Source organism: Carcharhinus amblyrhynchos, chromosome 35, assembly GCF_965287045.1.
Source record: "Carcharhinus amblyrhynchos chromosome 35, sCarAmb.v2.hapA, whole genome shotgun sequence".
Classification (NCBI taxonomy): Eukaryota; Metazoa; Chordata; class Chondrichthyes; order Carcharhiniformes; family Carcharhinidae; genus Carcharhinus; species Carcharhinus amblyrhynchos.
Window position 1 is genome coordinate 5,767,142 of NC_137358.1, and position 140,802 is coordinate 5,907,943.

General features: G+C 46.5%; 3 protein-coding genes across 3 annotated transcripts in view; 2 read left to right on the forward strand and 1 right to left on the reverse strand.

Annotated features, from left to right (window-relative positions):
* The window catches only part of LOC145361521 (uncharacterized), a 17,122-nt gene extending 11,659 nt beyond the window's left edge, over positions 1-5,463 (forward strand). The window contains exons 3-4 of the mRNA XM_080217335.1: positions 336-506; positions 5,249-5,463. Of these exons, the coding sequence (XP_080073461.1) occupies positions 336-506; positions 5,249-5,463 (386 nt within the window). The remainder of the gene's footprint in view (positions 1-335; positions 507-5,248) is intronic.
* A 17,020-nt stretch (positions 5,464-22,483) lies between these two features.
* On the forward strand, positions 22,484-24,598 carry LOC145361522 (uncharacterized protein C1orf94-like). Its single transcript, XM_080217336.1, has one exon. It carries the CDS (start codon positions 22,484-22,486, stop codon positions 24,596-24,598), a length of 2,115 nt encoding a protein of 704 aa, XP_080073462.1.
* Positions 24,599-42,583: 17,985 nt separating this feature from the next.
* On the reverse strand, positions 42,584-115,897 carry LOC145361684 (vesicular glutamate transporter 1). The gene is made up of 12 exons (XM_080217592.1): positions 115,213-115,897; positions 74,515-74,767; positions 71,156-71,274; positions 61,190-61,304; positions 59,878-59,965; positions 59,325-59,411; positions 57,403-57,545; positions 55,546-55,695; positions 51,455-51,587; positions 49,116-49,226; positions 48,757-48,884; positions 42,584-43,921 (listed from the first exon to the last, which is right to left on the reverse strand). The coding sequence occupies exons 1-12, from the start codon at positions 115,272-115,274 to the stop codon at positions 43,589-43,591; spliced, it is 1,722 nt and encodes a 573-aa protein (XP_080073718.1). The 5' UTR covers positions 115,275-115,897; the 3' UTR covers positions 42,584-43,588.
* Positions 115,898-140,802: the final 24,905 nt, after the last annotated feature.

Sequence of the window (140,802 nt, forward strand, 5' to 3'; positions counted from 1 at the left end):
AATGTGAGGAGGAAAAGAAAATTTTTGTTTACGTAGTTTGTGTAAGAAGCTGAAACTCGTTCCCCATGAGGATAGTGAGGATGAATGATATTGGAAGGAAATTTGATGCGTATTTGAGAGGAATAAACCTTGCAGGGCTATGGGGACTGAGAGGGGGAGTGGGAGTGAGTAGGCTGCTACACAATGCGGGGGAGAAGCAGAGGTAGTGTGGCGTGGGCTCAATAGCCTCATCTGTGACAGAGTGGATCCCTAACTCTACAAGCTTAAGCTTGTTCAACATGAGTGATGGGACACTGCCCCAAGAGAGCTGGTTGACATTGTGCCTCTGCTTTCAGGTGAGGACGACCCTGGGACCAAGAAGAGGAGACAGACCGGGAAAACACTGGGGGTCTTCGTCGGTTTAGCAGTTGTCCTGCTGCTGGTGTTTGGGCTGGTCTACTTGATCTACAACAGGACTCAAAAGGATGACCCCTTCTCACACCAAAGGCTTTACAACAGTGACCCAGGTACAAGATGTGGCAAAATCGGACCTGCTCCTTCAGGCTTTTCTGCTCGGGTTGCCTCAATGGGAGGCAAATGCAAAGTTAGGAAGGCAAATGCAATGTTATCATTCATGTCGAGAGGGCTAGAATACAAGTGCAGGGGTGTACTTCTGAGGCTGTATGAGGCTCTGGTCAGACCCCATTTGGAGTATTGTGAGCAGCTTTGGACCCCATATCTAAGGAAAGATGTGCTGGTCTTGGAAAGGATCCAGAAGAGCTTCACAAGGATGATTCCTGGAATGAAAAGCATGTCATTGAGGATTCTGGGCCTGTACTCGTTGGCGTTTAGAAGGATGAGAGGGAATCTTATTGAAATTTATAGGATACTGCAGGGATAGAGTGGGAATGGAGAAGATGTTTCCACTAGTAGGAAAAACTAGAACCAGAGGGCACAACCTCAGGGTAAAGGGATGATCCTTTAAAACAGAGATGAGGAGTAATTTCTTCAGCCAGAGAGTGGTGAATCTGTGGAACTCTTTGCCGTAGAAGGCTGTGGGGGCCAGGTCGTTGAGTGTCTTTAAGACAGAGATAGACAGGTTCTTGATTGATAAGGGGATCAGGGGTTATGGAGAAAAGGCAGGAGAATGGGGATGAGAAAAATATCAGCCACAATTGAATGGTGGAACAGAATCAATGGGCCGAGTGGCCTAATTCTGCTCCCATGTCTTATGGTCCAATGGCCTCATATTTTGGCCTTGGAGTTGAAGATTAATCTCTGAATAACACCCGGCAAACAAGAAAATTCATGAGAATATTTAAAAAGAAAATGTGTATACATTTTCTCCAAATGGTTTGGAGATGGGATAAAAAGATTGGACCGGCAAACAGGTGTCCATTTGTTTTCCAATTCGCTGAGGGGATTGGTGGGGGGGGCATCAGGTGGATTGGTGTGTCAGGTGACCATTGGGCCAGGGGGGCGAGTGGGGGAGGGCAGAGTGGCAGGAAGCTGGTGGTCATGTGACAAAAGCTTCAGGAAGGCACGCAACCAGAGTTCGCAACCTGGTTACAGACTCCCTTCATTGCACAGTGCAGAGGGAAGATTTAAATTAAAAAAACTTGCAGCGTATTCGAAAAGAACAAGTTACTCCCTCAGTTTCCACATTCCTCTCCACACTTTTTATTACCACCTCACATTTCTCCCAGTGTCCAGGCACAGGAGATTGGATTTGATTTAGATTTGATTTATTATTGTCACATGCGTATTGGGACACAGTGAAAAGTATTGTTTCTTGCACACGACACAGACAGAGCATACTGTTCATAGAGTACACAGGGGAGAAGGAAAGGAGAGGGTATAGAATGTAGTGTTACAGTCATAGCTAAAGAGAAAGATCGACTTAATGCAAGGTAGGTCCGTTCAAAGGTCTAATGGCAGCAGGGAAGAAGCTGTTCTTGAGTCGGTTGGTGCGTGACCTCAGACTTTTGTATCTTTTTCCCTGACAGAAGAAAGTGGAAGAGAGAATGTCTGGGGTGCGTGGGGTCCTTAATTATGCTGGCTGCTTTTTGAAGGCAGCGGGAAGTGTAGACAGAGTCAATGGATGGGAGGCTGGTTTGCGTGATGGATTGGGCTACATTCACGATCTTTTGTAGTTCCTTGCAGCCTTGGGCAGAGCAGGAGCCCATACCAAGCTGTGATACAACCAGAAAGAATGCTTTCTACGGTGCATCTGTAAGAATTAGTGAGAGTTGTAGAGGACAAACTGAAATTCCTTAGCCTCCTGAGAAAGTAAAATTTTTAAAGTTTATTTATTAGTCACAATAAATAATTTATTTATAAATATAAACAGGTTTACATTCACATCGCAATGAAGTTACTGTGAAAATACACTAGCCGCCATACTTCAGCGCTTGTTGGGTACACTGAGGGAGAATTTAACATGGCCAATTCTCCTAACCTGCACATCTTTGGACTGTGGGAGGAAACCGGAGCACGCAGAGGAAACCCACGCAGACATGGGGAGAACATGCAAAATCCACACAGACGGTGACCCGAGGCTGGAATTGAACCCGGGTCCCTGGCACCTTGGGGTAGCAGTGCTAACCACTGTGTCACTGTATCGCCCCACATTGATGGGCTTTCTTAACTATAGTGTCAGCATGGAGGGACCTGGACAGGTTGTTGGTGAACTGGACACCTAGAAACTTGAGGCTGTCGTCCATTTCCACTTCACCACTGTTGGAAGCACCGACCCCTGATGTTTCGTGGAACCTGTGACCCTATCCTACTGGCATCTTGCCCAGTGGCAGCCATCTTGGCCATAGGGTGCTTTGGGGGCCTTAGGCCTTGCTGCTGCCCTACTCTCCTGTAGCCAGGGCAACCACAGTGTCAAAAGTGGGGACATGTTGCCCAGCCCTTCAATAATATTGAATTTCATGTTAGGCGGATGAGAGTCAACGCGGTTGCCGTCCATTCTGATGTGACTGTTCACCCACAGGCCCCGTGGAGTTATACCGCCAGCCACACAACCTTTGCCATCAGTGACCCCATGGTTGCTAAGAGACACTGTCAACTCCACATCTTGGAGTAGCCCGGACAGATGTTGTGTGATCATAAGATGTAGGCATGGTAAGAAATCTCACAACACCAGGTTAAAGTCCAACTGTCTTATTTGGAATCACGCACTGCTCCTTCAGATGACTTTATCCTGGTGTTGTGAGACTTCTCACCCCAGTCCAACGCTGACATCTCCACCTCATAAGACGTAGGGACGGAATTAGTCCATTCGGCCCATCGAGACTGCTCTGCCATTCATTCGATCATGGCTGATATGTTCGTCAACCCCATTCTCCCATCTTTTCTCCCCCTAACCTTTGATCCCCTGACCAATCAAGAACCTGTCTGTAAAACAGGAAATGTCAGCAGGTCTGACCCGGGGAGAGAATAGAGCCAACATTTCGAGTTTGAATAACGCTTTATGGTCCGCTGCTTACTGCCTGCTGCGCCTGCATGCTTACCTTCAGTGACTGGTGTACGCGGACACCCAGATTTCGTTGCACATTCCTTCTCCTAGTTTATGGCCATTCAGACACTAATCTGCCATCCCATTTTTGCTACCAAAGTCAGTTAGGATTGTATTCATAGAATCCCTACTGTACAGAAGGAGGCCATTTGGCCCATTTGACCACAATCCCATCCAGGCCCTTTTCCCACAACCCCACACATTTATCCTGCCAATCTCCTGACACTAGGGTCAATTCAGCATGGCCAACCAACCTAACCAGCATGTCTTTCAGACTGTGGGAGGAAACCCACGCAGATACAGGGAGAATGTGCAAACACAGACAGCTACCTGAGACCGGAATTGAACCGGGGTCCCTGGCGCTGTGAGGCAGCAGTGCTAACCGCTGTGCCATCCCTGGAGTTTGCTGGAGTTCAGGAGAATGAGGGGGGGGTGGAATCTGATAGAAACCAATAAAATTCTAACAGGATGAGACAGGGCTGATGCAGGAAGGATGTTCCCGATGGTGGGGGAGTCCAGAACCAGGGGGTCACAGTCTGAGGATACAGGCTAGATGGTTTAGGACAGAGATGAGGAGAAATTTCTTCACCCAGAGGGTGGTCAGCCTGTGGAATTCATTGCCACAGAAAGTCGTTGAGGACAAAAAAATTGAATGTTTTCAAGAAACAGTTAGATGTAGGGGTGAATGGGATCAAGGAATATGGAGGGAAGGCGGGATCAGGCTATTGAGTTAGATGGTCAGACATGATCTAAATGAATGGTGGAGTAGGCTCGAAGGGCCAAATGGCCTCTTCCTGCTCTAATCTTCTATGTTCCTATATCCTCATAAACCTTGAAATCTTTACTGATGAAAGATCTTTCTATCTCAGCCTTGATGACCCTACCTCTACAGACCTCTGAGGCAAAGAGTTCCACAGATTGGCTCTCCTCCGAGGGAAGGAATTCCTCCTCATCCCTGCCTCCAATACCTCCAAAGAATGGAGTTAGTGACAGCCCACCTGCACAGTGTTCAAAATCACAAGGGCTCAGGATGGATTCAACTGGGAGAAATTAGATGAATTCTTGAGAAACAAGGGGATGAAAGGTTCTGAGGGAAATGCAGGAGGTTACAATTCGATTGGCCATGGTCCTATTGAATGGCAGAACAAGCTTGAGGGGCCAAATGGCCTTTACTCCTGATCCTAATACATGTTTCCTTCCCATTGGTGGAAGGATGGTGAACTAGGGGACATTCATAGAATCCTTACAGTGCAGAAGGAGGCCATTTGGCCCATTGGGACTGCACCAACAACAATCCCACCCAGGACTCATCCCCTTAACCCCTTGCACTTACCCCTGACACTCAGGGGCAACTTAGCTTGGCCAATCCACCTAACCTGCAGGTCTTTCGGACAGTGGGAGGAAACCGAAGCACCCAGAGAAAAACTCACACAGACACGGGGAGAATGTGCAAACTCCGCACAGACAGTGACCCAAGCCGGGAATCGAACCCAGGTCCCTGGCGCTGTGAGGCAGCAGTGCTAACCCACTGTGCCACCGTGCCGTTGCAATGCCGCTGCTTTGAAGTATTAGAATCAAGAGTGACGTAAGGTGAATGACGTTACAGTGAGTGGTTGAGGTTTGGAAGGTGCTGCCTCAGAGGGTGCAGAAGCAGCAGTGTGAGCCGCTGTGCCGCCCCATACGGAGGTAGGATTTGTGCTGCGGGGATAATTTACCGTTCACGACGCTCTGTGCTTTTGCCCCTAGTTCTCAGCCTTGATGTTTCGGTGGAACCTCCAGATCGATTCTACGGGAGCCTGACCTCCGACCTTGGCCGCGAGGGTCAGGGACACCATGTGACGACACAGCGAACCCTGAACCAGTCGGCGGGGGAGACAAAAGACCCGGCTTCCCAGCCGCACGCCCGCGACGAGATTCAGCTCAAACCCATGTCTGAAAGTTCAGTGAAGATATTTCTATAGAATATATTTTACTTTTCTTCCCCACTCGGAAGCAATGATACAAATAAAAGTTATGCTGACAGCTCCGTGGGCAGTGTTTGATGTGACGTGCAGGGAGAACTGAGGCGTGAATTCTATGTCGCTCTCCTGCCTTTTTAAAAATACTTTTTATCCATTCGTAGGACATGGGCATTGCCGGCTGGGCCAGTATTTATTGCCCATCCCTAGTTGCCCTTGGAAGGCAGTTGAGAGTCAACCACATTGCTGTGACTCTGGAGTCACATGTAGGCCAGACCGGGTAAGGATGGCAGATTTCCTCCCCTAAAGGACATCAGTGAACCAGATAGGTTTTTCCAACAGTTGACCCTGGTTTCACGATCACTGGTAGGTTCTTAATTTCAGATTTTTTTTTAAAAAAAATTGAATTTAAATTCCACCATGGCAGGATTTGAATCCAGGTCCCTGGAATATTAGCTGAGTTTCTGGATTAATAGTCTATTGCTAATAAGCACTAGGCCATCTCTTCCCCATGCCTACCTTACCACCAGGTTTCTTCAACTTCCGTTGCAGCTCTCAAGTTCTCAGAAGGTGGAGAGTTCGAGTCCTACTGCAGTGCTGAGGGAGTGCTGCACTATTGGGTGAGACATTAAGCTAAGGCCCCCACCTGTTCTCTCAAGGGAGATGATGGCGTCGTGGTATGGTCACTGGACTATTAATATCCAGAAACTCAACTAATGTTCGGCGGACAATAAGATATAGGAGGTCTTTTTGCCTATCGAATCAGCTCTGCCATTCGATCATAGCTGAGACATTTCTCAACCCAATTCTCTCCCCCTTTTCCTGTAAGTTTTGATTCCCCCTTACCAATCAAGAACCTATCCATGTCTTAAATACACCCAGTGACCTGGCCTCTGCAACCAAAAGAGAAAATGCTGGAAAATTTCAGTAGTTGAGAGTCAACCACATTGCTGTGGCTGTTGTGTCACATGTCGGCTAGACTGGGTAAAGACGGCAGATTTCCTTCCCTAAAGGACATTAGTGAACCAGATGGGATTTTCCAACAATCGACAATGGCTTCACGATCATCAGCGAGATTCTTAATTCCAGATTTTTTTTTTATTGAATTCAAATTCCATCATCAGCCATGGTGGGATTTGACCCGTGGGATTAATTGCCACAGAAGGCTGCAGAGGCCAGGTCAAAAAGGCAAATTACGGCAGATGCTGGAATTTGAAACCGAGAGAAAATGCTGGGAAATCTCAACAGGTCTGGCGGTCATTGTGTGGCAATGAATTCCATAGTTCGAATCCTGCCACGGCAGATGGTGGGATTTGAATTCAATTTAAAAAAATCTGGAATTAAGAATCTACTGATGACCATGAAATCATTGTCGATTGTCAGAAAAACCCAACTGGTTCACCGATGTTGTTTAGGGAAGGAAATCTGCTGTCCTTACTGGTCTGGCCTACGTGTGATTCCAGAACCACAGCAATGTGGTTGACTCTCAACTGCTCAGCCAGCGACAGCCACGTTCCATAAATAAATAAAGGATGTGGGCGATTATGTAACACTGCTGGTTAGGTGCATTGGCCACACTAAATTCTCCCTCAGTGTACATGAATAGGCTCTGGAGTGCGGCGACCTGGGGATTTTCACAGTAACTTCATTGCGGTGTTAATGTAAGCTTACTTGTGACACTAATAAAAATAGATAAACGGTACTCCAGGCATAATCTCACCGATGCTCTCTGTAACTGCAGTCGCATTGCTGGAGCTTGCTATGCACAAAATGGCTGCTGTGTTTCCCACACGGCAAAGGTGGTAACACTTCCAAAGCACTTCACTGGATAAGGGGCGGCACGGTGGCACAGTGGTTAGCACTGCTGCTTCATAGCGCCAGCAGACCTGGGTTCAATTCCTGGCGTGGGTCACTGTCCGCGCGGGATTTACACGTTCTGTCCATGTCTGCGTGTTTCCTCCGGGTGCTCCGGTTTCCTCCCACAGCCCGAAGATGCGCAGGTTAAGTGTGGATTGGTCAGCTAAGTTGCCCTGCGGTGTCAGGGGGAACAAGCTGGGGTAAATACACTGTGATAGGGCCTGTGTGGGATTGTGGTCGGTGCAGACTTGATGGGCCGAATGGCCTCCTTCTGTACTGTAAGAATCCTATGACTCGTTGGCTGTGAAGCACACTTGAGATTGTGGAAGGTGCTATATGAATGCTGATGTTTAATTCCCAGCTTGCAGTTACGTGCTGCTGACACAAGGTGGTGCAAAAGACTCACTCAACTCAAGGCACTTCGTCCCGTTGGAGGAGTTACTCCGAGATTTTAATTTCAGAGTTTATTTTCATTTTCCGGGCTGTCCCTATGATTGCAAATCCCTGACTTCGAGCCGACATAGTGGTGAATAAAACTAACAAGTGGGACTGGCAAACAAACACGCATCTTATCAGTTTTTGCTAAAGTTTTTTAGAGTTTATTTATTAGTGTCATATGTTGACTTACATTAACACTGCAATGAAGTTACTGTGACAATCCCTTCGTCGCCACACTCTGGCACCTGTTCGGGTACATTAAGGGAGAATCTAGCATAGCCAATCCACCCGACCGGCATGGCTTTCAGCCTGTGGGAGGAAACCGGAGCACCCGGAGGAAACCCACGCAGATGCAAGGAGGGCAAATTAATAAAAAGCAGGGAATTCTTGAGTTGGTTGGGTTCTTAATTATGTTGGCTGCTTTTCCAAGGCAGCAGGCAGTGTAGATGGAGTCAATGGATGGAAGGCTGGCTTTGCGTGATGCACTGGGCAACTCTTTGTAGTTCCTTGCGGTCTTGGTCAGAGCAGGAGCCATACCAAGCTGTGATACATTGGGAAGGATATTTTCTATAACAAAGTCTAATATTTGTTGCCCATCCATAATTGTCCTTGGATGGAATGGCTCACTTGACCATTTCAGTGTCCATCTCTGTGAGTCTGGAATTACACAGAGGCCAGGCCAGGTAAGGTTGGCAGATTTCCTTCCCCTTGTGAACCAAATGGGTTTAATTTTTTACTACAGTCTATGATAGTTGTCCTGGTGACCATTACCAAGACTAGCTTTATATTTCAGATTTATTAATTGAGTTTAAATTCCACCGGCTGCCGTGGTGGGATTTGAACCCTTGGCCTCCTGGGCCCCTGGATTATGAATACAGCAATGTTGCCGTCATCTCTCCCCTGCACCAATTCTTTTGGTTTTCCTTCCTAATTTCGTACCCTTCTGTTGGTTATCCATACAGTGAATCACTTCTATCTTCACAGAATAGAATTGTAGAATCCCCCGACAGTGCAGAAGGAGGCCATTTGGCCCATCACATCTACACCAACTCTCTGGCAGAGCATCTTATCCAGATCCTATCTTTGTAACCCCACATATTTACCCCACTAATTCCTTCTAATCTGCACATCTTTGAATGCTAAGGGGACATTTAGCATGGCCAATCCACTTAACCTGCACATCTTTGGACACTAAGGGGCAATTTAGCATGGCCAATCCACCTAACCTGTACATCTTTGGAGTATGGATGGAAACTGGAGCACCCTGAGGAAACCCATGCAGACATGGGGAGAATGTGCAACCTCCACACAGACAGCTATCCAAGGCCGGAATCAAACCTGGGTCCCTGGCGCTGTGAGGCAGCAGTGCTAACCGCTGTGCCACTCTTGTTGGGACTGTTTTTCCTCTTTCTAAATTTGACGAGAGCACATGAGGACAATGGTTCAGGGAGAAGGGGTCGCACAGGGGTTAGCACTTTTGCTTCGCAGTGCTAGGGACCCAGGTTCAATCCCCGGCTTGGTCACTGTCTGTGTGGAGTCTGCACGTTCTCCCCGTGTCTGCATGGGTTTCCTCCAGTTTCTCCAGTTTCCTCCCACAGTCCGAAAGACATTCTGGTTAGATGCATTGACCCGAACAAGTCCGAGTGTGGCAGCTGGGGGAATTTCACAGTTTTACCTGTGACTAATTAATGAAATTTAAAAAAAACTTTTAAGAGGATGTGCTGTGACATTCGCTCGTCTCTGAGAGTACCTGGGACACGGAACAAGCCTGGATTATTCTCGCTCAGAATGCTACTGCGATTGAGACTCTTGGTCACAGAAGGCAGTTCCACATTGGTCTACGCTTTTGTGTTTCTGAGTTATGCGCTACAGTACCCCCACCCTCCACACACACACACATACACACACACACACACACATACACACACACACACACACACACACATACACACACACACACACACATACACGCACACACACACACGCACCCACATACACGCACACACACACACATACACACACACACATACACACACACACACACACACACACACGCACCCACATACACGCACACACACACACGCACCCACATACCCGCACACACACACACCCATATACACGCACACACACACGCACACACACACCCACATACATGCACACACACACACGCACCCACATACACGCACACACACACACCCACATACATGCACACGCACACACACACACCCACATACACGCACACACACACGCACACACACACCCACATACATGCACACACACACCCACATACACGCACACACACATGCACACACACACCCACATACACACACCCACATACACGCACACACACATGCACACACACACACACACCCACATACATGCACACACACATGCACACACACACCCACATACACACACCCACATACACGCACACACACCCACATACACGCACACACACACACGCACCCACACACCCACATACATGCACATACACACACACATGCACACACGCACATGCACGCACACACACACACACAATCACAGCAAAGGGGGAAGGATTTTCCTTTGCAAACACACAGCTCTGGCATTAGATCCCCAGGGGTATGGCGTCAGCTGGAGTGTTGGCCCTCAGGTGCTGTGTGATGTTCCCCTGCCTGTGTAATTGTCAAACACTAGTCATTATTTAGTGATGCAGACAGCTTCTGCCCTCTGAGCACAACACTGCAGGTACATTCCTGTGGCCAGGGTCCGCTAGGGATGGCAAGAGAGGGGTGGGGGGGGGGTGGGTAGGAGTGGGGACGAAGAAAGAGAGAGACAGACAGTGAGGCAGAGCAGGAGGGTGAGAGAGGGCCAAGAGAGAGAGAGAGTTAGACACAAATGGAAATGGCGACTGCACGAGAGAACCAAAGGTAGAGTGGAAGTGAGGCAGGAGAGAGAAAAAGAGAGAAATCAGCAGACAAAACAAGATGGAGATAGAGAGAGGGAAACAAAGAGATATTTTATATCTATATAAGAGAGAGAGAGAGAAAGAAAAGGAGATAGAGATACAGAGAAGGAGATGAAAGGAGATAGAGATAGAAAGAGGGAAACAAAGAAATGTATACATTTATATATAATAGAAAGAGAGAGATAAGAAGAGATACGGATAGAGAGAGAGAGAGATAGAGATGGAGAGCAGGGCAAAAGGAGTTACAGCGAGGAAGACAAGAGATGGAGAGAGGGAGACAAAAATAAAGATAGAGAGAAAAAGGGAATGAGGTAGGGAAAGAGAAACAAAAATGGATGGAGATAGAGAGAGGATGAAAGGAGATAGAGAGAGAGAGATGAAAGAAGATGCAATTGGAGAAAGGAGATAAAGATAGAGGGAGAAAAAAGGAAATAGAGAGAGAGAGAGAGAGAGAGAGAGAGCGTCATGGTGGCACAGTGCTTAGCACTGCTGCCTCACAGCGCCAGGAACCTGGGTTTGATTCCTGACTTGGGTCATTGTCTGTGTGGAGTTTGCACATTCTCCCTGTATCTGCGTGGGTTTCCTCCGGGTGCTCCGGTTTCCACTCACAGTTCGAAAGACATGCTGGTTAGGTGCATTGACCCGAACAGGTGCTGGAGTATGGCAACTAGGGGAATTTCACAGTAATTTGATTGCAGTGTTAATGTAAGCCTTATCTGTGACCAAGAAATAAACTTTAACTCTAAAAGATGAAAGGAGATTGAGAGAGAGAGGGAGATGAAAAAAGACACAGATAGAGAGATGATAGAGAGATGGAGTCAAAAGGAGATAGAGAGAGAGAGAGAGAGAGATGAAAGGAGATAGAGAGAAGGAGATGGGGATAGAGAGATGAAAGGAGATAAAGATAGAAAGGAGATAGAGATAGGAAGGGGGAGATAAAAGGAGGTGGAATTAGAGAGCAGGGGACAAAAAGAGAGAGAGGGAGAGAGAGGAGAACAGCAAATTAGAAAGAGAAAAAGACAAAGAATGTGAAAACTGATTAGCTGAAAAGATAGGGAACAGGAAGCAGCAATGATAGAGGAAAAATGAAAGGAAAAGGAGGGCAATTCCTTTTGGAAGGGAAAAGGAGAGAGGATGCACAGGAGAGAGTGAGGATAGCAGAGAGATTATGCTCATGTTAATACCTGTACTGCAGCATCAGCTCAGTGTCAGAGACAAGGTTACTGCAGAAAGCTTTAATCTCTCACAATCCGCTGCAACTCTCCTCTGGACTAAAATATCCCAGCGTGAGAGCGGCATGTGATTGTGACAAAAGGTCAGAAGCGTTTGGTTATTGAGTCAGGGCCTTTGAGATGCAGTGGCGCTTGAAGCCTTTCTCAGTTGGCACGATGCCTCCGGCTCATTTTGCAGACATCGGCGCAGTTTGGAAAGTGGAGCCGTCGACACCCTCTGAGGCACTGGCTAAAAAACTCACGCTACTCCACGAGAGGGAGCTTAAAGAGCGGGCAGCGTTCAGGACTGCGTGACACACCAGGGGAGGAGGAAATATGTGAGAAAGAAAGGAGAATTCCAAGCTTCAGGGACCTTCAGGCACAATGTACCCATCGTTGTTCCATAACTCACCTCTTTTCCGACGCCATGGAGGGTTTTGCTGGCCATTTGTTGCCCATCCCTTGTTGCCCTTGAACTGAGTATTTCGCTCGGCCAGTTCAGAGGGGCAGTTAAGAATCAACCACGTCGCTGTGCTTGTGGAATCACGTGTAGGCCAGACTGGGTAAGGACAGCGGATTTCCTTCCCGAAAGTTTAAGCTTATTTATTAATATCACAAATAGGCCTACGTTAACACTGCAATGAAGTTACTGTGAAAACCCTCCAGTCGCCACAGTCCAGTGCCTGTTCGGGTACGCCGAGGGAGAATTTAGCACGGCCAATGCACCCTAACCAGCACGTCTTTCGGACAGTGGGAGGAAACCCACACAGACACGGGGAGAATGTGCAAACTCTACACAGACAGCGACCCAAGCCGGTAATCGAACCCGGGTCCTTGGCCACTGTGCCACCGTGCCGCTCCTAAAGGGGACATTTAGTGATAGGTTTTTAAGATGAAAAAAAATGATAATTTCACCATTACTGAGACTAACGATTGATTTTATCTGAATTAATTGAATTTAAGTTCTACCAGTCAACATGATGTAATTTAAACCCATGTCTCTATGGCCCTAGCTACCACCTCTAATCCTGTTGCAGTTCAGTAGGATTCTGTGGGGGGTTACGGGAATAGGGCCTGGGTGGGTTTGTGGTTGGTGTGGACTTGATGGGCTGAATGGCCTCCTTCTGTAATGTAGTGATTCCATGAAGGATACATAGAAGCCAGGAGCAAGGCGGGGGCATTCGCCTCTTCAAACCTGTTCCACCAGACATGGCTGATGCCCCGTAGCCCCCATACCGCTTAATGCCACTTAGATCTAAAGACTTATTTATCTCATTTTTGAATCTATTCAGTGACTTGGCTTCCACTGCTTCCCGTGCTAGAGAATTCCACAGGCTCATCACCCTCTGAGTGAAAACATTTATCCTCAACTCAGCCCTGAATACGCACGTGGGGCGAGGTGAATTAGGGTGGGACGAGGCTCACGTGAAGAGATAAGCACCAGCCCGGACCCAGATGGGCTGAATGGCCTCTTCCCAGCTCCTGCAGGGCCCATGGCCACACTCTTGGCGAGGCAGGGCGGTGACGGTTGGCGCGTGGCCCCTCCAGATCTCGGAGAAAGCCCCACTCTCCAGCCAGTCGTTCCCCACCACCCCCTCCGCTCCCCCCATGCCACCCGCCTCCTCCCCGGAGATCTGAACGGTGCCGGCAAGCTATCCGGCTGTGGAAGACTTCACACCACCGAACAAAGAACTCCCTTTGTCCCCTCCCCATCGGAAGCCCAGGCGCCTGCGGAAAGAGGGATCCTTGGGAAGGCTGGAACCCTTCCCTGCCCCACACTCACTCCCCGCCAACCCCCACCCCAAGGGGGAGGCAGTAATGTCACAGAAGAATCAAAGCTGGCAAGGCAAGGAAGGAGTGGAAATAACACAGGCTCAGCAGTACAACAGAACTCTCATTAAAAATGTACCAGCTAGCTTATCTGATGGATGATTCAGCATTTGGAACGTGGAGTGTTCCTTTGGACATTGTACAATTCCTGTTCTTAATGCGTCGTGTTCTTGGATCTGAGCACACAAGGTCAGACCCAAGGCAATTCTGACGCACACACTGTTACAAGGTGCTACGCTACTGGGAGGTTGGTAGAAGTACATCCATTGCATGTCCGCTACGACCCTCACCAACTTTTACAGATACACCATAGAAAGCACTATTTCTGGTTGTATCACAGCTCCTGCTCTGCCCAAGGAATTACAAAAGGTCGTGAATGTAGCCCAATCCGTCACGCAAACCGGCCTCCCATCCATTGACTCTGTCTACACTTCCTGCTGCCTCGGCAAAGCAGCCAGCATAATTAAGGACCTCACACACCCCGGACATTCTCTCTTCCACCTTCTTCCGTCGGGAAAAGTCTGACGTCACATACCAACCGACTCAAGAACAGCTTCTTCCCTGCTGCCGTCAGACTTTTGAATCGACCTACCTTGCGTTAGGTTGATCTTTCTCTACACCCTAGCATGACTGTAACAGCACATTTTCTCATTTCTTTCTCTGTGAATGGTATGCTTTGTCTGTATAGAATGCAAGAAACAACACTTTTCATTGATCGTTAATACTTGTGTACTTGTGACAATAATAAATCAAACCAAACATGTTCGTGGATGTGGTGCCAATCAAGTGGGCTGCTTTGTTCTGGGTGGCATCGAGCTTCTCGAGTATTGTTGGAACTGCACCCATCCAGACAGATAGAATTAATAGAACTGTCATCAACTTAAAATGGGAAAAATAAAAGAAATATTGACACAGAGGGACCGCACGGTTCTCACAGTCAATGCTGTGAGTAGCTAACAGTGTTCCTCTATTTAAGAAGGGCAGAAGAGACAATCTGGGAAATTACAGACCTCTGAGCCTTACACCAGTGGTGGGGAAATTATTGGAGAAGATTCTTTGGGACAGGATGTACTCACACCTGGAAGACAACGTGTGGACACTTGGAGATTTCAAACTGAGGTTCATCAAATCCCTACAGTGCAGAAGAGGCCATTTGGCCCATTGAGTCTGCACTGACTGACAGAGTACCATAACCAGACCCTGTCCCCTGCCCTATTCCTGCAACCCCACACATTTACCATGGCCAATCCCACCTAACCTACACATCTTGGGACACTAAGGGGCAATTTACTATTTCTACTCTATCTAGCCTAGCCTTCCTGGGACACTAAGGGGCAATTTAAAGTTGAAGTTTATTAATTAGTCGCAAGTAAGGCTTACATTAACACTGCAATGCAGTTAATGTGAAAACCCCCTAGTCACCACACTCCGGTGCCTGTTTGGGTCAATGGATCTAACCAACACATCTTTCAGACTGTATGAGGAAACCGGAGCACCCGGAAGAAATCCATGCAGACACGGGGAGAACGTGCAAACTCCACACAGACAGTGACCCAAGCCGGGAATCGAACCCAAGCCCCTGGTGCTGTGAGGCAGCAGTGCTAACCACTGTGCCATACCCTGGCAACTCCACCTAACCTGCACATCTTTGGACACCAAGGGGCAATTTGCCATGTCTAATCCATCTAACCTAGACATCTCGGGACATTAAGGGACAATTTAGCATGGCCAATCCATCTAACCTGCTCATTTTTGGGCCGTGGGAGGAAACCAGAGCACCTAGAGGAAACCCATGCAGACACGAGGAGAATGTACAAACTCCACACAGGCAGTCACCCGAAGCTGGGAACCGAACCCGGGTCCCTGGTGCTGTGAGGCAGCAGTGCCACCTTGCCACCCATTGTGTTTGGTAATTCTTATTGTCAGGCAACAAATGGTATCAAGGAATATAGAGCCAGGGTTCAGACAGGTGAGTGGTTCCCCTCCTGTTCCTATCTTGCTTTGGGACTAATAGTACAGGGCTGTCAGAGAATGTGAATGGGCTGAATGGCCTCCAGAACTGTTAAGATTTATAATGCTGCTCTAAAACTCAATTTCCAAATGAAAAATATGCACAACCCCTTAACTGAACTGAGCTGATAATGTTGGCTTTCATAGTGAGAGGATTTGAGTATAGGGATTGGGATGTTTTGTTGCAATTGTATAGGGCGTTGGTGAGGCCACACCTGGAGAATTGTGTGCAGTTTTGGTGTCCTTATCTGAGGAAGGATGTCCTTGCTGTAGAGGGAGTGCAGCGAAGGTTTACCAGGCTGATTCCTGGGGTGGCAGGTCTACCATATGAGGAGAGACTAAGTCGGTTAGGATTATATTCACTGGAGTTTAGGAGAGTGAGAGGGGATCTCATAGAAACTTATAAAATTCTAACAGGGGTAGAGACAGGGTGAATTCAGAAAGAATGTTCCCGATGGTGGGGGGAGTCCAGAACTAGGGGTCATAGTTTGAGGATAAGAGGGACTGAGATGAGGAGAAATTTTTTCACCCAGAGGGTGGTGAATGTATGGAATTCACTCCCACAGAAAGTAGCTGAGACTAAAACATTGTGTGATTTCAGGAAGAAATTAGATACAACTCTTGGGGCTAAAAGGATCGAGGGATACGGGGGGGAAGGGGGGATCGGGATATTGAATTTGATGATGGTCAAAATGAGCAGGTTGGAAGGGCTGAATGGCCTACTCCGGCTAGTTTCTATGAACTGGCTCAGGGAAATAACTTGGGGTGGGGGGGGGGGTGGTGGTGGTGGTGGTGGCGGTGGAATACATCCCCATCATAATCACACAGAGCGTTCCAAATCTGTCAAAGTTTGTTTGGAACAACACGAGTTAGTTGGTTTTGCATCCTACTCCACTGATGCTGCCAAATCAAATTCTCCCCTGCCCCCTACCCAACATGCCAAGCCCAATCTCTGTCTTCAATCTAATGTCCTTGAGTGCGTTCCAAAAAGAGGGATTATCCCTGACGTTTCCAAGGTAACTTGGGAGGGAAAAAAAGACGTCAACATGATGGTGCTGAATGAACCAGGGAGATTTCGAAGCAAAGGCACCGTTATAGGATTTGGAAAGGGTTCAACTCTTGAGTGAGCAGGCCCAGATATTACCTCGTGAGCAATTTTCAAACTACTGCAACTCTCCAGCCTGCCTCCCACAAAAGCTGCCGCCTATTTCCTATCAGAAATAAAAGTCACCCACCTCTGGCAGGTCAGGGATGTCAAATTGGTGCAGTGACAGCGATGCAGCCTGGGAAAAGAAGGAGCGGGTGAGGGGAAGGTGGTTCTCAGAGGCTTTCTGAGCTCAGAGCCTAATGAGATTACTCTCAGCGCGTCTCCTCCCAGTTTAATCACCACACACTCAGGGTGAATGATGCTCTCTCCTGCCAGGAACTGTGCTCGCATTTTCATTGCTCATTCCTCATCTGCCACTCTGCTGGCAAGTGCCAAAGCCGTCTGTCACCAGTCTGTCAACAAACACCCCTCCTCCCACTACTCCACTCCAACACCTCCCCCCAGCCTCCCCACTCTCCAACTCGCTCAGGAAAGCCTGCGCTCACTTCCCTCGTACAGTGACTTCTTGCACATCCTCACAGCAGATCTCCATCTGATAGGGTCGCCGACCTCTCCAGGATTACCCCGGTGACTCCCAGAATTCAAGCGATTAATCCCCTGGGCGCTGCTCTTTTTAAATTTGTTGCTGCGAAGTTTGTTGGCACAGTGGTTAGCACTGCTGCCTCACGGTGCCAGGGTCCCGGGTTCAATCCTAGCATCGGCTGACTGTCTGTGTGGCGTTTGCACATTCTCCCCGTGTCTGAGTGGGTTTCCTGTGGATGCTCCGGTTTCCTCCCAGAGTCCGAAGATTTGCGGGTTAGGTGGATTGGCCACGATAAATTGCCCCTTAGTTTCAAGTTGACACACAGGGTAATATGTGGGGTCACGGGGATAGGGCCTGGGTGGGATTGTTGCCAGTGCAGGCTCAATGGGCCGAATGGCCCTCTTCTGCACTGAAGGGATTTTATGATTCCATGTTAGATATGGCTAGGGCAGCACTTATTGCCCATCCCTAATGCCCTTAATTCAGATGGTGGTGGTGAGCTCACTTCTTGAACTGCTGCAGTGTAGGTACACCCACAGCGCTGTTAGGGAAGGAGTTCCAGGATTTTGACCAGACGACAGTGAAGGAATATTCCCGAGTCAGCATGGAGCACTTGGAGGGGGAATTGGAAGGGGTGGTGTTCCCATGTGTGAGATACCCTTGTCCATCTAGGTGGTAGGAGTCACTGGTTTGGAAGGTGCTGTGTAAGGAGCCTTGAGGAATTGCTGCAGTGCGTCTTGTAGATGGTACACACTGCTAGCACTGTTCATCAGTGGTGGAGGGAGTAAGTATTTAATGTGGTGGATGGGCGGCACGGTGGCACAGTGGTTAGCACTTCAGCCTCATAGCGCCAAGGACTCGGGTTCGATTCCAGCCTCGGGTCACTATCTGTGTGGAGTTTGCACATTCTCCCCATGTCTGTGTGGGTACACTCCCGGTCCCCTGGTTTCCTCCCACAATTCAAAGATGTGCGGGTTAGTTGGATAGGCCATGCTAAATTGCCCCTTAGTGTTCAAAGATATGCAGGTTACTTGGATTGGCCATGCTAATTAGCATCCAGAGATGTGCAGGTTAGGTGGGTTCACCCTAGTGTCAGAGGGATTAGCGGGGTAAATACGTGGTGTTGTGGGGTTAGGCCTGGGTGGGACTGCTGTCAGTGCGGCTCGATGGGCCGAATGGCCTCCTTCTGCCTTGTAGGGATTCTATGGGTTATTGGACAAGCGGGGCTATTTTGAGCTTCCTGAGTGTCGCTGGAGTCTCACCCATTCAGGCAAGTGTAGAGTATTCTCACACTTCTGACTTGTGCCTTGGTGGACAGGTCTCGGGGAAATCAGGAGGTGAGTCACTTACTGTAGAATTCCAAACCTCGGACTTGCTGTTGTAGTAACATGGCTGGTCCCAGTTAGGCTTATGGTCAATGGTGCCCCCCAGTATATTGGTCTGGTCACAACAGCGAGTAATCCAGGGGATAAATATCTACTGGACCATGTTAACAGTGGGAAAGGTTTTGATATTCATATGTAGGTCAGGATGGCAGATTTCTTTCCTTCCCTAATAGGCATTAATTTTTTTGCACACTAATCGATGATAGATCGCCAGTTTTATAATCCCAGATTTGTCAGCTGAATTCAAACTCCACCAGCTGTTACAGTGGGATTTGAACCCATGTCCCCAGAACCTTAGCTTGGGCTGCTGGAAACGATGGCCTGGTGGTATTATCACTAGACCATTAATCCAGAAACTCAGCTAATGTTCTGGGGGACCCGGGTTCGAATCCCGGCAGGGCAGATGGTGGAATTTGAATTCTTTAAAAACAAAATTTGGAATTAAGAATCTACTGATGATCTTGAAACCATTGCCGATGGTTAGATTAAACCCTTCTGGTTCACTAATGTTCTTTAGGGAAGGAAATCTGCCGTCCCTACAGGGTCCGGCCTACATGTGGCTCCAGGTCCACAGCAATGTGGTTGATTCTCAACTACCCTTGAGTATTTAGGGATGGGCAATAAATGCCAGCCAGCGAGCGACGTCCATGTCCCACAAATGAACAAAAAAGAATTACTAGCCGAGCAACATTACCTCTACGCCATCATCTCCCCTGTAGTCGTTCTAGAGCTGGGGGAATTTCAGCTTCAAGGAGAAGATGGGGGTTCTTCTTCTTGGAGCAAAGGTGGATTTGATGGAGGTGGACAGGATTGTGACAGGTTTTGATAAGATAGAGGATGGAAAACCTGTTTCCATTTGCTGAGGGTATAAAGACTAGAGTTAAGGGGAGGCACGATGGCACAGTGGATAGCCTCACAGCTCCCGGGACCCAGGTTCGATTCTCAGCCTGGGTCACTGTCTATGTGGAGTCTGCACGTTCTCTCTGTGTCTGCATGGGTTCCCTCCAGGTGCTCCAGTTTCCTCCCCCAGTCCAAAGATGTATGTGTTAGATTGATTGGCCATGCTAAATCATTCATAGTGTCCCAAGATGTGTAGATAAGAGGGTTAGTGGGGTAAATATGTGGGATTGTAGGGATAGGGCCTGGGTAGGGATTGTTGTCGGTGCAGACTCAATGGGCTGAATGGCCTCCTTCTACATTTTAAGGTTCTAAGGACAAGCACAATCAAGTTAAGGCTTTGAGCAAGAGATGCAAGGGAGGAGATGTGAGGAGTAACCTTTCTACACCGTGTGTAGTGATAATGTACAGGAACCTACGAGGGCAGTGGAAGGGCAGATGGTAAATGATCTCAACAGGAAATTGGATGGGCAATTGAGGGAAATAAATTTGCGAGGGTGTCTGGGGAAAAAAACGGGGATGGGGGAGTGGGGATCGGGCTGAATTGCTATACAAAGGGCTGGCATGGCTTTGAATGGTCTCATTGATTGTCCATGCTCAATTGACCCAAGTATAAGGGGGATTAATAAGGTAAATATGTGAGGTTACAGAAATAGGGTCTGGGTGGGATCGTAATTGGTGCAGACTTGATGGGCCGAATGGACTCACTCAGCACTGTTGGGATTCTATGATTTAATGCCCCAATTACTTTATATGTTATCTGCGATATTTGGACATAGCAGCTGATAAGCTAATTGCGATCAATGGACCACGGATTAGATGAAATAGCAGTGGGAAGAATGTCACAAGCTGTGTTAAGCAACATGTTTCAAGCTTATTTGTTATTGTCACAGGTAGGCTTCCAGTAACACTGCAATGAAGTTACTGTGAAAATCCCCTAGTCGCCACACTCCAGCGCCTGTTCGGGTAACACTGCTGGAGAATTTAGCATGGCCAATGCACCCAACTAGCACATCTTTTAGACTGTGAGAGGAAACCAGAGCACCCGGAGGAAACCCGCGCTGGAGAACATGCAAACTCCACACAGGCAGTGACCCAAGCCAGGAATTGAACCCAGTTCAGAGGACAGTTGAGAGTCTACCACATTGCAGTGGCTCTGGAGCCATGTGCAGGCCCATCGAGTTTGCTCCGCCACTTAATTATGGCTGATATTTTTCTCACCCCCATTCTCCTGCCTTTGTAGGCCAGGCTGGGTAAGGACGGCGGATTTCCTTCCCTAAAGGACATCAGTGACCCAGATGGGTTTTTCCAACAATGGATCATCAGTGGATTATTAATTCCAGGTATTTTTAATTGAATTCAAATTCCACCAGTTGCCGTGGCAGGATTCGAACCCCCCGGTCTCCAGAACACTAGCTGAGTTTCTGGAAAAATATCACTAGGCCATCGCCTCCCCAGGAAGGTTTTTAAAGTTTAAAGCTAAAGTGTATGTATTAGTGTCACAAGTAGGCTGACATTAACATTGCAATGAAGTTACCGTGAAAATCCATTAGTCGCCACACTCCGGCCCCTGTTCGGGTACACTGAGGGAGAATTTAGCACGGCCAACATGCCTAACGTCTTTCGGACTGTGGGAGGAAACTGAAGGGAACCCATGTAGACAGGCGGGGGGAAACTCTGCAGACAGATTTGATTTATTATTGTCACATGCATTAACATACAGTGAAAAGTATTGTTTCTTGCGTGTTATACAGACAAAGCATACCATTCATAGAGAAGGAAAGGAGGGAGTGCAGAATGTAGTGTCTACACCCTCATGGTGAGGGTGTAGAGAAAGATCAACTTAATGTGTGGTAGGTCCAATCAAAAGTCTGACGGCAGCAGGGAAGAAGCTGTTCTTGAGTCGGTTGGGACGTGACCTCAGACATTTGTATCTTCTTCCTGATGGAAAAATGATGGAAGAGAGAATGTACGGGCTGCGTGGGGTCCTTAATTATGCTGGCTGCTTTGCCGAGGCAGTGGGAAGTGTAGACAGTCAATGGATGGGAGGCTGGTTTGCGTGATGGATTGGGCTACATTCACAATCTTTTGTAGCTCTTTGCGATCTTGGGAAGAGCAGGAGCCCAGACCAAGCTGTGATACAACCAGAAAGAATGCTTTCTATGGTGCATCTGTAAAAGTTGGAGAGAGTTGTGGCGGACATGCCAAATTTCCTTAGTCTTCTGAGAAAGTAGAGGCGTTGGTGGGCTTTCTTAACTATAGTGTTGGGATTGAGGAACCAGGACAGGTTGTCGATGAACTGGACACCTAAAAACTTGTGAAGCTCTTGGCTCTTGCTACTTTGTCCCCGTTGATGTAGGCAGGGGCTGAGGCCAGGAATCGAACCCGGGTCACTGGCGCTGTGAGGCAGCACCACTGTGCTGTCCACTTTAACAATTCTTAACACTTTTATCCATTTTAACACTGTATTGTGACCTCACCCGCTGTATCCTTTTGAACACAGCCGTTACAGTGGCAAAACTCACCTTACGTCACAAAGGAGGAGACGTTTATTGAGATTCTGAGCCCCGCTGACGTAGAACCCCCTTATCGGAGTGGCATATTATGAGGTCGTACCTATTTATTTACAGTTGTAAGATTGTTGCTCAGTAACAGTAAAGTTGTACCTTAACCGTTGATTGATGTAGGTTGGGTTACCTGCCGCAAGCCACCCGGCTCCTAATCCCGCTCTGCAAACCAACCATCCCCCTCCCCCGCCACCCTCCGAACGCACACCCACCCTCTCCAAGCCCCCTACCCCCTGTCCCGCGCAGCGCCATGCTGGCCAAGCTGGAGTTGGTCCACGCCCAGAAAGACGGCAAGTGCTCCTTCCCTCTGGGGCCGTACCCCCGCTACACCTGGATCCACGAGGACACCCCCGAGGACGGGCTGGACAAGGCCTGCTACGAGATCTGGAAACGGGTCCAGCAGCTGACGGCCCAGCTCGACTCCGAGCAGAAGGAGGAGAGGGAGGAGGAAGTGAACGGAGAGGCGGGCGAGCGGGAGACGCCCGATGCCGGCGGCAAGGCCAAAGAGGAGAGGGGGCCGGACGGGTGCGGCAAGGACGACGTGTCCCTGCTGGTGCATTTGGAATACATGAGCATCATGGGCGAAAACGCCAACCTAGAGCTCCGCCAGCCCAAGCCGAGCCAAGCAGGACCGATGCTGGAACATTCCATTCGGAAAGACGTGGGCCTGCCAGGCTCCAGCGAGGACAAGGGCAACTTTTTGAACAGTATCTTAAAGTCCGTTGGCGGCACCGAGCAGATGCCCAAAAAAGGTGGCCTTGCCAAGGAAGAGGCAGCAGAACTGCTCCAGTTGGATTCGCACGCGGGCACCTCAGTGGCCTCGAACAAGGAGATCTGCCAACTGCTCGCCCAGTTCTCCCTGAAGCACATCAACGAGGCCGAGGCCCCTGACAACAAGGTGGTGATGGAGGAGGCTCAGATCATCAAGGACTTCCTCCAGAACAACATGTTCAGCTGCGCCCGGGACAAGAAGGTGGAGGCCTCCCCTCCGCCCCTGAGCTCTGGCGAATCCCAGGAGGAGCAGGCCCGGAGGCAGCTACCCGTCTTTGCCAAGCTGTGCGAGGAGCCGGCGCCCGCCCCGAAGCCGGAGAAGCGACCGCCGGCCGCCGCGCCCGGGGCCTTCGAGCGCCGCGAGGCGCCCAAAGCGACGGGTCACGCCATCCCCGCTGACGCCGGGCTGCAGGCCGAGCCCGGCGACGTGTTGGCCAAGTTACTGTGCCCCAGCCCGAAGGAGCCGGAGACGCCCCACGCCTGCTCCCCGGAGCTGAAGGAGAAAGCCCAGGGTGGCGCGGGCGTCAAATCCGAGCACAGCTACAGCACCTCCCGCCACGCCCTGAAAGGAATGGCTTCCTTCACCAGGAAAGGGGTGGCCAAGGATGCGGGCAAGGGGAGAGACCTGCCCGGGCGGCTTGCCGCCGCCAAACACAAGGAAGATTCCGGTCTGGCCAAGTGTGGAGAAGGTTGCAAGGGAATGGTCCACAAGATGGTGTCTTTCGCTCTCGCCGATGATGATGCCAAGATGGCGGCCGCCAAGAGAGATTGCTTGCCCCTGCAGAAGCCCGACCTACAAGATGCTGAACCTGTGCCCGGGCGTGCCAGCTCAGACTCACTGGGGTCCGAATGCACAACAGGCAGCATGGATGAGGACAACACTTGCGGGCAGAGTCTTCAGCCGTCTGGGGCAGCGAAAGATGGCCCCTCGCCGACGGAGGCAGAGCCGTCTGGCTCGGAAGGCATGGCCATCAGCTACCAGGACAAGAACGCGTCCGGTGCCAACCTCCAGCTGCCCGGCGCTGCGTACGACTGCGGAAGCAAGTACGGCACCAACGTGTACCCCTCCCGCTTCCCCGGTGGGACCTTGCCCATGCCCAGCAGGCCGCCCCTGATCAACTACCCTCCGGTGCCCCCTGGGCCTCCCGCTGCCCCGTCCACCCCCGGCTACACCCAGCACCAGTCCTTCTACCAGCCGCGCACCATGCGGATGCCCCCCCAGCAGCCGGCGTACCAGCAGGCCAGCTGCTTTGTGCGGCCAACCAACCCCTACAACTACAGCCAGATGGCGCAGGAGTACGTGCCCCGGCAGGCTTACATCCGTGCCACCTACGCGCCCCTGGTGGGGTACTGGTCCTTTGTGCCCGAGTATTCCTACACCGCCCGGAACGCCCCCAAGCCGCTGGCCGGGGGCTCCAACCCCCCTCCCATGGCGGGCGACGGGCCCCAGTGCCTCTTCCAGCCCGCTTACGGCTACCTGGAGTCCAACATCACGGCCACCCGGTTCAGCTCCAGCCGCACCGGGCCCGTGTACAACAACAGCAATTTCCAGATGTACTACCCAGCCGATGGAAGTGGCTACAACTACTGGTAAACCTTGTGCTGTGCAAAGAGAGAGAGGAGAGCGTGAGGGGAAAACCATTACCTGTACACCTGAACGAATACAAACCACTCTGAGATACATAGTGGACCAGTGAAAGAGCTGGATTCTGGAGTAACCCCTGCCTTGGCTTCCCTTACTCTAAATCTTGTCAACCCTGTGGTCTACTCAGCAGATATGTGTCCCTAAAACATTCCACAGACTGCTGTAGTCCACCTGATGTATGCTGTAGGTAGCTATAGAAGTCCAATACCTCTACAGTCTATCTAAAGCATACAATGGATCCCCAAACCTTGTATATAAGCCCCTATTGTTGACCTTACGGATGTTTTGCATCCCAGTGGGATGATCTTTTGACCCTCCACCTCATCTGAGGAGCATTCTGGATAGTTCTTTAACTCTGTAGATTGTACATTGAGATAGAGCCTGACCAGAGGAGGCTGCGCCACTCCCTGCTGCACGGTTTAGCCGCAGCTCCCATGTTGGTAACTTGGATGTGTGGCAGCTTTCCCGGAGACCTGGCTCTCTCGTCGCCATTATTTTGCTGCACTCTAGGGATTTGGGATGTGAGGCGTGGCTTTAGCCCCCGCGTCAGAGTTAACCAGGCACCAACTCAAGTCCGGAACTGCGCGAGAGAGAGAGAGAGAAAGAGAGAGTCCTTCTGGGATAAGGGTGTCCATCCTCGCGAGGCACCCTTTGTCCCTGTGTGTTTGAGATGCCTGCTGGTATTTATTTACAAATGAATAAATGTGTCTACCATCCCGACAAAGGCAACCAAGTCTCGGTTTCCTTGCTTTTCCTTAAGTAAACTAGCTTCCTCAGATGTTAGAGGAAATAAGGTGGTCAATTAGCGCACAGCAAGATCCCACGGACAGCAACCATAGGAAGTAGGTTCAAGGTGAGGGGCAGGGAGTTTGTGCGGGGTGGGGGGGATAATGTGAGGAAAATCTATTATACTCGGAGGCTGGTGAGGGTCTGGAAGGCGCCGCCTGGGAGGGTGGTGGAGGCGAGATGCCTTACATCCTTTAAGAAGTATCTGGATGAGTGCTCGGCACATCATAATATTCAGGGCTATGGGTCAAGTGCTGGTAAATAGAATTGGGTGGGAGGTCAGGTGATTCTTACGTGTCAGTACAGACTCGATGGGCTGAAGGGCTTCTTCTGCACTGTATGATCCTATGATTATAACCAAGCTAATCTATTTGTGAGGGGATATAGATAAGTGGCAGTAGGTGTAGGCAGAACCTGAGGAAGAACCTTTTTACACAGAGGGTGGTGAGTGCCTGGAGTTCACGGCCCAAGTTGGAGGCAGAGACCCTAAACTCTTATAAAAAGTACCTGGATCTGCACCATGAGTGCTGTAAGCAAAGGGTTAAGGACCAGGTGCAGGAAGGTGGGATTAGAAGGGTGTCCTTGGGCTAGCATAGACAAGATAAGCTGAATGGCCTCTTTCTGTACCCCATAGAACTTTTCCATGGTTCTATGGAGTGGGAGAGATTCTTGGTTAGTCATTGTGATGGAAAGGGTGACATGGTGGCACTATATAGCGCTGCTGCCTCACAGTGTCAGGGACACGGCTTCCACTCCTGGTTTGGGTCACTGTGTGGAAACTGCATGTTCTCCCCGTGTCTGCGTGGGTTTCCCCGGATGCTCCGGTTTCCTGCCACAGTCTGAAAGATGTGCTGGTTGTGTGCATTGGCTGCGCTAAATTCTCCCTCAGTGTACCCGAACAGGCGCCGGAGTGTGGCGACTAGGGGATTTTCACAGTAACTTCATTGCAGTGTTAATTTTTCCTTTATTCATTTGTGGGACATGGGGTGTCGCTGGCTGGGCCGGCATTTATTGCCCGTCTCTCGTTGCCCTTGGAGAGCAGTTGAGAGTAAACCACATTGCTGTGGCTCCGGAGACACATGTAGGCCAGACGGGGTAAGGAGGGCAGATTTCTTTCCCTAAATGACACTAGTGAATCAGATGGGTTTTTTTGACAATGGTTTCATGGTCATCATTAATTTCGGATTTTTAAAAAAAAATTGAATTTAAATTCCACCATCTGCTGTGGCAGGATTCAAACCCAGGTCCCCAGAAGATTAGCTGAGTTTCTGGATTAATAATCTAGTGACAGTGCTGCTAGGCCATTGCTTCCTCTGCCCTTATCCCCCACCCTATCCCTGTAGCATAGAAACTAGAAGCAGGAGTTTGCCATTTGACCCTTCAAGCCTGCTCCACCATTCATTATGGTCAGCAATTGCTTGATGGTCATTTAATTTCTTAATTTCAAATTTGTTTTTTTTCAAATTGAATTCAAATTCCACCATCTGCTGTGGTGGGATTTGAACCCAGCCCCCTAGAGCATTAGTTGAGTTTCTGGATTAATAGTCTCGTGATAATACCACTAGGCCATCGCCTGCCCTACTTGTAACACCAATAATTAAGCTTTAGACACTAAACTCAAATTTTTACATTTTTATCCTTCCTTCACGCACTTTCTTTTTGGGCCATCTTATCGCAGTGGATGGTGGCACAGTGGTTAGCGCTGCTGCTTCACAGTGCCAAGGACCTGGGTTCAAGCTTGGGTCACTGTTTGTCTGCACATTCTCCCCGTGTCTGTGTGGGTTCCCTCCGGTGCCCTCGTTTCCTCCCATTGTCCAAAGACGTTCTGGTTCGGGTGCATTGGCCGTGCTAAATTCTTCCTGAATGTACCCCAACAGGCGCTGGAGTGTGGCGACGAGGGGATTTTCACAGTAACTTCTGTACGCCTACTTGTGACACTCGTAAATAATTAAACTGTAGCCGAGATGCCGATTAGATAGAAGTTTCCGCTGATAAGTGGCACAATATTTGTGTTTGCAAAAGATTGGGAACAGCTTTCATCAAGAGGCGAAGGGAGTTTTATATTTCTGAGGACTCCTTACATGGTTTCCTTTTTGTACATCTAATACCATGAAGTCACGCAGCAGTGCCTGAGGAGGTTTGGTCAATCTGCTAGCTGGAATCTTTCTTTACTCGTTATCTGGTTACTTCTTCTCTGCATCTGCCTGTAATTCAGAATTAATTGGGGTAACATGAGCATACAGGCACAAGGGCAACATGTAAAGGGGTCTTAAGCAAGTTCTAAACCCCGGCAGCAGTGTGGGTACTGCGTGATCTTCTCAAAGCAAAGAGTAACTCAGCCTCTTGGTTAAGATCAAGTGTAGGATCAAACTCAAGATCGGGTGCAGTGCCAGTCCTTCTCAGCTTGGATCTAGTGTTTCTCTCTTGATTTGATTTGATCTATTATTGGCACATGTATCGGGATACAGTGAAAAGTATTGTTTCTTGCGCGCTGTACAGACAAAGCATACTGTTCATAGAGAAGGAAAGGAGAGAGTACAGAACGTAGTGTTACAATCATAGCTAGGGTGTAGAGAAAGATCAGCAAGGCAAGCCCATTCAAAAGTCTGACAGCAGCAGGGAAGAAGCTGTTCTTGAGTCGGTTGGTACGTGACCTCAGGCTTTTGTATCTTTTTCTCAATGGAGTAAGGTGGAAGGGGATCCTTACTGTCTTTGATTATGCTGGCTGTTTTTCCAAGGCAGCAGGAAGGTGGCACACTGGCACAGTAGTTAGCGATGCTGCTTCAGAGCACCAGGCACCCGGCTTGGGTAACTGTCTGTATGGAGTTTGCACATTCTCCCTATGTCCCTGTGGGTTTCCTCCGGGTGCTCCAGTTTCCTCCCACAGTCCAAAGATGTGTGGGTCAGGTTGATTGGCCACGCTAAATTGCACCTTAATGTCAGGTGGACCAGCAGGTAAATACCTGGGGCTATGAGCTGGGTAAGATTGTGGTCAGTGCAAACTTGATGGACTGAATGGCCTCCTTCTGCACTTTAGGGCTTCTAAATGTAGACAGTGTCAAAGAACGGGAGGCTGGTTTGTGTGATGGACTGAGTTTCGTTCACGACTCTTTGTAATTTTATGCCTTGGACAGAGCAGGAATCACACCAAGCTGTGATACAACCAGAAAGATTGCTTTCATAGAATCATAGAATCCCTACAGTGCAGAAGGAGGCCATTCGGCCCAGCAAGTCTGCATGACCACTATCCGTCCAGGCCCTATTCCCACAGCCCCACATTTACCCCGCCAATCCCATGACACTAGGGTCAATTCAGCATGGCCAATCCACCTAACCTGCACATCTTTGTACTGTGGGAGGAAACTGGAGAACCTGGAGGAAACCCACGCAGACACGGAGAGAATGTGCAAACTCCACACAGACAGTGGCCTGTGGCTGGAATCAAACCCAGGTCCCTGGCACTGTGAGGCAGCAATGTGCCACCCCAAAAATCCAGAAAGAATGCTTTGTATGGAGCATCTATAAAAAATTAGTGAGAGTCGTAGAGGACATGTCAAATTTCCTTGGCCCCTTGAGAAAGTAGAGGTGCTGGTGGGGCTTTGTTGCAAGCCCCTCTCTCACTCCCCCCACAATGTGACATGGAAGAAATGGGAGAGGGGAAAGGGGAGGCAGGCAGGAAGAAAGGGTCAGGGGTTGGCTGGGGTTGTGTGGTAGAATATAATGGCTTGTCCTTTCTCCCAGTTAATAAGACTAAGATTTACTTTCTGACTGATGTGAGGGGGTCACATGATGCTTATTAAAACAGTCACTGCCAGAGATCAGAATTTGGCCATTTCTGATGACCCAGATTACATCAAGCAGCCCCATTGGAGGTCAAGATGCATCTTAAAGCTCCCACTGCCTCACAACCTGTCCACTCTATGTTTCCAGCCCTTTTCCTTTAACATTATTCCTTTCTCAGAGCTCCAGTGTGCAGAGTAGACGGGGCAAGTCCTTAATCCATCTCCTTGCTAGCTCCAAACACCAATTCAAATGAATCCAAATCATTGTCCCCACAATTCGGCCCGTCAGCTACGACTCTCATCAACTTTTACAGCTGCCCCATTGAAGGTTCTAAACCCTGCTGTGAGGCAGCAGTGCTAACCACTGTGCCACCGGGGTGGCACGGCTCCAAGGATATGTGGGTTAGATTGATTGGCCACGGTATCTTGACCCTAGTGTCAGGGGGTCTTGCAGGGTAAATATGTGGGGTTACAGGAAAAGGGCCTGGGTGGGACTGTGGTCCATGCAGACCCAATGGTCAAACGGCCTCCTTCTGCTTTGTAGGGATACTATGTATCGCAGCTTGATATTGCTCTGACCAAGCCCACAAGAAACTACAAAGGGCTGTGAACCTAGACCAGTCCATCATGCAAACCAATCTCCCATCCATTGACTCCATCTGCACTTCCCGCTGCTTTGGAAAAACAGCCAGTATAATCAAGGCCCCCCCTCATCCTGGACATTCTCTCTTCCACCTTCTTCCATTGGGAAAAAGATTAAAACTTTGAGATTACGTATCAACTGACTAAAAAATATCTTCTTCTATGCTACTTTTGAATGGGGCTACCTCACATTAGGTTGATCTTTCTCTACAGCGTAGCTATGACTATAACACTACATTCTGCACCCTTTCCTTTCCTTCTTTATGAATGGTATGCTTTGTCTGTGTAGGGTGTAAGAAACTTTTCACTGTATGCTAATTATATTATATTAAGCTTATATTAAGCTGATCTCTCTCCACACTCTAGCTCCTGTCAGGGGTGGGTTAACTGCAACTTCCTATTATAGCCCTAATTTGTATATTAGTTGTTTAATGGTACTCACCAGGATATATAGAGGGGTTACAGGTGGCACTGGGTGTTGAGTGTGTGTGTGTGTGTGTGTATGTGGCGTTGTAAATGAGAATTAAGTGAGTTTGTGGAGAAGCTCACTTGCGGACTTGCATCATCTTTTATTACTGGACTGCAACTGAGGATTAACAGTTATGATTGTAACACTACATTCTGCACTCTCACCTTTCCTTCTCTATGAACAGCATGCTTTGTCTGCAAAGCGCACAAGAAACAATACTTTTCACTGTGTCCCAATACATGTGACAATAATAAATCAAATCAAATACATTAACGTGATCTTTCTCTACACTCTAGCTATGACTGTAACACTACATTGATTGGCCATGGTAAATACGTGGGGTTACAGGATAAGAGCCTGGGTGGGACTGTGGTCTCTCCTTTCCTTCTGCCCTATGAAGGGATGATCCTTTGAACCAGAGATGAGGAGGAATTTCTTCAGCCAGAGAGTGGTGAATCTGTGGAACTCTTTGCTGCAGGAGGCTACGGAGGCAATAAGTGTCTTTAAGACAGAGATAGATAGGTTCTTGATTAACAAGGGGATCAGGGTTATGGGGAAAAGGCAGGAGGATGGGGATGAGAAAAAAATCAGCCATGATTGAATGGTGGAGTAGACCTGATGGGCCGAGTGGCCTAATTCTGCTCCTATGTCTTATGATCTTATGGTCTATGTGCTCCATGAATGGTATGCTTTGTATAGCATGGAAGAAACAATACTTTTCACTGTACCAATACATGTGGCAATAAAAGATCAAATCAGATCAAATGAAAGCTGTGCTGACACTGGCCAACGCTACTGCAACAGTAACTGTGAGAGAGAGAGAAAGGGGTTCCAGTTAAACAGGGAGCAGGTTCTTTCTTCCTCCTGTTGGGGCACAGATGGTCCTCGCGTGCTTCTGCAGATTATCCTGCCACTGCTGTCAAGGGCACGCAGCAGGCGTGTGCTAAAGTCTGGCCCAGGGATGTAGTGGAGTGGGTGGGAGGAAGGGAGAGGGGGAGGGGGTGGGGGGCTGCTGGGCATGTGGAGTGTAATGTTGACTCATGGTGCTGGTGACGTCAGGGACCAGCTGTTCACTATCTCTCTCTCTCTCTCGCTCGCTCTCTCTCGACTCCTAAGCCCTGTTTGAACAGAATGGAGGCTTACTGCAAGGCTTAAACCAGGGGAAAATCGAGCTGACTGATTCTTGTAGCTGAGTTCAAAATCGTAATTAAAAATTCAGTTACTTCAATGTCGAGAATTTTTTTTTTTCCCTTTTGCTCAGCTCCCTCGCAGCGCCAGGGAACAGGGTTCGATTCCAGCCTCGAGTCACTGCCTGTGTGGAGTTTGCAGGTTCTCCCCGTGTCTGCATGGGTTTGCTCCGGGTGCTCTGGTTTCCTCCCACAGTGCAAAAATGTGCAGGTTAGGTTAATTGGCTGCGCTAAATTGCCCCTTAGTGTCTAAAGATGTGCAGGTGAGATAGATTGCCTATGTTAAATTGCCCCTTAGTGTCTAAAGATGTGTAGATTAGGTGAATTGGCCATGCTAAATTGCCCCTTAGTGTCCAAAGATATGCCGGTTAGGTGGATTGGCCTTGCCAAGTTGACCCTTAGTGTCCAGAGATGTGCAGGTTAGGTAGATTGGCCATGCTAAATTGCCCCTTAATGTCTAAAGATGTACAGGTTAGGTGGATTGGCTGTGCTAAATTGCTCCTTAGTGTCCAAAGGTGTGTGGGTTAGATGGATTGGCCATGCTAAAATGTCTTAAAGATGTGCAGGTTAGGGGATATAGTGGGGTAAATATGTGGGGTAATGGGATTTTGATTTGATTGGATTTGATTTATTGTTGTATTAGCATACAGTGAAACGTATTGTTTCTTGTGCACTTTACAGACAAAGCATACCGTTCATAGAGTAGGAAAGGAATGCAATGTTACAGTTTTCTGTGATTCTGTGATAAAAAAAACCACATTTTTTAATGCCCCTCCTGATTTTTCTCCTGGGTGTAAGTGTCCTGGAGATTGATCCTTAATTCCCGGAGATTTCAGGGCAATTGTTTATCCAATTGACTAAGGACTTCGTAACAGATTTGTATTAACTTGTAAAATTATTACTTGTGGATAATGTGTTCACAAAATATAGAAACAGAATTAGGCCATTCAGCCCATCAAGTCCACTCCGCCATTCGATCATGGCTGATATACTCCTCATTGCCATTTTCCTGCCTTCTCCCCATAACCCTTCAACCCATTTCCAATTAAAAATCTGTCTAACTCCTCCTTAAATTTACTCACTGCCCCAGCAAATTCCACAGATTCACAACCTTTTGGAAAGAAATAGTTTCCCCTCATCTCTGTTTTAAATTTGTGAATAGTTTAAAAGTAGTCACGAGTTTTATAGAATCACAGATTCACAGAATCCTACAGTGCAGGAGAGGCCCTTCGGCCCATCGAGTCTGCACCAGCCCTGACCTGCCCACCTCATCCTACTTGCCAGCACTTGGCCCATAACCTTGAATGTTATGGTGTGCCGAGTACTACCCAGGTACTTTTTAAAGGATGTGAGGCATCCCGCCTCCATCACCCTTCCCAGGCAGCGTATTCCAGATCGTCACCACCCTCTGGGTAAAAAAATTCTTTCCTCAAATCCCTCCTAAACCTCCCACCTGTCACTTTTCACTTGCGTCCCCTCGTAAATGACCCTTCAAATGGCAGCTCTCTATCCTCCCTGTCCATGCCCCTCGCAATCTTGAACACCTCAATCAGGTCAGGTTTAGTTCAAAGTTTTGGTCTAACTGATACATTTTTGAGTCAGAACACATTGGCCGGAATTTTACTGGCATGCCCGTCCCGATTCGGGGGGTGGGCAAGGCTGGGAGAACGGCATCTTCCGTTGGCCTCGGGTGGGATCGTACGAACCTCAGGTGGACGTGCCGGAAAATTCTGCCCATTGTTTTATAATGATCTAGTGATTATAGTGGCATGGTAGCACAGTGGGTTAGCACCGCTGCTTCACAGCTCCAGGGTCCTGGGTTCAATTCCTGGCTCGGGTCACTGTCTGTGTGGAGTTTGTACATTCTCCCCATGTCTGCGTGGGTTTCCTCCGGGTACTCCAGTTTCCTCCCACAGTCCAAAGATGTGCAGGTTAGGTTGATTGGCTGTGCTAAGAAATTGTCCCTTAGTGTCCAAGGATGCATAGGTTAGAGGGATTAGTGGGTATAATATGTCGGGATATGGGGGTAGGGCCTGGGTGGGATTGTGTTCGGTGCAGACTAAGCCATCACCAGATTGGCAATCCTGAAGTCAGGGACTGATGGCTTGGTTCTTCTTATTTCTGTGAAAAAAATGCATCAAAAAGAATCCATCTCTTTCCATAATTTATTCATATTGTGGCTGCGATGATGCATTGCAGCAATCGCGTGCTGTTCCTAACCCCATCACTGCCCTCCCTCCCTCTCCCCTCCCCCCAGTGAGCACACGGATTACCGGATTTGCTGTGCAGTTTTCTCTGATGTGTCATCTGCTAAATCCGACAAAATCCTGGGTTGAGACACGTCCTGGCTTCCCTCTCCTTGCCTCCTTATGTTCCGTTTGGAGGGCGAATGCTCCACTCGAGAAAAATCATGGTTGAAAGCAGATCATCGTGCCCTGGGGGAAAGAATTTAACAGGACACTGGGCTTCCTGATACCAGGGCAGCACGGTGGCACGGTGGTTAGCACTGCTGCCTCACGGCGCCAGGGACCTAGGTTCGATCCCGGCCTCTGGTCACTGTCTGTGTGAAGTCTGTGCGCTCTCCCCATGTCTGCTAGGATTCCTCTCCGGTTTCTCCAGTTTTGTCCCACGTGCCAAAGATGTTCGGGTTAGGTAGATTGGGCATGCTAAATTGGCCCTTAGTGTCTCAAGAGGCACAATTTAGGTGGATTGGTCATGCTAAATTGCCCCTTAGTGTTGAAAAATGTGCAGTTATGTGGATTGGCCACACTAAATTGCCCCTTAGTGTCCAAAGATCTGCAGGTTAGGTGGATTGGCCATGCTAAATTGCCCCTTAGTGTCCCAAGATGGGCAGTTTTGTGAGTTAAATGCAGGAGGTTACAGGGATTAGGGCCTGTCAGAAGGTCAGTCCAGATTCGATGGACTGAGTGGCCTCCTTCTGGACTATAGGGATACTATGATCAGTGGGAATGGCTGGCAATTCCTGGGACGGCAGAACTGACGTATGAGGAGAGATTGAATCAGATTGGATTATATTCACTGGAGTTCAGAAGAATGAGGGGGGAACTCATAGAAATCTCTAAAGTTCCAATAGGTTTAGACAGGATAGATGCATGGAAGATGCTTCCAATGGTGAGGGTGTGCAGAGCCACAAGGCACAGTCAGAGGATACAGGATAGACTGTTTAGGCCAGAGATTTCTTCACCCAGAGAGTGGTCAGCCTGTGGAATTCACTAACACAGGAAGTAATTGAGGCCAAAATATTGTGCGATTTCAAGAAGAAAAATGGTTGAGGCCAAAACATTAAATGTATTCAAGAGGCAGTTAGATAGACAATGGCAAATCCACCTAATCTGGTAAACTAAAGGACAATTTAGCATGGCCAATCCACCTAACCTGTATATCTTGGGACACTAAGGGACTCCTGGAGCTTTGCATCTGAGAGTTCATTTAATGAGAGTGGATCTGGACGTGATGACTCCCAAAACCAAGCAGGCTTCTGGCATTCACTGATCTCTCCGGATATGAAGATTGGTTCCTGGAGATGAGAATCCTCAGCGATGAGGTTAGATTGGAGAGGTTGGGACTGTTCTCCTTGGAGAGGAGGAGGCTGAGATAGGATTTGATCGTAATGTCCCCAGTCATGGGGGCGGGGTACCTGGACAGTGTAGATTGGGAGAAACTGATCCCTCTCGGAAGAGGATTGGGAACAAGAGGTCACAGATGTAAAGCGATTTGTAAAAGAAGCAAATGTGATGGGAGGAGGAACTTGTTCGCACTACGGGTGGTTGGGGTCTGGAACCTTCTGCCTGGCGGAAGCAGTTTCAATCGAGGCACTCAAGAGGACATTAGATGGTTATAGAAACATGGAAACATGGAAACTAGAAGCAGGAGCAGGCCATTCGGCCCTTTGAGCTCTGCCATTCATTTCGATCATGGCTGTTCATCAAATTCAATATCCTGATCCCCCCTTTTCCCCTATGTCCCTTGATCCCTTTAGCCCCAAGAGCTATATCTAGTTTCTTCTTGAAATCACACAATATTTTGGCCTCAATTACTTTCTGTGGGAGTGAATTCCACACATTTACCACCCTCTGGGTGAAGAAATTTCTCCTCACCTTAGTTCTAAAAGGTTTCCCCTTATCCTTAAACTATGACCCCTGGTTCTGGACTCCCCTCACCATCAGGAACATTTTTTGTGAATCTAGAATTTTATAAGTTTCTATGAGATCCCCCCTCACTCTTCTAAACTCCCATGAATATAATCCTAATTGACTTAGTCTCTCTTTATATGACAGACCTGCCATCCTAGGAATCATCCTGATACATCTTTGCTGCACTCCCTCTATAGCAAGGACATCCTTCCTCAGACAAGGACACCAAAACCGTACACAAAACTCCATGTGTGGTCTCACCAACTTCCCATGCAATTGCATTAAAACTTCCCTATTCCTATATTCAAATCCTCTCGCTATGAAGGCCAACATAGCAATTCGGTTCAGTTAAGGGGTTTATGCATCCCTACCATCAAGAACATTCTTTCTAAATCTACCCTGTCTAATCCTATAGGATAGAAAAAACATGCAGAGCTTACAGAGGGGGAAAAGTAGCAGGGGGCTAGCACTAAGCCATGATACTCATTCAGAGGGCCAGAGCAGACACAATGGGCCGAATGGCCTCCCTCTGTAATTCTGTGTTGACTGCACAATTCCCTCAGCCATCATTACTGACGCCTGTCTCTACTGATTCGCTTTCCGCACTCACGAACCCCCCACCGAGTGGTGTGCATCGCTGTACCTTAACTGAAGTTAATCCGTCTCCGTTGGCCCCATTGGGGGTACAGTCGCACCTCCTTGTCTTTCTTCAGTCGCTGCTGCTGCTGCCTTTCCGATAAAGCATGCAAACATGAGGAGGGAGCTTGAAAGAAATAAAAAGTAAGGACGCAGGGCAGTTCCTGGCGAGGCGAGTTACGAGAGGGTGGGTCAATAAAGCCGAGGTTAATAAGCCTGGCGTTAAGACATCTTCATTTACCGGGCGGCTGAGAGGAGATGCCTGGCTTTGAACTTTGAACTCCATCCATGGAAGCGCACATCTGGGGAGGTACTCTGATCTGCGACTCGTGTTTCAGCTGCATTGTACGGGCGCGGGGGCGGGGGGCCGGGGGGGGGGGGTGGGGGGGGAGTGGGGGATGCCGTCAGTCATCTCTGGGAGCTGGTCAATAAATCATGTGTATGTGAGCCGCACCACTCATCAATTGTCAATGTAATTACTGCTGTCGTGGATCTCCTGGGAGCACAGGAGTCCCGACCTTGGGCCTACATCCAGGGAACAAAGAGAAACTCATCGCAATTTATTGCAGTTCGCAGCTTGTAATGCGCGAAATTACATTAAAATGTCTTGTCGCGGAGCCCGGCCTATTGAATTATTTGGTCTCCAGGCTCCCCTAAATCTTTCCATAGGCGATTTCAAAGTCCTTCGCTCTCCCTCTCTCTCTCTCTCACTCACGCCTAAGGGGAAATCAGGCAGCGATAAAAGGTGTCCCCAGCTTCAGATGCTTACAGAAGGCAGCGTGGTGTGTGCAAAAGAGGCCTCTGCAGGGCACAGGATTGAGAACACCCTGTGGAGTCCGTGCTGCTCCCGGCCCCGATTGTTACAACAACCTTATCAAATTCTGTCAGCATTTCACAGCTTGTAAAACTCCAGTGGATTATGGTCCTTCCAGACCTCATTCTCTTGTTTAGAATTCCAATCTTACAGATCCCCTTCCTGTTTAATTCCCTCACACTCCAAGGATGTGTGGGTTAAGGGGGTTGGCCATACTAAATTGTCTCTCGTGTCCAAAAATGTGTGAGCTGGGTGGATTGGCCATGCTAAGTTGCCCCTTAGTGTCCAAAGATGTATAGGTTAGGTGGCTTGGCCATGCTAAATTGGCTTTCAGTGTCCCGTGATGTGCAGGTTAGGTGGATTGGCCACGCTAAATTGTCCCTTAGTATCCAAAGATGTGTAGGTTAGGTGGATTGGCCATGTTAAGTTGCCCCTTAGTGTCCAAGGATGTGTAGGTTAGGTGGATTGGCCATGCTAAATTGCCTTATAGTGTCCCACGATGTGTAGGTTAGGTGGATTGGCCACGCTAAATTGTCCCTTAGTATCCAAAGATGTGTAGGTTAGGTGGATTGGCCATGTTAAGTTGCCCCTTAGTGTCCAAGGATGTGTAGGTTAGGTGGATTGGCCATGCTAAATTGCCTTATAGTGTCCCACGATGTGTAGGTTAGGTGGATTGGCCATGCTAAGTTGTGCCTTAGTGTCTAAAGATATGCAATATGGATTGGCCGTGCTAAATTGTCTTTTAGAGTCCCAAGATGTGTAGGTTAGGGGGACTAATGGGGTAAATACTTGGAGTTACGGGGAACAGTTCTGGGTGGGATTGCCCCTTAGTGTCAGGAGGATTACATGGGGTTACAAGGATAGGGCCTCGGCAGGATTGTTATCAGTGCAGACGCGATGGGCTGAATGGCCTCCTTCTGCACAATAGGGATTCTATAAACCTCACTCCAAAGTTGTGCTGGTTAGGTGGATTGGTCATGCTAAATTGCTCCTTAATGTCCAAAGATGTGCAGGTTAGGGGGAATTAGCCACAGTAAATGCACGAGGTTATGGGTATAGGCTGGGGGGGAGGAGGGGGTGGCCTGAATGAATTGCCCCTTGGTAGAATTGGGGCTGTTTTGTAGAGTTGGGGCAGGCCTGATGGGCTGAATGGCCTCTTTCTGCACTGTAGGAGTTTTATGACTCAATGAAACCTGTCCGGGTCACCCTCCCAGATGTGGTATGATGGTGACTCTTAATATGAAGGAGCTCACTGATGGTGGAGGGTGTGTGGTAGATAGCCCAGTGGGCAGGAAGGAACTGGGCAAAAGAAGCTCAGTGCCGACATAGAATGGGGTGTGCAATCACAGACTCTCATACCTCTTGACCATGCAAGTCAGTATTACCAGGAGTTGGACAACATGCCTCTGAATAAAATAGTCACCCTAGCAGGTCCCAGTATTGTTGGAAAATGGAACACATACCAGGATCAAACTGGAAGGAAATGCCCAAGGAAATTAGGCAAAAGTACATAGTGGGAAGCCAGGACTTGTGTAACTGCTTTTCATGCCTTTAGTAAGAACATAAGAACATAAGAAATAGGAGCAGGAGGAGGCCATCTAGCCCTTCGAGCCTGCCCCGCCATTCAATAAGATCATGGCTGATCTGTCGTGGCTCAGTTCCACTTTCCCGCCCTCTCCCCATAACCCTTAATCCCCTTGCCTATCAAAAACCTATCAACCCGCGTCTTAAATATATTTAGCGAGGTAGCCTCAACCACTTCAACGGGCAGAGAATTCCAGAGATTCACCACCTTTTGAGTGAAGAAGTTCCTCCTCAACTCCGTTCTAAACCGCCCCCCCCCCCCCCTTTATCTTGAGGCTGTGCCCTCTAGTCCTACTGTCCTTTCTGAGCGGGAAGAGCCTCTCCACCTCTATCCTATCCATCCCGTTCATCATCTTATATGTCTCAATGAGATCTCCCCTCATTCTTCTAAACTCTAATGAGTACAAGCCTAGTTTATTCAGCCTCTCCTCATAGTTCAACCCCCTCAACTCTGGTATCAGCCTAGTAAACCTCCTCTGCACTCCCTCCAAGGCCAAAATATCCTTGCGTAAGTGCGGCGCCCAAAACTGCACACCGTACTCCAGCTGCGGCTTCACCAGTGCCCTGTACAGTTGCAGCAAGACCTCCCTACTTTTATATTCAATCCCCCTCGCTATGAAGGCCAGCAACCCATTTGCCTTCCTGACCACCTGCTGCACCTGCAGGCTGGGTTTTTGCGACTCATGCACAAGGACCTCGAGGTCCCTCTGCACTGTCACATGCTGCAGTTTTTTGCCACGTAAGTAATAGTCCTTCCTACCATTATTCCTGCCAAAGTGGACAACTTCACACTTGCCAACATTAAATTCCATTTACCTCTTTCCCTGGAGAAGATAGATCTTCCAGCCATCAGACGTGAGTGAAAACATCTTCTCAAAGGGAGGCGATGGCCTAGTGGTATTATCGCTAGATTATTAATCCAGAAACTCAGCTCGTGTTCTGGGAACCCAGGTTCAAATCCCACCACAGCAAATGTTGCAATTTGAATCCAATAAAAAAACCTGGAATCTACTGATGACCGTGAAACCATTACCGATTGTCGGGAAATTCAGTAATGTCCCTTTAGAGAAGGAAATCCGCTGGTCTGGCCTACAAGGCAGGAGAATGGAGATGAGGAAAAATATCAGCCGTGATTGAATGGTAGAGCAGACTCGATGGGCCGAGTGGCCTAATTCTGCTCCTTTGACTTATGTGACTCCAGGGCCACAGCAATGTGGTCAACTCTCAAAAATGGCCAAGCGAGACACTCAGTTCAAGGACAGCTAGAGATGGGCAATAAATGTTGGCCCAGAGATGTCCCATGTCCCACAAATAAATAAAAAAAAAGAGTATTAGGGAGAAAAAGTGAGTAGAAATGCACGAGAAACTGGATTTTCTTTATCTCCACCTGGCTTGATAATGTCCACAATCCTGACATTTGACATATTGCTTTCGCACGTCCCATTCTTTCACCGTAACTCCTTCAGACTTTGCCTATCATTCAGTACAAGCATGAAGAAGTAACTTTTTAAATTGCCTTGTGTGATATTTTTATTCAATTTTATTTTCCAAGATCAGTGAATAACAAGGGGGAAATCGCATTCGGGTGTAGGTGGTTCTGTGATGAGGTGGGGGCGCTGATTGGTGAGATGACAAGCGTGGCACATAGTACAATAACGTCACAGCTGAGGTCAAAATACGAGGAGGAGGAGGTGGGGGGTGTGAGAGAGCCAGGGTTCCGGGTCTGCTGAGGAGCGGGAGGGCAAGGCCATTCGGGCCTGTCCCGTCATTCAATCAGATTGTAGCTAACCTGTATCTCAACCCCATTTAGTTGTGAAATTCCACTTATCCTTAATAATTTGCTTGACAGAAAACGTTTACAGTCTGGTTTGTTATGGCTGGGGAAGGAGGGGTGGGAAGGGCTTTCTGGGGTGGCGGGGGGTGGGTCAACTTTTGTTGTGTGGCGCACAGCACCATCGCGTTCTCGTTGCTACATTTGCCCCTTTGTGTCCTCTGACCTCTCCCTCACTGCTCTGCCCTAAGCGTTTCATCGCTCACCCCGGCACTTGTTCCCCCGTTTTGCGTTGCCCGTCCTGGGCTCCGCTTCTCCCCTACCGTGAGTGGGTCAGTTCATCTGAGGAGACACGCACCTCATTTAGCGAGTCGCAACTTGCAGAGAGTTCCCCAGCCTCACACCCTGAGCTCCGTCTGAAGGCTCACACTTCAAGAAGCCACCCACTGATAAATTCCGAGTGTGAACTCTGGATGGGCTAGGGTTGGGGTAAACCCTAGTTTACACCAGTCCAATGCTTGCATTTTTAAATCATGGGCTAGGGTTTTGCAGGATTGAATGAGGGAGGCCGATCAGGCATGTGATGGAATGAATCCAACCCATAGTCCTGTTGCCATGTTGATGAGAGAAGGGGCTGGGATTTATAGAACTTCATAATGCCACATGTCCAGAATGTTACAGCCTGCCACACCACTGCAATGAATGGATATTTGGCTGGGCTTCAAGTTCTCCGACCTGACTGGTAATGGGAGCCTGGCATGAATGGCCGGCAAGATCATGCCCTTCGTTGACACACAGACACACACACACTTGCACACAGACACACTCACACTTGCACACACACTCACATATGCACACACACCACACACACACACACACACACTCATTTGCACACACACAGTTACACACACATATACACACACACTCATACTCACACACACTTGAATGCATACACACACACACACACACACACGCTCACACATACACATTGACACAGACACACACACACACACAAATGCATACAATTGCACACACATGGATACACATGTACAACCACACACACAAATACACGTGCATGTACATGCACACACACGTGCATGCACACACGCACTCAAACACTAATAAATGCACACAATCGCATATACAAACACACACGCACCCATGCATGTACCTGCATATACACAAACACACACAACTGTTATAAATGTGCAATTGTAGGGAGCCCCTAGTGGGTGTGAGCTCTGAAACTATCTCTTATTGGCAGCACTGGCTGCTCCAAGCTCTCAGCCCTGATACACCCCATTGCTGCAAAGCTAGCTTGGATGGAATTTGTCCTTCACATGGAACCTTCCCTGTCCTTGATGGCTGTGGGGGCTGGTGTGGAGGTGTTGGCGAGGATGAGATCTGGGGTGCAGAATCTCTACAGTTGCTCTCTGTGGAGCTCACTGCCAGTGTGGTATCGCTAAACACTCTACTCCAGTTTGCTGCTTCCCCAACTCTACAGCCGACTACTGTGAACTGGGAAGGGGCAGTGAGAGGTAAATTCCGACCTTGCCAGCAATGCCCACACCCTTTAAATGAATAAAAATAAAGAGGACTCCTTCCCCCTTTAACACCCCGCCCCTCCCCACCTCTACGATAACCATCAGAGACAGCAGGCACAAGGTGCAACAGAAAGTTGTATCCTTTGGACCACCCAGTTTGTCTTGCAGAGGACCCCCTCTTGATTGGTAAGGAAATCAAAGGTTACGAGGAAAAGGCGAGAGAGAATGGGGTTGTGAAATTATCAGCTACGATTGAATGGGTCAGCGTGGTGGCACGGTGGTTAGCACTGCAGCATCACAGCACCAGTGACCCAGGTTCGACTCCCAGCTTGGATCACTGTGTGGAAAAGGAACAAGGAAACAAGAACAAAGTTACAGCACAGGAACAGGCCATTCGGCCCTCCAAGCCTGCACTGACCATGCTGCCTGAACTAAAGCTGCCTACCCTTCCAGGGGCCATCCTATTCATTTATTTGTCCTGACAGCCCTTAAAAGCCACTATCATATCTGCTTCCACTACCTCCCCCAACAGCGAGTTCTGGGCACCTCTCCCGCCACCCCCCCCCCCCCCCCCTCCCCCACTCACCCTCTGTGTAAAAAACTTGGAGTTTGCACATTCTCCCAGTGCCTGCCTGGGTTTTCCCCAAGTGCTCCAGTTTCCTCCCACAGTCCAAAGCTGTGCGGGTTAGGTGGATTGGCCGTGCTAAATTGCTCCTTAGAGTTGGGTGGGGGACTAGCTGGGAGAAAGGTCATGGGGATAAGGCCTGGGTGGGATTGTGGTCGGTGTAGAGTCGATGGGCTGAACGTCCTCCTTCCGGATTGTCAGGATTTCATGGAGTTTATGGAATGGCGGAGCAGGTTTGATGGCCTAATTCTACTCCTATATCTTATGGCCTCAAGGTTGCATCGCCTGCTTTTGTATCTCATCGGGTTTAAGAGACCAAAGAAAGCCTTAGACTTTGCTTCAATATCTGCCCGAATACCCGGGAAGGAAACATCTTTGGTGAGATGGGGGAATGGGTCAATGGTTTAGCTTTCCCAGCCACACAACCTGTTGGGCACGGCACCCGAGTCATCCTGACTCTCTCTCTCTCCATTTGCAATGAGGAAAGCCCTCTTCCCCACACTCCCCTCGCCCCCTCACACCCTGGCCAGTATATAGTAGGGAATAAAACATAAAAATGCGGGAGGGAAAATGGGGGTGGTGACAGGAAGGGGGAAAAGCCACTTCCTTGCCACGGCTCGGAGGGAGAAAAGGTGGCTTTCAGCTGGAAGAGGCCCAGCACGCTAAATGAGGGCGCTACGCACAATTTCTCACGCAGGGACAGCCTTCCTAGGGCTGCACACGCACACACACACACACACACACACACGCACACTAAACATCACGAGAATGAAGGTCGTCCACCTTGCTTGAAAGGTGAAATCGTCCTTTGAACAATTGGTTACTTATGTACATTAATTCTACACTGCCTCCTCCACAAGGCTGGCTCCCTGTCGAGCTTAATTTTATTGTGTTGGTGTCGCTTGCGTGAGCTGTGCTTTCCCCCCCCAACTCCCGGCTCCACGCTCAGGATAAGTCCCTGTCCTGCGCGGTGCCGTACATATATGGATCCTTCCCTTGCTCCTGGACGAATTCCTCCTTCTTGTCCCATTCGTTGGCCCAGCTGCCGTTGGTCACGTTGGTGGTCTGGGTGGCCCCGTAGCTCCCGTAGCCCTGGCCGCCCTCCTCGACCTCGTGCGCCAGCTCGTCCTCGTACATGAAGCCGCACTTCTCGTCGCTGAGCTCCTCGGGCTCCGCCCAGGGCTGCTTCTCCCCGGAGGCGAAGATCCCGTAGAAGATGACGCCCGCGTAGTGAACCAGCGAGGCGATCAGGAAGACGTACTGCCACTCCTCTCGGGTCTTGGTGGGCATGGCGAAAACAGACACAAACACTTGTTAGCGGAATCTCAGACCGGGCAACATAACCGCAAACAGAGGCAGAGCTAACCCCCTTGAAATAACCCCTCAGAATCACTAGATTCATAGGCTGGAACTAATAGAGAAAATGCTGGAAAATCTCAGCAGGTCTGGCAGCATCTGTAAGATGAGAAAAGAGCTGATGTTTCGAGTCCAGATGACCCAAAGAACAACAGCACGGGAAACAGGCCCAATGAGCCCATGCCGCCATTTTAACATAGTGAGTGCCCTCTTCCACCCATGACCTTTGTCTACGCTTATGGCACTCCACATTGGAAACCAGATTGAGCTTTGTCAAAGGAGCGGGGTGGATGAATACCATCCAGTAACAAATCCAATATGAATCTTCTTCAGAATTTCCTCTTCTCAGATGCTGCCTGACCTGCCAAGACTTTCTGTCTCTTATCTCTGAACTCCAGCAAATGTAGTTTTCCTTATGCAGCTAAAAGTAGGTAGGGGGTTGGGGAGGGAGGGATGCAATGCCAACAACTACAATTATACAGGGCATTGGTGAGGCCAGGCCTTGATTTGATTTGATTTATTATTGTCCCATGTATCAGCGTACAGTGAGAAGTATTGTTTCTTGAGCGCTATACAGACAAAACATACCATTCATAGAGGAGAGGGTGCAGAATGTAGTGTTACAGTCATAGCTGGGTGTAGAAAAAGATCAATTTAACGTGGGGTAGGTCCATTCAATTGTTTGATGGCAACAGGGAAGAAGTTGTACTTGAGTCGGTTGGTGCGTGACCTCAGACTTTTGTATCTTTTTCCCATAGGAGGAAGAGAGAATGTCCGGAGTGCGTGGGATCCTTAATTATGCTGGCTGCTTGTGGAGTATTGTATGCACTTTTCATAGATCATAGAACCTACAGTGCAGAAAGAGGCCCTTCGGCCCATCGAGTCTGCACTGAACACAAACCCACCCAGGCCCTACCCCCATATCCCTACATATTATACCCACTAATCTACGCATCCCTGGACACTTAGGGGCAATTTCATAGCATGGCCAATCAACCTAACCCACACATCTTTGGACTGTGGGAAGAAACCGGAGTACCCAGAGGAAACCCACACAGACACGAGGAGAATGTGCAAACTCCACACAGACAGTGACCCAAGCCAGGAATCGAACCCAGGACCCTGGAGCTGTGGAGCAGCAGTCCTAACCACTGTGCTACCATGTCACCCTTATCTGAGGAAGGATGTTCTTGCTATAGAAGGAGTCCAGCGAAGATTTACCAGGCTGATTCCTGGGATGGCAGGTCTGTCGTATGAGGAAAGACTGAATTGGTTAAGATTATATTCACTGGAGTTTAGGAGAGTGAGAGGGGATCTCATGGAAACTTATAAAATTCTAATAGGGTTAGACAGAGTAGATTCAGAAAGAATGTCCCCAGTGGTGAGGGAGTCCAGAACTAGGGGTCATAGTTCAAGGTTAAGTGGTAAATCTTTTAGGACTGAGGTGAGGAAGAATTTTTTCACCCAGGGGGTGGTGAATGTGTGGAATTCACTCCCACAGAAAGTAGTTGAGGCCAAAACATTGTGTGATTTCAAGAAGAAATTAGATATAGCTCTTGTGGCTAAAGGGATCAAGAGATATATGGGGGGGAAGGGAGGATCAGGATATTGAATTTGATGATCATCATGATCAAAATGAAAGGTGGAGCAGGCTCGAAGGGCTGAATGGCCTACTCCTGCGTCTAGTATCTGTGTTTCTATGAACCAGTTCAGGAAAACAATTGGGGGAAATCTACTTTATTTACAGCGATGGATATTAGGAACTGGCCTTCATAGCTAGACGATTTGAATATAGGAATAAAAAGGTGTCTTGCTGCAGTTACACACGACCTTGGTGAGGCCAAACCTTGAGTTATTCTGTGCAGTTTTGGTCTCCTAGTCTGAGAAAGGGCATCCTTGTTATCGAGGAAGTCCAGCAGAAGTTCACCAGACTGATTCCTGGATTGGTAGGACTGACACATGAAGAACGACCCAATCGACTGGGCTTGTACTCATTGTAATTTAGAAGAATGAGAGAGGATCTCAGAAACCTAATGGGACTGGACAGGGTGGATGCAGGAAGAATGTCCCCAATGTTGGGGAAGTCCAGAACTAGGTGTCACAGTCTAAGAATAAGGGGTAAGCCAATCAGGACTGAGATAAGGAAGAACGCCTTCACTCAGAGAGTTGTGAGCTGTGTGGAATTCTCGACCATAGAAAGCTGTTGGGGGCCAGTTCATTAATTATGTTCAAGAGGGAACTGGATGTGGTCCTTGTGGCTAAAGGGATCAAGAGGTAGGGACAGAAAGTGGAAATGGGATACTGAAAGTGCAGGATCAACTATTATTATATTGAATGGCGTTGCAGGCTCGAGAGGCCAAATGGAACTATTTTCTATGTTTCTATAAGATCTCCATTCAACCTCCCTCACTCCATGGAAAAAAATCCCAGGCCATCCAGCCTCTCCTTACAACTTAACCCTTCTAGTCCCGGTATCATCTTTGTAAATCTATTTTTTTTTTGCACCTTTTGCAGCTTAATAACATCCTTCCAAAGCAGGGTGATCAGAATTATACGCAGTACTCCAAATGTGGCCTTACCAATGTCCTCTACAGTTGTGTGATTTGATGAAACCTCCAGAAATACACTTGCAACCTGAACCATATGTCAATGCTTCCTGTTATCAGCGGAGAATGTGGGGCGTTGGGAAGGCCGTGTATAGAAGCAGAACATCTTTACAGCTATCCCTTTGAGGAAGGGTTGAAAAGAATATAAAAATCAAAAGCTAATGAACAGTTGGGAAAATATCAATAATTAACACATTCTCGGGGGGCTTCCAGGCACATCTTGTTCATGCATATTTCAATCTTTCACACTTGTACATGTGTGAGTCTAATTTTCTTTATTTATTATCACAGATTCATAGAATCCCTGCAGTGTGGAAGGAGGCCATTCGGCCCATCGAGCCTGCACTGACCACAATCCCAACCGCTCTATTCCCGAAATCCCACATATTTACCTTGCTAATCGTCCTGACACTAGTGTCAATTTAACATGGCCAATCCACCTAACCCTCACATAGTACCATAGAATCCTACAGTGCAGAAGGAGGCCATTCAGCCCATCAAGTCTGCACCAACTAGAAGCCTAATCCCCATTACCCCATGCATTTGCCCTGCTAGTCCCCCCTGACAATAAGGGGCAATTTAGCAAGACCAATCCACCTAACCCATACATCTTTGGCCTGTGGGAGGAAACTGGAGCATCTGAAGGAAGCCCACACAGACATGGGGAGGTTGTGCAAACTCCACACAGACAGTGACCCGAGCTGGGAATTGAGCCCAGGTCCCTGGCACTGTGAGGCAGCAGTGCCTTTGTCACAAGTGTCACAATTATTAGTGTCACAAGTTTTTTTTTATTCATTCCTGGGACATGGGCATCGCGGCTGGGCCAGCATTTATTGCCCATCCCTAGTTGCCCCTTGAGAAGTTGGTGGTGAGCTGCCTTCTTGAATCGCTGCAGTCTGTGTGCTGTAGGTGGACCCACAATGCTGTTAGGAAAGGAATTCCAGGATTTTGACCCAGCGACTGCAAAGGAACGGCCGATACATTTCCAAGTCAGGAAGGTGAGTGACTTGGAGGGGAACTTGCAGGTGGTGGTGTTCCCATGTATCTGCTGCCCTTGTTCTTTAAGATGGTTGTGGGTTTGGAAAATGCTCTCGAATATGGAGCTGTAACAAATGTAGCATCCCATGAATGAATAAAAAAAAAACTTGTGACACTAATAAATAAATTAAACTAAACTAAACTGCATCTTCAGCTGTGAAAAATTAGAATGTGCAATGAACAAGATATGTCTGGAAGCCCCGAAGAGTGTGTTAAGTATTGATGTTTTCCCAACTGTTCATTATCTAAGGATCTTTGGTGAATTGCTGTAGTAGGTTCACATTAACACTGCAATGAAGTTACTGTGAAAATCCCCTTGTCACCATACTCCAACGCCTGTTTGGGTACACTGAGGGAGAATTTAGCGCGGTCAATGCTCCCAACCAAAAGGTAGGGGAGTCTAAAACTAGAGCGTTTAAAGGTGGGAGAAATACAAAAGGGAACAGAAGGGCAATTTTTTCACTCAGAGGGTGGTGAGTGTCTGGAACGAGCTGCCAGAGGTAATAGTAGAGGTGGGTACAATTTTGTCTTTTAAGATGCATTTAGTCTCACAACACCCAGTTAAAGTCCAACAGGTTGATTTGGCAGCATGAGCTTTCAGAGCACTGCTCCTTCATCAGGTTAGTGGCCTGACGAAAGAACTCACCTGATGAAGGGGCAACGCTCCAAGAGCTCGTGCTACCAAATAAACCTGTTGGACTTTAACCTGCTGTTGTGAGACTTCTTACTGTGCCCCACCCCAATCCAACACCGGCATCTCCACATCAGAAGCATTTAGACAGTTACATGGGTAAGATGGGTATAGAGGGATACGGGTCACAACTGGGACTTGTTTTAGTGGTTAAAAACTGGGCAGCATGGACAAGTTGGGCTGCAGGTTTCCAAGGCGCAAACCTCTATGACATGAACCAGCCCGTCTTTTGGGCTGAGAGGAAACTGGAGCACCCGGAAGAAACCCACGTAGGTATGGGGAGAACATTCAGACTCTGCACGGGCTGTGACTCAAGCCGGGAATCGAACCCGAGTCCCTGTCACTGTGAGGCAGCAGCGCTAACCACCATGCCACCGCGTTTTAACTCTCAGGCTGGAAACAGTTCATTTACAGTCCCTCACCTTGTTCTTTGTCATGGCTCCCACAATTAGAGGGCAAACCATCCCGGATAAAGTCCCGACTCCGTTGGACAGTCCCATCAGGATACTGGCGTAACGTGGAGCAATGTCGAGGTGGTTGACATTGAAGCCTGAGTTGTGACAAAGAGAAAACAAACAGGAACATGAGCTGGGACCGGGGGAATGGATTAAGTTGAGTCATGTCCCCATCTGTGAGCTGCTAAATTGTCGAGTCAGACAACACATGCTCACCTATGGTAATATATGATAATACGACCAGTTCTGATGCGGATGGATGAAGCTGGCAAATTGGTTTGCTAACAAGACATGATGAAATTACAGGGAAAGAAAGCACCGGTCACCTGAGATGGCAAATCCGCTGAATCCCACAGCCAGGACAAGAAAAGAAATGGCCACACCCTTCGTGTGAGAGAAACCCACCACCAGAAGAAAGGTTGCTTCCATTCCAAAACCTGAGGAAAAGACGGAGGAAGAGGAGCAGAGCAGAATGACAGGAGATTTCACACAGCAACTTAGAAATTCATTCATGAGTGTCACAAATAGGCTTACATTAACACTGCAATGAAGTTACTGGGAAAATCATTCCTGTTCGGGTACACTGAGGGAGAATTTAGCACGGTCAATGCACCTAGCCAGTACGTCTTTCGGACTGTGGGAGGAAACCGGAGAACCCAGAGGAAACCCACGCAGACACAGGGAGAATTTGCAAACTCCACACAGACAGTCAGCCAAGGCCGGAATTGAACCTGGGCCCCTGGCGCTATGAGGCAGCAGCGCTAACCACTGTGCCAACCCCCCCCCCCCCCCACCCACTGAACTGCAAGACATCACTAGCTTGCTCACATTTCTGGTCAAAGTGGGAAATAAGGGGGAAAAGCCAATTTGCAGTCCATGATGGTCCAGAAAGTTAGTTGAGATTTTCAAGTAAATTAGTTGATGATTAACAACAAAAACCTGCATTCACATAGCCTCCTTACCATAATAACACATCCCATGATGCTTCAAGTGAGTCACCAGAGAAGTTATGGGGTGATGAATGATCTTCACATTAGGATATGAGCAGTAGACTTCTGGATAAGCTTAAGATTATGGAAACTGCAGGAGCGTTGGAATTCTCGGGTAACCTAATGTCCTTTAGGGAAGGAAATCTGCCGTCCTTACCCGATCTGGCCTACATGTGACTCCAGAGCCACAGCAATGTGGTTGACTCTCAGTTGCCCTCTGAAATGGCCAAGTGAGACACTCAGTTGTCACCACTAACTTCTCAAGGGGCAACTAGGGATGGACAATAAATGCCGACTTAGCCAGCGATGCCTATGTCCCATGATGAATTGAAAAGAATGGTATGGATGAGCGTACTGACATAAACTAGGGGAGGAAATGGCCCAGTGGTATTATTGCTAGGCAATTAATCCAGAAACTCAGCTAATGTTCTGGAGAAATAGGTTTGAATCCCACCACGGCAGGTGGAGGAATTTGAATTCAATAAAAAATGTCTGAAATTAAGAATCTGTTGACCCTGAAACCATTATCGATTGTAGAGAAGGAAATCTGCCGTCCTTACCTGATCTGGCCTACATGTGAGTCCAGAGCCACAGCAATGTGGTCAACTGTCAACTGCCCTCCAAGGGCAACTAGGGATAGACAATAAATGGAGGGTCATGTTGCAGCTTTATAGAAACTTAGTTAGGCCGCACTTGGAATATAGTCTTCAATTTTGATCGCCCCACTACCAGAAGGATGTGGAGGCTTTGTAGAGGGTACAGAAAAGATTTACCAGGGAGTTGCCTGGTATGGAGGTCATTTACTATGAGGAAAGGTTAGAGAAACTTGGTTTGTTCTCACCGGATTGATGGAAGTCTACAAGATTATGAGGGGCGTGGACAGAGTGGATAGTCAGAAACTTTTTCCCAGAGTGGAAGAGTCAATTAGTAGGGGCACGGGTGTAAGGTGTGAGGGGCAAGGTTTAAAGGAGATGTACGAGGCAAGTTGTTTTAACACCAGGGGGTGGTAGGTGCCTGGAACTCGCTGCCGGGGGAGGTAGTGGAAACAGATATGATTGTGACTTTTAAGGAGCGTCTTGACAAATACATGAATGGGATGGGAATAGAGGGATATGATGCCAGAGCATTGAATATAGTCAAGAGGCAGCTAGATCAAAGGTTAAGGGGAAAAAGCAGAATTAGGCTATTAAGGTGGATGAACAGCCATGATTGTAATGAATGACAGAGCAGGCTCGAAGGGCTAAATGGCCTCCTCCTGCTCCTATCTTATATGTTTCTATGTCCCTGGAAGGGTAGGCATTCTAGTTTAGCAAGATCAGTGTAGGAGGGCTGAAGGGCCTGTTCCTGTGCTGTAATTTTCTTTGTTCTTTGTTCTGAATGCTGCCCAGTCAGCGACACCCGTGTCCCATGAATGAGTAAAAAGGAAGTGTAGGGTGATGGATGAATATCAAATCAGATATGGCCTTATGGATGATGTTAAGATCGTGGAAGCTGTAAGCTTTGAGGACCAGGCCGCAGGAGCATTGGAACTGTCCAGTCTTGAGGTAACCATGGTATGGATGAGGACACAGCATTCTGGGACATACTAGAGCATCTTGCGTGACTAAGAGCTGCCGTTGCGGCTGAGGGGAGTTACGTACGGAAGGCCACTGCTGGCCTGCACTGCAGAAACACACCTCCACAGTTCATCATCTTCCTCACATTGGTGGTGGACATGATTTTCTTGGCTCTCAGGTAGTCCGCTAGTTGTCCACCGATGGGCACGATGATCGTCATGACGAGGTGGGGGAGGGCAGACAACATGCCTACCTGTGTCGAAAGGAGACAAAACGCACAATTAACAATGTGAACTGCACTGAGGCCTACGTCTGAGGCCTAAGGCCTGTATCAGCCCTGGATACCAGCAGCACGCTAAGTGGCTTCATAGACATGCTAGAGTAGAAATTCCACTCAGGCTTTCCTGAGATGTTTTTGGCTCCTTTCTGCCTCCCTCCAAGCCCTCATTCCCATGCCTGTTTCAGTTCATTTGCCAACCATAGTTAAGAAAGCTCACCAATGTCTCTACTTTCTCAGAAGACTAAGGAAATTTGGCATGTCAGCTATGACTCTCACCAACTATTACAGATGCACCATAGAAAGCATTCTCTCTGGTTGTATCACAGCTTGGCATGGGCTTCTGCTCTGCACAAGACTGCAAGGAACTACAAAAGATCGCGAATGTAGCCCAATCCATTATGCAAACCAGCCTCCCATCCATTGACTCTGTCTACACTTCCCGCTGCCTCGGCAAAGCAGCCAGCATCATTAAGGACCCCATGCGCCCCGGACCATTCTCTCTTATACCTTCCTCCATTGGGAAAAGGGTACAAAAATCTGGGGTCACGTACCAACCAACTCAAGGAAAGCTTCTTTCCTGCTGCTGTCAGACTTTTGAATGGACCTACCTTGCATTAAGTTGATCTTTCTCTACACCCTAGCTATGAGTGTAACACTACATTCTGCACTCTCTCCTTTCCTTCTCTTTGTCTGTATAGTGCACAAGAATCAATATTTTTCATGGTGTGTTAATATATGTGACAATAATAAATCAAATCAAATTAAATCAACCTAGATTCCTCTTCAATACATCAATGTTATTCACCTCAACCACTCCCTGATCTACAAATTCCACATTCTTACCAATGGGCGAATGCCATGATGGCACAGCGGTTAACACTGCTGCCTCACTGTGCCAGGAACCCAGGTTCGATTCCCAGCTTGGGTCCCTATCTGTTTGGAGTTTGTACATTCTCCCTGTGTCTGCATGGGTTTTCTTCAGATGTTCCAGTTTCCTCCTGCAGTCCAAAGATCTGCAGGTTAGGTTGACTGGCCATGCAAAATTGCCCCTTATTGTCAGGGAGATTAGTCGGGTAAATATGAGGGGTTATGGAGATAGGGCCTGGGTGGGATTGTTGTCGGTGCAGACTTGATGAGCCAAATGACCTCTTTCTGTGCTGTAGAGAATCTATGATCCTATGTGATTCTGTGATTCTCTCTGGGTAAAGAGGTTTCTCCTGAAGATTGGATTCACTGATGGCTATCTTACATTTACAACCCCTAGTTCTGCTCAGGGTTTTCCAGCTGCTCTCGCCAGCGGGATTGTCCGGTTCTGTCGATGATGAGCCCCAGCTGTGTGTTCCTGGTGATGGAAAATCCAACTGTAGGATGGGAAAATTCTGCCATTGGCCAATGGTGTTCTATCTCCACTCCCTCAAAACATACCACAGGTGGGGATGGGTGAGAAAATTCCATCTCCCGCCTCTCCCACAAGTGGAAACATCAGTATGTCTACTCTATGAAACCATTTCGTAATCTTATGACCACATCAGGTCATCCTGTTGTCCTCTCTTTCCCAAGGATAGAGTTCTAAACTGATCTTTCTTTCTTAATTATCATATCCATTTGGGATCTAATAAACCTGGCACCTTCTCTAATACCTTCACATCCTTGTTGTAGATTGAATTGGGGCAAGACCTTCTCAGTTAATGGTAGGGCATTAGGGAGAGTTATAGAACAGAGATCTAGAGGTACAGGTTCATAGCTCCTTGGAAGTAGAGTCACAGGTGGACAGGGTGGTGAAGAAGGCACTCTGCATGCTTGGCTTCATTGGTCAGAACAATGAAGTAAGAAGTCTGACAACACCAGTTTTAAGTCCAACCGATTTATTTGACAGTAAACTCACAAGCTTTCGGGGTTTGCCCCTTCGTCAGGTGAATGGAGAGTTCTGGCCTCAGACAGAGCATATAACAGCACAGACAGTTTACAGATTACTGATTAGAATGCGAGTCTTTACACCTAACCTGCTATTCAAGTCTTAAAGTGGCCAACAATGTGAGTGGAAGGAGCATTAAGCCCAGGTTAAAGAGATGTGTATTGTCTCCAGACAGTACAGTAAGTGAGGTTTAGCAAACCCAGGCAAGTCATGGGGGTTACAGATGTTTTCCACATCAGAACAATGAATACAGGAGTTGGGATGTCTTATTCAAGTTGTACAAGACATTGGTAAGGCCACACTTGGAGTACTATGTACAGTATTCTAATAAATACATGAATAGGATGGGAATGGAGAGATATGGTCCCCGGAAAGGTAGGGGGTTTTATTTCAGTTGGGCAGCATGGTTTATGCAGGCTTGGAGGGCTGAAGAGCCTGTTCCTGTGCTATAATTTTCTTTGCTCTTTGTTTGTTCTTTAGTTCTGATCACCCCATTATAGAACTGATATTATTAAACCAGAAAGAGTGCAGCAAAGATTTACTAGGATGCTACTGGGACTTGATGGTTTGAGTTATAAGGAGAGGCTGGACAGACTGGGACTTTTTCCCTGCAGCATAGGAGACTTAGGGGTGATCTTATAGAGGTCTATAAAATAATGAGGGACATCGATAAGGTAGATAGTCAACATCTTTTCCTAAAGATGGGGAGGGTAAAACTAGAGGGTATAGGTTTAAGGAGAGAGGGGAGAGATACAAAAGAATCCAGAAAGGCAATTTCTTCACTCAGAGGGTGGTGAGTGTCTGGAATGAGCTGCCAGAGGCAGTAGTAGGGGTGGGTACAATCTTGTCTTTTAAGAAGCATTTAAACAGATACATGGATAAGATGGTATAGAGGGATATGGGCCAAATGTGGACAATTGGGACTAGCTTAGTGGTAAAACGTGAGTGGCATGGACAAATTGGGCTGAAGGGCCTGGTTCCATGCTGTAAATCTCTATGACTTGATCCTTGTTGTAAGCTTGCAGGATACTAGAACCGTGCTCAGCCATCTAAGAGTGGGCTAATTGGAAAATGAGTGGTGGGAGTGGAAGGTGGGGCCTAGCCTTGAGTGCACAGTTTGGGTTCCAGGTGCTACAGGAACCTGTTTTCAATTTTAACCAAGGTCTAGATGGCAAAGGAGACCTTCAAAATCACGTCAACCAACCCCTGGTGTCACCCCTCCCATAACCCCTCGCGTAGGAGGACAAAAAGGAGGGAGATCCTCTAGCCTCCCAATCGTGTGTTTCCTGCAGGATGCGTGTTTGCTAATGGCAGGATTCTCCAGTCCCACCGCTGTCAATAGAAATTCCCATTGACGCCACCCCACACTGGCAGGAAACCCATGGGCGGGGCTGCACTGCGGCGGGACTGGAGAATCCCATCAGCATGAACTGCCGGAGAATTTCGGCTGCAGTTTTTCGCTCCCCCTCTCTGCAGGAATTGTCGCGGATAAGTTGGAAAATTCTAGTGCACATTTTGAGGTTATAAATAGGTAGATAGTGTCATTGAGGTTTACAGCATGGAAACAGGTCCTTCGGCCCAACCTGTCCATGCTGCCCTTTTTAAATGCCACTTAGTTTGCTCTAATTGCTCACGTTTGGCCCATATCCCTCTATATCCATTTTACCTATATAACTGTCTAAATTATTTTTAAAAGACAAAATTGTACCCCCCTCTACTACTACCTCTGACAGCTTGTTCCAGACACTCACCACCCTCTGAAAAAATTGCCCCTCTGGACCCTTTTGTATCCCTCCCCTCTCACCTTAAACCCATGCCCTCTAGTTTTAGACTCCCCTACCTTTGGGAAAAGATGTTGGTTATCTATGCCCCTCTTTATTTTAGACACCTCTATAAGATCACCCCCTAAGCCTCCTGACCTCAAGTGGGAATTTCCAGGTGGACACAGCAGGAAAATCCCACCTTATGTTTTTGTTAACGTGCAAGTATCCACATTGAAATGACTAGATTGCATACCTTGCTGATCTCGAACCCAAACACCTCCTCAAAGTAAGCCGGCTGACTGATCAACAGCAGGTAAAATGTCCAACTGCGGCAGAAGTTGGCCACGACGATGGCGTAAACGGGCATCGAGGTGAAGAACTTGTGCCAGGGTGCCTTGAATTTCTGCCAGGGAACACGAGAAGGAGATGGAATCAGAGTTACTACCCCACCCCAATCCAAACCCAACTCTCCCCACAGACTGTGGACGACGTGTAAGGTTACGATATGATACTCAGTTCAAGGGCAACTAGGGGTGGGCAATAAACGCTGGCTCAGCCAGCGACGGCCACATCCCATGACTGAAGTTCTAAAAAACTGATGCCATCACAGACTCAACTGAAGCATTGAACAAGGCCACTTGCCCCGTGCCAGCTATCCAATTAATTCCATTCCCCTCCTCTTGCCCAGGGTGGCACAGTGGTTAGCAATGCTGCCTCACAGCGACAAGGACCGAGGGTTAGATTCCTGGCTTGGGTCACTGTCTATATGGAGTTTGCATGTTCTCCCCGTGTCTGTGCGGGTTTCCTCCGGGTGCTCCTGGTTTCTTCCCGCAGTCTGACGGACGTGCTGGTGAGATGCTTGGCTAAATTCTTTCTGTGTAACAGAGCAGGCACTGGAGTGTGGCGACTAGGGGATTTTCGCACAAACTTCATTGCAGTGTAAATGTAATCCTACCTGTGATACTAATAAATAAATAAACTTGAAACATGGCCCCGCACTTCCTTGGCTTTCTTTACTCAAGTTTAGTCTCGCTTGGCTTTTCTCATTGGGCAGAATGTTCTGGTGCTTCCTGCTGGCAGGACCCTCTGGTCTCGTTGAAGGCAACTCCCCTGTGATGGCTTCCCTGGCACCAGGATTGGTCAATCATGCAAAATGCGATAGGCATCAGTGCAACTGGCAGATCTTACCTATGGTCAATGGTAAGCTGCCTCCACTGCCACAGAAAATGCCACAAGGTATGGGAGCAGAGTGGGACATGTGATAATATGGTTAATGGGAGGAGTTAGGTATGTAGCAGTGTAAAAAGCTTTTGGTTCAATTTCTGGCAGGCGTAGTTTAGAAACAGAAGTCTGCAAGCTAGCCTGAAAAATCAAAACCTTTCTGAAAGCTTTAAGACTGTTAACACAATTAATAGCAAGTATGCCAGGGTTTGCTGACTACATTTAAAGTAGCATTTGATTCTATAAGATAAATGTTGCTTAATTGGAACTGAAATACTGAGAAGTTAGAAATTAGAGTTGCGTCCTTTCATTTCATTTAACTACTGTTCATTTTGTAAGTGCTATATTTAAAATGTGCTATGAAATATTTGGATAAAAGCAAATTACCACAGATGCTGGAATCTGAAACCAAAAGAGAAAATGCTGGAAAATCTCAGCAGGTCTGGCAGCATCTGTAAGGAGAGGAAAGAGCTGATGTTTTGAGTCCAGATGACCCTTTGTCAAAGCTTCGACAGCTGTTCCAGTCACAACCTGTCAAAGCTTTGGCAAACGGTCATCTGGACTCGAAACATCAGCTCTTTTCTCTCCTTACAGATGCCGCCAGACCTGCTGAGATTTTCCAGCATTTTCACTTTTGGCTATGAATTAATCGTTTCGGTAAATGATCCCTAATTTTGTCGGTGGAATTACCACCGGAATGAAACATCTTATCCTCACATTAATTACAAAATAGGAAAATGATTGGAGTGTAGTCTGGCTTCATAATATACCTTGGGATTCAGGTGTAGCACGCTGACTGATAGAACAATCCCCAAGATACCTACGACTACCCCCATTATCTTTTGCCTTTTGCTCAGTACAAGCGAGTAGGGAAAAAAGCAACACTTACCGCCAGAGGGTTCATAAGATTGGCACTTTCTCCAATCGACTCCTCAATGTAGGTCTTCTCTTCCTCTGAAATTGTGGGGTGCTTAGCCGGGCTCTCGTAAGACACCAGCAGCCAAAAGACGTACCACACCATGCCAAAGCTTCCTGTCAGAGGAGCCAAATGAGACCGCTTACATATCGATCAATGTGTTCTCTCACTTGCTGCTCTCACTGACTTGGGGTGGGGTAGACTCCAACAGCGAGTTGACTATTCCTTTTCTTGTTGGGTCTTTCCACGGGAGGACATCAAGCCAATGCCCGATTCTACACTCAAATTCCATGCCCACTTTGCTGCAGGAACCAGTGGGATGGCTATGGGGAGCATTTCCCCCCTCTCACCACCTCACCCCCACTTCCTTCGCTTGGCCCAGGCATGTTCAGTAATGAGATCTACAAGCGTCACTGGGGGTGGAACGGTTCTCGCTAAATGCTCCATGTTCTCATCCTTGTTTTCAAATTGCTCACCTTTCCTGATCTCAAGTCTCCTTCAGCCTCCAACCATCCAACACACATCCTGTTATATCTTTTAATTCCCGTAATACATGCGCCTAGTTTGGGGGCGTTTAAGAGATCCGTGGATAGGTTTATGGATGGTAAGGGTTTTGTTTAGGTTAGAGGGTCATTGTTTTTTAACTGATCGGCGCAACATCATGGGCCGAAGGGCCTGTTCTGCGCTGTAATGTTCTATGTTCTATGTAATTTAAAAATAGACTTCAAAATGCTGGGACTTCATCAGAGGCTTTATCCATGCCAACGCTACAGTTAAGAAAGCCCACCAACGCCTCTACTTTCTCATTTGAATGTGTACCATGACACTCACCAACTTTTACAGATGCACCATAGAAAGCATGCGGTCCAGATATATCACAGCTTGGTATGGCTCCTACTCTACCCAAGACCACAAGAAACTACAAAGGGTTCTGGGCATCGCCCAATCCATCCCGCAAGCCAGCCTCACATCCATTGACTCCATCTACACTTCCCGTTGTCTCGGCAAAGCAGCCAGCATAATTAAGGATCCGACACACCCCAGATATTCTCTCTGCCACCTTCTTCCATCAGGAAAAAGATACCAATGTACCAATCGACTCAAGAACAGCTTCTTCCCTGCTGCTGTCAGACTTTTGAATGGACCTACCTCGCATTAAATTGATCTTTCTCTACACCCTAGCTATGACAGTAACACTACATTCTGCACTCTCTCCTTTCCTTCTCTATGAATGGTATGTTTTGTCTGTATAGCGTGCAAGAAACAATACTTTTCACTGTATGTTAATACATGTGACAATAAGAAATCAAATCATATAATTAAGGACCCTACGCACCCCGGACACTCTTTCCACCTTCTTCCGTCGGATGAAGATACAAATGTTTGAGGTCATGCAGCAACCGACTCAAGAACTCTCTGCTGCCATCAGACTTTTGAATGGACTTACCTTACATTAAGTTGATTTTTCTTTGCACCCTAGCTATGATTGTAACAGCACATTCTGCACCCTCTCCTTTCCTTCTCCCCTATGTACACTTCCCACTGCCAGCATATTTAAGGACCGACCCCATGCACCCCGGACATTCTCTCTTCCACCTTCTTCCTTTGGGAAAAAGATACAAAAGTCTGAGGTCATGCACCAAGCGACTCAAGGAGAACTTCTTCCCTGCTGCTGTCAGACTTTTGAATGGACCTACCTCGCATTAAGTTGATCTTTCTCTACACCCTAGCTATGACTGTAACACTACATTCTGCACTGTGTCCTTTCCTTCTCTATGAACAGTAGGTTTTGTCTGTAAAGCGCGCAAGAAACAGTACTTTTCTCTGTATCCCAATACATATGACAATAATAAATCAAATCAAATCATACACTCACCCCCCCCCCCGATACGTACCATAGACGTAGAAGACTGAGGACCACCCTGAGTACTGGACAAGGATTCCTGCAAGAGGCATTGCAATTACTGCCCCTGCGTAGGAACCTGCAAAAGAAAGTGCGCACATCACCAAACCACAATTGAGATTGAATATTATTAAGCAGTTTAACATTAGAAACAGGAGGAGGCCATTCAGCCCCTTTAATCTTTCCTATCAATCAATTAGATCATGGCTGGAATTCTCTGGACCAAGCAAATGGCCAATTGACCTCGGGCAGGATTTTTCCGGTCCTGGGATGAGCATCATCAGAAAACCCCGCCCCGAGATCCCAGGCTAACTTCACCAAACTCCTTGGAGTTTCTGGCCTGGGTCTTCACATTGATGTCGATGTCCACTCCTGCCTCCATAACAGGAAGCAGAGATTAGCTTCCGGGGTCGAAGGTAAGGAGGCATTAAATGCGCTGCGGAGAGGATGGGACACCCATGCGTCATCATGATCCATTCACAGGCCTGACACCTCCTGACCATCCTGTGATAGTAACCGGGACAGGTCAAAAAGAACTTGATTACCACAGAAGGAGGTAGTAGCGAGCCGGCTTCGCTCTAAGGGAGGCGCCCATTTGCTCCAAATTCCATGGCACGCAGGATACGTCACTCCCTGCGGGCAAATAAACACAGGAAAATATCAGACGGTGGGGTTTGAATCTGCTCTAAGTTGAGACATTGGCGTCACAAGGAGGCTTACATTAACGCTGCAATGAAGTTACTGTGAAAATCCCTGAGTCGTCACACTCCAGTTCGGGACACAGAGAGAATGTAGCATCTAACCAGCACATCTTTCGGACTGTGGGAGGAAACCAGAGGAAACCCATGCAGACACGGGGAGAACGTGCAAACTCTGCACAGATCGTGACTTAAGTAGGGAATCGAACCCGGGTCCCTCACAGTGCCAGGGGCCAAGGTTTGATTCCTGGTTTGGGTCACCGTCTGTGCAGAATCTGCACGTTCTCCCCCGTGCCTGCATGGGTTTCCTCCGGATGCTCCGGTTTCCTCCCACAGTCCGAATGATGTGCTGGTTAGCTGCTAAATTCTCCCTCAGTGTACCCGAACAGGCGCCGGAGTGTGGCGGCTAGGGGGATTTTCACAATAACTTCATTGCAGTGTTAATGTAAGCCAACTTGTGACACTAATAAAATAATCTTCTAACTTTAACACTATGGGCTTGATTCTCCAGTCTACCAATCATATGTTTCCCGCCAGCAAGAGTTGGTGTGTTGTTTGTTTGCGATGGGATTCTCTGGTCCCGTCACTGTCAAGGGAATTCCTGTTGACATCATCCCATGCTGGCGTGAACGGCTGGAGAATTCTGGCCTATACTCTTCACCCTCTCCTTTCCTTCTCCTCATGTACTTTATGAACGGTATGTCTTGCCTGTAACAGCTCACAAGAAATAATGCTTTTCAGTGTATCCCAATACATGTGACAATAATAAATCAAATCAGATCAATGTAACCTTCCTCTGTCATGTGTTTTATCCAGCATTCCCTTAAATACAGCTTTGCAATTCACCTCAACCTCCCCCTACGTCCACCCCGTGTTTGATGAAGAAGTTACTCTTCAATTCATCGAGGGATTCGAGACTTTCTCATGTTTGTGTGTCTGGTTTTAGACACTTTCAGAAATAGGAACACCTTCTCCGGGTCTAACATATCAAAGCGCTGAAAATCCCATATTCTGAAGCCTGGAATAATCTGACACTGAGAATTGAGTGGATTTCAGAAAGTAGCTGAAGACGGGAATTGGGAAAATGAGGCTCCCAGACGGGCTGAGATCCAGAGAAATGAATGTTTTTTTTTCCCCCGACATCATTTTGCCTACTCACCTCGACAAGGCCTTGTAAAATCCTGATTAGTATGACACAGCTGAAGTGAACTCTGGCTGCCGAGGGTATTAACATATTCAGTGAGGATGTGGCCACAATTGCCCAGCCAAACACTCTGTCAAAAGAAAAGACAAAAGTCGGTTCAAATAATTAAAAAAAAGAATTTTGATGGAACGAACACACGATGCAATGACCAAGCTGGTCATCAGCTACAGTCGACAATCTAGTAAAAGCAATTGATTGGGAGTGTAATGGGACACTGTCTCCCTCAGTGGTATTGTTGGTGGAGGCTCAAGCTTGGGATGGGGGCCTCGAACCCACAAACTACAGGCTCAGCAACACTGACTGACATCCTGTGGCTGGGAACTCCTGTTGCTGGCAGGTTGGTGCAGTGCTTAGCACAGCGCCAAGAACTTGGGTTCAATTCTGGCCTTGGGTCACTGTCTGTGTGGAGTTTACATGTTCTCCCCTTTTCCGTGCGAGTTTCCTTTGGGTGCTCCAGTTTCCCCCCACACTCCAAAGATGTGCAGATTAGGGGGATTGGCCGTGCTAAATTGTCCCTTAGTGTACAAAGAGGTGTAGATTAGGTGATTTGGCCGTGCTAAATTTCCCCTCAGTATCCAAAGGTGTGTAGGTTAGGTGGATTGGTCATGCTAAATTGCCTGTTAGTGTCCAAAGATATGCAGGCTAGGTGGATCGGACATGCTAAATTTTCCCTTAGGGTCTAAAGATGTCCAGGTCAAGTGGATTGATCATGCTAAATTGGCTCTGTGTCCAAAGATGTGCAGGTTAGGTAGATTGGCCATGCTAAATTGCCCCTTAGTGTCCAAAAATGTGTACAAGAGGGGGAATAAGTGGGATGGATTTTTGGTGTTACGGGAATAGGGCTTGGGTGGGATTGTTATGGGTTGATGGGCTGAATGGCCTCCTGCTGCACTCTGGGGATTCTATGCTTCTACGGTTCCTGACGTTGGGTTTGCTGTGGTAGCCGCAATAATTTGAGCATTACCCTGGCGGGTATGAAGGTGGCACATTAGAAAAGTCAGATGGCATTGCCGTCACTGCGTACCCGACACTCCTGATATTAAGGTCTGATCCCTGTTATCTGCATCTCAATTACAGACCTATGCAGCATGAATCACCAAGCCAGATAGTGACAGGGACACAACATGAAGCAACTCGGAGAGTGAGAGGGTGTTGAGCAGATGGACTGCAGCTGATGTTTCATCCTCTCCGCATAAGTGAATGACACAAATGCTAAACAGTTCTCAATCCTTTCTGGGTAGAATTTGGAGTTGAGTGAAGAAAATAAGGCGATATAACATCACTTCACAACTTGTGCTGTACCTGTCCTGGGAGTGTTTGATGGGGACAGTGTAGAGAGAGCTTTACTCTGTATCTAACCCCGTGCTGTACCTGTCCTGGGAGTGTTTGATGGGGGACAGTGTAGAGGAGAGGGAGCTTTATTCTGTATTTAACCCCGTGCTGTACCTGTGCTGGGAGTGTTTGATGGGGTCAGTCTAGAGGGAGCTTTACTCTGTATCTAACCTCGGGCTGCACTACCCTGGGAGTGTTTGATGGGGTCAGAATAGAGGGAGCTTTACTCTGTATCTAACCCTATGCTGTACCTGAATTGGGAGTGTTTGATGGGGGACAGTGTAGAGGGAGCTTTAATCGGGATCTAACCCCATGCTGTTCTGATCCTGGGAATGTTTGATGGGGGACAGTGTAGAGGGAGATTTACTCCGTATCTCACCCCATGCTGTACCTAAATTGGGAATGTTTGATGGGGGACAGTGTAGAGGGAGCTTTACTCTGTATCTAACCCCCTGCTGTTCTGAACCTGGGAATGTTTGATGGGGTACAGTGTAGAGGGAGCTTTACTCTGTATCTAACCCCATGCTGTACCTGTCCTGGGAGTGTTTGAAAAAATAGTGAAAAGGAGTGTCATTCTGTTTTCAATGTGTTACAGCTGACCTGTGTGTGTCTGAGGGGATGTTGTAGAAGGGGAAAGGGTGGAGTCCGGGATAGGCTATCAAATGGCACTCCTGTCTGAGACACAGAGGGGGATGGCTGTTCCTGGGAACCTCAATTGCTCTGGTTGATTGCAGATTCCTGTTCAAAGCTGAAATAACTTCAGAGTGAAACTGGCATTAATGTGTTAATGCAATGGAGAGAAATCCTGACTCTGAATTTTAATTGGTCCCTCAGAGTCGGAGGATCGTTTGTGAAACCCTCTCTGTAATCCCAGTCTGGCTGCAGGCACTGTAAGGAACACCACTAATTACTCCTAAAAATAAACCAGCTGCATCACAGGTCAGATGTCACAGGCTTGGGGCGAATTTCAGCTTTTCAGCTGGTTTTTCAGAATGAGCAGAAAGTTGGGGCTGTTTTTTTCCCTATTCTGTTTTGATCTCTGGAGTTGTTGAGATAATTAAGAGGGAAAAGAGCGAGGGAGATTTAGGGCAGCACAGTGGTTAGCATCACTGTCTCAGTGCCAGGAGCCCGTGTTCGTTTCCAGCCTCAGGTGACTGTCTGTGCAGGAGACTGCACGTTCTCCCCATGTCTGCGCGGGTTTTGAATGGATGCTCAGGTTTCCTGCCGCAATCCGAGTTAAGTGCACTCGCCGTGCTAAATTCTCTCTCAGTTGTACCCGAACAGGCGCCGGAGAGTGGCGATTAGAGGATTTTCACAGTAACTTCATTGCAGTGTTAATGTGAACCTTCTGGGTTTCCTCCGGCGAATTGTCCCTTAGTGTCAGGGGGATTAGCAGGGTAAATTTGTGAGTTTTGGGGATAAGGTTAGGGTGGGATTGTTGTCAGTACAGGCTCAGAGGGCCAAATGGCCTTCGTCTGCACTGTAGGGATTCTATAATTCTCCTCCGATCTAGCTGACTATTAGGGGCAGACGGATCCTGTTGGAGATTACTGCCTTCCAAATCCACGGCGTCTGCCACCTAGAAGGACAAGGGCAGCAGATACATGAGGAAGCCCATCACCTGTAAGTTCCCCTCCAAGTCTCTCACCATCCTGACTTTGAATTATATCGGCCATACCTTCTCTGTCACTGGGTCAAAATCCTGGAACCGCCTCCCTGAAAACACCAGGGTGGATCAAGAAGACAGCTCACCACTACCTTCCCAAGAACAATTTGGGATGGATGACAAATGCTAACTTTACCATCGATGCTCACATCCCATGAAAGCACGAGAAAAAAGGAGATTTCCCAAGGTTCCATTGTTCTACCTTCACGGTGGCACAGTGGTTAGCACTGCTGCCTCACGGCGCCAGGGACCTGGGTTCAATTCCCGGCTTGGGTCACTGCCTGTGTGGAGTTCTCCCCGTTATCTGCGTGGGTTTCCTCCGGGCGCTCCAGTTTCCTCCCACAGTCCGAAAGACGTCCTGGTTAGGAGTATTGACCATGCTAAATTCTCCCTCAGTGTACCCGAACAGGTGCCGGAGTGTGGCAACTAGGGGATTTTCACAGTAACTTCATTGCAGTGTTAATGCAAATCCTCCAGGTGCCCAATCAGACACAGGGGAGAATGTGCAGACTCCGCACAGTGACCCGAGGCTGGGAATCGAACCCGGGTCCCTGGCGTCGTGAGGCACCAGGGCTAACCACTGTGCCACAGTGTCACCTTAATAAGGAAGGGGTTGAGTTGCTGGTCTGATACAAGGTGAGTTGGTAAGGTCAGCGTTTATTGTCCATCCGTAATTGCCCTTGGGAAGGTAATGGTGAGCTGCCTTCTTGATCTCTCGTAGTGTTGTTAGGGAGGAAGTACCAGGATGTTGACCCAGCGACAGAGAAGGAGTGGCCAATATAATTTGAAGTCAGGATGGTGAGTGGCTCGGAGGGGAACTTGCAGGTGGTGGTGTTCCCCAGGTATCTGCTGCCCTGTCCTTCTAGATGGTAGAGGCCGTGGGTTTGGAAGGTACTGATCCCCAGTATGACCCATCCACCCCTAATGGTTAGCTAGATCGGAGAAGGATCATAGAATCCCTACTGTGCAGGAGGAGGCCATTTGGCCAGTTGAGCCCATGCCATCAACAATCCCATCCAGGCCCTGTCCCCATAACCCCCAGTATTTACCCTGCTCATTCCGAGGGCCAACACATGCACAATGGGTTGAATGGCCTCATTTGGCACTGTCACGATTCTGTGATGCTGTGGAATGTTCTAGAAAGGCTGGAAATAATTGCAGCTGGTGATTTGAGTGATTAATCGGACATTACAGCTCACAAACTTTACAGTTACTGCTACCCTTGCCTGTGACTTCTGCCTAGGCCTGCTGTCTAACCTTCACACTTCTGACTCTTTCATGCAAAGGTGCCTCTGGGATCAATAAAACAACATCAAAATGATGCAGCTTGTACTGAGGATATTTATTTGCAGATAGTCTTTGTCCCTTATCTCCTGAAGATACTAACTCATCATACTTGTTAGCCAAGATACATATAAACATCAACGTATCTATACTTTGCCTCTAAGTGCCTCCCTCACCCCCAAATCAAATAACCCCTACTGTGCAGAAAGAGGTCATTTGGCCCATCGAGTCTGCACCAACAGCAATCTGCTATCCCCATAACTTCATGCATTTATCCTTCTAATCCCTCTGGCTCTAAGGGACAATTTAGCACTGCCTTATCCGCACATCCTTGGACTGTGGGAGGAAACTCAGATGAATCCCATGCAGACATGGGGAGAATGTGCAGACTCCACGCAGTCACTGAAGCTGGGATTGAGCCCAGGTCCCTGGCGCTGTGGGATAGCAGTGCTATCCGCTGTACCACCATGCCGCTCTAATGGACGCATCTTCTCCATCTCCCCTCCTGAGCTACGGTTAACAATGCAGAATTTTGGGAAGGAAGGGAGAGAGAGAAGAAGGAAGGTGGGAAGCACAGTGGTACAATGGTTAGCACTGCTGCTTCACAGCTCCAGGGACCTGGGTTCGATCCCAGCGTGGGTCACTGTTTGTGCGGAGTTTGCACATTCTCCCTTGTCTGCTTGGGTTTCCTCCCCCACTTCAAAAATGTGTGGGTTAGGTGGATTCGCCATGCTAAATTGCCCTTTAGTGTCCTGGTATGTGTAGGCTAGATGGATTAGCAGGGCAAATATGAGGGCATGAGTGGGGTTGTTGTTAGTGCAGACCCAATGGGCCGAATGGTCTCCTTCTACACTGTAGGGATTCTATAAGCACTTTCTATAAAGGCCTCTTCTGGGGTTGAAGTACAGGGTTAGGAATGAGTTGATAACATATTGGATTGATGCATAATGAAGAGAGGTGTGGGACTGAGGGGGTTGGGGTTGGGGAGAAGTGTGGGGGTGAGGGGGGTGGGTTGAAGTGAGGCTTGGGGAGATGTGTGGGGGGTGGAGTGAGGGTTGGGGAGAGGTGTGGGAGTGAGGGAGTGGGGTTGAGTTGAGGTTTGGGGAGAGATGTAGGGGTGAGGGTGTAGGAGTAGGGCAGAGGTGTGGGGGTGAGGGGGAGTGGGGGTGGGGTTAGGGTGAGGATTGGGGAGAGTGTGGGGGTGGGGTGAGGGGGTTGGGATTGGAGTGAGGGTTGGGAAGAGGTATGGGGGTGAGAGGGATGGGGCGAGGGTTGGGGAGAGGTATGGGGAGTGAGGGGGATGGAGTGAGGCATGGGGAGAGGTGTGGGAGCGAGGGGGTTATGATTGGAGTGAGGGTTGGGGGAGATGTGGGGGTAAGGCATTTGGGGTAAAGTTTGGGAAGAGGTGTGGGGGTTGGAGTGAGGCTTGGGGAAAGGTGTGGGGGTTGGGATTGGAGTGAGGGTTGCAGGGAGATGTGGGGGTGGGAGGATGAGTGTGTGGGATGGAGACGGGGGTGGGGGAAGGGTTTGCGATCTGCTCTTTGTTGACATATGGCCCCCAGTTCATGGCAAAACGAGAACAGAAAATGATCAGATGGTCTGAAAGCCTGGCAGCTCGGTGCGCCCCATGCCTGGGCAAGATGCCAATCCCTTGGCACTGTCCTTCAAATGCTGTTAATTAATCTTACCGTGAGTGGCTCTGCAGGGCATTGCACCAACAGACAGAGCAACATTTAATCATTCACTCAATGCGCAATCCCGTCTCTCTGAAAGGAAGGGAACTAAAAAAATAATCCTGACATCCGTGTTTACAGGGGCTTTGCTGATTTGGTTTTAATCACAAAGGAAACAAGACTTATCTAATCCTTTTGTGTTTCTGACTCCCCCACTCTGCCCCTTCCTTCCTCAGATGAGGACACTGACTCTTGCCAGGGAACAGGTGCCCTGGCATCTCACCTCCAGAAACACATTGCCCATCATTGCTGAGCTTGTGGCAGGTGGTTTAGTGGTAAAGGTATCTGGCTGAACCCCATCAAGCTTCCCCACCAACCCCCTCCCTCTTTACTGTGTATGCCTGAGAACCTACCTCTTTGACCAAACATCCTTCTTGAGCTTGAAGAGCTGAATATACCTACTTAGAATCATAGCGTTCCTACAGTGCAAAAAGAGGCCATTCAGCCCATTGAGTCTACACCGACCACAATCCCACCCAGACCCTATTCCCATCACCCCACATACTTACCCCGCTAATCCCCCTGACACTAAGAGGTAATTTAGCATGGCCAATCCACCTAAACCGCACGTCTTTCACACAGAGAGGAAACTGGAGCACCCAGAGAAAATCCACGCAGACAATGTGCAAACTCCACAGTGACCCGAGGCCGGAATCGAACCCGGGTCCCTGGTGCTGTGAGGCACCAGTGCTAACCACTGTGCCACCTTCGCAGGCTCAGCTGCTTTTGTAGTTGGGGTCAATTTAGTATGACCGATCCACCTAAACAGCACATCTTTTGGACTGTGGGAGGAAACTGGAGCACCCGGAAGAAATCCATGTAGACACGGGGGGGGATGTGCAAACTCCGCACAGACAGTGACCCAAGCCGGGAATCGAACCCAGGTCCCTGGCGCTGTGAGGCAGCAGTGCTAACCACTGTGCCACCATGCCTACCCCTACTTCTGCCCCTAACTCCTATGTTATTGTCAGTTTTGTTTCCTGATTAGGCTCCTGAGAATCTTTTTTCAAATTGTTGTAAAATCATGGAATTCCTATAGTACGGAAGGAGGCCATTTGGCCCACCGTTAGGGGTACTTTTTAAATGCAAGTCAGATTTAAAGCTCTACGGATGTTGAGAAAGGAGGAGGACTGTGGTCAGCCTTCCCTCCACCGTTGTCCCACGTGCCAATGTTGAAGCGCCCTCCTGGGAGAGGCTGGAAAGCTTGATTGGCACCCCAGCCACAAAAATTCCCTCTCTCCATCACCAACACACAGTGGCAGCCATATGTGCCATCTACAACATGCATGGTAGCAACTCACCAAGGCTCCTTTGACTGCACCTTCCAAACCCACCACCACCACCACCATCTAGAAGGGGAAGAGCAGCAGATACATGGGAAACCTTGAAGTTCTCCTCTGGGCCACTCACCATCCCGATTTGGAATCCATAGGCTATTCCTTCACTGTCACTGGGTCAAAATCCTGATCCTGATCCTGGTCAAAGTCCCTAACAGTGCTTTGGTGTATCTACACACCACAGGGGCTGCAGAAGGTTCAAGAAGGCAGCTCACCACACCACCTTCTCAAGGGCGATTAGGGGTGGACAATAAATGTTAGCCTAGCCAGCAACGCCCAGGTCCCATGAATCAATGAACAAAACCACACTGGTGATGTGCCCAAGGGTACATCCTCTGTTTATTTCTCATAGCATTGTGTTTTCTGCTTTAGTTGGACATAGGGTCCCCCCCCCATTTACAAATTGTCCAATACTGTTAAGGATATTATTAAACGGGAAAGAATGCAGAAAAGATTTACTAAAATGTTACTAGGACTTGATGGTTTGAGTTATAAGGAGAGGCTGGGTAGACTGGGACTTTTTTCTCTGGAGCGTAGGAGGCTGAGTTCTTATAGAGGTCTATAAAACAATGTGGGGCATAGATCAGCTAGATAGCCAAAATCTTTTCCCAAAGGTAGGGGAGTATAAAACTAGAGGGCACAGGTTTAAAGTGAGAGGAAAGAGATACGAAAGTGCCCAGAGGGGCAATTTTTTCACATAGAGGGTGGTGAGTGTCTGGAACAAGCTGCCAGAGGTAGTAGTGAAGGTGGGTATAATTTTGTCTTTTAAAAAGCATTTAGACAGTTACATGGGTAGGATGGGATATAGAGGGATATGGGCCAAATGTGAGCAATTGAGCCTAGCTTAGGGGTTTAAAAAAAAAGGGCAGTATGGACAAGTTGGGCCAAAGGGTGTGTTTCATGCAATAAACCTCTATTTCTCTATTGTCATTCTCTTTCTCCCTCTTGGTTTACTTTGCTCTAATCTTCCTTCAATCACCGCCCTTGACAATTTGCTTGTACCTTAGACCAGGATCAGTTTAACCTTGGTCTTTTCCTGATGATATCCTTTCTCTTGCACCACCCAGAGAACCTCTCCATTGTTCTTGGATTCTCTCCAACAACTGCACCACCCTCTGTCTTCCAGGACCACAATCCAAGGCTTCTAGACTTTGGATGTCTGCTTTGTCCTCCTGCTAGCCTCAAGTAGCAAAACAATCCTAATTCCAACAGCGCTCTGACAAAGGGCCATCCAGACTCGAAACATTGGCTCAGTTCTCTCTCCACAGACACTGTCAGACGTGATGAGATTTTTCCAGCATTTTCTATTTTTGTTTCAGATTCCAGCATCCTCAGTGTTCGAATATAACCGGTGACAGCTTTGTATTGGATGTTATGTGACCAATGGTAACAAGCTGTAAGAGTCAGCTGACCCAGTAAACCATGGAACCAATTACAGAATGATGTGAGTGTCAGCTGACTGGCTGACTCGCTGTAAATAAGAACCTGTTGGGAATTGGAGTAGCCCAGGGCAAGGACCCAAGTTTGGAGTAATGAAGTTTCTTTATTAAACCCTTCCTTTGATTTATAAGTTGGAGTAAGCTTTGTTGGATATTTATTATTTGCATTTGAAGAGTTCCTTCTGAAGAAACACGCAGTAATTTGCCTTTACACCTAATTCTTTTCGTACGATCTCTGCCCATTCCTACACGGAGCAATTGCTTCCCTTCGGAGAGTCCATTCTTTGTTACATAGAAACAGGAGTAGGCCATTTGGCCCCTCGAGCCTGCTCTGCCATTCATTGTGATCATGGCTGATCATCCAACTCAATAGCCTGATCCCACCTTCCCCCATACCCTTTGATCTCCTTCACCTCAAGAGCTATATCGAACTGCTTCTTGAAAACATTCAAAGTTTTGGCCTCAATCACTTTCAAGTTCAATATCCTGATCCCCACTTCCTTCCCCATATCTCTTGGTCCCTTTAGGCCCAAGAACTATATCTAACTTCTTCTTGAAAGCGCATAATGTTTTGGCCTCAACTACTTTTGCAGTGAATTCCACACATTAACCACTTTCTGGGTGGGATCTTATGGTCTCTTTTGGGCGTTACCTGAAATTCCCACCTCGAGGCCAGCGAAGATTTCTGTTGTTGGACCCTTGCCTGGGCCAATTCCGTGGTGGGCGAGATAGTGGCGTTCCAGCCCCAGGTAAAGAAATTTCTCCTCATCTTGGTCCTAAAAGGTTTACCCCTTATCCTCAATCCATGACTCCCCTGTAGTTCTGGGTTCCCCCAACATTGGGAACATTCTTTCTGAATCCACCCTGTCTAACCCTGTCAGAATTTTATAAGTTTCTATGAGATCCCCTCTCACACGTCTAAACTCCAGTGAATATAATCATATTATTGCTATTCCAGCTTGGATTTCTTTACGACAGTGATCTTCTTCTGACAAGATGCTTCCCAGATATTTAAATCTGTTCTCCCACTGTTATTATTTTCCAATCTTCATCAACCGAGTATATTTTACATTAATTTTCATTTTGCCAACTCATTCATTCTGTCCGGTTGCGGAAAATTTTAACCTTACCTGTTGGCTGCAAATTTCTGTGATATGTAACCTCCTGGAATCTGCGTGACGATATATCCCCAGAAGAAGGATCCGTGAATCATTCCCACTGTCTCTGGGTCCCAGTTGAATCGAGCTTTCTAGAACAAAGAAGGAAATGGGTTAGAGTCACAGAGTTTACAGCGTGGAAACAGACCCTTCGGCCCAAATTGTCCATGCTGCCCAGTTTTTATCATTAAGCCAGTCCCAGTTGCTTGCATTTGGCCCATATCCCTCTATACCCGTCTTAGCCATGTAACTGTCTAGTTGCTTTTTAAAAGAAAAAAATTGTACCCGCCTCCACTACTTCCTCCGGCAGCTCGTTCCAGGCACACACCACCCCGAGTGAAAAAAATTGCCCCTTTGGCAATCTTTATTTTCCATGTATTGTTCTCATAACACTCCAAAGGATGTGTGGGTTAGGTGAATTGGCCATGCTAAAGTGTCAAGGAAACTAGCTAGGGTAAATGCATGGGTTACGTGGTTGGAGCCTGGGTGGGATTGCGGTTAGTGCAGACTCGATGGGCCAAATGACCTTCTTTTACACTGTAGAAGTCTATGGTTCAATTCTATGATCTATGAACATCTTGCTGCATAGTGTTTCTGATCTACTACTCTTGCCTTAGATCAGTGTCCTTTGTGTAATGATACCCCTGTCATTAAAAACAGTTTATTGTTATCCTATAACCACCCATTATGGGGAACAGTCCCATCTTCTTTGCTTGCCTCTCTTTCTTTGGGTTGGATTCTATGTGGAGTTGATACCTTTGGCCCTGACCAAATCCCATTCATTCAGCATTACACTATGAGCTCGCTGCCCTGCATTGCTTTCTCAACTCTCGTCCTGCTCTCAAATTTCTTCATTATCTTACCACTCGCACCCCCTCCACCATCTCTCCCTCCCCCCCATTCTGTCCCACCCTCACCTTGCTCTGGTCCTTTTCTCCTCCAGCCCTACAACCCTCAATGAGATCCGCACTCCTTCAATTCCCATCTCTTATGCGCCCCTGATTTTCAGTCCTCCATGGGCAACCGTGCCTTCAGCTTTGGTGGCACAGTGGTTAGCATTACTGTCTCACAGCGCCAGGGACCAGGGTTCGATTCTGTCCTTGGGTCACTGTCTGTGTAAAGTTTGCATGTTCTCCCCGTGTCTACGTGGGTTTCCTCAGGGTCGGAAAGGCAAATTGTGCGGAGGGTGTGGAGAGTCTGCAGAAGGATCTAGATAGGCTGGGCGAATGGGCCAGGAAATGGCAAATGGAATTTAATGTTGGCAAGTGTGAGGTGGTCCACTTTGGTAGGAAGAATGGTAGGAAGGACTATTACTTACGGGGTGAAAAACTGCAGCAGGCGACGGTGCAGAGGGACCTCGGGGTCCTTGTGCATGAGTCGCAAAAACCCAGCTTGCAGGTGCAGCAGGTGGTCAGGAAGGCGAATGGGATGCTGGCCTTCATAGCGAGGGGGATTGAATATAAAAGTAGGGAGGTCTTGCTGCAGCTGTATAGGGCATTGGTGAGGCCGCAGCTGGAGTACTGTGTGCAGTTTTGGGCGCCGCACCTGCGCAAGGATATTTTGGCCCTGGAGGGAGTGCAGAGGAGGTTTACTAGGCTGATACCGGAGTTGAGGGGATTGAGCTATGAGGAGAGGCTGAATAAACTAGGCTTGTACTCGCTAGAGTTTAGAAGAATGAGGGGAGATCTCATTGAGACGTATAAGATGATGAATGGGATGGATAGGATAGAGGTGGAGAGACTCTTCCCGCTCAAAAAAGACAGTAGGACTAGGGGGCACAGCCTCAAGATAAAGGGGAGGCGGTTTAGAACGGAGTTGAGGAGGAACTTCTTCACTCAAAGGGTGGTGAATCTCTGGAATTCTCTGCCCGTTGAAGTGGTGGAGGCTGCCTCGCTAAATATTTTTAAGAAGCGGGTTGATGGGTTCTTGATAAGAGAGGGGATTAAGGGTTATGGGGAGAGGGCGGGAAAGTGGAACTGAGCCACAACAGATCAGCCATGATCTTATTGAATGGCGGGGCAGGCTCGAAGGGCTAGATGGCCTACTCCTGCTCCTATTTCTTATGTTCTTATGTTCTTACGTTCCTCCCACAGTCTGAAAGAAGTGCTGGTTAAGTTCATTGATCTTGCTAAATTCTCCCTCAGTGTATCCAAACCGGTGCCGGAGTATGGCGACGAGAGGATTTTGACAGTAACTTAATTGCAGTGTTAATGTAAGCCTACATATGACTAATAAACTTCAATGTGCTAAAATGAGTAGGTTAGATGTATTGGCCATGCTAAGTTGCCTCTTAGTATCCCAAGATGAGTTGTTAGGAGGACTGGGTGTGCTAACCTGCTCCTTAGTGTCCAAAGATGTGCATGTTAGATGGATTAGCCACACTAAATTGCCCCTTAGTGTCCAAAGATGTGTGGTTTAGGTGTATTGGCCATGCTAAATTGCCCCCTAATGTCCAAAGTAGTGTGGTTTAGGTGCACTGGTCATGCTAAACTTCCCCTTAGCAGGGTAAAAGTGTAAGGTTATTGGGTGGGATTATTGTCAGTGCAGGCTCCTGGCCTCTTTCTCCTCTGTAGGAATGGTGCAGAAGGAGACCATTCGGTCCATCGAGGCTGCATCGACCATAATCTCACCCAGGCCCTGTCCCCATAACCCCATGTATTTACTCTAGCTAGTCTCTTTGACACTAAGGGGCAATTTAGCTTGGCTAATCAACCTAACCTGCATATATTTCGGACAGAGAGAAAACCGGAGCACCCGGAGGAAACCCACACAGACACGGGGAGAATGCGCAAACTCCATACAGACAGTGACCCAAGCCGGGAATTGCGCCAAGGTCCCTGGTGCTGTGAGGCAGCAGTTTTAAGGGACAACTTAGCATGACCAATCCACCTAACCTGCACATCTTTGGGCACTAAGGGACAATTTAGCACGGCCAATCCACCTAACCTGCACATCTTTGGAGTGTGGCAAAAAACCGGGATACCTGGTGTAAATCCAAGCAGACATGGGGAGAACGTGCAGACTCTGCACAGACGGTGATCCAGGGTGGGAATCGAACCTGGGTCCCTGGTGCTGTGAAGCAGCAGCGCTAACCACTGTGCCAGCATGCCCCTTCTCTGTGATAAAATCTCTCCCTGAACCTCTCAACTTACCACTTCTTAAAATCTCTCCAAGAAAGCATTTGGGTTGTTCTTCTTAATATCTCTTTGTGACATGGTGTAAAATTTTGTGCGGCAGTTTTCTTGTGGAGTGTCTTTAGGATTTTTTTTTAGATATGTCGGATGCGCTGTATAAATACAAATGTTGATTACCATTGCCAGCTCCCCCCTTACCTCCATGATGAGTTTCCCATTGTGATAGACTGTGTTATTGTTCACCATGCTCACAATCGCCACTCCGAGATTGCAGCGGATGCCGAAGGAGATGCAGAATCCCAGGCCGCTCATCATGGCGATGACGTAACGTTTTGGCAGCCCAAAGCAGGTGCAATCCAAGAGGGGCTTCCTTTTCTCTGAGACACCGATCGCTCGGCCATCCTCAGTTAGCTCGATAGTCTCTCCGACATTCTGTCGCTTCTCTAAGATTCTGCGTTGAGTAAAAAGCAGGCAGATTAACGTCTCAGGAAAAGCGGGAACCGGAACGGAAAGACCCTGAGAGCTCATGCACCTAAATCTCCGAAGGTGGCAAGAGAAGCTGATTGAGAAAAATAAATGAGAGCACACTGCTGAACAAAAGAGACATGCTACTGAAGCTTTTCATCTTGCACTCATCAGAAACAGGTGAAGGAATACCAAATTTTGAAAAGGAGCAACAACACAGGCTCCCTTTGAAATTTGGTATTACCCGAAAGACACCCTCATTTTGAAATTTGGTATTCTTGTCTCTGTCCTGATGAGTGCAAGGCAAAAACTTTGACAGCATCTATCTTATGCAGTAAGAATCAAATTTTGTATTATCATACAATTAAAAAAAATCTGTTTGTTGGCTTTATGATTAGAGTCATGGGGGCTGATTCTACTTACCAAATGGGGTGTGTGCAGTCTGGTGGCCTGTATCATAGAATCCCTATAGTGCAGAAGGAGACCATTTGGTCCATCAAGCCTGCACTAACAACAATCGCACCCAGCCCCTATAACCTCAAATAACCTCATGCATTTACCTTGCGAATCCCCCTAACCTGATTTGATGTGATTTGATTTATTATTGTCACATGTATTAACATAGTGAAAAGTATTGTTTCTGGCATGCTATACAGACAAAGCATACCGTTCATAGGGAAGGAAATGAGACGGTACTGAATGTAATGTTACAGTCATTGCTAGGATGTGGAGAAAAATCAACTTCATGCAAGGTAAGTCCATTCAAAAGTCCCACAGCAGCTGGGAAGAAGCTGTTCTTGAGTCGGTTGACACGTGACCTCAGACCCAAGCAGACACGAGGAGAATGTGCAAACTCCTCACAGACAGTGATCCAAGCCGGGAATCGAACTCGATTCTGTGAAACAGCAGTGCTAACCACTGTGCTACCGTGTGCTTCTGATTTCCTAAGCATTTCCCCAAAAATTCTCCTTAAAATTATTCAAAGACTCTGGGCGGGAATTTCCGGCCACCCAAAACTGGAAAATCCCACCTGAGGTCAACAGTCATGGTCCGCCCCTTGCCTGCTACGGTTCCTGTGGCAGACGGAAAGGGAAAATCCACCCCTCTAATGTCGCTGCCTTTTGAGGAAGAGAATTCAAGATACCCACAATCTTCCGAGAGAAGTGTATTTTCCTCACCTCCGTTATAAATGGGCAATCCCTTATTTGTAAATAGTGACCTCTTGTTCTAGGTTCTCCCACGAGGAAACAACTCTCTACATCCACCCTGTTAATACCCCTCAAGATCTTAAAGATTTTGATCATAATTTTCCGAACTCCAATGGATACAATCCAAGTCTGTTCAAGCTTTCCTCATAGGATAGCCAAGGAACTCAAAGTTCCCTTTGGCAGCACCTTCCAAAGCCATCTAGAAGCTACCAGCTAGAAGGTCAAGGGCAGTAGATACATGGGAACATCACCGCCTGGATTTTCTCCTCCAAGCCACTTACCATCCTGACTTGGTTTGATTTATTATTGTCACATGTATTAGCATACAATGGGATGTATTGTTTCTTACACTCTCCCATTTCCTTTCCTACATAAGGTATGTTTTCTTGTCAAAACGTACCGTTCATAGGGAAGGAAAGGAGAGGGTGCAGAATGTAGTGTTACAGTCATAGCTAGGGTGTAGAGAAAGATCAACTTATTGCGAGGTAGGTCCATTCAAAAGCCTGATGGCAGCAGGGAAGAAGCTGTTCTTGAGTTGGTTGATACGTGTCCTCAGACTTTTGTATCCTTTTCCTGATGGAAGAAAGTGGAAGAGAGAATGTCCAAGGTGCGTGGATTCCTTTGGATTATGCTGGCTGCTTTTCCGAGGCAGCGGGAAGTGTAGATGGAGTCAATGAAAGGGAGGCTGGTTTGAGTGACGGACTGGGAAGTATTTTGCTACATCTTCGCTGTCTCTGGGTCAAACAACTGGAACTTCCTCCCTATCTCTGGGTGTACCTGCAGCAGTTCAAAAATATACCTCACCACCACTTCCTTAAAGGGCAAATAGGGATGGGCAATAAGTGCTGGCTTAGCCAATGAAGCTCACATCTCGTGACTGGCCGAAAATGAAACCAGAGCACCTGGAGGGAACCCAGGCAGACACGGGGGGAACATACAGTCTCCCTACAGACCGTGACCCAAGCTGGGAATTGAAACTGGGTCCCTGGCGCTGTGAGAAAGCAATCCTAACCACTGTGCCACCCAACAAGAGGTGAGACTTCAGGACGTGCTACTGCGGTTAAGGTGAACAATATGATATATTTTGTACAGACAGTGAGCGCGAAGCCAGGAATTGAACTCAGGTCCCTGGCACTATGAGGCAACAGTGCTAACCACTGTGCCACTGTGTTATGCTGGGATGGATCAGCAGGAAGATGGGGTTGAAGTTACAATCAGATCAGCCACGATCTTATTGAATGGCGGAGCAGGTTTGAGGGGCCAAATGGCCTTACTCCCATTCCTAACGTTTGTAGGTAATCTCTTCATAATCTCAACGGCAATCCAGCCTCCCATCCATTGACTCTGTCTACACTTCCCACTGCCTTGGCAAAGCAGCCGGCATAATTAAGGACGCCATGCACTCCGAACATTCTCTCTTTCACCTTATTCCATGGGGTAAAAGATACAAAAGCTTGGGGCCATGCACCAGCTGACTCAAGAACAGCCTCTTCCCTGCTGCTGTCAGACTTTTGAATGGACCTACCTCGCGTTAAGTTGATCTTTCTCTACACCCTATGACTGTCACACTACATTCTGCATTCACTCCTTTCCTTCTCTATGAACAGTGTGCTCTCTGTACAGCGTGCAAGAAACAATACTTTTCATTGTATCCCAATACATGTGATAATAATAAATCAAAATCTACTGAGTTGTCCTCCCTCCGCCCGCATTCTCAGACATCTCTTTTCTCGTGGTCACCCAGGAGCTGAAGTCAGCTCTCTTCCGATGATGATATAATGTATAACATTAGGCACAAGGATTTGGCAGGAGATGAAAGCAAGTAAAGCACATTTTTATTGTGCCATTAGCATCATGAAAATGACTTGTTTTCAACTCATCTCCGAATAGATTGTATTTGTGGCAAGAATAATCAATCTTCATAAACGCAGGACTGCTTTGCAAAGGCATGCCGGGCTTTAATCGGGATTAGGAATGGATCAGGGCTGTCGTGAAGCCGTAGGTAAAAATAACTGTGCTAAATGCACACAACATCTAATCATTGATTCAGCAACTCCATCTAAATCAAACCCAACAGAACGCACTCGCGACCACCTTTGTTTCTCGACGATGGAGATAAGTTAGATGCTGCCTCTCAGCGCCATTTGGAAGTGAATTGATCCTGTTATACAGACCTGTCGTTAAGCACTGAACATTTGAGGGCAAAACTAGTCTCGCGCTATTGATGTGACAGCAAAATATTTGGAATTTCGTGCAGTCAATGGGAAGAGATAAGATCCTTTGTGATTGGGGAGGGCCCAGTGTATTAGACCTCAAGGTGGGGGGGGGGGGGAGGTGCGGGGTACAGGATGTGATGAGTAAGAAAGAGTACAATGGGAGTAACTGGTCTTCATCTTAAGAATTCTTCGGATGGAGAGAATTGATAGAAGTTTGGTGCATTGGAAAGAAGTAGTGTGAATTCATTGGGTTGGAGTTCAGTGAAGTGAATAGCAAAGGGTTTGGCCTAATGGGTTGGAATACAGTGGGGTGAATAGCAAGAGGTTTGGTGCATTAGGTTGCCATACAGTGGGATGAATAGCATGAGGTTTGTATATTGGGTTGCAGTAGAGTGGGGTGAATAGCAAGCAACCCTACTTGTTTCCACAGCCTCTTTGGTGTAACTGGCCTTTCATTCCACATGTCCATTATGTCCACGGGATTTAAAAAGGTCACACAGATCACTATCAAGCATGATTCACATCTCCCAGTGGTGGCGTAGTGGTATTGTTGCTGGGTTATTAATCCAGAGACCCAGGAGTAATGCTCTGGGGTCCCAGGTTCAAATCCCAATGGGGCAATGGTGGAATTTGAATTTAGTAAAAATCCCTAAATGAAAGTCTAATGCTGACCCTTGCCAAATGTCATTAAAAACCCATCTTGTTCACTCACATTCTCTAGGGAAGGAACTCCTGCCATCCTAATCTATTCTGACATATGCGTGACGCCAGATCCACAGCAAAATAAGATATAGGAGCAGAATTAGGCCATTTGGCCCATTTGCTTTCCCCCTTTCAATCATGGCTGATATGTTTCTCAACTCCATTTTTTCCCCACCTTTGATTCTCTTACCAATCAAGAACCTACATGTGTTGTTGACTCTTAAATGGCATCGTAAGCCACTCATTTCAAGGGGCAATTAGAGATCGGCAACAAATGTTGGCCCAGCCAGTGACTCCCACATTTAATTAAAAAAAAGTCCCCTGGAATGCAGGAAGTTAAGGGATGGTTTGATCACAGTTTATTAATCACAAGTAGGCTTATATTAACACTGCAATGAAGTTACTGTGAAAATCCCCGAGTCGCCACACTATGGCACCTGTTTGGGTACACTGAGGGAGAATTTAGCATCTTCAATGCACCTAACCATCAAATCTTTTGGATTATGGGAGGAAACCAGAACACAAGGAAATGCACGCAGACACGGGGAGAACGTGCAGACAGTGACCCAAGTCGGGAATCTAACCCGGGTCCCTGGTGCTGTGAGGCAGCGGTGTTAACCACTATGCCACCCAAGTCTTCAGTTATTAATAGTTTTCAGTTCCCCTTAAAGGGAGAAAGACTTTTGAAAACACTTGTACACACAGAGGGTTGTAGAACTTTGATAGTGTCTTCCACAAATGACATTCAACACTGAATTAATTCCTAACTTCAAACCTGATAAATGCTTACCAAATGTTTCAGAGGATGTGGGGCAAAAGCAGCTTTATGGAGTTGGGTTACAGATCATTGAAGGGCCCAAGAGCTTGAAGGGTTTAGTGGCCCATTCCTATTCTTATGTTCTTGTGTGTTCAAATCATTACATTCCTTAAACCTTCAGTTCAGGTTCTAGGCCAGTGATGGGTCACCTAAGCTAGTGAGTGGGCTGCACAAGTGGCCTCTCCTTTATTTCAAGATTGAAATCAGGCTTGTTCACTCACCACAACTCCATGAATAATTTTTTTAAAATTCATTCATGGGACATGGGCAGCATTTACTGCCCATGTCTAGTTGCCCTTATGGAGGGCAGTTGAGAGTCAACCACATTACTGTGGCTCTGGAGGCCACATGTTCTCCAAGGCAGCCTTCACGACACATGACTGCGCAGAGTCGCTTGGCAGAGACTGATAGCCAAGATCCGCACACGAGGATGGCCTCAACTGGGATCTTGGGTTCATGTCACATTACCTGTAACCCCCACGGCTTGCAAAATCTTACTAACTGTCCTGACTGGAGACAATACACATCTCTTTAACCTGTGCTTAACACTCTCTCCACTCACATTGCCTGTACCTTTGAGACGTGATTATCTGTAAAGACTTGCATTCCAACCATTATTTTGTAAATTGAGTTTGTGTCTTTATATGCCCTGTTTGTGATCAGAACTCCCATTTACCTGACGTAGGAGGAGCGCTCCGAAAGCTAGTGGATTTTGCTACCAAATAAACCTGTTGGACTTTAACCTGGTGTTGTGAGACTTCTTACTGTAGTCACATGTAGGCCAGCCTGCGTAAGGACAGCAGATTTTTGATTTGATTTGATTTATTATTCTCACATGTATTGGGACACAGTAAAAAGTATTGTTTCCCGCACGTGATACAGACAAAGCATACTGTTCATCGAGAAGGAAAGGAGAGAGTCTTAGCTAGAACCAGTTGGGTTTTTCTGACAATGGTTTCATGGTCATCAGTAGATTCTTAATTCCAGATATTTTGTATTGAATTCAAATTCCACCATCTGCTGTGGCGGGATTCAAACTCAAGTCCCCAGAACGTTAGCTGAGTTTCTGGATTAATAGTGTACTGGTAATACCACGAGGCCATAGCCTACTTATACATACATTCAACACATTTACTGCATGTCTAATATTTCATAACAGACCATAGAAAATGCTGCATCATTCACCAATAAATCAATTAATAGTTACCAACTTCAAATGGCCAGAGCAAATACATTAGCTAAAAGTGCAAAAGTATCATTTAAAAAGCACAAACTCCCATGTCCACCAGTGTCGTAACAAAGGCAATCTCTTGGGATACAGTAATCTGTTGACTACACTTGCATACCTAGAATGTGTGGGGCATGCCAATTGAACCACAGTGAAACTTTGATTGGATGCAGAGAGAGCAGAAGGGCTCTTATAGCTTAACACTTATTCATTAGTGTCACAAGCAGGCTTACATTAACACTGCAATGAAGTTACTGTGAAAATCCCCTAGTCGCCACACTCCGGCGCCTGTTCAGATACACTGAGGGAGAATTTAGCATGGCCAATGCACCCTAACCAGCACGTCTTTCGGACTGTGGGGGAAAACCGGAGCACCCAGAGGAAACCCGCGCAGACAGTGACCTGCGGCTGGATTTGAACCCTGGTCCCTCATGCTGTGAGGTAGCAATGCTAACCACTGTGCCACCCCCCCCGTGATGGCAAGAATCAGCCATGATTATATTGAAAGCCAGAACAAATTCAAAGGGCTGAATGGCCTACTCCTGCTCGTGTTTTCTATGTAGGAAGTCTCACAACACCAGGTTAAAGTCCAACAGGTTTATTTGGTAGCAAATGCTACAAATGACAAGGTTATGACATGGCTGCCAAAAAATATTGACTGTGACACCGTGGCCTATGAACCCAAATGCCTAATCCAGAGTATGATTCAATTTGGACAATCATACAGGACAGAAAGAGGCCTTTAGCCCATCTTGCTAGTACTGTCCAACTAACCCATTCCCTTGCTGCAGGATTGTATAACACCCAGCCATATGCTAAAAATACGCTCGGATGCTCAGAGCTTTTGGAGGTTGTCGCACCCTCTCTTCTGCGAGTGCTGAGTTGATTAGTCATGATGACCTGCTTTCTGCCTGGTGTGGAATCAGAGGAAAACTGCCAACAGAAGGACGTAAAGGGAAGTGTTAGTCATGCAGGGTGCTGAGGTACAGCCTTCTGCTCATCTCCCAGGATTGTAAGTTGCAGGTTTGAGAGTGAGAAGCAGATCTGATCCTGCTGCCTTGACTGAGGATGCATTCGTCGCAAACTGAGACCTATGCATCCTCAAGAGGCCTTTCATTTAAAACAAAATTCATATAAAGTACCAAAAAGGGATTGATAAAGTGACTGTAGGCCAAATTGCCCCACAAGGGGAACTATCTCAAACAAGAGATCACAGGTATTGGTTGAGAGGCAGTAGGTTTAAAACTGAGGTGAGGAGGAACTTTTTTTAAATTCATTCATGAGACATGGGCATCACTGGCTGGGCCAGCATTTATTGCCCATTCTTAGAAAGAAAAACATGAGCTATGATTGAATGGCAAAGCAAACTTGATGGGCCGAGTGGCCTAATTCTGCTCCTGGGTCTTATGGTCTTAGTTGCTCTTGAGAAGATGGTGAGCTGCCTTCCTGAATCCCTGTAGTCCATGCACTGTGGGTTGACCCACAATGTCATTAGGGAGGGAATTCCAGGATTTTGACCCAGCGACTGTGAAAGACCGGCCGATATATTTCCAAATCAGGATGGTGAGTGGCTTGAAGGGGAACTTGCAGGTGTTCCATTTGGTCCACAGTTACTTCTTGCAGAGGGTGGTGAATTTAATGGTGGTTAGCACTGCCCCTCCACAGTGCCAGGGACCCAGGTTTGAATCCCAGCTTGCATCACTGTCTGTGTGGAGTCTGCACATTCTCTCCATGTCTGCATCTGTTTCCTCCCACAGACCGAAAGACATGCTGGTTAGGTGTACTGGCCATGCTAAATTCTCCCTCAGTATACCTGAACAGTGTGGTGACCAGAGGATTTTCGCAGTAACTTCATTGCAGTGAGGCAAGTCTTCTTGTGACTAATATATAAACTCTTTTTTCAGGTGGGGAGTTGGGATCTGAGACCAGGGAGAGATCAGCCATGATCTGATTGAATGGTGGAGCAGGCTTGAAAGCTGCTTGCCTACTTTTGCTCCTAATTTCTATGTTCCTATGCATTCAGATCCTCAAGTCTGAACTATAACTCCATCTATCAGCCTTGGTTCCATATGCTGTAACACCCTTACTTTACAAAAATCTGTTAATCTCAGCTTTGAAGATGCCACCTGACTCCCAGCCTCAGCACTTCTCTTCCAAGTCGATGCATGACTACTGACAGTCCCAAAATGTCTTTCCCTGCCACCACCGAACAGTAGATCTACTTCTCAAGCAGGGGATTGACTGGTAAGGTCCTTAGGGCACTGCTGGAAGCAAACCCAGTTTGGTATTTGATAGTGTTTTGGAAAAGCTTCTTTGAATATATTTGTCTAATTGATCTAAAAATATTGGATATGGGAACTAAGAAAGGTTGTTTGGTTGACACTAAAGAAATATTTGATGAACAACAAAGTCTGTTCATTTTTTTCACTGATCATGTGAAGATGGGTCAATTCGATTATGGACGTGTTGGCTGACTATAGAAAGCCCACTAACTCCTCTACTTTCTCAGGATGCTAAGGAAATTCGGCATGTCCACTATGACTCTCACCAGCTTTTACAGATGCGTCATAAAAAGAATCCTTTCCGATGTATCACAGCTTGGTATGGCTCCTGCTCTGCCCAAGACCGCAAAAAACTACAAAGGGTTGTAAACGTGGCCCAGTCCATACGCAAACCAGCCTCTCATCCATTGACTCCATCTACACTTCCTGCTGCCTCGGAGAAGCAGCCAGCATAATTAAGAACCCCCAAGCACCCCGGACATTCTCTCTTCCACCTTCTTCTATCAGGAAAAGGATACAAAAGTCTGAGGTCACGTATCAATCGGCTCAAGAACAGTTTCTTCTCTGCTGCCAGACTTCTGAAAAGGCCTACCATATATTAAGCTGACCTTTTTCTACACCTCAGCTATGACTCTAACACCACATTCTGCACTCTATCCTTTCCTTCTCCCCTATGTACTCTATGAACGGTATGCTTTATCTGTATAGCACACAAGAAACAATACTTTTCACAATATACCAACACATGTGACAATCAAATCAAATCATAAAAACAGGCTATGGTGAAAGAATCAATGCAGGTTAGTCTTTTGGTTCGAGTTGGTTTATTGTAAGGCACTTCCTCAGTGCTACTAGCTTCCAAGAAGTTCTCCACTCCAAGTGTTCCAGCTGTCTTTATTGGTAGGGCAATAAATGTCACACATTTAACTAGCTAAACAAGCAATTTCCTTAACAGGGCAATTGCCACACACTCTGGGATTAGTAGCACATTGGCACTAACCAGTGGCAGGAGGTAAGTCAAAACCCAGGATGGTGAAACTCCGGAAGGTTACAGGAAACTTACGATGGACTCCATTCTCATTGAAAGGGAGTTGTTACTGTATTAAGGAAGGCACTCTTGCTGTTGTTACTGTGTTATATTAGTTTGTGCTGGTTGTATTAAAGATGTAACATTTGCTGTTGACATTGTGTTATGTTAGTCTCTTGTTTTACAATTTGTAATGTATTTTGATGAACTTGTTTAAATAAAAAAGACTGACTATTGCTAGAAAAAAATTAGTGGCAGGAATGTGGGAGTAGTTAGAAGCAGGAAGTCAGGTGATGGAAACTCCAACAATATACCCAAGGAGAGTCAGCAATCCTAGGGTCTTGTGGGAGGGTTGGGGTGGAGTCCTAGGCAGGGGAAGTCCAGTAATTTCAGATAAGGACTGAGAAATACTTCTCTTCCTTCCAGCTCCATAGAGAGTGCCCTCCTTCCTAACAGAGTCATAGCTTGAATTTTACTGGCATGCCTGCCCTGATTTTGAACGAGGCTCGGAGAATGGCATTCTCTGTTGGCCTTAGGTGGGATCATACAAACTTCAGGCAGACAAGCCAGTAAAATTCCACCCATAGAGCCTTGGAGTGCAGAAAAAGCCCTTCGGCCCATCAAGTCTGCACCATATTGAGTTTTTTGAAAAAGTGACCAAAGAGGTAGATGGGGGTAAGGCAGTTGACGTGGTATATATGGATTTTAGTAAGGTGTTTGATAAGGTTCACCATGGTAGGCTTCTGCAGAAAATGCAGATGTATGGGATTGAGGGTAATCTAGGAAATTGGATCAGGAATTGGCTAGCAGATAGGAGACAGAGGGTGGTGGTTGATGGTAAATATTCGTCATGGAGTTCGGTTACGAGTGGTGTGCCTCAGGGATCTGTTTTGGGGCCACTGCTGTTTGTAATTTTTATTAATGATCTGGATGAGGGTATAGTTGGGTGGATTAGTAAATTTGCTGATGACACCAAAGTCGGAGGTGTGGTAGATTGTGAGGAAGGGTGTCATAGTTTGCAGGAAGACTTGGACAGGTTGCAGAGCTGGGCCGAGAGGTGGCGGATGGAGTTTAATGCAGAGAAGTGTGAGGTAATTCACTTTGGTAGGAATAACAGATGTGTTGAGTATAGGGCTAACGGGAGGACTTTGAATAGTGTGGATGAACAGAGGGATCTAGGTGTATGTGTACATAGATCCCTGAAAGTTGGGAATCAAGTAGATAGGGTTGTTAAGAAGGCATACGGTGTCTTGGCGTTTATTGGTAGGGGGATTGAATTTAGGAGTCGCAGCGTCATGTTGCAACTGTACACAACTCTGGTGCGGCCGCACTTGGAGTACTGTGTGCAGTTCTGGTCCCCACATTACAGGAAGGATGTGGAGGCTTTGGAGAGGGTGCAGAGGAGGTTTACCAGGATGTTGCCTGGTATGGAGGGGAGGTCCTATGAGGAGAGACTGAGGGATTTGGGGTTGTTTTCGCTGGAAAGAAGGCGGCTAAGAGGAGATCTTATTGAAACATATAAGATGATTAGAGGTTTAGATAGGGTGGACAGTGATAGCCTTTTTCCTCGGATGGAGAAAGCTAACACGAGGGGGCATGGCTTTAAATTAAGGGGGGGGTAGTTATAGGACGGATGTCAGGGGTAGGTTCTTTACCCAGAGGGTGGTGAGGGATTGGAATGCCCTGCCTGCTGCGGTTGTAAATGCGCCTAGTTTGGGGGTGTTTAAGAGATCCGTGGATAGGTTTATGGACGAAAAGGGATTGGTTTAGGTTAGAGGGTCATTGTTTTTTTTTTAAAACTGGTCGGCGCAACATTGTGGGCCGAAGGGCCTGTTCTGCGCTGTAATGTTCTATGTTCACAATAATCACCACTAAAGGTGCGCTAATCCCATTTCCTGAATTTGTCCCATATCCTTGAATGTTATGTTTCAAATATTTTTTTGAAGGTTACCAAAAGAGAAAATGCTGGAAAATTTCAGCAGGTCTGGCAGTATCTGTAAGGAGAGAAAAGAGCTGACGTTTCAAGTCCCAATGACCCTTTGTCAAAGTTCAAGTATAAGAGCGTGATAAGGGATCTCACAGAAACTTATAAAATTCTAACAGGATTAGACAGGGTGGATTCAGAAAGAATGTTCCTGATGGTGGGGGAGTCCAGAGCTAGAGGTCATAGTTAGAGAATAAGGGGTAAACATTTTAGAACTGAGATGAGGAGAAATTTCTTCACCCAGAGGGTGGTGAATTGTATGGAATTCACTCCCACAGAAAGTAATTGAGGCCAAAACATTGTGTGATTTCAAGAATAAATTAGATATAGCTCTTGGGGCTCAAGGGATCAAAGGGAAAGGTGGGATCAAGATATTGAATTTGATGATCAGCCATGATCATAGAACCCCATAGTGCAGAAGGAGGCCATTCGGCCCATCAAGTCTGAACCGACCATAATCCCACCCAGGCCCTATCCCCATAATTCCATACATTTAAACTAGCTAGTCCCACTGACACTAAGGGGCAGTTTAGTATGGCCAATTGACCTAACCCGCACATCTTTGGACCGTGGGAGGAAACCAGAGCACCCGGAGGAAACCCACGCAGAGACGGGGAGAATGTGCAGACTCCACACAGACAGTAACCCAAGCTGGAAGTTGAACGCAGTTCCCTGACACTGTGAGGCAGCAGTGCTAACCACTGCACCATTGTTCCTCCCAATGAATGGTGGAGAAGGCTGGAAGGGCCAAATGGCCTCCTCCTACTTCTAGTTTCTATGATTACACAGTTCCTGCCTGTTTCCCACCAGAATGGAGATGAGGGGGGGTGGGGGGGGGTGCAATTCTTGCAGTGATTTGTAATGTTCCCTCTCAAAGCCACCCCCAACCCACTGCTCCCAAACCGTCCACACCCCTTATCACAATACAGGTTGGGTTAAAGGAACCCATTCTACCTTCATTACATCTCTTTGGATGGCACTGGTAAAGTCTGGGTTGACCTCATTGGGGATATGAGGGTTTGAACCTTTACTAACATAAGCCCATCGAACACTTCTGTGCCGTGCTTTCGGGTGTGGAATATGGCTTATCTTTTGTATTGTTACTAGCACCATAAAAGCAAGCCTGATATCAATGGAGCAACAAAGATATTCCATTCCCAAATAGAACAGTAGGGTGTACCACTCCAATGCAGATCATTAATAGCACTTACATTCCAGCTCAAAAATGCAAGAAATTTTACACTCCAATGCAGAGCATTAATAGTGTCTGCAGTCCAATACAGCCATCTCCAACCTTCGTGGCCTGGAACTTGGTTCTGCCCTCTGTAACTAGACCCTAGATTTCCTAACCCACAGTTCACAATCTGTGAGGATGGCACCAACACCATGATCATTGTCGATACCAGTGCTCCACAAGGCTATGTTCTCAGCCGCCAACTATACTCCTTACATGCCTATGACTGTGTGGCCAAATTCCCCTCCAGCTTGGTTTCCAGGTTTGCTGACGACACCACCATAGTGAGTCGGATCTCAAATAATGAGACAGAGCACAGGAATGAGATGGAGGATCTGGTGAACTGGTACGGCAACAATAATCTCTCCCTCAATATCAACAGAACGAAGGAGGTGTTCATCGACTTCAGAAAGCGCAATGGAGGGCATGCATCTGCATCAAGAGGATAAAGTAGAAAGGATTGCGAACTTCAGGTTTTTAGATGTACAGATCACCAACAACCTGTCCTGATCCCTCCATGCAGATGACAGAGTTAAGAAAGCCCATCAACAACTTTCTCAAGAGTCTAAGGAAATTGGGCATGTCAACTACATCTGTCACCAACTTCTACAGATGCCCCATAAAAAGCATTCTTCCTGGTTGTATCACAGCTTGGTACGGGCTCCTGCTCTGTCCAAGACTGCAAGAAACTACAGAGGGTCATGAACGAAGCCCAATCCATCACGAAAACCAGCCACCCATCTACTGACTCTGTCTACACTTCCCGCTGCCTTGGCAAAGCAGTCAGTGTAATTAAGGACCCCACGCATCCCAGACAGTCTCTCTTCCACCTTCTTCCATCAGGGAAAAGATACAAAAATCTGAGATCATGTACCAACTGACTCAAAAACAGTTTCTTCCCTGCTGCCATCAGGCTTTTGAATGGACCTATCTTGCATTAAGTTGATCTTTCTCTACACCCTAGCTATGACTGTAACACTACAGTCTGCACTCTCTCCCTTCCTTCTCTATGAACGGTATGCTTTGTATAGCGTGCAAGAAACAATACTTTTCACTGTATACTAATACATGTGACAATAATAATGAATGAAATATAGAGCAAGAATTAAGTTTGTGCTTCTATACACAACAACCATAACAAATCCAAACAAGACCAAAGATTTGGGGGTTAGGTTGATTGGCCATGCTAAAATTGCCCCTTAGTGTCCTGAGATGCATAGGTGAGAGGGATTAGTGGGTAAAATATGTAGAGATATGGGGGTTGGGCCTGGGTGGGATTGTGGTCAGTGCAGACTCGATGGGCTGAACGGCCTCTTTCTGTACTGTAGGGATTCTATGATTCTGCGATTCTAAGAAATCTAATCCAAAAGTAGAACAGCCATAGAGAGCATACACTCCTATACAAACTGGAGATTGGGTCCACGCTCCAGTACAGAATTGTTATAATTCTGCATGCTGATGCGGAATAATTTTGGCCCTCAGTTTGAGGTCAGTCGCAAAATGACAATGATTGCCGTTGAATATGAAGAAAGCTGCATTGGGAGTTAGTAATTTCTACAGCAAGAAATGTACCTCCCTCGGCGTTCCACTGATTGTAACTCATAATGGCATATAATCATAGAATCCCTACCGTGCAGAAGGGTGCCATTCAGCCCATCAAGCCTGCATCAACAACAATCTCACTCAGGCCCTCTCCAGTAACCCAACCTATTTACCTGTTAGTCCCCCTGACACTAAGGGGCAATTTAGCATGGCAAATCAACCCAACCTGCACATCTCTGGACTGTGGGAGGAAACTGGACATCCGGAGGAAACCCACGCAGACCCGAGGAGAACGTGCAGACTCCACAAAGACAGTGACCCAAGGCTATTATTGAACCCTGATCCCTGGCGCTGTGAGACAGCAGTGCTAACCACTATGTCACTGAATGGCACAGTAGCCCAGTGGTCCCCAGTGATTAGCTGAGTTTCTGGATCAATAGTTGAGCGATAATACCACTAGGCCATCACCTCCACAGAATGTAAATGCGGCACGGTGGCACAGTGGTTAGCACTGCTGCTTCGTAGCACCAGGGACCCATGTTCAATTCCTGGCTTGGGTCACTGTCTGTGTGGAGTCAGTACGTTCTCCCCATGTTTGTGTGGGTTTTCTCTGGGTGCTCTGGTTTCCTCCCACAGTCTGATAGACTGCTGGTTAGGTGCATTGGCCATGTTAAATTGTCCCTCAGTGTACCCGAACAGATGCAGGAGTGTGGTGACTAGGGGATTTTCACAGTAACTTCATTGCAGTGTTGAAGTAAGCTTACTTGTGACACTATCAAATAAACATTAAACTGAAACATGCCAGCGTATGGTGTATGAGTGCATTCATCTCACCAGTAATTGTCAGGCCTCACTAGGACAACAACTCATCAAATCATAGATCCCTACAGTGCAGAAGGCAGCCATTTGGCCCATCAAGTCTATACCAACCACAATTCCACACAGGCCCTTTCCCCATAATCCCATTCATTTACCCTAGTGAGTCCCCTTGACAATAAGGGGCAATTTAGCATGGCCAATCCATCTAACCCGCACATTTCAGGACTGTGGGAGGAAACCAGAGCATGTTAGAATGTAACCGGTGACAACTTTGTATTGGATGCAATGTGACCAATGGAAACAAGATGTAAGGGTCAGCTGACCCAGTAAACCATGGAACCAATACACAGAGTGATGTAATAGTCAGCTGACCAGCTGATTCACTATGAATAAGGAATTGTGTAGAATTGTGGGAGAGATTGGAGTGGCCCTGGGTAAGGCTGCAAGTTTGGAATAATGATGTTTCTTTATTAAACCGTTTCTTTGATTTACAAGCTGGAGTAAGTTTTGTTGTATTTTCATTAGCTGCAATTTGAAGAGTTCCTTCTGAAGAGCACCTGCAGACACAGGGGGAGAACATGCAAACTCCACTCAGACAGTGACCTGAGGCTGGATTTGAACCCAGGTCCCTGGTGCTGTGAAGCAGCAGCGCTAACCATTCTTGCACTGTGCCACCCATGCTGTGTGGTGGTGTTGACATGGGACTCATAATCCAGAGACCCAGGGTGATCCTCTGATGACCCAAGTTCAAATCCCATTAAGGCAGAATTCAATAAACAACGGGGGGTGGGGAGTAGGAATTTTATGTTCTCATTTTACCTCCAAGCCGTATTAATACATGAGTGAGATCATTCTGTTCTGTGTGGTAATTCACCATTATCACAATGGGTAATATTGCACACATATTTGTCATCATACTTCTGGCAATCTTAGATCAATTTCCATTGAAATTTCTAATCCCACTCCAATCCCCGCGCTCCCAAGGTTGTACCAAGAAATTGCCTCAAACTGTAGTTAAATTTCCAATACAAATCACGTTGCTTAGCGATTTATTTATAGGGAGAGTTAATCTGATACAAGAGAGCACAAAAAGAACCACAGTTGTCAGCGGCATTAACTTCTTTGCCTTACAAAAAAAAGACAAACCCTTGGCATCATCAATCAATGTCAACTATTTTCTTTGCAGCTTTTGACTAAATTTCAGAAAAAATTTTAACAGACCAAGAAGCAAACTGTTGGGAGAGTTATAGAACAAAGAGATCGAGGGCTACAGACTCATAGCTCCTTGAAAGTGGAGTCACAGGTGAATGAGAGGTGAAGAAGGCATTTGGCATACTTGGTTTCATTGGTCAGAACATTGAATACAGGAGTTGGGACGTCTTGCTGAAGTTGTACAAGACATTGGTAAGGCCAAACTAGGAATACTGTACAATTCTGGTCACCCTATCATAGAAAGGATATTATTAAACTAGAAAGAGTGCAGAAAACATTAACTAGGATGCTACCAGGACTTGATGGTTTGAGATACAAGGAGAGGCTTGAAAGACAGACTTTCTCTCTGGAGGGTAGGAGACTGAAGGGTGATCTTATGGAAGTCTAAAATAATGAGGGGCATAGATTAGCTGGATAGTCAATATCTTTTCCCAAAGGTAGGGGAGTCTAAAACTAGAGGGTATAGATTGAAGGTGAGAGGGGAGAGATACAAAAGGGTCCAGAGGGGCAATTTTTTCCACACAGAGGGTGGAGAGTGTCTGGAACAATCTACCAGAAGTAGTAGTAGAGGTGGGTACAATTTTGTCTTTTAAAAAGCATTGAGACAGTTATATGGGTAGGATGGATATCGAGGAATATGGGCCAAACATGGGCGATTGGGACCAGCTTAGGGGTTAAAACAAGGGATGGTATGGACAGGTTGGGATGAAGGGCCTGTTTCCATGCTGTTAATCTCTATGACTCTGACTTCTGCAAGACAAACAGAAAGTGCTGGAGAAACCAAAACCTTTGCAATAACAGGAATTATTAGCAATCCTACAATTTACATATTATTCTTTCATGTGAGGTGGGTGTCCCTGGCAAAGCCAGCATTTGATGCCCACCCCTCATTGCCCCTGAACTGAGTATCTCACTCGGTCAATTCAGAACGGCAGTTAAAAGTCAACCATGTTGCTATGGCTTTAGAGTCACATGGAGGCCAGACCGGGTAAGAACGGCAGATTTCCTTCCCTAAAGCGATATGAGTGAATCCTCTGAAATAGACGAGCAAGCCATCCAGTTTAAGGGCAATGATTTCATGTATGTTGGGGCATGCACCTTTAAGAAAATGGGTCAGTGGATGGGCAGCACAGTGGTTAGCAACACTGCCTCACAGCGCCAGGGACCCGGGTTCAATTCTGGCCTCGACTGACTGTCCGTGTGGAGTTTGCACATTCTCCCCATGTGACATGGGTTTCCTTTAGGGTGCTCTGGTTTCCTCCCACAGTCCAAAGATATGCAGGTTGAGTGGATTGGCCATGCTAAATTGTCTCTCGGTGTCCAAAGATATGCAGGTTGAGTGGATTGGCCATGCTAAACTGCCCCTTAGTGTCCAAAGATGTGCGGGTTAGGTTGATTGGCCATGCTAAATCTCCCTTTACTGTCAGGGGGATTAGCAGGATAAATAAGTAGGGTTACAGGTATAGGTCTGGATAGGACGGTAGTTGGTGCAGGCTTGATGGGCTGAATGGCCTCTTTCTGCACTGTAGGGATTCTATGACCCAGGACTCAAGCTCCACCCAGGGGTGGAGCTTACCTAGCCAGTCTCGTGTTGTCTGTGTTAATGAACTGTTCCAGTTAGTTTACTACCACTGACCTCATGGTCTATTACTAGCCCCAATATCAGACCTCAGACATATTATCTGAGCAATAAATGCTGGCCCAGTCGGTGATACCCACACCACATGAATAAATAAAAAGATACAGAGAGGATAAAGCCAGTGACACAGTACATTCACACATGCTGACAAAGAACATAGCAATGTGGTTGATTCTTAAAATGTCCTCTGAAATAGCTGAGTAAGCCATTCGGTTCAAGGGCAATTAGGGATGGGAAATGAACAGTGGCCCAGCCAGTGAAGCCCACATCCCTTGAAATACTTTTGTTTAAAATAGGAAAAGGTGAGAGGAGTGTTAGAGATCCAGATTCCTACCTGTGTCCAGAGTCTGAGTTCCTCTCCTCTCAACTTCCCCTTGTCTGAAGGAAAATTGATCAAGCTTCATCAATCTATCCACATACATCAACGGTGGAGTTGAAATAGTCAAGAGCTTCAAGTTTCCAGGTGTTGAGATCACCAACCTGTCCTGGTCCCTCCATGTCGATGCTATAGTTAAGAAAGCCCATCAACGCCTCTACTTTCTTAGGAAGCTAAGGAAATTTGGCATGTCCACTACAACTCCCACCAATTTTTACAGATGCACCAGAGAAAGCATCCTTCCCGGATGTATCACAGCTTGGTGTGTCTCCTGCTCTGACCAAGACTGCAAGAAGCTACAAAGGGTCGTGAACATAGCCCAGTCCATCACACAAACCAGCCTCCCATCCGTTGACTCCAGCTACACTTCCTGCTGCCTTGGAAAAGCAGCCAGAACAATTAAAGACCCCATGCAACCCAGACATTCTCTCTTCCACTTCCTTCCATCGGGGAAAAGATACAAAAGTCTGAGGTCACACACCAACTGACTCAAGAACAGCTTCTTCCCTGCTGACATCAGATTTTTGAATGGTCCGATCATATGTTAAATTAATCTTTATCTGACCAGTAGCTGCAACATTACACTCTGCACTCGCTCCTTTCCTCCTTCTCTGTATAGTCTATGAACGGTATGCTTTGTCTGTATAGCATGCAAAGAAAAATACTTTTCATTGTATTTCCAATACATATGACAATAGTAAATCAAATCAAATATATTAAGTTGATCTTTCTCTACATCCTAGCTATGACTGTAGCACTATATTCTGCACCCTCAACTTTCCTTCTTCCTTATATTCTCTATGAACAGTATGCTTTGACTTATAGCATGCAAGGAAAAATACTTTTCACTGTATTCCAATGCATGTGACAATAATAAATCAAATCAATATCAAATCAAACAAAATTACTCAGAGTAGTTGGGGTCAATTACTAGGGTGCACAGGTTCAAGGTGCGAGAGGCAATGTTTAAAGGAGGTGTACAAGGCAGGTTTTTAACACAGAGAGTAAGTAGTGGGTGCCTGGAACTCGTTGCCGGGGGAGGTAGTGGAAGTGGATAAGGAGTGGCTTGACAAATACACGAATAGGATGGGAATAGAGGGATATGGCCCCCATTAGTTCAGTCGGGCAGCATGGTCAATGCAGGCTTGGAGGGCCAAAGGGCCTGTTCCTATGCTGTAATTTTCTTTGTTCTATAACTGAAATCACACCTTCCAGCAATTTCTCTCTCAATGCTTAGGAGTTGATTATGTAAGGAGACTTTGATTGTTTAATTACCTTGATGATCCAGCCCTTTTCCCAGTTCACACTTGGGAACTGTTATAACTATCTCTCTCAACATTTCTAACATTCCAACTCTCATCCCAAACATATGTCAATGGACCCTACACTTCCCACATCATATTCGAAAGCTTTCTCCATTTAGGGGTTCACTATCTTCACTTTAAATGAACATTACCTTTGCACCTTCGTTCTCCCAAGCAACCCCAGAATGGGTTAGGAAAAGAGGTTTTTATGGTTACTGTCTTATTTTGGACTAAGACTAGCCACTCTAATTTCTCTACCTCTGGTTTCTGAATGTTCAACATCAGACAAGTGTCATCTTTTGAGCCCTTGGTGGCACGATAGCATGGTGGCTAGTGCTGTTGCCTCATAGTGCCAGGGACCCAGGTTCGAATCCTTACTTGGGTCATTTTCCGTGTGGAGTTTGTATGTTCTCCCGGTGCCTGCGTGGGTTTCCTCTGGGTGCTCCAGTTTCCTCCCACAGTCCAAAAATGTGCAGGTTAGGTTGATTGGCCATGCTAAATTGCCCCTTAATGTCAGGGGATTAGCAGTGTAAATATTAAGATTGCTGGGATAGGGCCTAGTTGGGATCATGGTTAGTGCAGTCTTGATGGGCTGAATGGCCTCTTTCTGCACTGTAGGATTCTATGACTAGCAATGATCTTTTACTGGACAGTCTCCACTAAGGACAGCCGTGGCTCTCTACATCTTCTTGTCATTGTTTTCAGCCTTGTTCCACAAGCTCCGCTGCCCCGGATACTAGGTGGTGGCCTACTGGTATTACCTTTAGACTAGGAATCCAGAAACTCAGCTAATTTTTCTGGGGACCTGGGTTCGAATCCCTCCAAGGCAGATGGTGGAATTTGAATTCAACAAAAAAAGTCTGGAATTAAGAATCTACTGATGACTATGAAACTATTGCCAATTGTTGGAAAACCACATCTCGTTCACTAATGTCCTCTAGGGAAGGGAATCTGCCTTTCTTACCTGGTCTGACCTACATGTGACTCAAGAGTCCACCACATTGTTGTGGCTTTGAACTGCAACTAGGGATGGGCAGCCAGTGACGCTCATGTCCCATATATGAATAAAAAAATCCCGAGATCCTTGGGTGAGTTCTGGCAACTAGGGTTCAAATCCCACTGCAACAGATGGTGATATTTGAATTCAAAAAAAAAATTGGGACTTAAAAGTCTATTGATGACTATTAAATCATTGCCGTTTGTCAGAAAAGCCCATCTGGTTCACTAATGTTCCTTTAGGGAAAGAAATTTGCCGTCCTAACCTGGTCTGGCCTACATGTGGCAGTAAGGTGGCACAGTGGTTAGTGCTGCTGTCTGGGTTCAATTCCTGGCTTGGATCACTATCTGTGTGGAGTTGGCACATTCTCCCCATGTTGGCATGGGTTTCTTCTGGGTGGTCCAGTTTCCTCCCATAGTCTAAAGTTGTGCAGTTAACTGGATTGGCCATGCTTTAGCATGAGGGGGGCTAGATAGGGTAAATGCATGAGGTTTTGGGAATAGGGCCTAGGTGTAGACTCGATGGGCTGAATGACCTCCTTCTGCACTATAGGATTCTATGACTGGCTCCAAAGCCACAACAATGTAACGGACTCCCAATTACCCTCTGAAATGGCCAAAAATTGAACTGTTTTCAAAGGCATCTAGCAATGGACAATAAATGATGGCCCAGCTAGTGATGCCCATGTCCTACAGATGAATAATGAAATTTAATAAATGACTTGACCTCGCCTGGAACATTTCCTGACCCTCTCTGTTAATTGGAAATCATCACCACCCCCCCCCCCCCCCCCCCCAAATAGAAAACTCACACCCTCAAACTGATATACAGGAAACACATCAAAAGAAATTCCAACGTAATGAAATGTAAAAATATCATGCCTGACTCATCAAGATGTTGAACTACTTTCCTGTTCCAAATTATCTTGTTACTTTAAACAGTGGGGTGCATGCAAATAAATTGCAATGATGCAGAATCACTCTTTGACAAAGGGTCATTTGGACTCGAAACGTCAGCTCTTCTCTCTCTTTACAGATGCTGCCAGACCTGCTGAGATTTTCCAGTATTTTCTCTTTTAGTTTCAGATTCCAGTATCTGCAGCAATTTGCTTTTATCCAGAATCAGTCTTTAATCCACTTCACAACTCCAGTATGTGTTCCCAAGTTTTTATTCAGCTTTATTGTGCAGGGAAAAGGACACAAAAGTATGAGGTCACGTACCAGCCGATTCAAGAACAACTTCTTCTCTGCTGTCAAACTTTTGAACGGTTCTATCTTGCATTAAATTGATCCTTCTCTACACCCTAGCTACGACTGTATCACTGCATTCTACACCCTCTCCTTTTCTTCTCCCCTATGTACTCTATGAACGGTATGCTTTCTCTGTATCGCACTCAAGAACAATACTTTTCACTGTATCTCAACTCATGCAACAATACTAAATCAAATCAAGAGAAAGTTTGCCAGGCTGATTCTTGGGATGGTGGGACTGACGTATGAGGAGAAATTGATTCCGTTAGGATTATATTCGCTGGAGTTCAGAAGAATGAAGGGAATCTTATAGAAATCTATAAAATTCCAACAAGGCTACACAGGGTAGATAGAAGAAGGATGTTCTTGAGAGTAGGGGGTGTCCAAAACCAGGGGTCACAATCTGAGCATTCATGGTAGATTGATTAGGACAGAGATGAGGAGAAATTACTTCACCCAGAGGGTGCTGAATCTGTGGAATTCACTACCACAGAAAATAGTTGATGCCAAAACATTGAATGTTTTCAAGAAGCAATTAGTTATATAGCACTTGAAGGGATCAAAGGATATCGGAGGGAAGGCAGGATCAGGGTATTGTTCAGGGAAACATGCTGCCTCACAGTGCCAAGGGCCTGGGTTCAATTCCTGGCTTGGGGTCGCTGTCAGTGCAGAGTTTGTGCATTCTCCCCATATTTGCGTGGGTTTCCTCCGGGTGCTTCGATTTCCTTCCACAATCCGAAGGTGTGCAGATTAGTTGGATTAGCCATGCTAAATTGTCCCTTATTGTCCATAGATGTGCATTTTAGGTGGATTGGCTATGCTAAATAGAATTATCTTAGAATCACTACAGTACAGAAAGAGGCCATTCGTCCCATCAAGTCTGCACAGACCACAATCCCACCCTGGCCCTATCCCCACAGCCCTACATATTTACCCACTAATCCCCTTAATTTACACATCTCAAGACATTAAGGACAATTTTAGCATGGCCAATCAACCTAACCTGCACATGTTTGGACTGTGGGAGGAAATTGGAGCACGCAGAGGAAACCCACACAGACACGAGGAGAATGTGCAAGCTCCACATAGACAGTGACGCAAGCCGGGAATCGAACCCAGGTCCCTGGAGCTGTGAAACAGCAATGCTAACCACTGTGCCGCCCCAAATTTCCCCTTATGTCCAGAGATGTGCAGGTTAGGTGGATTGGCCATGCTAAATTGGGCCAACTGGGGGCAATTGGGACTGGCTTAGTGGTTAAGAAAAGGGGTGGCATGGACAAGTTGGGCCAAAGGACCTGTTCCCACGCTGTAAACCTCTATGACCCTGGATCGCAAATGCCCCCTCAACCCCATCTGCCTTCTATTTCTACCAGGTCAGCTAATCAGCTGACCAGCAGAGAATGTTGCCATTGGTTATATCGTCCATCAGATTAGCTGAACATCACAGCATGTTACACTTGGATAGATTGTAACAATCTGTGCACATGGACATCCAAGGGCCTTGTTGAGAAAACCAGAACATTAAGGGACACAGGTACTATGAACTACCACTCCCACTCCATTAATGAATAGAAATGTAGTCTACACCTCCAGCACAGGAGACATACCATTACAGGATAGCAGTAGGAGACTTACTTGCCTATAATAGATGGACCATTGACATACAGAGTAATAATAGACTCTACACTTCTATATAGGACAATAACAGAGTCAATACTTAATTACAGAACAGTACAATAGAGTCTACACTTCAATATTATCAGAGAGTTTAAACTCCAACAAGGGGAGGCAGTGGCGCAGTGTTATTGTCACTGGACTAGTAATCCAGAGACGCTGATGGCATGCTGGCACAGTGGTTAGCACTGCTGCCTCACAGCTCCAGGAACCTGGGTTCAATTCCTGGCTTGGGTCACTGTCTGTGTGGAGCTTGCACGTTCTCCCTGTGTCTGCATGGGTTTCCTCCAGGTGCTTCGGTTTCCTCCCACAGTCCAAAGATGTATGGGTTAGGTTGATTGGTCATGCTAAATTGCCCCTTAGTGTCTTGGGATGGGTAGGTTAGAGGGATTAGTGGGGATAGGGCCTGGGGTGGCATAGCTGTCGGTGCAGACTGAATGGGCTGAATTGCCTCCTTCTACACTGTGGGGATTTGAAGACACTGGGTAATACTGTGTTCAAATCTAGCATGGCAGATAGTGGAATTTGAATTCAATAAAAGCCTGGAATTAAAAGTCCAATGATAACTATGAAACCATTGTTAATTGTTGTACAAACCCACCTGGTTCACTAATGTCCCTTTAGGGAAGGAAATCTGCCTTCCTTACCTGGTCTGGCCTACGTGTGACTCCAGATCCACAGCAATGGGGTTGACTCTCAAGTGCAATTAGGGATGGGCAATAAATGCTGGCCTAGCCAGTGACACCCACATCCCATGAAAGAATTGTTAAAAATTGAGAATCTACACTCCAGCATAGAACGATAACATTGTCTACATTCCAACCCACCAATACGCCACTAAACTGCAACAATAATATAAACAGCTACAAGAATGTACTTGTAAATGATGTGACTATGGGGAGTTCACCAGGGATATATACCAGGGCCTCAAGTTTTTGAACATATATGAATGGAATGAAGGAACAGAGTTGTATAAGTTTGGTGATGATACTAAGTTAGAGACAACAGTCAGTCTGTAGACATAAATGGCGAAGGACTAATGAGTTTAGGCAGATTAAGTGAGTGGGCAAAAACTTGTTCAGTATGGGGAATGAGAGACCACCCAGTCTGGATCCAAGAAAGGCAGACCAGAATGTTTTCTCAATGAGTTACAAGACATAGTCAGACTCTGACCCCGGCTTAACCAAGATATAGAATCTTTTTCCCAGGATTAATTGGGTTATACAAGTATTCAATACATTTATAAATAAGCAACAAAAAAAGCTGGGAAAACTCAAGAGGTCTGGCAGCATCTGTGGAGAGAGAAAATAGAATTAACATTGAGTCTGTATCACTCTTCTTCAGAGCTGAGCTTGAAGTATCTTGGAATCCTACGGTGCAGAAGAAGGCTATTCAACCCATCGCGCCTGCACCAACCACAATCCCACCCAGGCCCTATCCCCATATCCCCATGCATTTACGTTAGCTAGTCTCCTTGACACTAAGGGGCAATTTAGCATAGCCAATCCACCTCACCTGCACATTTTTGGACTGTGGGAAGAAACCCCCAGAGTGTCTGGATGAAACCCATGCAGACACAGGGAGAATGTGCAGAGTTTGCACATCAAATCCGGGTCCCTGGTGCTGTGAGGCTGCAGTGCTAACCACTGTGCCTGATTTCATTTTATTCACGTGTGGGACATGGGCATCACTGGCTGGGCAACAATTATTGCCCATGGCTAGTTGCCTTTGGCGGGCATAGATACATAGAACAGTACAGCACAGTATAGGCCCTTTGGCCCTCGATGTTGTGCCGAGCTATGTCCAAACCCAAGATCAAGCTATCCCACTTCCTGTTATTCTGGGGTGCTCCATGTGACTATCCAATAACCGCTTGAAAGTTCCTAAAGTGTCCAACTCCACTATCACAGCAGGCAGTGCATTCCACACCCCAACCACTCTGAGTAAAGAATCTACCTCGGATCTACCTATATCTCTCACCATGAGCCTTATAGTTATACCCCCTAGAAACTGCTACATCCACTCGAAGAATAGTGGCACAGTGATTAGCACTGCTGCCTCAGTGCTAGGGACCTGGGTTCAATTCCTGGCTTGGGTCACTGTCTGTATGGAGTTTACACGTTCTCCCTGTTCTGCATGGCTTTCCTGCTTCAGTTTCCTCCCACAGTCCAAAAAACGTGCTGGTTTGGTGAATTGGCCATGCTAAATTCTCCTTCAGTATACCTGAACAGGAGCTGGAGTATGGCGAATAGGGGATTTTCACAATAACTGCATTGTGAAAGTTTACTTAATCATAATAAAAAATAATAAACTTTAAACTTTATCCCCTATAGATATAAATCCTTTCTTCAGATCCAGCTAGTACCAAAAGCAGACATGCTCATGTGGGGTGCCAGATTGCCAGCCTTTTAACATCTCTGGACCGAGATCCAGACAAACTCCTGTCTCCAGCCTCTCATATAGCAGGCTGCCATGGTAAAAGCCCCTTAGTGTCCAAAGGGGTGCAGGTTAGGTGGATTGGCCACGCTGAATGGATTCTTAGGGCCCGATTTTATCATTGCATTGCAGCCGTTTACAGGCGGGAAAACTTGGTAAAGTCGGGCATGAGGCGAGTAGTGTGATTCATGCCTGCCTCTGCACCAGTTCCCCCTTTACCAAGGCCCGAAAATGGCCACGATCGTGACCATGCCCGAAACGTTCGCGATTGCCATTTAAATGGATTTGTCTGCAGTTAAATTGACTTAACGGACCGCACTTCCTCCTTTACCACTGCGTTCGCTTGTCCAGAATCTGCACGAAACAGACGTGATCCACAAAAGCCTGATTCGGGCGCTCCAGTTAGTGAGGAGGTAAGTGCTGAGTGTCTGACGGCTCTCTGCTTGAGATCAGTGAGGGGGGGGATCCACTGCCGCTCTGCCTGAGATCAATGAGGGGATTGGGGGGGGTGGGTGGGGGAAGGGGGCTGCGATCGGTCTGGGTGGCGGGTGGGTGAGGGATAAGTGGGTCGGTAATGTTGTGGGGGTGGGGCAATGTCTGAGGGGGCCAGGGGGAGGCACTGTCCGGCCCGGGAGTGATGTGGCAGGGGAGCCACATTCTAACCTCTTTTTCTGCGCGTGCGCAGTTGGAGCTGCCGATTGGAGCTGCAGGGTTTTGGGTGCGTTAAGCACTGCCCACAGGCTTGTGCAGTGAGATTCAGAATTGCTGGTATTTTTTCAGGCAGAGTGCATATGGGGGCGCCTGAGTACAGGTCGAAAAGTTGGATCTGAAACATCCCCAGTTTAAAGGCTGCCCAGCACTTAGAATCAAAATGTTAAAAGAGGGCCCTTAGTGTCCAAAGATATGCAGGTTAGCAGGGGTGGGGTGGGGGGTGGGGGGAGTTGTTTGGTGAGCTAAATACATGGGGTTATGGGTTTAGAGTGGGGGGGAGTGGACCAGGGTTAGATGCTTTCCTAGAGAGAGTCAGTGCAGACTCAATGGGCCAAATGGCCTCCTTCTGCACTGTAGGGATTCTATGATAAGATAGACGCCCCTTACATATAAAGAACAATGTGCTTGTGAAGTAGCTGGGATTAAGATGAAGCCTGGATGTGTTTACAGTCCATAAGATGGAGGCAAGAGCGCAGCTGTCTACGAAACTTATTATTTGACCTGTGGCATAACCAAGATGCCAAATCTTTGGTCTTGGTAATTGAAAAATACTTCACAAAATGTGGAACATTATGTCACAAATTTGAATGACCGATCACTCTTTAACCACGTGCCTGTTTTGTGGGATGTATATTAATGTTGCTAATGTTGCTCCTCAATAACTTTTCTTCACCTTCAGCTGATTCTACTTTGAAAACTGAAACCTGTGTGATGGATGGGAAGGTCACCTCAAATCCGTATTGGGAAGTCTACGCGTCGGCTTACATCCTGCAAAAGTCTTGGTGATTAATTGAGTTGCGTCAAAAACATGTTCTGAATCATAAGTGGACTAATTTAATCTTAACATCTTGCATATATTTGTACCAAACCATTTTTCAGTGATTTTTGCCATCCCTGTAATTTTCTCACTTGTAAATAAATTGCATTTTTAGGTTTAGCCTGAACATACCTTTATGGCAATGTGTTATTTATTGTCTTTTAGAATATATAGGGAAACACTTTAGATGGTCTTAATAAAAAGGTGACTGTTAACACTTTACTGCCTATAATAGTCATTGGGATTGATTTGAAATGGCCAATTTCTTTAGACAAAGTGGGGAATTAGTCATTTCCCCTGATCTGAAAAAATAACGTTAACTCCTTATTTGTTGCCTAATTTTAAGTGCCTTCAGCTGCCTTTTTTGAGAGTTAAGCTACTCATTGGTACTTGAAAGTCAACCCCACATCCTGGATGAGTGTAGATGGCTGTCATGGTGGCACAGTGGTTAGCATAGATGCCTCACAGCATCAGGAACCTGAGTTCAATTCCGGCCTTGGTTGACTGTGTAGAGTTTGCACCTTGTCCCCGTGTCTGTGTGACTTTCCTCCCGGTGCTCCAGTTTCCTCCCACAGTTCCAACTGACTCAAGAACAGTTTCTTCCCTGCTGTCTTCAGACTTTTGAATGGATCTACCTTATATTAAGTTGATCTTTCTCTACACCCTAGGTGTGACTATAAAACTATATTCTGTACCCTCTCCTTTCCTTCTCCTCCACGTATGCTATGAATGGTGTCCTTTTTCTTTAGAGCATGCAATCATAGAATCCTAAAGTGCAGAAGTAGGCCATTTGGCCCATCAAGTCTGCACCGATCACAATCCTACCCAGATCTCATCGCCATAACCGCATGCAATTCCTCCTGACACTCAGGGGCAATTTACTATGGCCAATCCCCCTAACCTGCACATCTTTAGACTATGAGAGGAAACCGGAGCACTCGAAGGAAACCCAGGGGGAGAATGTGCAAACTCCACAGACAGTGACCCAAGCCAGGAATCGGACCCAGGGCCCTGACGTTGTATGCCAATACATGTGACAATAATAAGTTGAATCAAATCAAAAAGCGATGCAATTTAGGTGAATTGGCCATGCTAAATTGCCCCTTAATGCCTAACTATGTGTGGGTTAGATTGATTGGCCCATGTTAAATTGTCCCTTGGTGTCTATGATGTGTACATTAGGTGGATTGGCTCATACTAAATTGCTCCTTGTTGTCTAACAATGTGTAGGTTAGATTGATTGGCTATGCTAAATTGTCCCCTTGGTGTCTAAAGATGTGTAGGTTAAATAGATTGGGACACTAAGTGAAAATTTAGCATGACCAAGATATGGTTGGGGGGATTGGCAGGGTAAAATTGTAGGGTTACAGGTTAAGCCTGGGCTTGAGTCAGTGCAGATTTGATGGGCCAAATGGTCTCCTTCTGCATTGCAGGCATAAGATTCATATGAGACTCGTTCCACTTATGATATCTGCATTTTTGTAATGAACACAATTTGAAGGAATTGATGAGAGAACCTGAATCACACTTAAATGAATTAAACTCTAAGAGATATTTGATTCATTATGAGGATTAAGGTGGCAAAATATTTGGCTGGTAGACTAAACAATCTCATTATTCAGACTGAGAATCGCATGTTTAAGTTATTATTTTGGGCCAGCACCCCTCAGTGTCCATTTTAATGTCCTTTTAAATGAGAGTGATATTGCCTTTTATTCAATAAAAGAGAAATATATTCATCTGAATGATGTGATCTCAAATATCTAACAATCTGCTGATATCCATTTTATATGCAACATTTTGATGTGACTTGATTTGTTATTGTCACGTACTGGGATACAGTGAAAATTATTGTTCATGGCGCGCTATATGGACAAAGCATACCTTTCATAAAGAAGGAAAGGAGAGAATGCAGAATGTAGTGTTAGTCACAGCTAGGGTGTAGGGAAAGATCAACTTAGTGTGAGGTAGGTCCATTCAAAAGTCTGATCGCAGCAGGGAAAAAGCTGTTCTTGAGTTGGTTGGTATGTGACCTCAGACTTTTGAATCCTTTTCCTGATGGAAGAGACATAAAATAGAACCACAGAATCCCTACAGTGCTGTAGGAGGCCATTTGGCCCATCAGTTCTGCACCAACAACAATCCCGTGCAGGCTCTATCCCCATATTCCCACGCATTTATCCTCTTAATCTCCCTGACACTAATGGACAATTTAGAATGGCCAATCAACATAACCTGCACATTTTTGGTAAAGGCAGAAGAGAGTACATCGTGGTGTGGCGGTGGGAGGGGGTCCATGATTCTGGCTGCTTTCCTGAGGCAGCAGGAAGTACAGACAGAGTCAATGGATGGGAGGTTGGTTTGCGTGATGCATTGGGCTATGTTCATGATCCTTTTGTAGTTTCTTGCGGTCTTTTCCTCTTCAGTGGCAGTAAGTAAATAAGATCTAACTGCAGTTGAAGCTCATGATACATTTGCTGGATCAAAATCTGTGGGAACTTCTTGTTTAACAGCTTCATGGATTTATCTTCGCTGAACTGGTTCAAGGACATTGCCGACCACCAATATTCCTTGTTAAATTTGTCTATGGGTGCACAGATGATTTTTAAAGCGCTTGGCCCTTTAGGCATGCTTTGCACAGCCCTGGTGTTTTGAATTGTCCGTTTGGAGAATTTAGACTGTTAGGGGGCCGCGCGCCTTAGAGAGAATATTACCCACCACCATTTAAGTTATTTATTTCTAGCAACTGCTAATTTTGCTTTCATATTTAAAACAATCAATATCAAGCTGATTTATATATATTAAAGTATATATTTATTTATAGACTCAGGGACATAAGAACAAAGGAAATTACAGTACAGGAACAGACCCTTTGGCCCACACTGACAATGCTGCCTGACTGAACTATATGTAGACACACTCGCACGCACATACACACTCAATCATATATGCTGCTATTGAATAGAAAACATGCAGGGGCGCAGGGGAAAAGCAGATGGAATGGCACTAAGTTCTGATGTTCGTTTGGAGAGAGCCAGTGCAGCCATGATGGACCAAATGGCCTCCATCTGAGCCATAACAATCCTGTGATATTCTCGCTGGAGTTTTGCCACCCTGCCTGCCATGGGAATCAGAGGGGGTGAGGTACAGACTGGGGAAAAACCTTTTGACCTTAGGCAAGGTTTCAAGACTAGCGAGACCATAAAATCCCACCCTCTGAGTTCCTACAAAAGTATAAAAGTAGAGTTTATTTATTAGTCACAAGTAAGGCTTGCATTAATACTGCAATGAAGTTACTGTGAAATTTGCCATGTCCGGCACCTGTTCAGGTCAATGCACCTAACCAGCACATCTTTCAGAATGTGGAAGGAAACCAGAGCTCCCAGAGGAAACCCACTCAGACACAGGGAGAATGTGCAGACTCTACACAGACAGTGACCCAAGCAAGGAATCGAACCCAGGTTCCTGGCTCTGAGACAGTAGTGCTACCCACTGTGCCACCCATTATGTTGTAATGAAGAGGAGATTACCCTGGAATTGGCCCCTATTGTGGAAAACAAAACATGCCAAATGTCCCCCTTTGTTCATACATACATGTCTAAAATGCCACAGTTATGTTGCATGTTCTGTTCATTGTACCATCTCCCTCAGAAAGCTGATTGAAAGATATACCCTTCTCTTGTTATTTTCTGTCTTGATTTAATACTTTTTAAATTCATTCTTGGGATATGTTTGTCCTTGCAGCTGTATGCAAATCATCCCAGGGCACTACTTTATAGAACCATTGAATCAGTGCAGAAGGAGGCCATTCAGCCCACCAAATCTGCACCAACTCCTTGACACAGCATCCCACCCAGGCCCTATTTCCAGAACACCAAGTATTTACCCCACTTATTTCCCCCTAATTTGGGACATTAAGGGATGGCCAATCCACCTAACCTGCACAAATTTGGACTGTGGGAGGAAACCAGAAGAAACCCATGCAGATATGGGGAGAATGTGCAGACTCCACACAGACCGTGACCCAAAGTGGGAATTGAACCCAGGTCCCTGAGGCTGTGAGGCAGCAGTGCTAACCATTGTGCCATCATCCAGCAGCAGCAGATTGGCTGCTGCATTTCCTGCAGTGGTGGCTAAACTTCAAAGAGAAAACCTCCTCTGTTGGCTGCAGATTGCATCAGACCTTCCAGAGATGGAGTGAGGTGCTATATTAATGCAATTTCATTCTTCACCACAGAATCACAAATCTTACCTTGTGAACAACTTCAAGTAGGGACTTACACAGATGGGGGCAGCACTGGCTGGGCCAGCATTTATTGCCCATCCCAGTTGCCCTTGAACTGCATGTCTTGCTCAGCCATTTCAGAAGGCAATTGAGAGTCAACCACATTGCTGTGGCTCTGGAGTTACTGTGTAGTCATGATGTGGAGATGCCAGCGTTGGACTGGGGTAAACACAGTAAGAAGACTCACAACACCAGGTTTATTTGGAGCAAACACCACTAGCTTTCAGAACTAGCTGTGCCTTCATCAGGTGGGTGGGAGTTCTGATCACAGGCAGGGCATATAAAGACACAATCTTAATTTACATGAATAATGATTGGAATGTGACTCTTTACAGCTAATCAAGTCTTAAAGGTACAGGCAATGTGAGTGGAGAGAGCATTAAGCACAGGTTAAAAAGATGTGTATTGTTTCCAGACAGGACAGTTAGTGAGATTTTGCAAGTCCAGGCAAGCTGTGGGGGTTACAAATAGTGTGACATGAACCCAAGGTCCTGGTTGAGGCCGTCCTCATGTGTACGGAACTTGTCTATCAGTTTCTGCTCAGTGACTCTGCGTTGTCGTATGTCATGCAGGCCGCCTTGGAGAACGCTTACCCGAAGATCAAAGGCCGAATGCCCGTGACCTCTGAAGTGTTCCCCAACAGGTGGAGAACAGTCTTGCATTGTGTTTGTCGAGCAGTGTTCAACAACGGATGAATGGACACCACTCAACAATCACCAGGCAAGACTGTTCTCTTCCTGTCGGCGAACACTTCAGCGGTCACGGGCATTCGGCCTCTGATCTTCGGATAAGTGTTCGCCAAGGCGCCTTCATGACACACGTCAGCGCAGAGTCACTGAGCAGAGACAGACAGCCAAGTTCCACACACATGAGGACGGCCTCAACCGGGACCTTGGGTTCATGTCACACTATCCGTAACCTCCACAGCTTGCCTGGACTTGCAAAATCTCTCTAACTTTCCTGTCTGGAAACAATACACATCTTTTTAACTTGTCCTTAATGCTATCTCCACTCACATTGCCTGTACCTTTAAGACTTAATTAGCTGTAAAGACTCACATTCTAATCATTATTAATTAAACTGAGTTTGAGTCGTTCTTTTGGGTGGGTCGAACCAAGCAAACAAACTTAAATTACATTTGGGCAAAGAAAAAGGGGACGGCTCCCCAAAAGGAGGGGGAAACGGCCCGAACGGAAACAAAAGTACAAAGGAAACTTAAGACGAGTCAAATCAAAATGTGATTATCGGGGTCTATAAGGCACCTCAGCCCCTGCGGTGCCCAATGGGCACGGAAGGCCTCGACTGTGCCCGCGAGAGTTTGAGTCTTTATAGGCCCTGTTTGTCATCAGAACTCCCACCCACCAGATGAGGGAACAGCCAGTTCTGAAAGCTAGTGGCGTTTGCTACAAATAAATCTGTTGGACTTTAACCGGGTGTTGTGAGACTTCTTACTGTGGTTACCATGTTGGCCAGACCGGGTAAGGATGGCAGATTTCCTTCCCTAAAGGATATTAGTGACCCAGATGGGTTTTTACAATAATCATTGCTTTAAATCCAGATTGAATTCAAATTTCACCATCTACTCTGTGTGTGTGTGTGGGGCGGGGGGATCAAACCTTCCCCTTACTTGATATACAGGGAGAAGATACACTGATGGAGGAGGAGGGATCAACAGAGCTATTCTATGACCAGAAGTCAAAAACCCCACTTCTTAAATTAAAAGTTATTATTTAATTGAATATTAACATCACAGGCAAAGCAGTCTCTTAATGCCCATTCTCCCTAGTTGCCCTTAAGAAGGTGGTAATGAGCTGCCTTGTTGACCTATTGCAGTTCTTGTGTTGAAGATATTGTTAGGGAGGGAGTTCCACACTGATGATGACGACAAAATTGACAACTAAACTCAATTTGTGTAATTATCCAGTGCTCCTTTAATTACTCCAGAGTTCAAACCCCTGCATCACTGCGTTAATTTAGCCAGCATATGTCAAAGATAAAATTAACTCCTAATATATCACACTAATGAACTGTTTTCATGTGTTCTCCCCACCTGCAAACACATATTGCAAATGTAAATAGGTCTCTAGCCATGAAGGGGCTGAGTTACAAACAGGAATCCAATTGTAAGACTTGATCGATTAAATCGAGGAAAAATGGATTCTTGGAGTGGTCAATGTCAGGGATCGAATTGAAAACATTGAGTGGTTAACATGGAAACATAGAAACTAGAAGCAGGGTTCAGCCATTCAGCCCTTCAAGCCTCCTGCACCATTCATCTTAATTATGGCTGATCATCAATTTCAATACTCTGATTCCATCTTTCCCCCATATCCCTTGACCTCTTTAGCCCCAAGGGTGGCATGGTGGCACACTGCTACCTCATTGCTCCAGAGACCTGAATTTGATTCCTGGCTCCGGTCACTGTCTGTGTGGAGAATGCATGTTCTCTCAGTATCTTCATGGGTTTCCTCCAGTTTCCTCCCACGGTCCAAAGATGTGCAGGTTAGGTGTATTGGCCATGATAAATTACCCCTTAGTGTCCCAGGATGCATAAATTAGAGGGACTAGCAGAATAAATAGGTGGAGTTACGGGAATAGGGCCTGGGTGGAATTGTTGTTGGCACAGACTCGAAGGGCCAAATGGCCTCCTTCTGCACTGTAGGGTTTCTTTGATGATTTCTATGAGCTATCTAATTTCATCTTGAAAACACAACATTTTGGCCTCAGCTACTTTCTGCGGTTGTGAATTCCACACATTCGCCATCCTCTGGGTGAAGAAATTTCTCCTCACCTCAGTCCCAAAAGGTTTACCCCTTATCCTCAAACTATGCCCCCTAGTTTTGGACTCCCCCACCATTAGGAACATTCTTTCTGAATCCATCCATTCTTTCCGAACCCTGTTAGAATCTTTTAAATTTCTATGTGATCACCTCTCACTCTTCTAAGCTCCAGTGAATATAATCCCAACGGATTTAAGTGTGAATTCTCCCATTGTGCCCACCATGGGAATCATAGCGGGCAAGGGGCAGACCATGAAAAGGTCCATTGACCTGTGGCGGGATTTTCTGGTTTTGTGTCTGGAAAATTCTGCCCTTAGTTTCACCTCATCCCAGGGAATTAGCCTGGTAAACCAACTAACAATGAGGCCTGGCTCCCCCATGCCAATACAATAGTTAAGAAAGCCCACCAATGCCTCTATTTTCTCAGAAGACTAAGGAAATTTGGCATGTCCACTACGACTCACTCCAATTTTTGCAGAAGCATTTTTTCTGGTTGTATCACAGCTTGGTATGGCTTTTGCTTTGCTCAAGACCACAAGAAAATACAAAAGGTGATGAATGTCACCCAATCCATCACACAAACAAGCCTCCCATACATCGACTCTGTCCACATTTCCCGCTGCTTCAGCAAAGCAACCAGCATAAAAATGAACCCCATGCATCCCAGACATTCTCTCTTCCACCTTCGTCTGTCAGAAAAAGGATACAAAAGTCACGTACCAACCAACTCGAGAACAGTTTCTTCCCTGCTGCTGTCAGACTTTTGAATAGAGTCATAGAGGTTTACTGCATGGAAACAAAGCCCTTCAGCCCAACTTGTCCATGTCACCTTTTTGTTAAATACCTAAGCTCATCCCAATTGATTGCATTTGGCCCATATCCCTTTACACCCATCTTACCCATGTAACTACCTAAATGCTTTTTAAAAGACAAAATTGTACCTGCCTCTATTACTATCTCTGGCAGCTTGATCCAGACACTCACCACCCTCTGTGTGAAAAATTTGCCCCTTTGGACCCTTTTGTATCTCTCCCCTCCCACCTTAAACCTATGCCCTCTAATTTTAGACTTCCCTACCTTTGGGAAAAGTTATTGACTATCTAGCTGATCTATGCCCCTCATTATTTTATAGACCTTTGTAAGATCATCCCTCAACCTTCTACACTCCAGAGAAAAAAGTCCCAGCCTATCCAGCCTCTCCTTATAACTCAAACCATCAAGAATGGACGTACCTTGCATTAAGTTGATCTTTCTCTACACCCTGGCTATGGCTGTAACATTACATTCTGCACTCTCTTTTTCTTTGAACGATATATTTTGTCTGTATAGCGTGCAAGAAACAATACTTTTCACTGTATGTTAATACATGTGACAATAATGACAAATCAAATCAAATCAAAAGCCTTCGCCGCACTCCCTCTCCAGCGAGGACGTCCTTCCTCCGATAAGGACACCAGAACTTCACACAATATTCCAGATGGTTGATGATATAAAAGGGGAATGCTCAGAGGTGGGTTGAAGGGGAGGGTTTGAGCTGTTGAAAGATTGGCCCTGGTGATTCTGGACACATGGAAGGCTCAATGATATCACCTGGTCACCGGCTGGCTCCCCGCCCCGTCTCCCCCTGGAACTGAATATCTCAATACTAATCCGGTCCCGGTACGCAATAAATAATTTAGGAGCCCATTCATCAAGGATAATCCTGGCCTTGCACAATGTATGACTTTGAAATTAAAACACGAAGTAAGCTTTAATCAAATGCTATTCAATATTACATTAAGCTGAGGGCAGCCCAGGCGGTAAATTCACTTTAATTTGTCTTCGGTGAGCGGGTCTTTCTGCCTTTACAGAAATATATTTTATTAATGAAGCCCTTTCACAAGTGGTAGACCCGAATCAGGGATGACACTGATGGGGGGAAACCAATAGAAATCTATTGAGAAGTGATGCACTCTACATTCCAATCAGAATAGAATCCTACATGGACCAGTAGCTGAGCCCCATATCTTCCATCCCAATAATTAAACTTAACGATATTCGAAACGAAATCTGCCCAGCCCATAACAAATCAGTCATATTAATGAAAACAGGTCACCTAACTTTTCCACCAATATCTCTGTTAGACAGCAACAGCCTAACCGGATCTCAGAATTCGAAACATTCGTTTATTCCGGTTGCATATCGAATCTATCTCTCCTTTCCCTAGCCCTTGCATTTCGTATGAAACGGCAGAATTTGGGGGCCGTGAACTGGACAGTTGGAGGTGAGATAGGCGCCGCATTTTGGGACTCTTGGATCCGTAGCAAAGGGGGAAAAAAAAGATGAAATTATTTCTGGAGACGAATTTAAGCCGGCATTTTCTGATGTGCCACTATCGAGGGCATCTATCCTTGGTCGCAGGCACCAACTTGTGGTAAGAATTGGGGGATCGAATCTAACGAAATGGGGGTAAATGAACGCCTGTCTCCAATGTTCACTTCTCTGTCGAAATGCAATGAAAAGAAAAAAGTTTTTTTTTCCACTCCTTTTTGCCAACTGGAAGGGAGGGAGATGCGGGGAGATTCAATATTATGCATTCGGAAATGTTAATAATTTAACAATCTGGGGAATCTTAACCAATTCAGCTGCCAAATCCCCTCCCCCAACACAAAACCATTCTTATTCAGCGGATGGATCTTCCGATCTGAAATAAAATCCTCCCCACCCCCGCCTGTTTTTTTTTTCTTGCCCTTGTAAAAGTTTCTCGTGTCTGTAATGAAGCCATTTGCTTCTAGGGAAACAGGAGCTAGATTTGCAGCATGGAGGTTGGCAAATGCCAACACGCTTCAAATGCACTGAAATATTAATCGATCATATTATACATACTTGGGTGTTTTGCAATCTAGGCTGCAACTGGCCTTGCATTGACGTGAGGGAGAATGGGGGGAGGGGATATAATCAGACACTCATAAATTCGTGTGCTTATACACAAATCTATTTATTTAGACAGACTAAGAACAGCTTCTTCCCTGCTGCCATCAGACTTTTGAATGAACCCACCTTGCATTAAGTTGACTTTCTCTACACCCTAGCTATGACAGTAATACTACTTTCTGCACCTTCTCCTTTCATTCTCTATAAACGGTTTGCTTTGTCTGTATAGCGCAATACGTTTCGCTATATGCTAATACATGTGACAATAATAAATCAAATCAAAGGGTCATCTAGACTTGAAACGTTGGCTCTATTCTCTCTCCACAGATGCTGTCAGACCTTTTTTATTTTAACTCAGTAGAGGGAATCGCTGGCTGGCCAGCATTTATTGCCTGTCCTTAGTTGCCCTTGGAGGGCAGTTGAGAGTCAACCACATTGCTGTGGCTCTGGAGTCACATGTAGGCCAGGCCAGGTAAGGATGGCAGATTTCCTTCCCTAAAGGGAACCAGATAGTCTTTTTTTCTCTGACAATGGACAATGATTTCATGGTCATCAGTAGATTCTTAATTCCAGATTTTTTTTATTGAATTCAAATTCCACCATCTGCCGTGGTGGGATTCAAACCCAGGTCTCCAGAACATTAACTGAGTTTCTCGATTAATAGTCTAGCGATAATACCACTAGGCCATCACCTCCCCATGATTTTCTCTCATGGGGAGACAATGGCCGAATGACCATGAGAGAAAATCCCTGCTGAGATTTTCCAGCATTTTCTATTTTAGATTCCTCCCCTTCTGTAAATCAAATCAGCCTACTCCGTATTAAGTTGATCTTTCTCTACACCCTAACTGTGACTGTAACTCTACATTCTGCACCCTCGCCTTCCCTTTTCTGTGAACGGTATGCTTTATCTGTATGGCATGCAAGAAACAATACTTCATGGAATCATAGAATAATAGAATCCTACAGTGCAGAAGGAGACCATTTACCCTATCGTGTCTGCACTAACCACAATCCCACCCAGGTCCTATCCCCACAATCCCATGCATTTACCCTGGCTAGTTACCGTGATACTAAGAGGAAATTTTAGCATGGACAATCCACCTAATCCACAAATCTTGGGAATTTCCACTATTAACTAATAGATGCGATAATAATAAATCAAATCAAAAATCAAATCAAAAAAGTCTCATCTCTCGTTTCAAACAATTAATTCTGCTCCCCCCCCCCCCCTCCTTCTTTCCACCCTCACTCACTGAAATTACAATTTTGTAAAAGCACTCGACGCAGTGGCTAACGCACGTTTCGGATTAAATGCATAATGTGCTTTAAGACTATCACAAATACTCGCCCTTCAGCCAGTAGCTGCGCATCATCAGTGCATTACATGCTATCGAACATATATATTTAGGCACAGATTAAGCAGACCAGAGCAGGATTTGTACAAATTCTCCTGAGAGAAAAAAAAACAATTAATGCATCTGGTTTGTGATTGTAGACAATTGAAATATAAAAGGTGGGAGAGAGAGAGGGAAAATAGAATGCACTTCTGTTACTTAAATTATTTATCAGCAATGTCTCCTACAGGGAACGACTTCCAGCCAGTGTCGCAGGGAAGGAGTGAAAGAGGGAAATATTTGAAGAAATTTCTTTCCTCAAACTACATTTTTAATGGAAGGAAAGATGTTGAGTTGCAGTTAACACGAGAATGGTCGATGAAAGATCTTGAAGCTGTGTGTGCATATAAATTCTTAAAATCAGAGGTTAAAATTGTGTTAAATTCCAACGCAATAAATGCATTGTGTTCATCTACAGTAATGCGAGATGAACATAGCTATACAAGAAAACATTCTTGTGGAGTTTAATGGCTCCACGTTCTCTCGATTCCATCAGTCCACAACCTTCGGGCCCACAGCGTAAAAGGCAACACCAAGGCTCATCAAGGAGATGATTGTAAACCAGCTATTAAGTTTTTTTTCGTATAAAATGATCACACAGTAACTTAGGTTAAATCTGAAGCCCCATTACACGTAGATGGATGGGGATATCAGTTTATCCTCTGCTGCACAATAGACTTTGCCAGGGCTGTTAAGTACACTGCGGTTAAATTCTCCCTTGCCAGTAATATCAGGGCCCGGTTTGACTTTGCAAAAAAAAAACACTGGCGTGCCCTTGATAGAGGAGATAAGGAGACATCTTCCATCGTTTAAACGGCGATGGAGGGGCCGCGATTATGTTAGAAAGATCCGTTGATTTTGGAAATGATGTTGGGTAATTTGGAAAAGTGCTGAAAGTGCAAGGTAATGCAATGTCAAGTGTACAGTTCACGGATGAATATAATTATTCGATTATTATTATTCGAGTTTGCGCCCCAAGATAATTCCACAATTATTAATGCACAAACCGCCTGTTGGAACATTTGATATAAATTAACGGGACTTGAACGGAAACTGGAATATCCGCGTGTTTCTTTAGTTGTAGCAAGTTGCAATCTTCATTTATAAGGCTGTTCTTGGGCTTTCAGTTCTAATCCTCGGAATCCCTTCATAGCACACGTACTATTCTCCTTGAATAGCGTTCTTCCCCACCCCGCAGTTAACGAAGTAATCGTTAAAATAATAAAGATGTTAAACATCTAATCGAACAAGCATTCAGAAAGGGATAATCTTATTTTTTTAAAAGAAACCTTTGAGATAGGCAGCCGGGTTAAAAGCTTTGAATGGATCTTTGTCATGGAAGCACAGAACATATGTATAGAAAAAGTAACTAGTTCAATACTTAAAGGTTAACATCCTAGAAATTCGATTAAGAGGAAATGCTAGCACTTCATCTGTAAATCGTGATTCAGCCCTGGCGAGAAGGGGAAACAGCGGGAACAGTGTATGCAACAAACAATCAAATCTTTCGATAATAACATTGCCCATCGTTCTATGAAATATTTGCAGGCTCTCTGAGAGAGTAGAAGGAGGCAAACTCACCTGTGTAGGTGCCCCAAGGTATCCCCAGCCAATTTCTTGAACTGCTCTTTCCTTATCTCCATAGCTCCGCCAAGAACGTTACCTGCCAGATGCCTCTTACTCTAACGCGGAGCCCACCTCAAACAATTCCAATTTCGATCATCACGGAGCTTAAAGGCCGGCCGGCATATTACAAGACTCTCAGAAGTTTGCTAAAGTGACCTTTCCTGCCAATGTCCTTGGCGTCTCTATTGATTTCTGACGGCGGGGAAATAGCGCGCCCCGTGGACCAAATTGTAAAGGAGAGACATGTTTCTCTTCCTGCAAGATTACATGTGATCAAACCACATTGGGCTGATTCATAACATCACGGATCAGCATTGCTCGGGGAAGGTGGGGTGGGGTGGGAGGGCGGTAAATCCTTTGGCTATGCTTGCACCCAAGTGTGTGGGATGTTTCATCAGGGGTGAGGGAGGTGCCTCTTGAGTTTAAGCGGCCCAGGTTGAAGTTGCAGTGCCGTCCCGAGTGGGGAATTCAGCACCACGGCTGCTGGATAGCTCCAGCTGCGAGTTTCAGCACCACGGTTGCTGGACAGCTTCCACAGCCACTTTCAGCACCAGGGCTGCTGGATAGCTCCCACCCCGCATTTCAGCACGTTGGCCAGTTCCCTCTCCTCCTGAAACTTTTCTGAGGCCAGGTAGTGTCTGCCAACCCCTTGCCCGTCCCCTGCCATCACCCATTGCCCTAAATGGATAACTCGGCTCTTCATTGGCTGCCCCGTACTGTCAATCAGCTTTATCTGGCTGGATAGAAGCCAATCAGTCGAGGTTCCCTAAAGTGGATGCTATGGTAACCAACTGAGATTTGATCATCTTAACTGCTGGGAACATATGGTCACACAACACAGGCTGGTAGTGTGAAACAATGCACCTATCTCCCTGTGTATCTGGGCATCCAGAGAATATTTTTTGCTTGCAATCAGGTCCACAATCTGGGGCCCATAGATATAAGGTGGCCACTGATAAATCCAGTAGTGTGATTCAGCAGAAACTTCTCTATCCAGGGAATATGGAACTGCTCCTCCCGGGAGTGGTTAAGATGAATTACATAGAGACATTTAAGGGGAAGCTGGATGAATAAGTGTGGGACAAAGGAATAAAGTTAATAATAGCTCTACACCTCTGAACCCTAGCTATGACTGTAACACTACATTCTGCATCCTCTTCTTTCCTTCTCCCTGATGTACTCTATGAATGATATGCTTTGCCCATATAACATGCAAGAAACAATAGTTTTCACTGTATCCCATTAAGTGTGATAATAATAAATCAAATCAAGTCAAAATCAAAGATTTATTGATAGGCTGAGATAAAGTAGGGTGTGAGGAGGTGCTTGCAGAACATAAATAATGGCCTGGACTATTTCGGTCAGATGGCCAGTTCCTGCGCTGTAATTTCCTCTTTCTTTATCCATCTGTCTCTCCATCCATCCATCCATCCATCACAGGAGCTAGGAAGTCAAGATCTGATAGCATCCAGCATATTTTATTTGATTTCATTTCTTCTTTTCATCTTATTAACCCATTTGTATTACTTCATATTCTTATTTTTATTTTCCACTTCTAAGATCTAGTCTGCTGTCTTATTCTACCCTCCCTCATCACCACCACTCCCCCATTCCAGCCCACTAGGGCCAACTGCCACATTCAAAACTCTGCTTCTTTGTCCTGACATTTACATATTCTGTTCTCTTAATGGATGCTATTAGCACCATCCTTAGCCTTTATCATCAACACTTACATTCCATTTATCTTGCAGTCTATGCTATTTGGAGTTTGCACATTCTCCTTGTGTCTGCGTGAGATTCCTCTGGGTGCTCTGGTTTCCTCCCATAGTCAGCAGATGTGCGGGTTAGGTTGATTGGCCATGTTAAAATTGCCCCTTAGTGTAATAGGGTGCTTAGGTTAGAGGGATTAGTAGGTAAATATGTAGGGATATGGGGGTAGGGCCTGGATGGGATTGTGGTCGATGCAGACTCGATGGGCTGAAGAGCCTCTTTCTGCACTGTAGGGCTCTATGATTCTATGATTCTATCCCTATCAATTATAACCCCCCTCATCCTCACAGCATAAATATTACCTGATTTTCCTTCTCTTCAACTCTGATGGTCAATCTGTCTTGAAGTAGTCACAAGAGGTGATGGCATAGTGGTATTATCACTAGACAATTAATCCAGAAACTCATCTAATATTCTGTCTCCCAGGTTCGAATCTGGCCATGGTAGAATTTGAATTCAATTTTTAAAAAATCTGGGATTAAGAATCTACTGATGTCCATGAAACCATTGTCTATTGTTGTAAAAAGCCATCTGGTTCGTTAATGTCCTTTAGCGAAGGAAATCTGCCATCCTTACCTCTGGCCTACATGTGACTCCAGAGCCACAACAATGTGGTTGATTCTCAACTGCCCTCTGAACAAGGGCAACTAGGGATGGACAATAAATGCTGGCCAGCCAGCCATGTCCATGCCCCACAAACAAATAAAAGAAAATGTTGGCTCTCTTCTCTCTCCACAGATGCTGTCCGGCCTGCTGAGACTTTCCAAGGTTTTCTGTTTTTGTTTTGCATAACTTCCATGTCTTTTCACTGTCTGCCAAAGATCCCATATACTTTCTTACCAGCATTTGTAATATGTCCTGCCACCTTGAATGGTTTGTGCCAGCATGAAAGACTATTGACATGAAACAGTAACTCTGCTTATCTCTCTCGTTATACTGCTTGATCTCTGAGTATTTCCAGCATTTTCTGTTTTCCCATTTATTAAATTTTGTTTCTTCATGAGATGCATGCGCCACTGACAAGGCCAACATTTGTTGTCCATCTCATTGAATAGAATCCATACAACAGTGCAGAAGGAGGCCAGTTGGCCCATGGAGTCTGCACCAACACTCCAAAAGCATCTTATCCAAGTCTACACACACATTTAGCATAGTTAATCATCCTAACCTACATATCTTGGGACACTAAGGGGGGAAATTAGCATGGCCAATCCAATTAACCTGCCCATGGCAAATGTGAGGTAATCCACTTTGGAAGAAATAATAGTAAAATGGAATATTATTTAAATGGTGAAAAATTACAACATGCTACTGTGCAGAAGGACCTGGGGGCTCTTGTGCATGAATCGCAAAAAGTCAGTCTGCAGGTGCAGCAGGTGATCAAGAAGGCGAATGGAATGTTGGCCTTTATCGCGAGGGGGATAGAATATAAAAGCAGGGAGGTCTTGCTGCAACTGTACAAGGCACTGGTGAGGCTGCAACTAGAGTACTGTGTGCAATTTTGGTTCCCTTATTAGCGAAAGGATATATTGGCCTTGGAGGGAGTACAGAGAAGGTTCACCTTGTTGATATCGGAGATGAGGGGGTTAGCTTATGAGGAGAGATTGAGTACATTGGGCCTTTACTCACTGGAGTTTAGAAGGCTGAGGGGTGATCTTATAGAGACATATAAGATAATGAAGGGGCTAGATAGGGTAGAGGTAGAGAGATTCTTTCCACTTAGAAAGGGAACCAGAAGTAGAGGGCACAGCCTCAAAATAAGGGGGGGGGAGGTCAGTTTAGAACAGAGTTGAGGAGGAACTTCTTCTCTCAGAGAGTGGTGAATCTCTGGAATTCTCTGCCCATTGAAGTGGTGGAGGCTACCTTGTTGAATATGTTTAAGTCATGGATAGATAGATTTCTGATCAATAAGGGAATTAAGGGTTATGGGGAGCAGGCGGGTAAGTGGAACTGATCCACTTCAGATCAGCCATGATCTTATTGAATGGCGGGGCAGGCTCGAAGGGCTAGATGGCCCACTCCTGCTCCTATTTCTTATGTTCTTATGTTCACATCTCTGGATTGTGGGCAGAAACTAGAGCACCCGGAGGAAACTCATGCAGAGATGGGGAGAATGTGCAAACTCCACATAGTCGGCCAGTTACCCAAAGCCAGAATCGAACCTGGGTCTGTGGTGCTGTGAGTCAGCAATGCTAACCACTGTGCCACCATGTTGCCGTGCGTGAGACGTGACCTTATTAAAAAATGTAACATTCTTCAGGGCTTGTCAAGGCTGGTATTGGGAGGAAATCTCTGTGACTGGAGAGAATTTGGAGCCATAGGGCAGAATTTTACCATCCTGTCCACCACAGGAATTGTTGTGGGTGGGACACGGACAATGTATAAGTCCATTGACCACGGATGGAATCTTCTGGCATTGGAGCGGGTGCAACTGGAAAATCCAGCCCCTAATCTCAGAATAAGAGTTTGTCCACTTAGAACTGAGATGAGGCAAAATGTATTCTCTCAGAGTGTTGTGAATGTTTGGAATTCTTTATCTGGATGGATTGTTAATGCTCCTTCATTGAATGTATTTAAGGCAGAAATTGGTGCATCTTTGGACCAGTGAAGTTAAGAAATGTGGGTGTAATGCGGGAAGGTAGAATTGAAGTATTTGATCATACTGAATGACAGACTAGAACTGAAGGGCCGAATGTTCTCCTCCTCCATTGTTTTCATTCTTACAGCAAAACAAAACAAAAAGGATTTCTGGCATGGATATATTTTAAAGCCTGTTACTGGGAATATTTAAATGTTTAACTCCCTAGACATTTTGGAAGTGAAAATAATAAAAGATCTTAATAAGTTTCTGTTGACAGCAGCATCTGTCTGAGACAGTAACCATGGGTTACCACAACACCCTTATTATTGGCTACTTTCAGATTTAAATATATTCCTAGCTACACCAGCCATGGGACTGCAAATAAAAGTGTTACAAATTCCATAATTAATTAAATAGGCACAGAGCTTTCAGCATTTTATATACATTTATCGTTGAGATAGAAAGACAGACAGACACAGACAGACACAGACAGACAGATAGATAGATAGATAAATATTTAGATAAATATGTATATATATATATAGAGAGAGAGAGAGGGGAGATAGATAGGCAGATAGATAGATAGTTAGATTGATAGATAGATAGATAGATAAATGCTAGACGGATAGATAAATAGAGAGACCGAGAGAAAGGGAGATAGACAGGCGGACAGACAGATAGACAGACAGATAGATAGATAATAAGCCAGCTTGTGGAGACATAAGAAGCTTGAGAAAAGAATACAGCGTTAAAGGTGATCAGGATAAAGATAGCTGGCAATGACGAGAGACATCACTGGATGAGTATTTATAGAGATGAAAAGATATACCAAGACTCAGGGAGATCGATTGAACTGTTGGTTTTTTTTCTCCATTATTCAGAGACATCTCCTTTGGGTAATTTATCCAGGAGTCGAAACGATTGCCTATTGGCCAGCCAGCCTTACCTCACTGAGTGCTGCAAATACTTTAATAATAAATGGAGGAAGAAGTGAATGTTGTAAAGTGCTTCCAGTGTATAAAACAAAGCGTTACAGCAGGCCTGTCCTGTGATACTGTGTGCTTTTAGGCTCTTACCATATTTGCTCAGAGTGCTCTGCAAGCAACATCATATCAATCCCATTTTGCAACCAGCAGAAGTAGTGCTCCAACCAGAACAAAGAGTGCAGCAATGCAGCACAAAGCGCAGGTAAAATGACAGTGGCAGTAAGGGTGGCACCGACAGACAGCTGGGGCAGTGAGGACTGGCTGTTCCTGTCTGGGTCTGGCTGTAGTCTTCACAGTGTTGACCCAGTGAAGTTGCCACATGTTCAAACTGCACACAGTGAGATTCACTTCAACCTGATATTCTTCCACACAGAGTAGACACACACACTAATCTTCTTTTCCAAATTTTGCCCCTCCTCCCCTGATAACATCACTCCCAATCCCGCCTTCTCTGGCTCAGTGTTGATATTCTGAGGACATTCACGTGACGCACCTTGGAATACTTCACTCTGTTTACAACACCATAGACATGCAAGTTACAGAGAATGTGTTTAATTTGATTTATTATTGTCACATGTATTGGGACACTGTGAAAAGTATTGATTCTTGTGCACCATATTGGCAAAGCATAGCCTTCATAGGGTACACACAGGAGAAGGAAAGGAGAGGCTGCAGAATGCAATGTTACAGTCAAGGGTGTAAAGAAAGATCATTTTAATATGTGGTCCATTCAAAAGTCTGATGGCAGCAGGGAAGAAGCTGTTCTTTGATTGGTACATGATCTCAGACTTTTGTTTCTTTTACCTGACAGAAGAAGGTGGAAGAGAGAATGTCTGGGGTGCATGGGGTCCTTGATTATGCTGGCTGCTTTTCTGAGGCAGCGGAAACTATAGACGGAGTCAATGGATGGAGCTGGGTTTGCCTGATGGATTGGGCTACATTCACAACCTTTTGTAGTTTCTTGCAATCTTGGACAGTGCAGGAGCCATACCAACCTGTGATACATCTGGAAAGGATGCTTTCTATGGTGCATCTATAAACACAGGTAGTGGACATGCTGAATTTCCTTAGCTTCCTGAGAAAGTAGAGGTGTTGGTGTGCTTTCTTAACAATACTGCCAGTATGGAGGGACCAGGACAGGTTGTTGGTGATCTGGACACCTGGAATATGAAGCTTCTGACCATTTCCACTTTGTCCCTGTTGATGTAGACAGGGGCATGTCCTCCATTACACTTCCCGAAGTCGATGACGACCACTTTCATTTTACTGACGTTGAGGGAGAGATTATTGTCGCTGCCAGATTCTGTATCTCATTCCTGTACTCTGTCTCATCGTTGTTTGAGATCCGACCCACTTTGTGGCAGGAACAGACAATTCCACCCAACAAATCTTAATGGGTCTGCAAGTGTTTCCTCACCTCAGCCGGTCAGTTCCTTCCTGCCCCGTGTACTTATCCAACTGAAAGGCATCAATGCCTTTGGTCTTAACCACTCAATAAGATAGTGAGGTTCCCATTTGTGTCACTCTCTGGGGAATGTTGTTATTGAAGCTGTGCCCTTTGTGGTAATGTAGAGAGGAATGTTACTGGGGGAGTAATCCAAAAGCCCTGGAGGCTTGTATTGAAATCCTACCATGGGAGATGGAACATAGAACAGCGCAGCACAGGAACAGGCCCTTCGGCCCACGATGCTGTGCCAAACATGATGCTAAATTAAACTCATACCTTCTGTCTGCCCTTGGTCCATATCCCTCTACTCCTTGCGTGTTCATGTGCCTATCTAAAAATCCCTTTAAAAGCCTTTGGGTGGCACGGTGGCACAGTGGTTAGCACTGCTGCCTCACAGCGCCAGGGACCCAGGTTCGATTCCAACCGAGGGTCACTGTCTGTGTGGAGTCTGCACATTCCTCCCGTGTCTGCGTGGGTTTTCTCCTACAGTTGGGTTAGGCTGATTGACCATGCTAAATTGACCTGAGTGTCAGGGGGATTGGTAGAGTAAGTGTGTGGAGTTAAAGCTTAGGTGTGATTGTGGTCGGTGAAGACTGGATGGGCCGAATGGCCTCCTTCTGCGATATAGGGATTCTATCATAGAATAGAATCCCTACAGTGCAGAAGGAGGCCATTCAGCCTATCGTGCCTGCACCGACCACAATCCCACCCAGGCCCTATTCCCGTAACACACATACTTACCCTACTAACCCCCTGACATTAGGGTCAATTTAGCATGGTGAATCCACCTAACTCACACAGCTTTGGACTTTGGGAAGAAACACATGCAGACACAGGGAGAATGTGCAAACGCCACACAGACAGTGACCTGAGGCCGGGAATTGAACCCGGGTCCCTGGCGCAGTGAGGCAGCAGTGCTAACCACTGTGCCACCCCTATGATTCTATGATAACTCCCGCTATCGTATTGGTCTACACCACCGTCTTTGGCAGCACATTCCAGACACCTACCACTCTAACTGTAAAAAACTTGCTCCTCACCTCTCCTTTGAAGAATCCCCACTCACTTGAAGTGCATGGCCCTTAAGTGCATGGGAACGTTACATTACTTCTTATCTCATAGGATCTTATAGAGACGTATAAGATAATGAAGGGGATGGATAGAATAGAGGTAGAGAGATTCTTCCCGCTTAGAAAGGATAGCAGGACCAGAGGGCACAGCCTCAAGATAAGGGGGGTGCAGTTTAGATCAGAGTTGAGGAGGAACTTCTTCACTCAAAGGGTGGTGAATCTCTGGAATTCTCTGCCCGTTGAAGTGGTGGAGGCTACCTCGCTAAATATATTTAAGTCACGGATAGATAGGTTTTTGGTAGACAAGGGAATTAAGGGTTATGGAGAGAAAGCGGGAAAGTGGAACTGATCCACTTCAGATTAGCCATGATCTTATTGAATGGTGGGGCAGGCTCGAAGGGCTAGATGGCCTACTCCTGCTCCTATTTCTTATGTTCTTATGAATTAATCAAGTTGAGTTGTAATTATAAAGGTGCTCGCAGTGATGGGGACCATGAAACCATTGTCGATTGTCAGAACATAAGAACATAAGAACATAAGAAATAGGAGCAGGAGTAGGCCATCTAGCCCTTCGAGCCTGCCCCGCCATTCAATAAGATCATGGCTGATCTGTTGTGGCTCAGTTCCACTTTCCCGCCCTCTCCCCATAACCCTTAATCCCCTCGCTTATCAAGAACCCATCAACCCGCTTCTTAAAAATATTTAGCGAGGCAGCCTCCACCACTTCAACGGGCAGAGAATTCCAGAGATTCACCACCCTTTGAGTGAAGAAGTTCCTCCTCAACTCCGTTCTAAACCGCCTCCCCTTTATCTTGAGGCTGTGCCCCCTAGTCCTACTGTCTTTTTTGAGCGGGAAGAGTCTCTCCACCTCTATCCTATCCATCCCATTCATCATCTTATACGTCTCAATGAGATCTCCCCTCATTCTTCTAAACTCTAACGAGTACAAGCCTAGTTTATTCAGCCTCTCCTCATAGCTCAATCCCCTCAACTCCGGTATCAGCCTAGTAAACCTCCTCTGCACTCCCTCCAGGGCCAAAACATCCTTGCGCAGGTGCGGCGCCCAAAACTGCACACAGTACTCCAGCTGCGGCCTCACCAATGCCCTATACAGCTGCAGCAAGACCTCCCTACTTTTATATTCAATCCCCCTCGCTATGAAGGCCAGCATCCCATTTGCCTTCCTGACCACCTGCTGCACCTGCAAGCTGGGTTTTTGAAAAACCAATCTGGTTCACTAATGTCTTTTAGGGAAAGAAATCTGCTGTCTTTACCCGGTCTGGCCTACATGTGACCCCCGAGCCACAGCATTGTGGTTCCCTTCACAAGCAAGCCATTCAGATGTGTGACATTGCGACAGAAGCACACTGTGGGTGTGTCTACATCAGGCAGCCGCAGTGGTTCAAGGAAGCAGCTCACCATCACATTTGCATGGGCAATTAGGGGTGGGCAACAAATCTTGCTGTTGCCAGTGACTCTCACAAATAGAAAGAGTTTAGTCCTAGAGGAGCTAATGACTACATGATAAATCAACCCTGTTCTTTGTTTTGTGTGTGCAAACAAACTAATGGATCCTGGAGGGCATCACATTCAAGCCTGTACATGTTTCTGTAATTATTTTACAGGAAAGTCACTGGAAATTAATTGACTGCTTTTGTATTTTTCTTATTCATTTGTGGGACATGGGTGTCGTTGGCTGGGCCAGCATTTATTGCCCACCCCTTGGAGGGCAGTTGAGAGTCAACCACATTGCTGCGGCTCTGGGGTCACATGTAGGCCAGACCGGGTAAGGACGGCAGATTTCCTTCCCTAAAGGGACATGAGTGAACCAGATGGCTTTTTCTGACAATGGGTCATCAGTAGCTTCTTAATTCCAGTTAGTTTGTATTGAATTCAAATTCCACCATCTGCTGTGATGGGATTTGAACCCGGGTCATAGAATCATACAGCGCAGAAGAGGCCCTTTGGACCAACAAGTCAGCACCAACACGTGAAAAAAACTTGAACTCCAACCTGATTCCCTTTACCAGCACCTGGCCCATAGCCCTGAATGTTGTGATGTGCCAAGTGCTCATCTGGCTGCTTTTTAAAGGATGTGAGGCATCCCACCTCCACCACCCTCCCAGGCAGCGCATTCCAGGCCATCACCACCCTCTTGGTAAAAAGGTTTTCCCTCATATTCCCAGAACATGAGCTGGGTTTCTGGATGAAACAGTCTAGCAATAATTTATTGGGCCATTGTGTGTGCATGCATGTGTGTCGGTATGTGTGTGTGTGTGTTTGCGTGTGTGTATGTGTGTGTGTTTGCATACGTGTGTGCGTGCATGTGTGTGTCTGTGTTTGTTACATGTGTGTGTATGTGTGCGTGTGTGTATGTAAGTGTGTGTGTTTGCATACGTGTGTGCGTGCATGTGTGTGTCTGTGTTTGTTACATGTGTGTGTATGTGTGCGTGTGCATATGTGTGTGTGTTTGTGTACTTGTGTGTGTGGGTATGTGTGTTTGGCTGTGAGTGTGTGTGTGTTTCTGTATGTATCTGTGTTTGCATGTATGTGCATATGTGTGTGTGTTAGTGTGTGTGTGCGCATGTATGTATGTGTGCGAGTGTGAGTGTATGTGTGCGTGCGTGTGTGTGCGTACATGTGTGCATGTGTGTATGTGTTTGTGTACGTGTATCTGTGTGTGTGAGTGTGGGTGCACGTGTGTGTGAATGTATGTGTGTGTGTGCGCGTGCATATATGTTTGAGTGTGTGTGTGCGTATGTGTGCATTCACGCTTGTGTATGTGTGCATGTGTGTGTGTGTTTGCGAAGGTGTGTGTGTGTGTACATGTGTGTGAGTGTGTGTGTGCGTGTGTGAATATATGTGCATGCATGCGTGAGTGTGCATGTGTGTATATTTGTGAGTGCCTGCGTGTGTGTGCATATGTGTGCATGTGTGTGTGCATATGTGTGTATGCGTTTGTGAATGTGTGTGTGTATGAGTGAGTGAGTGTGTGTGCATGAGTGTGCGTGTGTGTGCGTGTGTGTGTGTGTGAGTGTGTGAGTGAGCGTGTGTGAGTGTGCGTGTGTGTGTGTGAGTGTGTGAGTGAGCGTGTGTGAGTGAGCGTGTGTGTGTGTGTTTGTGTGTGAGTGAGCGTGTGTGTGTGTGTGTGAGACTGCATGTGTGAGTGAGCATGTGTGTGTGAGAGTTTGTGTGAGTGTGTGTGTGAGAGTTTGTGTGGTGTGTGTGTGAGAGTTTGTGTGAGTGTGTGTGAGAGTTTGTGTGTGTGTGTGTGAGAGTTTGTGTGTGTGTGTGATAGTTTGTGTGAGTGTGTGTGATAGTTTGTGTGAGTGTGTGTGTGAGAGTTTGTGTGTGTGTGATAGTTTGTGTGAGTGTGTGTGATAGTTTGTGTGAGTGTGTGTGATAGTTTGTGTGAGTGTGTGTGTGAGAGTTTGTGTGGTGTGTGTGTGAGAGTTTGTGTGGTGTGTGTGTGAGAGTTTGTGTGAGTGTGTGTGAGAGTTTGTGTGAGTGTGTGTGATAGTTTGTGTGTGTGTGTGATAGTTTGTGTGTGTGTGTGTGATAGTTTGTGTGAGTATGTGTGAGAGTTTGTGTGAGTGTGTGTGTGAGAGTTTGTGTGAGTGTGTGTGATAGTTTGTGTGTGTGTGTGTGTGTGATAGTTTGTGTGAGTGTGTGTGAGAGTTTGTGTGTGTGTGTGTGAGAGTTTGTGTGTGTGTGTGATAGTTTGTGTGAGTGTGTGTGATAGTTTGTGTGAGTGTGTGTGTGAGAGTTTGTGTGTGTGTGATAGTTTGTGTGAGTATGTGTGATAGTTTGTGTGAGTGTGTGTATGAGAGTTTGTATGGTGGGGGGAAGCCACTGATGGTTTTTTTTGCTTCTGACTCCAGGGATTGTCAATGTTGCTGAACGTGGCTGTGATACTGAAACACCCAGAGAGCAGCGACCAAGCTCAGAATCTTCCCAGCCTTTGACGATTCAGCCTTCGGAATGTTTAAACCTGGAAACAATCAGAAAAACAGGAATGATGGAGGAGGGAAGAACAAAGCCGGCCTGAGGCATGAATAAGGAATGAGATGGAGAGCAAGCTTCAAGGCGAGGCAGAAGGCCACAGAGGAGAAGAGACAGTGAAGGGTCAGGGGTCAAGAGGCTGATGAGTTGTCAAGTGGAATATCTCTGGTTTGCTGTGAGTCCCCTGGAGTGGCTGTAAACCTGTAATCTCATCAAGATGCCCAGATAACATCATAAACAAGTTGCAGATCTTCAGGAAGTTTATAACAAGCATCTGAGGGATTATTAACGAGGCGTTTTTCCTTGGCTGATTCTTCACCCTTCTCACCCTCTCCCAGAAAGCACAACTTACTCTGCAGTGTGGGCCAGGGATAGAAACACAGAACATAGAAACAGGAGCAGGCCATTCGGCCCTTTGATCCTGCTCCGCCATTCATTTTGATCATGGCTAATCATCAAATTCAATATCCTGATGCCCCCCTTCCCTCCATATTCCTCAATCCCTTTAACCCCATCTAAATTCTTACTCTGCAATCACACAATATTTTGGCCTCAACTTCTCTCTGTGGTCGTGAATTCCTCTGTAGCTGTAAAGCGGGATACATTTGCAATGGAACCATTCCAGAGAATTATTAACTGGCCTGGTTCCTGGGACGAAGGTGCTGTCTTACCAGACGAAGTTAAGCAGATGATGGGCTACTGATATTATCGCTAGACTATTGATCCAGAAACTCAGCTGATGCTCTGGGGACCTGGGTTCGAATCCCGTCACGGCAAGATGGTGAAATCTGAATTCAATCAAAACCCGGAATTAAGAATCTACTGATGACCATGAAACCTTTGTCAATTGTTGGAAAAACCTATCTGGTTCACTAATGTCCTCTTGGGAAGGAAATCTGCCGTCCTTAGCTGATCTGGCCCTCCAGAGCCACAGCAATGTGGTTGACTCTCAACTGCCCTCTGAAATGGCTGGGTGAGACATTGAGTTCTAGGGCAACTTGGGATGGGCAACAAACGCTGGCCTTGTTAACAACGTTCTCATTTAAACACACCGTCATTAACACAATCCCTTGTACATGCTGTTACTAACACCATCCCTTGTACACGCTGTCACTAACACCATCCCTTGTACACGCTGTCACTAACACCATCCCTTGTACACGCTGTCACTAACACCATCCCTTGTACACGCTGTCACTAACACCATCCCTTGTACACGCTGTCACTAACACAATGCCTTGCACACACTGTCACTAACACAATCTCTTGCACACACTGTCACCAACACAATCTCTTGCACACAGTGTCACTAACACACTCCCTTGTACATGCTGTCACTAACACACTCCCTTGTACACGCTGTCACTAACACATTCCCTTGTACACGTTGTCACTAACACACTCCCTTGAACACGCTGTCACTAACACACTCCCTTGTACACGCTGTCACTAACACACTCCCTTGTACACGCTGTCACTAACACACTCCCTTGTACACGCTGTCACTAACACACTCCCTTGTACACGCTGTCACTAACACACTCCCTTGTACACGCTGTCACTAACACACTCCTTGTAGACACAGTCACTAACACACTCCCTTGTACACGCTGTCACTAACACACTCCCTTGTACACGCTGTCACTAACACACTCCTTGTAGACACAGTCACTAACACACTCCCTTGTACACACTGTCACTAACACACTCCCTTGCACATTTTAAAAATCCAGATTAAATAAGAAATTCAATTTTTTTTTAAACTGGAGTACAGGTGTCCCGTGAAAAGAATTATTAATCCAGGCCTTGAGATTATGATGAAGTGACAGACAGGAGAAGACCAACGGCCCATTTAGCTTACACATCACAATATGTACACTGCCCACCCAACTGGAAACACACAGTCCCCAAGGAGAGGTAAAAAGAAAGATCAGAACACAGGCCAGCTAGGGAAAAATAAACTGAAATATTTCTCTCCAAACCTCTTAGAGATTAGCTCTGATTTATGTGACAGACCTTGTGTAGGGGTGATGTCTATCCCAGCCAGGGCCAGACCCGACTCTTGCCTGAAGATAAATAGTGTTCACTACACAACGTGGTAACTTGTTTCACAGATCCCTATTCCAAAGAAGAACATTTAACCTGGTTCAGCCCTTACACAACTAGCAATCATGAGCCTAAGTCACAGAGGTTTACAGCTTGGTAACAGGCCCTTCAGCCCAACTTGTCTGTGCTACCCAGTTTTTAACCGCTAAGGTACAAGGAGAGGTTGGAGAAACTCGGTTTGTTCTCACTGGAATGACGGAGGTTGAGGGGCAACTTGATAGAAGTCTGCAAGATTGTGAGAGGCATGGACAGAGTGGATAATCAGAAGCTTTTTCCAAGGGTGGGAGAGTCAATTATTAAGGGGTATAGGTTTCAGGTGTGAGGGGCAAGGTTTAAAGGAGATGCACGAGGCAAGTTTTTTTACACAGAGGGTGGGGGAGTGCCTGGAACTCACTGTTGGGGGGGTGGGTGGTTGTGAAAGCAGATATGATAGTGGCATCTTGACAAATATAGGAATAGTATGGGAATAGAGGGATATGGTCCCCGGAAAGGTAGGGAGTTTACTTCAGTCAGGCAGCATGGTCGGTGCAGGCTTGGAGGGGCCAAAGGGCCTGTTCCTGCACTGTAATTTTTTTAGTTTGTTTTTGCTAGTCCCAATTACAATTAAATTAGCCAAGATCTTATTGAATAGTGGAGTAGGCTCGAGGGGCCGAGTGGCCTTCCACGCTCCTCATTCACATGTTTGCTGGAAGTAGACAGCGAAACCTCCAAGTAGAATCAAAGAGTCATAGTGGGTTAACAGCATGGAAACAGGTCCTTCAGCCCATTCTGTCCATGCCACCCACTTTTTATCACTAAGCTAGTCCCAATTGCCCGCATTTGGCCCGTATCCATTTACATTCATCTTACCCACGTAACTGTCTAAATGCTTTTTAAAAGACAAAATTGTACTTGCCTTTACTATTACCTCTGGCAGCTTGTTCCAGACATTCACCACCCTCTGTGTGTGAAAAAAATTGCCCCTCTGGACCCTTTTGTGTCTCTCCCCTCTCACCTTAAACCTGTGCCCTCTCGTTCTAGACCCCCCTACTTTTGGGAAAGTTAGATCCACCCTAACATGTTCAGTTGAATGCGGAGATGCCGGCGTTGGATTGGGGTGGGTACAGTAATAAGTCTTACAACACCAGGTCAAAGTTAAAGAAAAGTTTATTTATTAGTCACAAGTAGGCTCTCATTCACACTGCAATGAAGTTACTGTGAAAATCCCCCTGTCGCCACACTCTGACACCTGTTCGGAGTTTAGCATGGTCTATTCACCTAACCTGCATGTCTTTTGGACTTTAGGAGGAAACTGGAGCACCCGGAGGAGACCCACGCAGACATGGAGAGAACAAACTCCACACAGACAGTGACTCAAGCCGGGAATAGAACACGGGTCCCTGGCACTGTGAGGCAGCAGTGTTAACCACCGTGCCACCGTGCCACACCCACGAGCTTGTGGAGTGCAGCTCACTCACCTGATGAAGGAGCAGCGCTCTGAAAGCTCGTGATTCCAAATAAACCTGTTGGACTTTAAACTGGTTTTGTGAGACTTCTTACTGTGTCCAGTTGAAATAGCTGGTCTGTGCAAACACAATCCAGTAATGCAATCATCACATTTTCACTATACAACAACCAGAAACATCAATTGTAGCAGACGGGACACAGACAATGCAAAGTTTTGTTGACCTCAGATGGGATTTTTCAACCTTGGGGCGTATGTGGCCAGGAAATCCCACCTACTGTATCCTTAATGTTGAATTGTATCCCAATGTCCCATGCGGGTGACTGGGCAAAATGGATGTCACTCAAATGAAGGAGTGATCTTTGAGGAGTGATCCTTGAGGAGTGTCTAAAAGAAGACAGGAAGATGGAGAGATTGAGGGAATTGGTTTACCAAGATGGTCTGGGGGTGGGGGTTGGTTTTAGGTATGAAGAGAGGTTGGATAAACTTGGATTGTTTGCACTGGAAAGACGGAGGCTGAGGGATGACCTGAAAGAGGTCTACAAAATTATGAAAGACATACACAGGGTGGATAGTCAGAGGCTTTTCCCCTAGGGTCGAATGGTCGACGACAAGAGGGTTCGAGGTGAGAGAGGGAAAGTTAGGGAAGATGTGTGGGGGAGGTTTTTCATACAGAAGGTTGTGGGTGCCTGGATGGAAAGCATTTTTCTGGTTGTATCACAGTTTGGTAAGGCTCCTTCTCTGTCCATGACCACAAGGAACCATAAAAGGTCATGAACGTAGCCCAATTCATCACGAAACTATTGACTCTGTCCACATCTTTTGGACTGTGGGAAAACTGGAGCACCCGGAGGAAACCCACACAGGCACGGGGAGAAGATGCAAACTCCACACAGACACAAGTAACCCAAGCTGGGAATTGAACTTGGGTCCCTGGCGTTGTGAAACAGCAGTGCTAATCGCTGTGCCACTATGCTGCCCAAACTTTTGGGGGCTAAAGAGATCAAGGGACATGGGGGGAATGGGGAAATCAAGATATTGAATTTGATGATCAGCCGTGATCATAGTGAATAGCGGAGCAGTCCGGAAGAGCCAAATGGTCTACTCCTGCTTTTAGTTTCTATGTTTCCATGTTTCTGTAATTATCCAATGTCCTCTTGAACGCCTCAATTGAATCTGCCGAAGGGGTAACCTTTTTAGAATTGAAATAAAGAGAAATTTCTTCACCCAGGGAGTGGTGAATGTGTGGAATTCACTACCACAGAAAGTAGTTGAGGCCAAAACATTGTGTGATTTCAAGAAGAAATTAGATAGAGCTCTTGGAGGCTAAAGGGATCAAAGGAAATGGGAGGGAAGGGGGGAATCAGGATATTGAATTCGATGATCAGCCATGATCAAAATGCATGGTGGAGCAAGCTCGAAGGGCCGAATGGCCTACTCCTGTTTCTAGTTTCTGCGTTTTTAATCCAACATAGAAGGTACAAAAGCCTGAGGTTAAATAGCAACCGACTCAAGAACAGCTTGTTCCCTGCTGCCATCAGACTTTTGAACGGACCTAACTTGCATTAAGTTGATCTTTCTCTACACCCTAGCTATGACTGTAACACTACATTCTGCACCCTCTCCTTTCCTTCTCTATGAATAGCATGCTTTGCCTGTTTACAGCACAAGAAACAATACTTTTCACTGTATACTAATACATCATAGAAACCCTACTGTGCAGAAAGACGCCATTTGGCCCTTTGAGTCTGCACCGACCACAATCCCACCCAAGCCCTACCCCCATATCCCTACACATTTACCTGTTAATCCCTCTAACCTACGCATCTCAGGGCACAATTTTTTTGGCATGGCCAATCAACTAGAACCGCACATCTTTGCACTGTGGGAGGAGACCAGAGTGCCCAGAGGAAACCCACGCAGACATGGGGAGAATGTGCAAACTCCATACAGACAGTGACCCAAGCCGGGAATCGAACCCAGGTCCCTGACACTGTGAGGCAGCAGCGCAAACTGTGTTTTAATTTAATTTTAAAATTCTGGATGAACCGCTGATGCGATATTCACCACCTCACACAAAACAATTTCTGCTTCTTTTATAGAGTACGAGCAGCTGTAATATACTCACACTTCACTCTTCTCTCTTTTAGCCTAAATCTAATTGGCAAAGTGTGAAATGCTTATTTATACTTCACCATGGGAACGGCTTCACAATTCATAAGGGAGCTATGTCAATGATTCTCATCAGACATGTACGAATAGATTTATCACACTAGTTATTACACTTTCCATTCAAAGAAAAATGGTTCAGCAAAGTTAATTAAGCGTTACAATATCAGCAGGCTGGTTTCTGGGTGGGTGGACTGTCCTCTGATTAGAGATTGAGTAGACTCGGTCTATAATTCCCTGGAGTTCAGTCGGATGAGAAGCGATCTAATTGAAACGTACAAACTCTTGAGAGGCTTAACCGGATAAAGGCCGAAGAAATGTTTCCCCTGGCTGGGGAAAAACGAGAACACAGTCCCAGAATACGGATACAACCCGAGAACGGCGCGCTGGCACATTGGTTAGCGCTGCTGCCTCACAGTGCCAGGGACCCAGGTTCATTTCCTGGCTTCAATCACTGTCTGTGGGGGAGTCTGCACCTTCTCTCTGTGTCCGCGTGGGTTTCCTCCGGGTGCTCCGGTTTCCTCCCACAATCCAAAAGACGTGCTGGTAAGTGAATGGGCCATGCTAACATCTCCCTCAGCGTACCTGAACACACACTCCGGAGTGTGGCGACTAGGGGATTTTCACAGTAACTTCATTGGAGTCTTGTTCTTTCAGACTCTGTAAGCGCCCAGGGTTTTAGTTCAGGCAGGCATCAGGATCGGCACAGGCTTGGAGGGCCGAACGGCCTGTTGCTGTGCTGTACTGTTCTTTGAATCGGTACATACATTTGGTAGTAGATTGTGGGAAGGTTGTTTGGTAATTACTAAGGCAGCAAGGTAGAACAATGAAATGGATCACAAGATTATAAGAATTAGGAATATGAGGAGGCCATTCAGCCCATCAACCCTGCTCCGCCATTCTAAAAGTTCATAGCTAATCTAATTGTGGCCTTAAGTCCACTTTCCCACTGGCACAAGGTAGATAGATAGATAGATAGAGAGACAGATAAAGAGATAGGCAGACGAGAGATAGATGAAGAGGCATACAGATAGATAGATAGATAGATAGAGACAGACTGATAGATCTATAAATAGATAGATGGATAGATAAAGAGACAGACTGATAGATCTATAGATAGACAGACAGACAGACGGATAAACATATATATATATATATATAAACATATAGGCTGGATGGCCTACTCCTGCTCCTATTTCTTATGTTCTTATGTTCTTATGAGACATAGATAGACAGACAGATAGATAAACATATAGATATAGATAGATGAGAGATATATAAATAGTTAGGCAGATAGATAGATAGATCGATAGATAGACAGATAGATAGATAAAGAGACAGATAAAGAGATAGGCAGATAGGGAGATAGAGATATAATAAAGAGACAGATAGATAGATAGACAGACAGATAAACGTATAGATAGACAGATAGATAGAATGAATAGAGTGAATTTGGTTGTTAGTAAAAGATTAATTGATGCTGAATGGACACACTTTCCCTCTGTGCCATTCCCCATTCATAGGATCTGTCACTTGGTGCAGCCAGTAACTGTCACCGTTAGGGGAGTTAATGCATAACAATGAGAACACATCCATATTAAATGTGCTGTTAAGGTCAAACCCTTGCAGTGGATGCATGATAAATGTGATCCCAGGGCAGGAATCCCAAACCTTTAGGAGCCTAACAGGTTGTGGGAAGGCCTGTTGGGAATTACGTAGGCAGCATCTCGCCAACAGAATCACAAATCTTCTGTTACATCTTAATGAGAGATTGAAGGAATGCACAAGGCGAGAAATTATTTCAGGTTTGCTTTGAAACACCAATCAGATCAGCACCGTTACAAATCACATCGCGAGTCAACATCCTTGGAGTTACCATTGACCAGATACTCAACTGGACTCACCACATAAACACAGTGGCTACAAGAGCAGGTCAGAGGCTAGGAATACTGCAGTGAGTAACTCACCTCCTGACTCCCCAGAACCTGTTCATCATCTACAAGGCACAAATCAGGAGTGTGATGGAATACTCCCCACTTGCCTGGATGGGTGCAGCTCCAACAACACTCAAGAAGCTCAACACCATCCAGGACAAAGCAGCCCCGCTTGATTGGCACCACATCCACAAACACCCACTCCCTCCACCATCGACGCTCAGTTAGAAAAAGTGTGTACTACCGACAAGACGCACATGATGTGGAGATGCCGGTGTTGGACTGGGGTAGGCACAGTAAGAAGTCTCGCAAAACCAGTTTAAAGTCCAACAGGTTTATTTGGTAGCGTGAGCTTTCGAAGCGCTGCCCCTTCATCAAGCGAGTCTTTATCAGGTTGACGAAGGAGCAACGCTCTGGAAATCCTGCTACCGAATAAACCTGTTGGACTTTAACCTGGTGTTGTGAGACTTCTTACTGTACAAGGTGCACTGCAACAATTCACCAAAGATCCTTAGACAGCACCTTCCAAACCCACGAGCACTTCCATCTAGAAGGACAAGGACATCAGATAAATAGGAACACCACCACCTGCAAGTTCCCCTCGTAGCCACTCACCATCCTGACTTGGAAATATATCGGCCTTTCCTTTGCTGCCGCTGGGTCAAAATCCTGGAATTCCCTCCCTAACGGCATTATGGGTCAACCCACAGAACATGGACTGCAGCGATTCAAGAAGGCAGCTCACAACCACCTTCTCAAGGGGCAACGAGGGATGGGCAATAAATGCTGGCCTAGCCAGTGACGCCCTTGTCCCACAAATTAATTTAAAAAAAGAGCGATCCAACCTGAAACATAGGTTTCATATGGTGTGAGTTTTTGAATATTAGAGAGAAACGTTAGTGGAAACAATGAAAACTCAAACATTCCTTTGGTTAAACACCAAATAAAGAATATTTATTAAAATGGAAGAAAGAACACTGCAAATAGACCTACCTTGCATTAAGGTGACCTTTCTCTACACCCTAGCTATGACTGTAACACTACATTAAGCACTCACTCCTTTCCTTCTCTATGAATAGTATGCTTTGACTGCATAGCGCACAAGAAACAATACTTTTCACTGTCTGTTAATACATGTGACAATAACAAAGCAAATCAAATCAGGTAGCACAGTGGTTAGCACTGCTGCTTCACAGCTCCAGGGACCTGGGTTCAATTCCCGGCTCCGGTCACTGTCTGTGTGGAGTTTGCACATCCTCCTCGTGTCTGCGTGGGTTTCCTCTGGGTGCTCCCATTTCCTTCCACAGTCTAAAGATGTGCGGGTTAGGTTGATTGACCATGCTAAAATTGCCCCTTAGTGTCCTGAGATGTGTATGTTAGAGGGATTAGTGGGTAAAATATGTAGGGATATGGGGGTAGGGCCTGGGTGGGATTGAGGTCGGTGCAGACTTGCTGGACTGAATGGCCTCCATCTGTACTGTAGGGTTTCTATGATTCTTTCTAAATGTGCTGGTTAGCGGCATTGACCAGAACAGGCACCGGAATGTGGTGACTAGGGGAATTTCACAGTAACTTCATTGCAGTGTTAACGTAAGCCTATTTGAGACTAATAAATAAACATTCCAAAGAATAAAATTAAAGCCTGACCTTTCTGTGAGTATCTTTGCAATTGACGTCTGACCCCTGAAGAGAAGGCAAGCCTTGTCAGTGAGGTCAGCTGGAAAATGCCACCCAAAGTGCTCATCCTATCCATGTCCCTCATGAATTTATACATGCCCTCCCACCACTCCACACAAAAGGAGGTCATTTGGCTCATTAAGTCTGCGCCGACCACAATCCCACCCAGGCCCTATCCCCATAACCCCATGCATCTTACCCTAGCCAGGCCCCATATCACAAAGGGGCAATTTAGCACGGCCAATCTGCCTAACACACACATCGTTGGGAGGAAACCCATGCAGACATGGGGCGAATGTGCAAACTCCACATCTGAGCTGGGAATTGAACCCGGGTCTCTTGACGCTATGAGACAGCAGTGCTAACCACCATGCCACCCCATAACCTGCATGGCTGATGTCTACATGGCAATGTCACTTTGCAGTTGGTGGCCACAAATACAGATGTGGGCACCAGGGGACGGATCCATTGCGTAGCTCCCGCCTCAGCATCTCTCAAGGTCGCACACAGGATGTTGGGATGTCTTGCTTGGGAGATGGGCAAGCACACGCTCTCTCTCTTTCTCTGCAAAAGTGGAAGCTCTGGTTCAAACCCTTCCCCTGAGGTTCCAGAATTAGAAACAGAGGCGGATCCAATTTCACACTGGTGCAGCAAGGCATCATGTTTCTATCCAGCATTTTGTGTTTCTTCTTCATCTCGCAAGAACCACTTTCTGTACTTCTCCCTTTGTAATTACAGTGCGTCATCTGAGCCAGTGCAAAAAAAATCCCTAAAAGCTTGCAGTGTTGCTGGTATAGGTCTTAATGAGGTCTCCGATTACCAATAAGTGATAACACTAAACCATTATCAGCTTTAATGGATGTGGCAATGTTAACAGCAGGAACAAATGTGGGCCTTTCTTTTACAGATCACATCAAGTTATGTTAGGGCATCAAGATTAAGGTTGAGTTAAAATCTACTTCCGCAGGGAACCAAATATTTCACATCACTCTCAAGATTATGGAATCCCTACAGTGCTGAAGGAGGCCTTTTGGCCCATCATGTCTGCACTGACTCTTCAAAAGAGCAATTTACTCAGGCTCTATCCCTATAATTCCACATATTTAACCCACTGATTCACCTAACCTTGGAACACTAAGGGGCAATTTAGCATAGCTAATTCCCCTAATCTACATATCTTGAGATACTAAGGGACAATTTAGCATGGCTAATCCCCCTAATCTGCATGTCTTGAGATACTAAGGAACAATTTAGCTGGCTAATCCCCCTAATCTACACACCTTGAGGTACGAAGAGACAATCTACCATGGCCAATCCATCTAACCTACACATCTTTGGGTACTAAGTGGCAATTTACCATGGCCAATCCACCTAACCTGCACATCTTTGGGCACTATGGGACAATTTACCATGGCCAACTTATGTAACCTGAACATCTTTGGTCACTAAGGGGCAATAATAGCAAGGGCCAGTCTACGTAACCCCCACATCTTTGGAGTGTGGGAGGAAAATGGAACACCTGGAGGGAACCCAAGCAAACATGGGGAGAATGTACAAACTCCAACACAGAGAGTCCCCAACATCAGAATCAAACCCGGGTCCCTGGCAATTTGAGGCAGCAGCACTAACCATCATGCCACCATGCCAACAATGAAATCAAAGACTATTTTGACGCAAGCACTTTGCAGGGAGTGATGGCGAAATGAGTTATGCTTTCTTAAATGAGTTTAGCTTTCTTACCACTAACAGCCAAAAGGGGATTTTCACAGTAACTTCATTGTCGTGTTAATGTAAGTCTACTTGTGATACTAATAAATAAGTTTAAACTTAACCTTAACCTTAAACAATAGAAGGATTTTTAAGAGCAGAAAAATGCTCATTCCTCAATCCAAACTTTCCCTGGAATCAGCTCCAATTGTTTTTTGAGCTTACTCTTAACCACGCTTTTTTTCTCCTTTATTCTTTCATGGGATGTGGGCATCGCTGGCTTCAGCATTTGCTGCTCATCCCTAATTGCCCCTGAACTGAGGGGCTCACTCAGCCATTTCTGAGGATAGTAAATAGTCAACCATCTTTGCCATGTGTCTGGAGTCACATGTAGGCCAGACCGGGTAAGGACAGCAGATTTCCTTCCCTGAAGGAGCATTAGCGAACAATGAACCCACTGATCTGGGTTCAATTCCCAGCTTAGGTCACTGCCTGTGCGGAGTCTGCATGTTCTCGCCATGTCTGCATGGGTTCCCTCCGGATGCTCCGGTTTCTTCTTACGTTCCAAAGATGTGCAGGTTAGATGGATTGGCCATGTTAAATTACCCCTTAGTGTCCCAAACTGTGTAGATTAGGTGGATTAGCCGTACCAAATTGCCCCTTAGTATCCCAAACTGTGTAGATTAGGTGGATTAGCCATGCTAAATTGCCCTTTAGTGTCACAAAATGTGTAGATTATGTGGATTAGTGGGGTAAATACATATGGTTAGGGGGATAGGGTGGGGTCGGCCTGGATAAAATTCTCTCTCAGAGAATTAGGGCAGACTCGATGGGCCAAATGCCCTCCCTCTGTACGGTGGAGATGCTATGATTCTACGATTAACAAGGTGGTTCGATGGTAGCTTACCATAACTGAGAGAAGCCTTATGTTCCAGATTTATGTAAAACAACTAACTGAATTTAAATTTCACCAGCTGTAGAATGGGATTTGAACCCAGTTCCCCAGAGCAAAGCCTGAGCAGCTGTATTAGCAGTCCATTGGCCTTACCACAGTGCCACCATCTGCTGCAATGGGTGGGGGGAGGGTGGTTCTCTTCATGTTTTTATATGAAACCTTTGTCCCAGGCCTTTCTGTTTTGTGCTTTTCCCTCACACTGAACCATTTGAGATAGAATCATCAAATCCCTCAGGAGGCCATTCAGCCCATCGAGCCTGCACCACGGGGAGGACCCTCACCCCTACTCAGCTCCTCCTTGCATGGCCCTCCCTTTCATAGCGCCTCCCCTGCATAACCTGATCTTGCAGAGCTACCTCCCTTGCTTAATCCCTCTTGCCTAGTCCCCCCCTTGCAAAGCCCACCCATGCATAGCTCCCGTTGCATAGCCCCTCTTGCATAACCCCCCTTGCATAGCCCCTCTTGCATAGCCCCCCTTGCATAGCCCCCCTTGCATAGCCCCTCTTGCATAGCCCCCCATGCATAGCCCTCCTTGCATAGCCCCCTTGCATAACCCCTCTTGCATAGTCCCCCCTTGCCTAGCCTCCCCATGCATACCCCTGCTGTATAATCCCCCTTTGCATAGCCCCCCCCTTCATAGCCCCCCCTTGCAGAGCCCCCTCTTGCATAATCCCCCTTTTGTCTGGCCCTCCTTCCATTAACCCCTTTGCATAGTCCCTCTTGCCTGCCCCCCTTTTAGATCCCCCCTTGCATAGCCCCCCTGCATAACTCCCCCTTGCTTAGCCCCCTTTTGCAGAGTCCCGCTTTTGCAAAGCATCCGCACATTGCCTGATCCCTCCTTCCTGTGCAGAGTTCCTCCATGTATAAGACACCTTTCATTGTGCATATCCCCCTCCCCCTGTCATAGTCCCACCCCAATCTGTCCCCACTGCTCTGGCACTGCCTCTGTTACATGTTCTCCCCATGTCTGCATGGGTTTCTTCCCACAGTCCAAAGATGTGCAGGTTGTTGGATTGGCTGTGCTAAATTGCCCTCAGTGCCCAAAGATGTGCAGATTAGATGAATTGGCCATATCAGTGCAAAATGTGGGGTTAAGGGGATAGGGTCTGAGTGGGATTATTGTCAGTGCAGAACCGATCGGCCAAATAGCCTGTTTTTGCAGTGTAGGCATTCTATGTCCAGGTCTTGTAGCTAACTATCTTACACACGCTATATTGCTTAATGATTGGATCTCTGGTGACATACACACAAGGCAACCAGTATCAAAGACATCGGAAAAGGGTCTTTACCTCTATGTGTGTTGCATATTTGTGGGGGCAAAAGTGATCACACACAAACTGCACACCCACCCAAAGTTTCTTCAGCAGCACCTACCAAATCCACCTTCTCCACCATCTCGGAGCACATGGGACATGGGAACACCACCTGCTATAAGTCCCCCTCCGAGCTCACCCACCATCCTGACTTCATAGAATCATAGAGTCACTACAGTGCAGAAGGAGGCCATTCAGTCCATCGAGTCTGCAACCGACCACAATCCCACCCGGGCCCTATCCCCACAACCCCATGCATTTACCCTAGCTGGTCCGCCTGACGATAAGGGGCAATTTTATCACATCTAACCCGCACATCTTTGGACTGTGGGAGGAAACCAGAGCACCCAGAGGAAACCCACGCAGACACGGGGAGAATGTGCA

Coding starts and splice junctions, on each gene's coding strand:
- LOC145361522 (XM_080217336.1), top strand. CDS start 22,484: ATGCTGGCCAAGCTGGAGTTGGTCCACGCCCAGAAAGACGGCAAGTGC.
- LOC145361684 (XM_080217592.1), bottom strand. CDS start 115,274: ATGGAGATAAGGAAAGAGCAGTTCAAGAAATTGGCTGGGGATACCTTG. Junction 57,546..59,324: donor CTCAGTCTTCTACGTCTATG/GTACGTATCGGG, acceptor CTCCTCTGACAG/GAAGCTTTGGCATGGTGTGG. Junction 55,696..57,402: donor ATCTTATGAACCCTCTGGCG/GTAAGTGTTGCT, acceptor GTTCCCTGGCAG/AAATTCAAGGCACCCTGGCA.